This window comes from Megascapheus bottae, chromosome X, assembly GCF_031878675.1.
Source record: "Megascapheus bottae isolate mThoBot1 chromosome X, mThoBot2.hap1, whole genome shotgun sequence".
In the NCBI taxonomy this organism is placed as follows: domain Eukaryota; kingdom Metazoa; phylum Chordata; class Mammalia; order Rodentia; family Geomyidae; genus Megascapheus; species Megascapheus bottae.
Genome location: NC_143547.1, coordinates 71,540,921 through 71,657,022, shown reverse-complemented (window position 1 = coordinate 71,657,022; position 116,102 = coordinate 71,540,921). Strand labels below are relative to the sequence as shown.

The 116,102-nt window shown below is 44.2% G+C and overlaps 1 protein-coding gene, 1 non-coding gene and 1 pseudogene across 5 annotated transcripts; 1 reads left to right on the top strand and 2 right to left on the bottom strand.

Annotated features, from left to right (window-relative positions):
* The first annotated feature begins 1,077 nt into the window (after positions 1-1,077).
* Tsc22d3 (TSC22 domain family member 3) lies at positions 1,078-70,317 on the top strand. 4 transcript variants are annotated; one of them, XM_090326912.1, is made up of 4 exons: positions 1,085-1,290; positions 1,606-2,014; positions 67,626-67,677; positions 68,760-70,317. In XM_090326912.1, exons 2-4 carry the CDS (start codon positions 1,698-1,700, stop codon positions 68,988-68,990), a joined length of 600 nt encoding a protein of 199 aa, XP_090183038.1. In that variant the 5' UTR covers positions 1,085-1,290; positions 1,606-1,697; the 3' UTR covers positions 68,991-70,317. The 4 variants fall into 4 exon arrangements, with proteins under 4 accessions (XP_090183040.1, XP_090183038.1, XP_090183039.1 ...); XM_090326913.1 differs by having other exon boundaries at positions 1,592-2,014; XM_090326914.1 differs by lacking the exons at positions 67,626-67,677; positions 68,760-70,317 and adding an exon at positions 65,985-66,370 and having other exon boundaries at positions 1,078-1,290.
* A 13,419-nt stretch (positions 70,318-83,736) lies between these two features.
* Positions 83,737-84,127, bottom strand: LOC150041312 (large ribosomal subunit protein eL32 pseudogene; annotated as a pseudogene).
* Positions 84,128-84,205: 78 nt separating this feature from the next.
* Positions 84,206-84,345, bottom strand: LOC150041311 (small nucleolar RNA SNORA7). The gene has a single exon (XR_016533945.1). It is a non-coding gene; the product is annotated as a small nucleolar RNA SNORA7 (small nucleolar RNA).
* Positions 84,346-116,102: the final 31,757 nt, after the last annotated feature.

Genomic DNA, 116,102 nt, shown 5'->3' with positions numbered 1-116,102 from the left:
GAGGGTCTCAGAAGCTGGTACTCATTTCCTGCTGCTGTTCGGGCGGGAAGACACTCCACAGCTCTCCTTGTGTAGGAAGGGCAAGGAGGCTTGGCATCACCTAAAGTTGTCAGAAAAGAAGGAGGAGAGCAAGTTTAGAGGGGGAAAAAAACAAGGTAAATGATGTAAAAGAGTGGGGATACGAACTAATGAATGTGAGGGAAAAATGAACTGAAGAGAGTGAAGGGCGGTGGAAGCGGGGAGTGTATGGGTGAAAAGCAATACCGAAATGAAGAAAGGTGAAGAAAGAAAATTAACAGAGGGGCAAAAGGAAAAGAGGAGAGACCAGAGGGCATGTGAAATGAAAAAAAAATTCAGGGTGGGTAGCGAAACAGACAAATGAAAGAAATTGCCAAGGAGTGAGAGAAAGGGGAGAGAAAGACCAAGCAGGGGTAGAAGTCCGACTAAGTGAGGTGAGGACGCGGAGGGAGACTATGGGTTCAGGAAAGTAAGGCGTGAACAAGTAGGGGAAAAGAAGCAGGTTTGCTTTTATCGTCGGGAGTCACAGGTACACACGGAGCACGGTTCTGTGACTTTTGAGTAAGACTTATTTGGCGGGGGGGGGGGGCACTTCTGAGGTAAGTGTTGGCGCCGTGCGACTGACACGGGCTTTTTACTCGACGCCCGCTGGGAAACCAGGTGTGTCCCGGGGCGGGGGGGGGGGGGGGCGGGGTGTACGTTCCACATGCACGGGGCCTGCTCGGCAGTGAGAAGTAACACCATTTGCCCAGCAGCTTGAGCTTCAAATCTAGTAGGTGAAGCGCCTGGGGAGATGCGGCACTACTGACAGACAGCCAGCACATTTGTGGCGGAAGACGCGCGGAAGGCACTCGAGTGCCGACCGCTAGAGTCCCTGGTGGGGCTCAGGAAGGGTTTGGCGGCAAGAGTGCGTGCGACTGTGTGGGCGTTCGGTGGCAGCGGACGGGCGGCAGGCGGCGGCGGGCGGGCGGGGCGGGGCGGAGACCTGGTCCGTGGAGGCCCTGAGAAGCAGCAGAGGGCTGTCCTTTGCCGGCCCCCGGGAGTCATTTACATGCTGTCATAGCTAGCGGGGTGCAGACTCCTTGGGGCAAGACGGGCACTCTCAAGCCCCCTTATTCGCTCTTTCATCTCCCTCACCCCGGTGCGGGCCGAGCCCTAGGGAGCCCTTGAAGCCTGCCATCAGGGAGTGAGAGAGGAAGCCAAGGAGGGAGGGAGCCAAGGCGCTCCCCGCTTCTCCTTCTGCCCTGCCGCCAGCCCTTCCTGCCGCCACAGGTCCGCCCGGAGCTTTCCTCACACTTGAAAAAGTTGGGATTGAGCTGGGGCTGCTGGTGGCACCTGGCGGGAGGGGGAGGGGGACGGGAGAGACGGCCTCAGCCTCAAGAGCAGAGGGAGGAAGAGGAGGAGGTGGGTAGTGAAGGAGGAGGAGGAGGAGGAGGAGGAAGTGAGCCCGAAGGATCTCCTCAGAGCTGTTTGTCCAGCTGTTTCTATTCGCACCCTGAGCTGTGCAACGATAAGGACGCTGAGCCGAGGGTAGCTGGCTTTAGGTGCTAATTTCCAACTCTCCTCCGACCAGTTTGTCTTTTCTAGGCACCCTGGAGTCCCGTAAGGCCACCCCGGCAGGCAAGCACCTGCCAACCACTCCTGAACACGCAGACCAGGAGGTCCCCAAGACTGAGAACATGGCTCAGTCTAAGGTCGACTGCCGCTCACCTGTTGGCCTCGACTGCTGCAATTGCTGTCTGGACCTGGCCCACCGCAGTGGGCTCCAGGGAAACAGCAGTGGGAACAACAACTCCAGCAGCCCTACCGTGAGCAACTTTCGGCAGCTGCAGGAGAAGCTAGTCTTTGAGAACCTCAACACGGACAAGCTCAACAACATAATGCGACAGGATTCACTGGAGCCTGTGCTGCGGGACCCCTGCTACCTGATCAACGAGGGGATCTGCAACCGAAACATTGATCAGACCATGCTCTCCATCCTGCTCTTCTTCCACAGGTGAGTGGCGGCACACATACGGCAGAAGGGGAGGCGTCTCTGCTCACATGGGCCTCTGCTAGATTCCCACAGGTCTGGTAAAAAGGGGGAAACTAGGAAGTTCACGAAGGGGCACTGGAGAGGTCTGATTCACAATCTACCATGACTGGAACTTGAGTCCAGCTAGAGTCCTGAAGAGAGAGCTCAGGGGAGGCCTGGCAGGTGCAAACCTATTTTGAAGAATGACTGCAAAGTCTCCAAGGGGACACTAGGGTGCTGAAAGTAGGTAGACTGAACTATGCTTTGGACAACAAAGGCATTATCTCTCAAATGCATGTTTCCACAGTCCCTTAGGAGATTCTGTAATGACGTCCTCTATAAATCCCAGCCCACCAACCCCACCCACCCTTGCACTCACAATCTTGATTCAAAATGTGCAAAATCCAATAGAAGGTGCAAAGGCTTTGAAATTACTGAGTGACTCTAACTGGCTGCAAAGACAAAATCTCAGAGACTGGCAAGAATTGTGGACACCACATCCCTCTATGGCTCACAGTCTTTGAACCCATATAGGTAAAAAGCAGCCCCACAGAGCATCTTAGGACACATCTCCAAAGTGCCTAAAGAACATTGTGAGCCAAGAGGATGGGAGAGTGGATAAATCCGTTAACACAGACATGTGTGGGAGTATGGGTACAACTTTCTAGAAAGCCTGCTGGGGAGGTAAGAAAGGGAGGGAAAAATCCAATGGGAATTCTCAGGACTGCTACTGTCCTCCAGCCTGAGCATTTCTAGTATGAACAATTTAAAACAAATTTACGCACCATAGGTATGGTGTGTATGTGCTATGTACACACAAGGGTGAATTTACTCTTGCACAATGGCACTGGTTATGTAATTAAGACATCCCTGCTGTGCTTCTGGAGGCCAGGGTAGTAGCAAAAGTTATGGCTTTTACCTTTTTCTAAGTCGCCTGAACTTTGTGGTCACTTTTAGGCTTCTTCTAGCTTAGAAATTCTAGGTCATGAGCAAGCAGTTAGTCCAAAGTGATAAGAAATGCTGAAACGCTTGTAAAATAGTTGGTGGCTATGGGGCTCTAATAAGGAAATTTTTAAAGCAATACAGAAATGTAGGAGGTGCCCTCACTAAGTACTAAGAAAAGGTTGACCTACCTTCTCAACACAAACCCATCATCACCTCCCCCTCACTCCAGTGATTCCAGGAGGAGACAGACAAGGTTGCACGCTTCATTAATGCCCTTATAACAAGTTGCAGGATTTTTTCAGTCATTTTTAATACCATTGAAACGATATCCCATCTATTATTTCACTTTAGTTGTCAAATTATTATCTAAAATAAACCAAACTGTGGACAGAACAGGTTTAGAGAGAATCTACATTTCTGGTAAAAGATTACTACAAGTGCATTCAGCCTAAAGACACTGAAACCCCACAGAGCAAAATTTGTAACAGGTTCCTAACCATTTGTCTGCTTGCTGGGCTCTGATGGGAGGGGAGCAGGAGAAACCCTGGAACTGTAACTTTTGCTTCCAACTGAGAGAACTACTCTGCCATGGCTTTAGAGAAATTTTTCTTTTAGGTTTTCTTCCTACTTTTGAAACTAGGAAGGTCAAGCCTTAGTGAGTTACATATGAGGATAGAAGCTGGTGATCAACATATTCACTTGTACCACACCTCGGGAGCATCCTGTCTGTTTGGGTTTCTTGAATGGAAAGACTTCCTTTTACACTCGATGGATAGAGGTGTGTTGATGCTCAGGTTTTAAGCAAAGCCTGCAACTACTACAGTGTGTGTGTGTGTGTGTGTGTGTGTGTGTGTGTGTGTGTGTGTGTGTGTGTGGTTGCTGGTGGAGGGTATTGAAGACCCTGCTAGAAGGAGGGGTTACACTGTTGAGGAGGTGCACCTGGACATCCTACCTTCTAGGATCAGAGCAACTCTCTGTCCTGAACTGTTCCTGTGAAGCAAACAAACAGGTTTGGGGCTGCTCCTTGGGGCTAAGGAGTGAGTAGTAGGGTCCTTCCAGGGTATATAACCTTGTAGTTCTAGCTGGATAACTTATTCACTTACTTCACTTGACAACTGGGATTGGAGATTCTGAATGCAGTTGTAGTTTTGTGCACAATGACATGCTCATTAGCAAACCAGGAGACCATTATTTCTGGTCATGGGGCTTCTCCAGTATCTGGGCTGAACAGCCTTCTAAGTGAACTCTTTTTTTCTTGCTTCATTTAATTTCCTGGGTTTCTGTCTTCATACTTCATCCCTCATTTTTATTCCTATTTCATTTCATGCTTACACATTTCAGATTCCTCTTTGGGAGGCTTTCTTTCCTTTGTTGACTTTCAAGGCTGCCTCTCCTGCTAGAGAAGTTGTGCTTCCCATCCCTCATCCTGTCCCCCATTCCCCCCCTACCATGAGGGCTCCCATATTTTTGGAAGAGGGCAGGGCACATTCTTGATTTATATCGAGTTTGTCTGCTATGACCTCTCCCTGGCTTCCAACTTAGCTCTGTTTCCTTGGAGCACAAGAGTATAAGCAATTTGAGGGTAGAACTGTGTGTTCACTTGCTTGGTTTCCCTTTGCTTCTTAGAAAACCCCATAAAGACTTTTTTTCTTGTTTTGTTTTGTTTTTCATCTGCAATGGTGTTGTGGTGCTCTCATGTAAAGATTTTGCAACTTTAATCTTATCCTGGAAAATCCTTATTAAAATCTAAACGTGGTTCTTTACTTTTTAGTTTTAAGCATATGCACTCCTGGTAGACAAAGGAATCAGTGGTGAAGGGTATGCAACCTGCTTGTATGTAAATGGAACTTCTAAACTATTGTGGGGAGAAGTGGATTTTATTTTATTTTGTGCTCCTCCTGGGACTTGTACTTGGGCCAGGGTGCTGTCGCTGAGCTTTTCTGCTCAAGACTAGCACTCTGCCACTTGAGCCACACCTCCATTTCTGGATTTCTTTTTTTTGCTAGTCCTGGGCCTTGAACTCAGGGCCTAGGCACTGACCTTGGGATTTCTCAAGGCTAGAGCTCTACCACTTGAGCCACAGCACCATTTTTGGATTTTTTTCTATGTATGTGGTACCAAGGAATCAAACCCGAGTCTTCATGCATGCTAGGCAAGCACTCTACCACTGGGTAAACTCCTGGACCCTCTACTTCTGGATTTTTGCTGATTAATTGAAGATAAGAGTCTCAGACTTTTCATGCTTGAGCTGGCTTGAAACATAATCCTTACATCTCAGCCTCCTGAGTAGCTAAGATTAGAGGCATGGGCACTTGGCTGTTTTTTTTTTTTATTTTTTCAGAAAGATCTTTTCTTTGCACAATAGCAAAAATTTTACAATAAACCTATTACATATTAACTACCATGTTACATATCATCTGTAAAAATAAATTTTACCATTGTTAAAAAATAACCATAAATGTGGTTTTATTCATCAAAAGAGTTCTTTTAGGGTGGAGATATATGTAATTTACTGTATGTTATATCTTCTGAAAAGTGGGTTTTAAAAACCTTCTTTCAATCTTATATAAAACTAACACCTATAAATGGTTAATAAATAATATTTATTGAGCATTTATAATGATACTAAGCATTGTGTCTGCATATTCTCATTTAGTATTTATACAAACCCAGAGAAAATGGGTACTATCATTACCATTTTCATTTTATAAAAAAGGAAATTGGGGTTTGGAAAAAATAAGTAAATTGCCTAGTTCTCACAATGAAGAGCAGAGATTATGAATTGTAGAGTTCATTGAATATGAAGAAAAAATTGCTAAGAACACTAAAAAATTAAAGTAGCATTAAGGAAATTATCAGAACACGAAAGATTTGTTTATGGAGCAGAGGAAAATGTGAGACTAGAACCTTTCCAAATGTCCTTATTAGGTAGGCAGACCAACCATCCTGCTCCTGTGACACAGGACTTCTGGTGAGCAAATTGGGATAGCCCCAAGAAAACTGGGGTGGCCGGCTAACCTTGTATTAAGGGATCCTACTTGTAATTTGCTTCTACTACTGGAATATTTACCTGGGAGGTAGAATGTGCTGGACAAGCAGGTGAAGTTGCCAATTCAAGTGTAAAATGGGAAAACTTGTTAAGCTGAAATCAGAAGCCATTTAGTACTGTGTAGCAAGCAGAGGAGCTAGAAGCTTTGGCAATATTCCATTTTTGTGATGGTTGCTGTTGTAATCGAAAATTTATCTAAGATTTTAACCTAGATATTTTTTATTATTTTCTTCCTTTTCCTTTATTATTTTTCCTTTTTTAAAAAACCAATACCTATTGGCCGGGAGTTTGGCCTAGTGCTGGAGTGCTTGCCTAGCATGCATGAAGACCCAGATTTGATTCCTCAGTACCACATGTATAGAAAAAAGCTGGAAGTGGTGCTGAGGCTCAAGTGGTAGAGCTCTAACCTTTAGAAATCCCAAGGACAATGCTCAGGCCCCTGAGCTCAAGTCCAGGACTGGCAAAAAAACAAAAAAACAATACCAATATTTTGGTGGCAGGGGGATGTTGATAAGGGCCTTGAACCCAGGGCCTTGACCTTGTTAAGCAGTCATTTTCCACTAAAGTCAGGCCTCCTAAATCTTTCTTCTTTAGCTATTTTTAAAATTAGATATGGAGTTTATGCTGGCCTGGACCAAATTTCTCCTACTTATACTTTCTGCATAGCTCAGTTCAGAGGTACACACTACTATACCTATTTATTATTGGTTGAGACAGGATTTTGTGAACATTTTGCCCAAGCTGACTTCAAATTTTCAAGCTTTCCAAGCAGCAGAGATTACAGATGTGAGCCATTGGTTTTATCCATTAGGCTATCACTATATCAATTGAGCCATATCTTCACGTTCACATTTTTCCCAGTTAATTGGAGATAAGACTTTTCTGCTCAGGCTGGCTTCAAAACACAATCCTTTAGTCTCAGCCATCTGAGTATCTAGGATTACAGGTATGAGATACTGGTGCCCAGTCCATAGATTTTGTTTTCTTTGATGATGTTCCTGGGGCTTGAACTCAGAGCCTGGGTGCTGTCCTTGACTGAAGAGTAATTCTGTGCCATTTGAGCCACAGCTTCACTTCCAGCTTTTTGGTAGCTTAGTGGAAATAAGAGCCTTAGACACTTTGCCTTCCTGGGCTGCTTTTTAATCGAGATCCTCAGATCAGCCTCCTGAATACCTAGGATTACAGGAGTCAGTCACTGGTGCATGGAAAGCCCCCAAACTTTTTATATTGTCAATCCTGGGGCTTGAATTCAGGGCCTGGGCACTGCCCTGAACACTTTTTGCTCAAGGATAGCACTCTCCCAGTTGAGCCATAGCACCACTTTTGGCTATTTCTGTGTATACGGTACAAAGGAATCGAACCCAGGGCTTCATACATGCTAGGCAAGCACTCTACCATTACGCCACACTCTCAGCCAAGCCCCCAAACTTTTAAGTCAAGTCTATTCTACCTTTGGCATGGACATATACCTGTCCAGTGGTCTGAAATATTCTGAATCTGAGTTCCTTTCAGCTCCAAAATTCTTAGGACTCTACTTTTAAGCTTCTGATTGGCTTCAACTGGTTCTCACTCACAGGTCCTCAGTAAATAATAGCAAGTAGTTCTGATTACTTTATGTGAGCTAATTCATTTAATATTGTTGTCTATAAAGCTTATATACAGTAGCATAGGGAAAGGATATAGATTTAGAAATTGAATCTTCCAAAAAATTTTTAATTATGTATTCTTCAATTGAGTCCTAGAACAAATGTTATCATAATATTTATATTTATAAATTTGTAATTTGTGTTCTTGGATGTTGAACCTACCTCTTCAGAAAAGAGACAGCCACTTGCATGGTGTGATTTGAGGGTTGTCCGCTAACTTCACACTATTTAGAATCTTAAACTCCTCTCATAACACCAGTGGGAAGTGGACCACACTGTGAGAAACTTTGAATTAGAGATTGCAATCCTTTGTCAACTGATTTACCATTTTATTTTGAGAACAAAATTCTTTGTTGTAGAGAGGTTTTGAGGTTCTATATAGTTAAGCTCGCTATTCTTTGCCTTTGTGAGTTTTGCTTTTGATATCAAGCTTCAGAAATCTTTCCTTAGCCTAAAGTAATTTAAAGTAACTATAGCCTCTGTATCTAAGTAGACTTGTCAAAGATCAAACACTCTTAGATTAAGGGGCAGTTTCTATTAAAAGCACAAATGCATGTGCAAAGAACATTTATAGTTTCGATATCTCATGAGAACCTCAACATATAAGAATTGGCCATTTTACTGAGGCACAGATATAAATTGCATGCGTTAGGAGGCTAGCATATGGAGACCGGTCCTTTAACTTATGAGGAGAGCCTTGTAACTTCCTAGTGCCTAGTATGGGTATGTATGTGTATGTTACATAGTTAGATATGTGTACATTATACAATATAGAAACAGTGGTCAAATGTGTGTCATGTTTATCATTATTTTTATGCTGGTCCCAGAGGCTTGTACTCTGGGCCTGGATGCTGTCCCTGTGCTTTGTTGTTCAAGACTAGCACTCTACCATTTGAGCAACAGCTCCTCTTCTAGATTTTTTGTTAGTTAGTTGGAGATAAGAGAAGAGTCTTGTGGACTTTCTTGTCTGGGCTGGCTCTACAGTCCTCAGATTTCAACCTCTTAAGTAGCTAGATTACGGGAGTCACCAACATCCAGCTAATTTGACCACTTTAAGTGTGCAATTCAGTGGCATTAGGTACATTCATGATAGGTTGTACAAACACCATTCCTTAAGTTTGTCATCATCAAAAAAAGAAATCATATATATACATACATATAATATATAATTGTATGGTGATATGTATATATAGTTACATGGTTATTAAACTAACATCTCATCCTCCTCTCCCCAGTCTCTGATACTTTGTTTTATGGATTTACCTATTGTAGATATTGCATATAAGTAGAATTACTTAATATATAGCTCCTGTCACTCAGAATAATGTTTTTCACTAGTATTGTTTACTATGTAAAGCTCTTTACTTTTTATGACTGAATAATATTTCATTATATGTAAACAACACATTTTGGTTGTGAACCTATGTCTCACAACCTGCAATCCTAGCTCTTAAGAAGGCTAAAATCTGAGGATCTCAGTTCAAAGCCAGCCCAGGCAGGAAAGTCCAAGAGACTCTTATCTCCCAATTAACCACACAAAAGCCTGAATTGGATCTGTGTCTCAAGTGGTAGAACACCCACTTTGAGCAAAAAAGCTAAGAGACAGTGACCAGAACCCAAGTTTAAGCTTTAGTACTCATGTGCACACACACACACACACACACACACACACACACACACACACACACGTCACATTTCATTTTACTATCCATTCACCAGGGTATATACGAATTGTGTCTATCTTTTATTGTGTGAAGGATGCTGATAAGAGAACTGGTGTTCCAGTCATTGCATTCAAATCTTCTAGGTGTATGCTTTCAAGTGCATTGCCCAACCCCTTCTATTTGTCAATATAATTTGTAGTAACACTCATTAAATGAAGATACATGTATTTCTTTAAGGAGAATGCTGTCCCCTCTAGCTGCTAGTGCTAATGTTTACAACAGCAAGAAATATAAGAAAGTTATCAAAGTGATGGTGCCAGATAGGGATATGATATTGTTTTGTTCATGAGTTGAAGACTGGAAAAGCATTTTAGTAGATATCTCTCACCAATGGCCAGAAACTAGTATACATTTAATTTTTTCTTAGATTTTTGTTAGCATAAATTAACTGTATAAAGTTTCTCTGTGGGTGCAGATGAATGGATACAGAAAATGTGATATATATATATATATACACACATACACACACACACACACACACACACACACACACACACTGGAATTCTACATAACCAACAGACAAGATAAAATAATGGCATTTACAGGGAAGTGGATGAATCTAGAGCAAACCATGTTGAGTGAGACAAGTCAAGACCAAAGGAACAAAAGGCACATGGTATCCTTAATATGTGGCTTGTAGATCCAAACAGTACAAAAGCGAGGACTCAATATTTGCATACCTAATGCTATAGACATGGTATTGGAAATATAAACATAACTACATAGACATAAAAACCTATGACTCTATAGACATAATATTTTATTTCATAAATTAATATGTATCTATGATATACAAACCCTTAGCTAATTTTGATTATGTTCTAAAAACAAAGTGCCAGTGATTGTATATAGAGATTCCCTTCTTGAACACTTGTATGTTAAACATGTCATTTGAAATATGATGTAAAAATTAATGTTAATAAATTCTTTAATATAAAATATATAGGCCAGGAGTTTGGCCTACTGGTAGAATGCTTGCCTAGCATGCACGAAGACCCAGGTTCATTTCCCTGGTACCACATACATAGAAAAAAGCCAGAAATGGTGCTGAAGCTCAAGTGGTAGAGCTCTAACCTTGAGAAAAAGAACCCAAGGACAGTGCTCAGGCCCTGAGCTCAAGGCCCAGGATTGGAAAAAGAAGTTTCACTGTGATGTTTACTTACTTTGATCAAATTCACCCCTTCTATTGTACTCTTCCTTAAACTCCCTGTAATCTCCTCCCTTTTAACCAGTTTTAATTGGTTCTGATATGCTATTTGTGTACACACACGGAGACACACAGACACACACACACACACACACACACACACACACACACACACACACAGACTGTACTTTGGTCCCACGCATCCTCATTACCCTCTCTTTTCTTTGATTTCTATTTACCCCCATTTCCATCTCCTTTCAACACTTTTCTTCAACTCTACTGGTGATTGAACTTAGGACCTTGCACTTGCTGGGTTTGCTTGCTCAGTTACTACTTTACCTCTTGAGTAATGCCTCCATCCAGACTTTTTGCTGGTTTATTAGACCTGGAATCTCGCAGAGTTTTTGACTCTGGCTGATTTTAAACTATAATCCTCCAGATCTCAGCCTCCTGAGAAGATAGATTATAAGTGTGAGCTAACCCCTATACTTTTTGAATGACTAAAATGTGAACTCTATGTGAATTTGTTTCTTAGCCCTTCAACCAAGTTAATTTACTGAGAGTAAGGCTCTATGGGGAAGGGATATGAACAGGCCAAGCTTAGATAAGAGAATTAAGATAGGGCCACTCCATAAAAGGCCCAGCTTATGTGAGCTCCTGTAGTGTGGGGTTCTAAACAGCATGAGAAATCAAAAGAGATCTGCTCCCAACCTTCAGCTCTTAAAGAGAGTAGATTAGAACAGAGAATGGTTTTCATCTACCCTTTAGTTTAATCCTGTTTGGAACCATGTGAGCCCATACCTTAGAATACAACTATTTGCAGGGTGACCTTATTTTCCCTCCCTGCCTGAGGAGAAAGTTAACACTCCTACTTATATTTGTACTTTCAGATAAACTGACAAGCTCTCCATTCCAGTTAGCATGTAGGCTTCTTTCCAAACCTGGTCATGAAGGCTAGGAGTCTGGGCATTTGGGGTCTCTCAGCCCCCTGAGTTATGGAGCTCATCATAGTACTTTCTCCTATCAACAGATAAGTTGGGAAGAATAAGGTTGGCCATGTCTGCACTGAGGATAGCCATTGTACTATTTGATTGTCGTGATTCTTCTCCTACCTGAACTTTCTCCTCATATGTAAGGCATTCCTCAGGATAACTGCAAAACCCTACTCTGCCATGGCTAGCTGGGTTCACATAAAAAATTGGTTGGTAATGTGAAACAGCCTCTTGAGCCCTGGAGAAACTAAAGCTTGGGCTCATTTGGAGGGGGCACTTGGTATGCTCAGTGTACCAAAGGGAGAGCATCCCATGACCACAGGGGTCAGGAAGATGAATTGAATTTTCTCTTTTAAATGAAAAGACAACTATAGCTTAGGACATACTGTACTGGTCCTAATGCCTACCATAATGGGACAAGGGTTAGGGACTGGCCTGTAATGCCCCAGCTTTGGCAGACAAGTCTTCATGGAACTTTTATTTGCTAATGGGAGCCCAGTGAGAACTAGAAGGCTAGATTCCAGTCTTGCCAATCTCAGTTTAGCAAAGTGTCAACTCAAGAACAATGGCTTCTGGAAGATACTGTCTACTGCACTGAAATCCAGCTTATATTGGAGATGGAGTGGGGATAAAATACAAATCAAAAGCAAAACTTTCCCATGTGCTATCCAGAAAAAAAAGTTATCTTACTACCAGGTAATGTGAGTTCAAACCTTCTAGCTAGAAGTCACTACTCCAAAGTAGCTGTTGCACTCTGGAGAGAGTGTAAGAAGTATAAGAGCTCAGCTAGCACTGGAGACTGAATAAAAAGCTTCACATACATTAATCCAAGGAAGAATGAATTGGAAGCAGTCTTTGTTAGTGATGACTTAGGCACACTGCTTGGGAGACATGTTACTCAGATAGGTTTAGCCTGAAATTAGGTCCCTTCCTATAGAGAGAGCATCTCATTCATTCTCCAAAGAATAATTTACTCACAAAATAGCCTTGCATTTCCAACTCACTTCCTATTTGTCTTCTCTTCAAGGGAGATGGAGAGCAGCTGTTGTCAGCTTAAGGGTCAAGCCAGGTTTCCCACTGCCCAAGCCCTGTGGATGAGTGATTGGCTCTAGCTATCCCTAAGGAAAAGGGCAGTGAGAAGTAAGAGGGAAAACGAGAAGTGAGTCCAATGACTCCTATTTTTTTGCCAATCCTGGGGCTTGAGCTCAGAGCCTCAGCACTGTCCTTGGGCTTTGCTCAAGGCTAGAGCTCTACCGTTTGAACCACAGCACCACTTCCGGCTTTTTTCTATGTATGTGATACCAAGGAATCGAACCTCTGTCTTCATGCATGCTATGCACGCACTCTACCATTAGGCCAAACTCCTGGCCCAAAAAAGTTGTTCTTTTCTTTTCTCTTTCTTCCTTCCTTCCTTCCTTCCTTCCTTCCTTCCTTCCTTCCTTCCTTCCTTCCTTTCCTTCTTTCTTTCTTCCTTTTTTGCCAGTTCTGGGGCTTAAATTCAGGGCCTGGGCATGATTCCTTTTTAACTTATCCTCTCCCCACCCTCAGATACCCCTTCTTCTGCACTGACATTCAGCCTCACTTTTCAGACTAGGCTGGGCCTAGGCCAGCTGGAGGGCCCGGACTCACCTCTCCTGTAGTACCTTATGTAACAGTGCCAGATTACTGAGGCATCAAGCTTCTGCTTGCTCAGTGGCAGGCTTCCCTGGGGCAAGACATTTGGAAGCTTGCTGGGGGTCTAAGTGGAGATCATTTTTAAAAGAAAAACCTACTCTACCCGGTATAAGGCAGTCTGTTCAGGATTAAATGTCAGGATTCAAAGGGATCCCTCTCAACACTCTTATTTAGCAGCAAACGGAGTTAGAGTGGCCTGAGTTTGGCCACTGAGTTTGGCTTTTTGGAAGGGATCCTACTTTTACCTCATTATATAAACCTAGTGTGTGAAGAGGTCCCTAGAACAGGTCTCAAAATCCCTCTTTTGGCCAGGCATGGTGGCTCCACCCTGTAATCCTAGCTACTCAGGAGGCTGAGATCCAAGGATTGATTGTAGTTCAAAGCCAGCCAGGACACTAAAGACCGTGAGACTCTTATCTCCAATTAACCACTAGACAACTGGAAGTGGTGCTGTGGCTCAAGGGATAGGGCGGTAGCCTTGAGCTGAAGAGCTCAAGGACACCATCCAGGCCCAGACTCTAAGCCCCACAACAGAAAAAAAAAGTCCCTCTTCCTTTTGTATCTGATGGCTCAGGGACTTTTCTGGAGAGCACAACGTGTGTCTGACTTTATGTGGAATGATGTGTCAGAAGCTGGAGGTGCTGTTTGAAGGCAGATCGTTTTCAAGAGTCAAATTCCAGTCCTTTCTCCATGAAGCCTCTATGTATCCAGGCTGCCTTGAATTCACAATGTTTCTTAGTTATCTTCCAGACCTGTTCAGCAAATTATATAACTATCTTGGTGCAAATTATATAACTATCTTGGTACAACTGAGCCCAAGTGAAGTCAAGATTTTGGGTCTCTATGACATTTTTCTCTATTAAGCTAACCTATTTACAACATACTATATCCCTTATCAATCTAATGTTTCATGGGTTCAAAGTTTGTGACTAAGCCAATAACTCCTCCTTTCCTTGTTCCTTGTCTTTGCCCCAGCCTGTCCCACTGTGTTGCCACCAGGCAAGTGGCTTGCAGAATGAGGGATGGTAGGGATAATGCTCTCTAGTCTATGGAGAAGAGGAAAAAACAGGAAAACCAAATTTGTTTTTCTTAAAAGTGGCTTGGGAATTACCAGTAGGCAGAGTTCATTCCTATCTACAGTTCAGACCTCTGGCAAACCCCAGGCAAAAGATATGAGCATAGGTTGGGAGTTTGGCCTAGTGGTAGAGTGCTTGCCTAGCATGCACGAAAACCCGGGTTCGATTCCTTGGTGCCACATGTATACAAAAAAGCGGGAAGTGGTGCTGTGGCTCAAGTGGTAGAGCTCTAGCCTTGAGGAAAGCCCAACGACAGTGCTCAGGTCCTGAGTTCAAGGTCCAGGACTGGCAAAAAGAAAAAAAGATACGGGTACCCCACGGTCCCCAGACCACAGCCAGAATAAATGAAAATCATGGGACCTGAGAAGGTGCAAATTTTCCCTTTTCATGGAACCAGTCCCCAGGCTTCCAGCGCCTCACTTCTGTCTGTTCCCCTTTCCTACTTAGAATAAAAAGAAAGAAAGGAAAAGAAGATAAAAGGATAAAGAAAAAGCACTGCTCAATGTTAAGGCAATTTAATCTGCCTGCCCAGGTACACAGAGAAATGAGTGATGGCATTCAGCCTTGTACTGGAGTGAGCAAACACTTCAATTAATCAATCCATCATTTATTGACCAAGGGCCTGCTATTTATTGAACACCTGACTGCAGATTTATCGAATGCCTACCTCCCCTGCTAAGCACTGTAGAGGACACAGGGGACATTTGAGGCTCGGGTTTGGGTATGGGGAACTGAGGGTGTAGCTGGGTTGAAGGGCACAGCTGCACCTGCAGCTTGTGGGGAACAAAGTGCTGAGACACTGCATTTCTCAAAGCTGAGTTGGGACTCCGGCTCAAGGCAGGAGCAAAGAAGAAGGCCTTAAGCTTAATGGAGTCAGGGCTGTGCCAAAGCAAACGAGGAAGGGAGTCTCTTTATGGCGGCGGCTTCCAGCAGAGTCTTAAAGAATGGGTTGGCTTTGGCAGGTGGGAAGCGGCTGGCTGGCTTCAAGGCTTTCTGATGGGGAAAGGGGAGGAGAACCTGGCCAATCCAACCAGCAGAGCTCCTGCTGAGAAGGAGCTGGCTTGAGTGAGAACTCTTTTTATTCTTCCTGAGTTGGAACCAGACTCACCAAGCTTTGGGGGGGGGGGGCAAGAAAGACTCTCTGCACCCCTCTCTTTTATTACTCCACTCTTTTCTCTCTGCCACTTGATACCCTCTTCTCAGGAACGTGGATACTCTATGGATAGGTAGAGCTCTCTAGAGTCTGGAAGCAAGGAAGCATCTCTCCCTTATGCCTGGTGCAAGGGCACTGAAACCAGGAGGGTTAAGCATGGGGGAACTGTGAATATCAGGTACAAAAAGATATGATGTGGCTTCATATTTGTGGTTCTCTGGTCTCAGCATCCAAGGCTACTTTAGAGGTGAGTAGCAGAAGTAGAGTAATGTCAAGGGGCTGCCACGTAGTGTCACTTTACCCTTGTTGGCTACTTGGTCAAGCCCTTCTTTCCCAGATGATCACTAATAAAACTCCCAGGGGAGGGCTTAAAGAAGTGAGAGGAAAGGAGAAAGAGTTGGGCTAGCAAAAGAAAGGAGCCGAAGCTAAGGCGGGAAAAGGAGGATGTTTCATCCTTGCTTTCTAATACCCTTTCCTTTCGTTAGTGCACTGGACAACTGTACCTACAACCATTTCCTCTAACTGGTCTGGAGAATTTGAACTCAAGTTCATGAGAAGAATTAGTAAGATATTCATTCAGAATTAGTCAAAATATTCATTGCAAACCTCCCATGTGCCAGGCTGGGACACAGAAGGAAGTATCAGCAAGGCATGGTCTCAGTTGTTATGGAATAGTCAATGGACTAGGGGAGACAGACATTAACCAAATAAATCATACTAACATATAAATAACAAGCTAATTGACAAGAGGGAGAAAAGAATAAGCTTCCTCAGAGTATAGAGAAGAAGTTTCCTGAGGAAGTGATACCTAACCTAAGAAATTAATCTCTGTGGCTGAAACAGTCGCCTCCAGGCCAATGGAAACATTAAGTAGGATTTCTAAGAGCACACATTATTAATGGGGGTTTCTTTGTCAAATTTACATATGTATACATTGTAGCCTGGTGGCCCTAATCTCCTGCATCTTCCTTTGTCACTCATCCTCCAACTCCTCTTCCTCCCCAAGGCAGTTTCGGATTGGTTTCATTGTTTCAGTTTTACCTAGGAAATAAACTAGTTGACCATACTTATCCTCACTTATCCTCTTGTTTTTTGTTAGCTTTCTTCCCCCTCCCAGTGTCCCCCAATAGAGCCTGTTACACTTTTCTGATATTCACCTTTTCTGTGTATATTAAGTGTACAAAAAGTTTCATCATGGTAATTCACATGAGCATATATTATAATTCAGTCAGATTAATCTCATCTAAGGCTCCCTCTCTGTCTGCCCTATTGTTCAGCAGCTTTCAGTTAACTTTCCTTATGCCATATTTATACATAAATTCTATGGATTGTGAGATTATTTGTCCTTAACCATTGCCCTCCTAACAAACAACTTTGTAAGGAATCCTTCAAGTAGGTAGTTCCTCACACCCTTAGAAATACTTCTAGGCCATGAGTACCATACAGGTCCAAAGAGGAAGGACTAATGACATTTTGACAAGTGAAAGAGATAAGTTTAAAGTCTTTGGGGCAACTAGTACATAATGTCATTCTATGCTAAAAATAATCCATGACAAAATGGAAATGTGCAAAGCTAGCTTTGAGGGACCAGTGATAAAGTTGGGACGTAGCCTAAGGGGAGGAAAAATTATTTTTGTGAATTATTTACTGTGTAGAGAAAAAGAAAGGGGCGAGCAGTCAAATGGAGACTTTTCACCTTTGCTGCCTTCCTACAGAGCCACATTTTCATTATCCTGAGCTTCATGATGCATACCTTTTTTTTTCTTTTTTTTGCCAGTCTTGGGCTTGAGCTCAGGGCCTGAGCACTGTCCTTGGACTTTCTCAAGGCTAGAGCTCTACCACTTGAGCCTCAGCACCACTTCTGGCTTTTTTCTATATGTGGTACTGAGGAATCGAACCCGGGTCTTCATGCATGCTAGGCAAGCACTTTAACCACTAGGCCAAACTCCTGGCCCAATGATGCCTACCTTTCAGAGCCCAAGGTGGTAGGTCTCTGGGCTGCAACTGTCAGGCATTTGTTCAGCCTGACTGCAGAAGGAAAGGAGAGATCACATCTCTGAACAGGGCAAATAAATTGATTAAAAGACTCCAAGGAGTTTTCTGTTGAGAGAAGTGGCCCCACCACAATGGCAAGGCATGTGACAGCTGAGCTCAACATGATCCAAAATGATCAGATTGTTAAGAGTGGGTCAGGATTAGAGAAGCAGGCACCTGTTGGATATAGCTAAAAGATCTAAGAGTATTCATCTAAGAGAAGTTTAATGATAGGCAGGGGAAGATAATTAAGTTAGGGACAAGAGTTTGATTTTCAAATAAAACAAGTCATAGGCTGGATATATTGGCACATACTTGTAATCCCAGTTACTTGGGAGGCAGACATCAAGAGGGTCATGATTACAAGTTAGCTTGGACAAAATTTAGAACACAATCTAAATAAATAAGCTGAATGTGTGTGGGGGGGGCTTGCTGGCTACCTGGGTGACATTGGTAGGAGGATCGAGCCTAGCAAGTGCACAACCAGAGTTCAAACCCCAGTTAAACACACACACACACACACACACACACACACACACACACACACACACACACACACAAACTCAGAGACAGTGACTAGCTGTTTCCCAGCCATACTAGGAACAGAACAAGAGGAAACACTGTAGCATGAAGAATTGCGATTAGATAACAGAAAGAACTTCCTGACTGCAAGCTTTCAGAGAAAGTGGATCCAATTACCAAGGGATATTATAAATAATTTTTAAATATGGGCAAGATGGTGGTAGTAACAATAAGGACCTGGATAAAAGAATGAGAGTGCTGGCTTTATAAAGACCAGGGACAGAAGGGGACAGTCAGTTGAGGAAAGCACAGGGGGGTCAGGAAAATGTACTTATAAAGAAAAGGAAAATGCATGTATGAAAGATGAAAGTGTTTCATGAAAATACTTTCATAATAAAAGTGTCAGTGAAATTTCCACTGGAAGCAAGTCATTAAACTAGTATACACCCTCCTGTGACTCAGTGGTAAGGGGAAAATGGGCTCCTAGTCCCTAGGGCCATCTTTTTGCCTCTCAACTCCTGGCTCAATTAGTTTTAGTTCGGCACCCCAAACACCATGCTCTCATAGTTATGGGGAGCACACATAGAGTGCTCACCTATTCCAGGTGTTTCTGGTAGCAATGATTCTCCTTCGTTCACACAACAAAGATTAGTCATAGAGTTATAAACATCCCTGTTACAGGCTCTTAAAAGGCCCTGAAGGGCCATCATACAATACAAAGGCACTCACCACTGTGTGCCCATGAAGGTAAGGGGCTTCAAATCTGTTGAATGGCCACTGATAGACTGTGACCTTGGCTGGTTACAAAGGCTCTGAACCACAGTTTTCTCATCTAGAAATTAAGGCAATGCAGTTGGAAAAATGAAGTGAGACCATGCTTCTAGAAATCATGTAGTATTCCTACATTATCAAATGTGATACCAGTTCAAAATCTTACCTGTCTTGCCTTGTCTCCTTAAGTACTCTCACTGACCTTCCCATTGGGCTGACAGTCACATATCCTCTTCCACCCAGAGCCAGCCCTGAAACCCAATCCCAATCTATTCTCATTCTTTCTCTCTCTCTCTCTCTCTCTCTCTCTCTCTCTCTCTCTCTCTCTCTCTCTCTCTCTCTCTCCCTTCCTCCCTCCCTCCCTCCCTCCCTCTTTCCCTCCCTCCCTCCCTCCCTCCCTCCCTCTCTCTCTCCCTCCCTCCCTCCCTCCCTCCCTCCCTCCTCTCCCCTCCCCACTCTCTCCATTCCTCTCTACTCCCTCCCCTCTCCTTTATTCCCCTCCCCCCTCTCCTCTCCCCCACCTCCCCTCCCCCACCCCCTTCCTCTCTGTCTCCTTCCCTTCCCCTACCTTCTGTCTCATCAGTAATTGTTTTGAATCCAGAGTCTCTCATACTCGCTTTTTAATTTGCAATTGGTGCACCACCACTTCCAGTTTAGGCTCTTCTTTGGTTAATTGGAGAAAAGAGTCTCTCTGATTTGTCTGTCTGTGCTGGTTTCTCACATTTCAAGACTCCTGAGATGCTAGGATTACAGGTGTGAGACATTAGCACCTGGCCATAATTTTTATTAATATAGGTTGTGCTAGGGCTTGAACTCAGAGCCTCCTACTTGCTAGGCTTGAACAGTACCACTGGAGCATGGAGCTCAAATTTCTTCATACATTTTCATGTATAAATGACAGGATATTTCTGTTTGGCCTTCTGTTGGGGAAGCCCACAAGAACCTTTTTTTTTTGGTAACTAGAGATCAAGATTGCCTACACACAAGGATTCACTGCTGGCATTGCTGACAGATGTGGAAGAGTTCAGAGGGCAGTGGAGCTAGAGGTTGCCACTTCCAGACCCAAACTTCTCCCTTCCCAAGATTGGCCAAATTACCTTTTCCCTTCATGTACACCTTGGGCAGAGACAGAGGCCCAGAACTGGTAGCAGCTTTCTCAGCCATCTGATTTGACCCTCCCACTACACACAAGGAAACTGAGGCCCAAAAGTGAGATGGAGACCTACTCCAAACAGAACAGCCAATTAGTGAGCAGTTGGAAAGAGAAACCATATCTCCTGATTCTCTGATCCAATGGTCTTCTGACTTCTGGTCTCTAGCTGGCTATGTACATCCCATCCCAGTAGGTACACAAGATCTCCATGCCAGAAGACCAGCTTAAGGCCTACTTGATGCCAAAATGGTGTTCTTTTATTTGATTTTATTTAATGGAATTGACCAGTGGTTTGGGTGTTATGGAGCCCTGGCCTTGGAATCCTGCTTCTGCTCAGGCCGGGACTGCCTGCCACAGCCACAGTCATGCAAGGGGGACAGAAAGGCCTGCTGTTCGGGTTAGTTGCTGAAACATTGGTCTTTTTGAAAGTTCCAACCACAGGGGCTGGCTGGCAGAGCGGCCGTCTGGGCTCCCCGGGAGGATCCGGCCCTCCCCTTCAGTCTGAGAGTTAGTTTAGGAAACTGGCCCTGGCCTCCCTCAGCCAGCAGCAGAAGATCTCGAGGGCAGTTCTTGCCCCAGGAGCTTTATTCTTCCCTGAGAGGCCGGGAGCCCCCAAGGCATTGGGGGCGGGGAACTTCCTCCCGCCCCCACAGTAGAGCCAGCCCAGGCTAGCCTCAAGGCCCCCTTGAGCACTTTTCCTTTGGAGCGTGCTAAAGAGTTTCCAGTTGCTCCCGCCCTAGCCCAGCAGTTACAGGCGGAGAGAGACAGAGAGAGACACACTGAGAGAATCTCTTCACAGTGTGAGAGAGGACAGTGGTGAGATGAAGGTGGAAAGACTGGAAGAGCCCCAGTTTGTGGACGAGCCCCAGCTCCAGGAAGAACCAGAGCTGGAGGAAGAGGAGGAGGAGGAGGTGCAGTCCCTGGATGACTTCCATCTTGAGATGGTAGAGAGTGAGTCAGATTTGGATCCAGAAGATGTGAGTTCAAATACAGACTTTGCCACCAATCTGATGCTTGAACTTGGGTAAGTAACTTCCTGCCCTTTTGTAGGCTGTTTTCCCTCTTTACAAAATGGGGGTGGAGAGATGAGATGGTCTCTTCCAATATGAGATATGCCTCTAAAATTTCCCTGTGTGTCGGTGGGATACATGGAAAGTAAGAATGACTGTATAAAGGTAGAGAAAATTGGCATAAACAAGATAAAAGCAAAAGGTGTTAAACATGTAAGAGTCATGACCCCAAAAGTGGTGCTGAATTGAATAATGGCTTTGGTTATCAAAATTCAAGGATGATTGGCTTCGAGTGGATTGGTTAATAACAAGACCCAGAGTGTTAGGCCAGGATCCATTGGCTTGGGATCCTCATCCTAGCTCTTCAGGTGGCTGAGATCTGAAGATCAGTTTGAAGTTAGCTTGGGCAGAGCTGTCTATATGACTCTTACCTTCAACTAGCCACCAAAAAGCTGGAAGTGGAGCTTTGGCTCAAATGGTAGAACACTAGTTTTGAGCAGAAAAGCTTAGGCACAGTGTCCTGAGTTCAAGCTCCAGTAAGGCACAAAAGAAAAAATGATGGTGTTTAGGGTCTCACTAACCTGTAGCTATTGCTGAATCCTTCACCAAACATCTTCCACTAATGACAACAGTCCCAAAATGAGACACTGACCCCAGATTGTGTTTCTTGAGTTTTTCATGTGTACTTTTGCAAAAATTCTCAATCAAGTTATAGGGTAGGTGTTGGCTGGGTGGAGATGTGTGATGTTTAGTTCAGATCTAAAAGAGCCTAAAGAAGAGAAATTAGACTGACTTTATGTCTTAAAAACTTAACTTTTCCCAGGTGCTCACACCTATAATTCTCGCTACTCCAGAGGCTGAGATGAGGATCAAAGTTTGAAGCCAAACCAAGGCAGGAAAGTTTATGAGACTTATCTCCAATTAACTATCAAAAAAAACCCCACCAGACATAAAGTAGTATCTCAGTGGTGGATTACAAGCCTGACGAAAAAAATCAGGGCAACACCCCAGCCCTGAGTTGAGTTCAAGCCCTAGGATTGCCATCCCCCCCCCCACGCACATAACTTACTTTCTTGGTAAACCACAATCCTCTCCAAAGTACTTGCTTAATTCAGTGTATGTCCTTTACAGTATATCAGGTGTCCTATATACAGCTACTCTCCTCTAACATTGTACAGATAAACTACCAAAACAGAATCTACTTGGACAAGGGTGTTGGTGTTTGGTATGTGACAGTGCATTCCGATTCCTTCAGTATTGGTCATGCCTCTCTGGGTTATAGGATAACAGTCCTGTAAGCTATAAGGGCTTATTTCTATAACAGAACTTCTTGCCAGTCCAGTCATAATTTATAGACTCCCTAGATAGCAGACCATCTACAATGTCTTTTGCAAACCGTGTAACCACCAGTGTCTCTACTACTCAGTGAACAACGATGGGAAGAACAGAAAGCTAATCTCTTTCCACTGCACTAAGAACCCTTAGAACCATGCAAACTTTGGCTTTTATGCTAACCCCATCCCATTCCCTTCTTGAGTCAGTTCTTTTTATTTGATACAATTTTTTTATATTTCTTTTTGTTTTTGTTTTTGCCTGTCCCGGGGACTGAACTCAGGGCTTGAGCACTGTCCTTGGGCTTTCCTCAAGGCTAGAGCTCTACCACTTGATCCACACCACCACTTCTGGCTTTTCTATATATGTGGTACCGAGGAATCGAACCTGGGTCTTCGTGCATGCTAGGCAAAGCACTCTACCACTAGGCCAAACTCCGGCCAATTTTTTATATTTCTGTATACAAGAAATAAAATTATTTCTAAATACTTTATTAGTCTTAAAAATATATTCCTAAGGTTAGAAAGGACAGTTATTTTCAAAGAGCTGCAAGAGAGTTTCCTTAGTATGTTCGGGAAGGTGGGAAGCAAAGAAGAAAGGGAGGTAGGTGCTGGTGACTTAATGCCTGTTATTCTACCTAACTCAGGAGGCTGGGACCTGAGAATCACAGTTCAAAGCCAGCCCATGCAGGAAAATCTGGGAGACTCTTATCTTTCCTTAACCACCAGAAAATTGGAAATGGAGCTCTAGTTCAAAGTAGAAGAGCACTAGTCTTAAGCAAAAAAAAAAACAAAAAAAGGAAAGAGAAAAGAAAAGAAAAAGCTCTGGGAAAGCATCCAGGCCCTGAATTCAGGCCCCTTGACTAACAGCAACAACAAAAAGAAAGAGAGCGAGAGAGAGAGCGAGAGAGAGCGAGAGCGAGAGAGAGAGAGAGAGAGAGAGAGAGAGAGGGAGAGAGGGAGAGAGGGAGAGAGGGAGAGAGGGGAAGAGAGGAAGAGAGGAAGAGAAAAGAAAAGAAAGGGAGGAGCATTTATTGGAAGAGAGAAATCAACAAAGCATAAATGCATTGAGGGCAACAGAGGCAAAGTAGTAAGAGGGTATAGCTTATGCTAATAACCATTTTTTTTTCTTTTGTGGATCATGGGTCTGGGACTCTGGGCCTGGGCACTGTCCCTGAGCTCAAGGCTACCACCCTACCCTTGAGCCAAGACTTGCTTCCCATTATCTAGAGGCTAATTGGAGATAAGAGTCTCAGGTCCTTTTGTGCTTGGGATGGCTTTGAACCTTGATCCTCGGATGTCAGCCTCCTGAGTAGCTAGGATTATAGGCATGACCCACCTTGTCTGGCTTAACAACCTTTTTTAAAGTAAATTTTAGGGAGGAAAGAAGGGGGGCGCTTTGGAAGAATAGGAAAGAGGAGAAATAATACCACCATCACCAAGTCAAGGGCACATTGAAACAGACAAGGTTTCAAGTGCATCAACATGCTTTTTCTTTTCTTTTCCTTTTTTTTTCTGTTGGACATGGGGCTTGAATTTGAGCCTGGATACTGTCTTTGAGCTCTTTGTCCTCAAGGCTAGCACTCTAGCACTTGGAGGCACAGTGCCACTTCCTGGATTTTTTAGTAGTTAATTGGAGATAAGAATCTCCTGGAGGGTTTTTTTTTTGGCCTGGTTGGGTTCAAATCAAGATTCTCGGATCACAACAGTTTTATATATAAAGTTCATAGGCCATTTATCTACTGGCTTGCTTTTCTTTACCAGCAGGTTCCCAAACTATGCCCTATTAACCAGTTTCTCCATATGAGTGATACATAGAAGGTTCAGAAAGCTGGGCAGAGCTTCCATCCGTTCCCAGAGCAGTTTCTCTCCTATAAGTACACTGCATGTGTATTAAAAGAGAGCTTTTAGTTATTAGGGGTATAGTAAAGGAATAAGATATGACCAGAGTTGAACAACACTGAAAAAAATGAAAGCACTGGAGGACCTTAAACTTCTAACAAAAGAGCAATCTCTTCTAACTGGGTACCAGTGGGTCATGCCTGTAATCCAAGTTACTTGGGAAGCTGAGTTTGTTGGAATCACATTTCTAAGCCAGCGTAAGGAGAAAATTTCTTGAGGACTCCACCTACCCCTAACATACATATAAAAGAGGTAGCTGTGTGCCATGTGCCTGTTATCCTAGCTACTAGGAAGCCTAACATAGGTGGATCCTGCCCAAGTGTTTGCTGGGGCAGCAGGTAAGACTATTTCAAAAATAAGCAGAGAGGCTCAGTGGTAAAAAAAAAAAAGCACCTGTCTGGCAAACCTGAGGACCAGGGTTCAAACACTGATCACACACACACACACACACACACACACACACACACACACACCTCTTCTAAAGCAACCTTAAGGACGTGAATGTGAAGAGAGCTACAGGAGCCAGTTCCCTTGCTACTCTTGTCTAGATTGTTAGACTGCCCATCTATTTAATCCAAGTCATATTAGCACACTTTTTTCTTGGCTACAGAATGCTTTGACCACTCCTTTGTTACTTGCCTACTGGCCTTTTTTGTCTCTTGACCACCCTGGAAGAATGTGCATGATGAACCTGGAGAAGGAGAAAGAGCTGAGGAAGGGGAAGGCAGTGTTTCCATGTGCTTCATGGACCCTGTGTGAGCACCAAGCTACAGCAGGCAGACTGGCAGACTACTGATGTGGGCTTGGAGCACTCCAGCTGATGTAGCCCATGGGGCCAAGGTGGAGAAGTCTACTCCACAGAGGGCACTGACTGAGTTAAGTGAAGCCTGGTCTGGAATTCTGGGCAAAGGAAACACCTCTCAGGGATCAGAAATAAGGGCCCTGTTGTAAACTCCACCCTTGGCTAGGGCTGTTGCCTGAAGGGAGAAAAAGTAATAACAGCTAGGGCCTGGCTATGAGAGCAAGAAGGGAGGGATGCAGGAACAGGAGAGTATCCTGGCCATTTGAGGCAGTCTAAAGTCATGCTGTCTTTACATTGGAAAAGGAAATAAAGCCATACTTGTTGGTGGTGGTGTAGACCATCTGCATACAATATATAGAAAGTACTGTTTCCCCTAAGTGTGGTAAATACATGCTAGTAGTGTACAAGATGATTTAGGCACTATGTGGACTAACTTTGTTTTTCTATTTTTTTTTTTTGCCAGTCCTGGGTCTTGATCTCAGGGCATGAGCATTGTCCTTGGTCTTTTTCAGGGCTAGAGCTCTACCACTTGAGCCACAGCACCATTTCTGCCTTTTTTTCTATGTATGTGGTACCAAGGAATCAAACCCGGGTCTTCGTACATGTGAGGCAAGCACTCTACCACTAGGCCAAACTCCTGGCCCTGTTTTTCTATTGTTATAGCTTTTTTTTCCCTTTTTGTAGATCATGGGTCTGGGATTCTGGGCCTGGGCGCTGTCCCTGAGCTCTTCAGCTCAAGGCTACCGCCCTACCCTGAAGCCAAGCCCCACTTCCCATTTTCTAGAGGTTAATTGGAGATAAGAGTCTCAGGTCTTTCGTGCCCGGGCTGGCTTTGAACCTTGATCGCACATCTCAGCCTCTTGAGTAGCTAGGATTATAGGTGTGAGCCACTGCTCCCGGCTAGCTATTTGTTTATTTAACATGTATTGGGGGGAAATGTGGCTAACACATACACCCTATGATTTCATAAATATTATTCCTAATGATGAGGCATTTTCAAAAGGTGAATCTACTTAATTTAGGGAAAAATACCTTGGCAGTAGTCGGCAAACTAACTGGAGTTAAGGGCATGCTACTATTGTACTACAGGTGGAGCATGAGGGATCAGAATAAAATAAGCCTCAGGAGTTACACAGTACAGTTTGAAATTGGCTTTGCCATGCACATGTAGCTTAAAGTCCTTTTCTCACAGCTTTATTCAAAGTGTAAGAACAACTTGCTATATTTATATCCCCAGTGTCCTGCTCTGCCCCATGACACTCAACACCCTAGATTAACAGTAGGCCTTTCCCTTCATTGAGGGCACTGTCTGTACTACACTCCTGCAATAGGGGATATAGGTGCTAGAGAATTAGTTGGGCTATCCCCAGTACCACACTCCTGCAATAGGGGGTATAGGTGCTGGAGAATTAGTTAGGTTATCCCCATTACCACCCCCTCATCACCCACCAGCAAGCACAGCATTGGTTATGGGCATATTTAACTCAGATCTAAGGACATGTATCAGGGAAGCAAGGTAAGAGGTTACAGCTTTTCTCTCAATGCACAAAGCCATAGGAAGAGAATAAGAACTATGTCATTCCAGCCATTTCAAATGGACTTGCACTGATTTCCAGACAGACTGGGAAAAGATTTGGCAAGAAATGTGCATAAAATTTAAAAAAATCAAGCTGCACAAGAGGATTCCCATTTATGCTAGATGTTTATGATAGGATCTGAGTAAATAAGTTTGGGCCACTTCCTCCTTCCATTCCCCTGTGACAGAGAACATGATTCTTAGTCCTGCTTCTTCCCTGGAGCTCACCTTACAGGTTATGAGGTTAAGCCCTGAAAGGAAGCTGCAAGGTGATGAAGGTCATGGGTGGAGTCTCCTGCCTTCTGACTGAGTATTACTCAGAAACATCCTGTGTTTTTCCTGTGTGGTCCAGTCCCTTGAACTGTCTTTAGCATAGTCTGAAGCAGACAGATGATCTTCAAACACCTCCACGAAAGGAGACATCACAATGTCCTTTGGTTATACATTCCAGTGATTAACAGCCTGTGCTCTCTCAGATTATTCTTCCTAGTTCCACAGTCTACCAATTCCCCTATGCACTGCTTAATATGTTTTAAGTAGTAGTCATGTTTGTATGTACTTTGTTTCTCCATCCTTCTAAGACATTCTCCAACAGAGATATAATTCCATTTTCTATAAAAGTCAAGATTATAGCATGAACACATTCATTTCCAGCCAGTATCCTACTCCTACCTCTGAATAGTAGCATACATTTTCAAGGAGCAAAAGTAACTGGACTGCAGTAGACCCAGTTATCAAGCCCAAGACTGTCAGCCAGAAATCCTGCAGGAAACTGGATCTGTGTAGGGTTTCATTAATGGCTGATGACCATGAAATAGAGAAAGAAGATGACCTCATAGTTTCTTCATGCATTCCTATTTAGAGAATCCAGGATCATGGTCATTTCTTAATGATTCAACCATGTGCTAGCAACTCATTGTAGCCTTGCCTTTAACTACCTACCTGCATGATCCAATTCTTAAATCTGGATAGAGTCACAGTCAAATTACTTTTATATTCATTATCTGCTTCGTAGATTTTCCACAGCAATCACAAAATTTTAGTCCTCCCATACTCTATAGCTAATTTCAAGGAATTTAGGTATTCAAGAGCAGTTTGACACCAGTCCAATTAGAGCATGAATTTAAAAGGACCTTGCATGCCAGGGTGATATAGCTCATGTCTGTAATCTCAGTTACTCAGGAGGCTGAGATCTGAGGATCATGGTGTGAGGCACTTCTTTTCCCAGAGCTGAGGAATGAACTCAGGGCCATGCACTTGCCAGGAAAGTACTCTTCCACAGAGCTAAATCCCCAAGCACTTTATTTTTGCTGGTCCTGGGCCTTGAACTCTGGGCCTGGGTGCTGTCTCTGAGCTTCTTTTGCTCAAGGCAAGAGCTCTACCACTTTAGCCACAGTACAACTTCTGGCTTTTTGGGGTAGTATATTGGAGATAAGAGTCTCACAGACTTTACTGCCCGGGCTGGCTTCGAACTGCGATCCTCAGATCTCAACCTCCTGAGTAGCTAGAATTAGAGGCATGAGCCACCAGCCCCTATTCAGTTTTTATAGCCTTTTTTGTGAGACTTTTTTTTTGCCAGCCCTGGGGCTTGAATTGAAGGCCCGAGCACTGTCCTTGGGCTTTCCTCAAGACTAGCGCTCTACCACCTGGGCCACAGCATCAGTTCTTGCTTTTGCTGTGTATATAGAACTGAGGAACTGAACCCAAGGCTTCATCCATGCTAGGCAAGCACTCTACCACTAGGCCACACACCTGCCTGTGAGACTCTTATCTCTAGCTAATCACCAGAAAGCCAGAAGTGGAGCTGTGGCTCAAATAGTAGATCACAAGCCCTGAGCAAATGAAGTTCAGGAATAGGACCCAGGCCATGAGTTCAACCCCAGTACTGGAACAAATGAGGATCTTTCAAAAATTAATTATCATTCACATATGGATTTCAAACCCAAGCATGGTTAAATTTCAGGTGACTTGGCAGCACTAACTTAGGCTATTTGGCATTGGTACTCCAAAATATGAGATTACTAATGAGGAAAATAATATGCAGCTAACTTTGAACTTATACTGTGAGTTAAATGATTTCTGCCTTTCCACTTATATGGGTTGATAGGAAATGAGTTTGTATCACTAAAGTATACAGAAAGCAAGAAGAGAACCCAGACCATAGGAAGAAGCTCAACTTAGAATAAGGATTAGCATCAATATTCCATCAAATAGAAAAGCCACCCAGAAACACTTGGGAGTTGATTTTTCCAGCACACGTAAGTCATTTTGTGTGGCTTTGGAATATGACATATGGTTGTTTGCACCATGAATTTGTCTAGGAAGGTCTAAGGTCTTCCCACTGGGAGTTAGTTTGACTTAGGAAGACAGTTCCCAGGAAATCGATAGCTCTCTTCACTGGCTTTATCATAGTCCAAAGACTGCCTTTCTGTGCCTGTCCTAATCATGTAACCTGTGTGAGTCTTCAATAGGTGGTGAAATTCATTTGGGAAAATCACATTGGAGTCAGGAAGGGGCATGGCAGCCTCTTCAGCCAAGGATTTATGTATCTGTCACAGTAGGGAAGTGTGAACTGAGAAATTACTCCCAGAAGCGCTAGAATTGGAGGAGGCATTCCTGCTACCTTTAGCGGCAGTCAGTGGTTTATTCATTGGGAATCAGTAATACCCCAGGAGGCCAGCATCCTGGCCTTTCCTCTCTTCCTTCAGTGTCCTTCTTGCTCCCTTCCTTCCCCTCTTTTCTGTTCTCTGGTTCAGCATATGCTTAAGAAAACAGAGCACATCTGGCCAGGTGCACCCTGCCAGCGGCCAAGCTGGCAGCTGTGGGCTGCTTTCTGTCTAGCAATTAAAGGCTCCAGAAACAGACCCCTGGCCTTTGAGCTAGCCACAGCAGGCTTGCAGCCAATGCCATGTCACCATGGCTGCCACAAAGGACAACGTAGGTGGATTGAGTCCCTCCAAGTCCCTTCAGCCCACAGAGAATATTGGTGCTTTCTAGTCTTTTTTATTTTTTAGTGGTACTAAAGTTTGAACTCAGGGACTTGTGCTCACTAGGCAGGCACTATGTTACTTGAGTAATGAAGAGGCCCCAATGGCAGATAGTTTCTGAAGTGGACTGCATTTGGTGCACCATGCTGAGCTGAAGTCTGGGGACAGAGTCAGAGGTTATGTAACGAGTGATCTATTATTAATTTCTTGTCCTTGTAAATTGTTTCTGCCTATTTACGTACCATGCATTTTCATGGCTTTGGGACCAAAGTTGATCCTGGACTGAGTGTGTTCCATATCCCTTTTCTTGCTGTGAGGCTGTCAGACTGGCTTGCTCCCTTGGAAACCTCATTAGACTCTTAGGAATTCTATGTTGAACAGAAACATTTATCTCTAGGGTTCTCCTCCTGATGGCTTGCAACATCTCCAGTATGGAAGAACCCTCAATGAAAAGCTGTATCCAATTGTCTTGGGGGATATTCTTTCTGCTCAGGACTGTGCCTAGAAGTGATAGAGCTCACATAGGGCACTTGAATATAGGATTATGTTACATAACTGCCTCGATCACCAGACCCCTTAGCAATTCAATTCCTTCCAGGTCATAATATGCCAGTGTGACACAATGAAGTCAGGTAAGGTATAAATTTCTGGAAATAGCTGAATGTGGACCCTCTCCCAGGTCACAGGGCCTTCAGAAGAAGTAAGGAAAGTTAAGTTGAAGCTCAGAAAAAGCAAGTCAACTGAGTTGTTCAGTGTTTGTCTCTTGGACATGTGCCTCTCAAATCATACTATTTCTGTGGACAGGTGTACACAGAGATATAGTAATTGACTTGAGCAGAAGTTGCTGAGCCAATCTTGGCTAGGTAGAGTTCCAAGTTTAGTCTGCAAAGTGAATGGCTAAGTTCAGGCACTTATGAAAGATGCAAGGGAGAACCCTGGAAGTTCTCACTCCTTTGTACCTCACTCAGTTGACTTTTTAAGCATGCCTAGATTCAAGAATGAGTCATCTATTTGTAATAATAGCAAAACTAGGGGCTGTTTGTTTGGCCTAGTGGTAGAGTGCTTGCCTAGCACGCACGAAGACCCAGGTTGGTTCCTCGGTACCACATACATAGAAAAGCTGAAAGTGATGCTGTGGCTCATGTGGTAGAGTGCTAGACTTGAGGAAAACCTCAGGACAGTGATCAGCCTCTGAGTACAAGCCCTAGGACTGGCAAATAATATAGCAAGCCCAATTTTACTTGATAGGAGGAACTCTGACCATGTGCAGAGCAAAGGTTAGTCCTTTGGAAGGGTCTGCTGCAAAAATATTTTTGGCTTGCTTTCTTTCTTTCCTCTTTGAATACTGTTCCCTTCTAGCCCCCCCCAGGATCCTCTTTGTCCAATGCCTGTGTTCACATAGTTTATGCAGGGAAGTAACCTCAAGCCAAGTGATTCTCTCATCCAACACATTTTTCCGAGACAGCCCCACTGCTCCTTCCAGAAGAGCAGGACAAAGACTGTCTGGGCTGACACAAGACCTGTTCCCTTCCCTCCGCCCAAACATATTGGAATTCCAAATGCTCTCGTTTCCTTCTAGCACAAATGGCTTTCACTGTAGATCCTCTGCTCTGAGTTACCATTTCCTGCTCAGCCCTGGCACTGCAAATGTGTCTCTGTAGAAGCTACCTCAGGGTAATTTGAGAAGCAGTTCTAGGCCACCACATGTGGAAAAGGAATCAGGGGAAGACACACGTGGAATAAGAATCTCTTAGAGAAAGATGCCGGGCTTTGTAAATGGCTTAATAATATAGAAATACCAGCACCGGATGTTTCTAGGATGCCAACATAATTTACTCTAAGATGATTTGTTAAGTGATTATTATATTCTCCCAGGTTCCATGACGTTAACAAAAATCTATGACACTGTTCCATCTGACTCAAGGAGTCAGCTACCACCCATCTAGCTGAGTGAAAGTCTGGAGCACACATACCCCTATCTTGTCTTGGAGCCTCCTACTTGTCCTTGCAGTATCTGATCAGTTTCTGCCAAGTCAGTCAGATATGCCCTGTTGCTGAGCCTGTTTGGGTGGGGAGGATGGGAAAGTAAGGCAAGTGCTCCAGGAGAAAACTATTCTTCATTTTCTACCACCGGCTCTCCAGCTCTTTCTTCTTGTTCTGCTTCTCCTATTTTGGGGGGCTTCTTTCCTGATCAGACCCAATCCCACTAGCCTGTAACTCTGGCTCTGCAGTCTTGCTCACCAAACTCACTCTGCCACTCACCCACTGCTCCTTGTTGGCTCAGCCCCTAGGCTGGTGGCAGATTTCTGCCCACCTGGTCACTGACTCCACCTAATTATGTCTGGCTGATCCTTCTAGTCTTTTCCTCCTCTCCATGTTAGTGGTACTCATCTGTGGTGGGGCCATTCATGGGTTAGAAGTTGCTTCATGGACAGACTCATCTTGTTTCATTTATGCTATAGCTTAAAAATATTTCAGGGTCTATATTTTTATTTCATTGGATTTTTGAAGCAGGTTCTCACTAAGTCCATAAGATGATCTTCAACTCAAAATCCTCCTACATTGGCCTTCCTACTGCAGAAAAGTGTACACCATCATGCCTAGCCTGGGTCTGTATTTCTAATAAGATTTCAGATTTAGATTGCCAAAGCTGCAGCCACATCCTAGAGGAACTGAGAAAGCAGGCCTGGGATCCTGGGATCCTTAGACAAAGCTGCTGAGTGGACAGTGTTCTACCTCTGATGTGTGTGTGTGTGTGTGTGTGTGTGTGTGTGTGTGTGTGTGTGTGTGTGTGTGTGTTAGTGTGTGCATGTGCCATTGCTAGGGCTTAAATGTGGGGCCTGACCACTATCCTTTAGCTTTTTTGCTCAAGGCTAGTGCTCTACTACTTGAGTTGCAGCTCCACTGCTGGCTTTTTTGTGGTTAATGGGAGATAAAATTTTCAAGAACTTTCTTGCCCAGGCTGGCTTTAACTCCTGTTCCTCAGATCTCAGTACCAAATAGGTCTGACTTTCTTTAGTATTCCATCCCCTGTTTCCTTTCCAATCTCCTCTCATTTCCCAGACTGTTCTCTGGACATCCAGTAACATGAAAAATCAGGCAGGGTTCCTGTTCTACACTGATGATTGGTAGGTGTGTTTCTTTGAAGCCTTAGGGATAGGGATCCACAGGAAGCAAATGGAAAGCCCTAGTGGTATCCTCTATATGTTTCCCAAAGTCCAACCCAAGTAGCCCTGCTTTCCTCTCTCTTAAAAATTGGGGGTTTTATGTGAAGTTCTGTTTGAAAGAAGGAGTCCACTTTTTAAATTTTTTTTTTTTCTGTCATTCGTGGGGCTTTCACTCAGAGCCTTGGAGCTGTCCCTAAGCTCTTCAACTCAAGACTAGTGCTCTACCACTTGACCCACAGTGTCATTTTCGAGTCCACCTTTTAAAAAATCACTATTCTAGGCCTTTCTTTCTGAATATCAAAGTTAATCTTCATCTTGTCTTCCACAGCTTTAACTCTGCCAGCAGATAATGGGGATGATGCTAGTCAGATAATGACTCACTATTGTGTTTGCTGCTTCAAGATGGCTGTCAATGCCAGTGTCTTTAGCCAGTTAAGATGGTGAAGAGAGCAGGTCAGCTCTCTGCTTCTCACATCATGTGGAGGCTTCTCCACTCATCAGTAATAATCCTTCACATTTGCATAGCACTTGACTATTTCCAGAATTTTTTATGGACTGTATCTTATTTGATCCTCTGGAAAACCTGCAAAGTCCACCAGAGCAGAGGTTGTTACTTACATTTTATGGACTGTGGGAGACTCTCGAGACAATTTAATAATTGGCCTCTCTAAAGAGCTTGCTAAAGGGAACTGGTTAGGGTGAGCTGAAGGGATGGTTAAAAGGAACAAAAGTTTGAACCAGGGTTATAAAAGAAATGACAGCAGGGAGATGAGAAAGAAGGAAGAGCCTACAGTGCCCCAGATCTACCAGTCCAGTTTAGAAATCATTTCAGTAACACTTTTGGGTAGACTGCCAAGGAGGCAGAGATTTCCCTTCATGATGGTTGCTACTGTGGGGAGTGGGCCACAGTCCCACCAGGTCTCCTCCCAACTCCACAAAGCTAATCTTCTTATCACAAAGCTGTCCAGCAGTTCTTGGAGAAGAGTTTTCAGTCCTATACCTGAAAAGGCCCACAGAGATTTTTTTTTCAGTTCAGACCTTCATTTTCCCCAAGAAATAGAAACCCAGAGAGAAAAATTTGCCCAAGATCACACAGAGAAACAAAGGCAGAGCTGAACTGAAATTCTCCTTTCCCAATTTGCAATAGAATTTTCTGCTGTAATACACAGCTATATGTGCATGCACATGTGTGTGCATGCATTTGCATGCATAAACATAGAAACACACCCATGCATGTGAAAAAGGCCTATATGCAGTGCCCAGAATGCCTGTCTAGTGAACTGCTGAGGTCTGGACCTTGTACCCATATGCAATGGCTAGGGTTAAAGCCATTTATGGGGCCTAGAGTATGATAGGGTGTGAGAAAGACAGGGTTCATGGTTTCTCTCCCAAGGGGATTCACCCATATAAACTGCTCCAGGTAATTAAGATCCCAAAAGAATTGGCAGCTGCTTGCTGAACAAATTAGACTCTGCCTTTATGGGCATGTTCTATGCTAGAGATCAGAGGGCCCTCCCTGATGTTTGGTTCATTAGTCATTGTTCCCTGTCAGAGCAAGCACTCAGAAAATTGGATGTCTGGCAACAGTCTGTATTCAGAAATTCAATAGCAGGAGCAGCAACAGCAACAGCCGAGTGTCTGGGATAGTGCTCCATGCACAGTAGGTGATTGAAAAATGCTTGTTAGCTAACTAATGAGCTAAGTAAAGAAAGCCTTTAGTCCTCTGTGCTATTCAGAATGAAACAGTGTCAATAACAGATCTGATTGCTTTTCAGCTGAGGCACATTTCAACTTTTTAATGGGCAGGCTGGTGGGACTTGGAGAAAAACTCACTGGAGGCTAGTTTTCCTATGCAGACTACACTGTGTAGGTTATAGTGCCCACGGTGTATATGTCACATTAAGTTCTGTTTGGGTCACATAAAGTCACGGCTCTCTCTGAGTTTCTAGTCAAATCCAAAAGCCATTTTCCCAGTTCTAGATTTCTTTTGGCCAGAACAGAATATGCTTGGCAGAGGAAATGAGGTCTCAGGGCATGTGTGATGAGGGAGAAGTGAGCATGCCCCAAACAGACATACAGTGCCAGCAGGCTTTAAAATCAATTCTTCCTTCCTTACCAGCTTACCCTAGGCAAGGCCTGTCCGGTTAATTTAGACAGGCACTTTCATATTTTCTTAAATGTCAGGGAAAGATTTTTGTTTTTGTTGTGTTCTGTTTCTTATACTAAATGTTCCTAGTTCAAAATACCCAGGATTCCTTGCAAAGGTCAGCTGGCATAGCAGGACTAAGAGAATCTTAGACGATTTTGGCAGTCACTAAAGGTTACCGCTGATGTCTTGTCTATAGGCCAAGGGAGTGAACTCTGTGAGGGATTTAAAATGTCCTTGATGGACTTTTCCACCATGCTAAGAACCATTAGGAAAAGGACTTCTGCAGTGCAATATCTATTCAGTCACTCATGCACATCTGATCTGCCACAGGTTCTTTTGTTGGGAAGGAGTAGGATACACATGTATTTCAGGACTTTGAAAGTAAAGTATATATATATATGTATGCATATATATATGTTTACCTTGTATGCAACAAAGAACTAGAAAGATAGATGGTAAATATGGAAGGTACCTCTATTTGTGTGTATGTGAAGCGTCAGCTAGGAGGAAAGCATCTGGCCAAGGGTTGATGTTCCTGTGTGTTTGAGTCATATATTTCTAAATCCATCTGTGTCTATTCCTGTATTTGGCAGTTGAGAGTTATAGGGTGACAAAGGTGTGTGTGTGTGTGTGTGTGTGTGTGTGTGTGTGTGTATGTGTCTGTCTGTCTGTCTGTCTGTCTGTCTGTCTGTCTGTCTGTCTGTCTGTCGAGGGGTATATATGTGTGAACTCTCCTCAAGCCATAGACTTGCCTGGGAGAACTATCTTGGCTCCTCTTCCCTTTTATGCAGTCCCAGACCTCCTTAAGTTCTCTGGCTGTACTTCCTCCTTCTTAATGAGATATTTTCTACCTCAGACTCCCCTTTCTGTGTTTCATGATCATTATCATCTTCCTGCTCCCCCCTCCCAGGCCACCTGCAGTCTTCCAACAAAGTAGAGGTGACTCCACCAATGAGAAAGGCAGCACTCAATGATTGGGAAACATTCTCCAGGCCAGTGAAATGTCTGCTTAAAGATTGTTCTTGGATCAATGGAAATCCTGTGGGTCACCCTTGGACAGATTAACACTGTCAAGAAATGTAATACAGCTATTCAATCCTTGAATTTGGGGAAATTAATTGAACCTTGTTTTTAGTTCTATTGAAAAGGAAAATCATTTATTATCTTTAGTCTGACCCTGTGCCTTCAAGAGAACTCTTATTCTGTGAAAATAAGGGCTGAGGTAGGCAATTTACACATGTTTGTAAAATCTAAGCAGATTATCTTGCCAGTGGCTATAACTGTAATAAACCAGAGTGACCTCAGTTTAAACAAACAGATGTTTGGATTTGACAATTGAAGTGCAAACATGACCCTAATTAATGACTTGGTTAGTAGAAAATACTTGTTCTTTGGTGATATTAGCTAAATTCTGTCCTTAGCTATAACATGGCTCTCTAGGCTGCTATTGAATTCATCCTGTTAGGAATTAGATATTTGGTCTCTGAGCAGCTTGGGAAGTGGGAGAGAAGAAAAACCTAGAGACAGCTTTACTGTGAGAGAATATTATGAAAAATATTCCCAAATGCTCAGGGTGCTTATCCATATACATGTCATCATCACAAACAGTTTCTAATGAGGAAGATGAATATTATCAAAGCAGTTTGTAGTATATAAAAATAGAATAATGAAACTTGTTGAAATTGTTTTGAGAAGGGAGGATTGAGATAGAGGAGAGTGACAGAGAAGTGGAGTTGATAAAGATGTATCAATGTGTGGATATGTTACAAGGGAACTTCCCTTGTACAACTAATGCTAATAAAAATAATTTTTCAAAATTCAAGTGCACTGAGTGCTAGTGGCTCACACCTATGATCCTGGCTATTCAGGAGGCTGGGTTGTAAGGAACACAATTTGAAGCTAACTCAGGCAGGAAAGTCTATGAAAATGTTATCTCCAATAAACTGCCAAAAAGTTGGAAATAGAGCTGTGTAGCTCAAATGATAGAATATCCTTGAGCAAAAGAAGCTCAGGGACAAGGTTCTGAGTTCAAGCCCCAGGACTGGCACATAAAAAACTCAAGTGGGAATTCACTAAAAGGAATAAAGCAGTCCTATAAAGTCACTAACAAGGTGTATGTTAATATACATTAGTGAATAATCATGATAACCAATTTCAAATTCTGGATCAAATAGAGTCACATGGTTGAATTCAGAGAGACAGTTACTTCTGAAAAGAAAATAAGAAAGCAACCTAGAATTCTGTTGCCCAAGATGAATGCAGAGTAGATGATGCTGGGAAATGGAATCGTTCATCCAGCTCCTTGGACTTAATGTCTTCTTGATGCGAGGTACTCCAGCTCTGTCCCAATTGCTTATTTGTTATTTCATCAAGATGGGACAGGGAGGGGGTGGTTAAGTCAACTGACAAGTTGGCTTTGGGTGGCCTTCTTTTCAAGAATAGCTCTTTCTTTGCTGTAGCGATACATCCAGCTGCAGATTTCTGTCATCACTGGACACACTTGCAGATGAATTCAGAAATTATGCTGGCTTCTCCGATTGTTGTCACTGAGTTGAACAAGCATTGGTGAGATCATCTTTATTCCTATGCCACTGTATGTGGAGGGAGAAGAGGAGAGAAATCCTGCAGGCCACATACTTCAGGAGCTTTGTGCTAAATTGGGAAATGGAGTGCATGAAGAGAAATTACCCAATAACAGTTAAAAAATACGTCCACAGGGGCTGGGAGTTTGGCCTAATGGTAGAGTGCTTGCCCAGCATGCACGAAGAACCAGGTTCACTTCCTCAGTACCACATACATAGAAAAAAGCTGGAAATGGTGCTATGGCTCAAGTGGTAGAGCTGTAGCCTTGAGAAAGCCCAAAGACAGTGCTCAGACCCCAAGTTCAAGCCTCAGGACTGGCAAAAAAAACATGTCCACAAAAGCAAAATGGTACAAACCAAAATGACAGGCCCAGGCATTATGTGGCAGACCTTCATGAGTCAAGAACAACCCCTATTCCAACTGTGGTACATGTACAACAGTTCCTAGCAAGAACAAAGATAATGGAAATAGCTAGGGCAGGTTCCACAGCATGTGTTTTAACATGGAAAGTAGTAACCTTGATTGTCTTCCATGTTGACTTATTTTAATGGAGCTTCTCCTAGATATCCAGGTCACCCATATCTCAGAACACAGTGTGCTTTTTTTTTCTCCACTGTGCAGAGTAAAGGTCTGATAGTTTGCAATAGCAGAAGGTTGGCATGTCAGAGAGGGACAGGATAACAGTGCCAAGGACTTGGCCTCGGCTCCATCCCATGGCTTGAGTGCAAACCTGAGTGGTTTAATTTTGGCCTGGGCATACCAGATTCAGCCTTGTGGTCCTTGCCATCTGCCTATAATGTGTCCCTGGATCTAGTTCAAAGTTTAGAAAGTTCTCTACAGCTCATTACCTTTTACAAACTGCTAGGCATTCCATCTACTCACTTTCTCTCCTATGCTCACACATAGGCCTGCCTCAACTAGAATATTATGTCTGAGTGTGGAAGCAACAGGTGGGTTCTAATCCCAAAAGAGTGGTACACATCTTTTTGCCCCACATTGTCTCTCCTCAGCCAATACAAGAACCAAGACTGCATTTTACCTGTCCCTCTTCAAAACTGAGCCTTGAATGGGAATAATAGTTCAGAAAGGATGAAGGAAAGAATAAAGACCCCTAATCGCACTCAGGCTCAATATTGAGCCTCAAGTATGTCACTCACTTGGTCCATCGGTGCTACCAGCAATAAATATTAATATGTAATAGTCTAGAATGCCACCAGTCTCACACTGCCATCCTAGCCAGCCTCAGCTTGCCAGACTGCATGGTCTACCTCAACTCTGGAGCTTCTTGGTCTACTGCTTCCGGGTCTTGAAATTCCTGCTTTTCCTCTTCCACCTGTGCTGTCTCTTCTGCCAGACAACAGAAGTCTCTGACTCTTTGTGACTCAGTTTCCCCACATGTAAGATGAGGGGATTGGACTAGATTATCTCTTCTGGTTCTGACATCTGTCCTGTACGTCTACATGCCCTCCCTTTTTCAAGAGGTAAATATTTGGGTATGGAGAGACAAGGGACATTTGAGGACTTCCAGTTTGGAAGCTGGGGCAAAGTTCTTAGGCTGGGTTTGCTTTTGTGTCCTGTTTGCATCTTCCTACTGACTTCTTCCATCGCTAAGGGTCAAGGGCCGTGCTGGTCTAGGTGACAGGTGGGTGTGGTGGGGCAGCAAGTCCAGCAGGTCAGTGGCTCAGAGCCACCCTTGGTCACTTCTGTTTGTCTTGTCTCCCAGAGCCCCTTATCTCAGCCCCTTACCCTGAAGTGTTACCTGGAGCTCTGGTGGGCAGAGAGGCAGCACTGCAGGGCTGGCTTTGTGGGAACAGGTTCTTTCTGCAGACTCCTTGAGAAGGGGGATTTCTTGGGAATGAGGAGGTGAGCCCATGCTGATTCCAGAGTGGGATCAGGTTCCTGCAGCGATCTGGGAAACTCGCATGGAGGTCCTCTGGGAGCCACTCAGGTTGGGGTGAGGGTGCTCTTAGTCATCACACAAGAATGGGCAAAGGGCCCTGTGATATTATACACCCTGTTCTTTCCAAGGGACCTTGGAAATCTTCAGACATGGTTCTTCATTTTCTGGAGGCTGTGGGGAGAAGAGAGACAGGCTTCCATAAAGCTAAGGGACCAGGGGTTAGAAGGAAAGAGGACATGTCCTGTGTGATCATGTGACAATGATACTCCACCTATTTCCCAGTCCTTTCCAGGGAATCATTACTAATTCGGAAAGATCTTAGGCAGGGAGAGGAGGAATGATGTGCCACACAGAAGTCAGTGTCAACTATAACACATAAGCACAGCCTTCCAAACACGCAGTCATCTTCATGAATATTCTGCCCTTTTTTACACATCTGCAGGCATGCACCCACACATACATAGGCCCACAAGTAGATGCAGAAGCTTCACTGCACACTGGTCACAAACCCTGAACTGTGGTTCTTTGAAAATAACAGTGGCCTGGCCCTCATCACTTGCTGGGACAACTCCACTCAGGTATAGTGGAGGGACAGGTCACTTGAAAGGGGGGACATTATCTAGAACCTGAAAAATAAAGGAAGAAAAAAACACACAACAACAAAGCAAGGCTGAAGTCCTCCCACAGGCAGGCTCGTGCTCCGGGTGTGCTTTCGCAGGCCAGAAACTACAGAACTGGGAGTACTGCCAAGTGCTTTATCAAAGGAAACAGTCCGCCCAACAGCTGGAGATGGGCTCTTGCCAGCTGTGTGTGCCTCTTGGTCTCTTCTTCCCCTTTTCTTTCCCCTTCTTCTATCTCCATCTATCCATCTCTACAGCCTTGCACTTTGCATTGGGAGAACCCAGAGACAGATTTGCTTGGACCATAGAGAGTACCTTCATGTCGAGTAACTGAGTAGATCACAACTCCAGCTGGGCTGGGAGGGAATGTATTGCCCAGAAGCTAGTCTTCAGGTCTGAGCAAATGGTGCTTCATTGCAGGAGCTTTTTCTACAGCTGTAGATTTAGGGAAATACACTTCAGTAGTCCCTTCTGAGCCTTCTTGTCGCCCATGGTGGGAGGTAGGTCCCAGGCTGTGTGTGTTGGCAGCAACAGGGTGTTTTCCAGCAGCATCAGCAACTTTGCCATCCATATTCATTAATTAGTTAATTACTTGGATTCATTTCTGTAAGCCTTGGGCTTCTCAGCAGGAGTGGAGAGACAATGTTGGAGCAGAGGAGAACTCTGAAGAAAGGTGTTCCACCCTTTCTTGGTGTGGCAGGTCCACTGTAAGACACTAAGGGGGCTCCTGTGACTTCACTCATATGCACCGTAGACTCCTAGTTTGCCTCCTAAACTAGCCAGCACAGTTTATAAAGGCTGCACACTGAGGTGTTTCTAGAAGCAAAACCATGGGTTAGTGGGAGCTACCAAATTTAATGAGTGACCGTACTAGGCTCTGGGAGCTAAAGGCCTCATCTCCATCCTTGGGGAGTGATTCTGTTCCCTGACCATGCAACCATATAACCTCTGTTGACCTCTGGGAATGGCTCAAGGCAAACCTGACAGCTCCAAGATCCTGGCAACATATCAAGGAGACAGGATCCCTGTTCTGTTATATACCCACCCCCAATGACTGGCATTCATTGGTAGCTTAAGTAATATCTGATGACTTAAGCTCTGGAGAAACTCACTTTAAATTTTGGCTCTGACTCAGGGGTTGCAATAGCTTGGTTTATCCCTAAGGTTGTTGGTTGAGCTAATTCATTCTTTAGCAGTTTTACTGAGTACTGGTGGGATGGCAGGCACCATGCCAGTTGTGGGGGTTATCAAGAGAGGTGAGGCTGAAAACAGATAATCTTGGCTTCTGGCATCTGGTGGGTATTTTGCTTTTCATCCCTTCTCTTTTTTTTAATACCCAATGCCATACCATTGTGGCTCCCCAGCCAAGCTCTTGGATTTTTCCCCTTAGGTCTCTCTTCCTTCTTTCCTTGAGGCTTTTTATACAAATGGACAGTCATGTGCTTGATCACAAATGACTCTGAAGTGTACTGAGTACAGGCTTTGGAGGTAGGCAGGCCTCCATTTGAATCCTAATCAGTCATTTCCTATCTCTGATGTGACACTGAGTCACATCAGGGGCCTCAGATTTCCCCAGTGCAAACTAAGAAAATCACATACTATACTAACCCCATGAGTTTGAGAAAGGCCAATTGTGACCACACAGATACTGCATGTAAAGTGTTTTGAACACTGCCTGACACTTAGCAACTTCCAACCACTGATGTTCACTACTATTTCCCTGTATATGTGTGATGATTGAATATGTTTACCACACACAGTTGTACTGCTAAGATTGACTTCATGATAAATCATAGGCCAGGAGACCTTAACTAGGACATTCCAAAGACCTTGTGGCAATTCTGTTTGTTCATCCATAGCAACTGCCATCCTTGGTGAAACAAGATACAGAAGGCAAGAGCCTGAGGTACAGCTTAACCTCTTGTTCCTGATTCTTTCCCTCTAGGTAGAGCTTTCCTTCAGGCCATAGCATAGCTCCTGGACATGGTCCAAATGTCTTCTGGGATGTTGTACTTCCCCCACAACTTATCTTCACTCTGGCCTCCTGACTTTCTTCATTGGGGTCTTTGTCACACTTCTCCATCCCACTCTATGCTCTAAAACACAATCTTGCCACATTTTCTGCAGTACGTAACCAACCTTGAGAATATCTAAAAGGACTGGGTCAGTACTTCAAAGGACTGCTTCTGACATGGCCTGTTTTTGTCAATCTCCTTGGAGGTGTGTGTTGAACCTTTTGTCACCAAAATGTCCAAAATATGGATTGCTCAATGTACTATAAGCAGCAGCCTCTGACTACTGAGCAGTCAGGAGGCTGACGTGAGTACTGACATGATTTGTGATCTAGGTCTTCACGAATGAAGGTTTGTGAGGTTTGCTCCCTCCGGTTCCTTCCCGGGTACTTCCGATGGTTGGCACTAGCAGCATGTCAGCTGCAGGGAGCAAATGGCAAGAGGGAAGAGATTTCAGGTCTTCTTTGGCTACGACTGACTCCTTATTTCCTCTCCTTTCCCAGTTTGGGAGCATTTGTTGCTGTCTGAAGGGCTGGGCAGTGCCAACACCACAATAAACAGCTTGTCCAGTACACACAAGCTCTTTGGACCCTGAAATGTCAGCTGGCCAACTGGCTCACAGCTAGACCCTGCTGCGTGCTGTTTGCATCCGGCCCCAACAATGCCGCTCAGCACTTGTAGAGCCATGTGTCATAGCAACAAGGCTGGGGGTGGGAGCCCCACTGTAACCTGAACATAGCTCTGGGAAGCCAAGCCCAGGGGTCTCACTTAAGGCCCCTGATATCAGTGTCTGCCTTAGGGCTCCAGATACACTGGTCTCAGACCAACAAAGTGGCTTGTCTTCCCCCTCCACCCTCAGTCACAGACAGCAGCCAGACAGGCTCCCTATGCCCCATATGGATGGCTTGCCGACCAGTGTGAGAGGAACATCTCTCCCAGTGAAAGCCAGTGGGGTGTAAGACAGACATCTCCAGGGGGTGCAGACTGAGCACAAAGGGTAAGAGACAGGAGGGAGCTGCTACAGGGTCTGGTGGCAGGAGTGGCAGGCCAGAATCCAGGAAACCTGGGCTCTGCTCCCAGCACTTGCTACCAACTCCCTTGGCGTCCTTGAGCAAGATCACCCAGAGGGCAGGGTTGGGGGAGCAGGCATGGGGCCAAGACCTTGCCTAGGAGAAGATGAGCTAAAAAATCTTTTTCGTACATTTAAGAGATGGGGGTGGAGTTTTTAACCCGGAAAACTTTCCACTGAATAGCTACTTCTTTGCCTTTGTAAGTCTTGGGTACATTTTGCCCAACCATTGATCCAAGCTCAGGTGCTCAGAGGATAGATGAGAAAAGAAAGGGTGGTTTATGGGAGAAAATGAGGGAAGGGGGTAACACTATTTAAAAAGAAATGAACTCTTATGTAACTAACTTCTCTTTACATCACCTTTACAATAATAAAAAAATGACAAAAAAGACAGGGTGGTTTCTTATAAAATGCCTATCTTTTCTCAGCAACTAAGCTGGGATCATCCCCACTTCTACCTCTTGTAGTAATCCAAGGCAACTTCTGTGGGATGTTAGGTTTGTCCTTGGTCCTGAGCATTTCTATAGAAAAGGGATATCTGTCAACACTCCAGTGTCTAGGGATCTACATCATGGCACATTCCTACTCTTGGGACCACATCATGTCTCATCCCTGGGCTTCCTCTGCCCGGTAGTAACAAATCTGCTGTTTATTGGACCCTGTGTGCTCAGTGGGAGTAGTATTAAGTTGCACAAAACAAAGTTGATAGGCACTACCAGTGTCTGACATTCAGTATTCATTTTATATTTATTAAATTAATCCAGGCTGGAATATATTCATAATACTCATATAAATTAGACTGCATGTAATGGTACAAATTCGTGACAGGACTTCTATAGGAGGAATAGCTACGGGGAGTGGGCAGGAAGAACTGGCTCATTTGAGACCATAGAAAAACAGCATGGAGGGAGCCCATCCTCTGAATGCACGAGGAGAAAGTAGGATATACCCACACCCATGGTTTGGTGGGGCGTATGTCTGGGCAAAAGGCCAAGATCCACTGCAGTCTGAGAACCTCAGACACTTCCCAGCACAGGAAGGCCCCATGGTGATGTCTAATTGACTTTTGGGTTGTTCTCTTACTGAGTGAAGGAAGGCCTGGTAACAAAGCTTCCAGAATCTCTCCTGGAGTCTCCTCTTTTATTTTACTTTTATTTTTTTCTAACCTGGTACCAGTTGCCAGGGAGTGCCTTAGACATACAGAACATTGCCAGAGAGAATCATAAGGGCCAAACAAGTCTCTCATATCATACCTCACCATACCTCCTGATCACCATTGATCCAGGGATTCCGAGAGGATGATCTGGCCTGTGTAGCTTCCCTTGGTAGATGGCTGTGTTGTCTATACCTTCCCAGCAGGGTGGATGAGAAAGAGAAGCCCAGGAGGAAAAAAAAACAGGAAAGGTCCTGAGTGTGTTGATGTTATATATAAGTGCTATTGATTTTACAAGATTTTTCCATTGGGAGGACACTGAACTGACCTCGTTTGCAGCTGGCTCAGGCTTTGACGCCAATGTCTAGGCCATGCACTAAAAATCTGAGAGGCCATGGCTTTATCTCAACACATTTCAGTCACCACTCTGCAAGGTCAACGTGGGCCTCCAGGGTGGGAAGTGAGCGGATATATATGGTTCCAGAACTGTCAGCTCCTTCTATCTTTCCCCAAGGATGTTGTAGGACCCTGATTCAACCATGTGCACATCTTCTAGTACCTGGTTGTCTGTGGAGGGTGAATTTTTCAAGCATGAATAAAACGTAGGCAAGAGAATGGTTGAAAAGGCATTGAACTACAATTTAGTAATGGGTTTGGATGCCAATGTACCACAAAATTAGCTGAGTTCAGGCTATCAGTTTCCCCTCCTCATCTCCATTTTTAAAATTTGTTAAATGATAGGTAGAAGGTTCTTCTCAGCTCTAAAATCCAACAGTCTTGTGAAAATTGCGGACATGAGAAAAGAGAAGACTATAAAGAAAAATGGAAGGGACAATGATGAAACATCTCCAGGGAGTAAAGGAAGGGGGAATTGGGAGAGGTCTTTGACATCTTGATGGAGTAGGACCTAGTAGCCTCAATCCTGTTTCCTATTAACAATGAGCTAAAAAAACAAACAAACAGTAGACAGGTCACTCCCCACATTTCTTTGTATTTCATTCAAATAGGTGGAATGAGTCAAGCCCCCTGCCTCCTAGGCAAATAATTAGGCAATTCTTAGAGCTCAGTGGTGTGACATGGACAAGAGGGGGAGGTGATGGTGGCTGTCATGCAAAGCTTTAGCTACAGGGAAAGTGCACTGAGGTAAAACAGAGACTCTGGAGTTAACACTTCAAGAAAGAAGGGCTTCTGTACAACCTTGGGCCAGTCATTTGCTCTACTCAAATTTCAATTTCCTCAGCCATAAAAGGAAGGAATCGAAGGAATTTGGTCATCAAGGTTCCTTTCATCTCTCTGAATATGTGAGAAAACACAACACAATAAAAAGAAGCTAGAAGATGCCAAGTAAGCTAAAGGGGAGAATTGTATGTTCAGAGAAAGAGTCAGCGATACAGATCAGACATTTAGATAGGAGTAAAGAAGGAGCAGCAATAGTCAGAGAGCTGGGTAAAGAGGAAGGGGAAGGAAAAGGCATGGCAAGACCATCTCAAAGGAGTGGTTGGAAAAGACATTAATAAGTGTTTGGTGAGAGTTGCCTTGGCTGAAGAGCATGCTGGTAAGAAGCCATCAGCTGTCATAGAGATCTGAAATGTGTCCTGTCCCAGAGTCAGTTGTGGAGGAGGGTGGTAAATGCTACAGCACAGTCAACAAACAAACCCCAAGTGAGGAGCTGGAATACTTCCAAATTTGCATATTCTTTTCCACTGGGTCCTGTGTGGTCAAGGGCTCATCACTAGGTGTTTGACACCCTTGGATTTTATAATTTGATGATTCTAGCCCAGAATCATAGACAGAGTCAGTGCAAGTGTGAATTCAACCTGCCAGAGGCCATACTATTATTTCATGGCAGATCTAGGAGCAAAAGTTGTCTGTTTCTTGCTTTAGACACTAGTACACTTGGATTTCCCTAGGCCTTATCCTCTGAATGCTCTTTTTTTTTTTGCCAGTCCTGGGCTTGAGCTCAGGGCCTGAGCACTGTCCTTGGGTTTTCTCAAGGCTAGAGCTCTACCACTTGAGCTTCAGCACCACTTCCGGCTTTTTTCTATGTATGTGGTACCAAGGAATTGAACCCGGGTCTTCATGCATGCTAGGCAAGCACTTTAACCACTAGGCCAAACTCCCGGCCCCTCTGAATGCTCTTAAATCCTTAATTGGAGTACTGTATTAGCCTTTTAGGGGAAAATAAGAGCAAGAAAGAAACCAATCACAGGTAGCTGGGAAACTGAACAGTGCATGCTGGTGCCTGAAAGCCCCTTCAGTAGCAGTGTTTATTCTTAAGATACAGTGAGGGCTGGGTAAAAGGGAAGTGTATGAGTCTAGAGCCTACTGGATCTTCAGATCCCAGCTCCAGCCTTGTGACCTTAGGCAGGTTCACAACCTCCCTGAGTTCCTGTTTCCTTATCTGTGATTTTTTTAAAAAGTGGGTTGTTGTGGGGCTGGGAGTTTGGCCTAGTGGTAGAGTGCTTGCCTAGCATGCATGAAGACCCAAGTTCAATTCCTCAGTACCACATGCATATAAAAAAGCCAGAACTGGTGCTGTGGCTCAAGTTATAGAATTCTAGCCTTGAGAACGTCCAAGGACAGTGCTCAGGCCCTGAGCTCAGGACCCAGGACTGGCAAAAACAGTGGGTTGTTATAAAAATGAATGAAACAAGCTGGGCATGGGAGCTCACGCCTATAATCCTAGCTACTCAGGAGGCTGAGATCTCAAGATCGCAGTTCAAAGCCAGCCTGGGCACTAAAGACTGTGAGACACACTTATCTCCAATTAACCACAAGACAATGGGAAGTGGGGCTGTGGCTCAAGGGGTAGGGTGGTAGCCTTGAGCTGAAGAGTTCAGGGAAAACATCTACGCCCCAGGGTCAGGTGGTAGCCTTGAGCTGAAGAGCTCAGGGACAGCACCCAGGCCCAGAGTTCAAGCCTCACAACTGACAAAAATAAAGAAGAAAGAAAGATGCTATCACTTGGATAGTGGCAGAAGTGTCTAATCCATGCTGCCTAGGCCAAAGCCCATCCTGAGTGCTGAGGTGGAAGCCCAGGCTGCTTTATTTTTTTTTGCCAGTCCTGGGCTTGAGCTCAGGGCCTGAGCCCTTGGACTTTCTCAAGGCTAGCACTCTACCACTTGAGCCTCAGCACCATTTCCAGCTTTTGTCTATGTATGTGGTACCAAGGAATTGAACCCGGGTCTTCGTGCATGCTAGGCAAGCACTTTAACCACTAGGCCAAACTCCCGGCCCCCCCAGGCTGCTTTCAATGAGAAAGATTTCTGGGTGTACTTTTGCAGAGATTGCTGTTTGCATTTGCTGAGAAATTCCGGGGGTGCCCCAAAGTGATACCAATCCTCTCCCTGGAGGCAAAGTGGGGATACCAGAAAAACTCTGTGGCACTAAGCCAGGAATGACTGAGACCACATTGTACAGTGCAGGAACTAGAGGTGAAATGGCCCAGCGCATTCTCTGGGTTGAGAGTTGAAGGTGGATGGAAGGCACAGATAGGTAGGGCCTACTGAACCTATAGGTGGAGCAGGCTATTGTCTATCTGGCTAAATGGCAGGGTCCCCAAAGGAGACTCCACCCCAGACATCCCCCTAGCACCTATAATTAAACAATGGTTTATTTCTTGAGCACTTGCTGAGTGTTCTGTATTGTATGCAGCCTTTATAGCTAATTGCCATTCCTAGCCCCCTCCCTTACTTTTTGATACTTTGATGGGAAGAACCTGAGATTAGAGCTGGGAAAGTAGGGTCATGGTCAAGTTGGAAGCAGGAAGCAGGGAGAGAGCAAGACAGGAGTGTTGGGGGCCGAGTAACGCCATGTCTAATAACTTTCTGCTGAGTCCTGTAGTAGGGGTAAACAAGTGGACTTCTTTATCCTGCCCACCTGTTGTGCTAATAGGCTCCCGCACCCAATATAAGGAGGAGGGTTTTTTGGAGAGAGAGATTTTCATGCCTTGATGAAGCTGCGTGGCGTCTCTGTTCGTGCTCTGGGGAAGGAAGGCTGAGTGTGGGAGAACAGTGGGTCTCTCCTCTCGCGGCTTGGACTGCTCAGGGTGTTTTTCCCCATCCCTCCTACTAGTCCAGAGGGACGAAGGACCCCGACACAGGAGGACCTTGAATAATTGAGGAAGGTCTAAGGATAACAGAAAGGATGGTGAGAAGGATAGGTATGGGGCAGGAAATTTTCTTCAAGTATGGTTGAAATACACAGGGGACAAAATGTGGCTGAGGGCCCAACCATGAGGACAAACAATGTTATGAGAGAGAAAAGGGAACAGATCTAGGGCATGTGGGCAGTTTTTTGCAAGGCCTCTACCATGGATGTTTGAGCACAGCAGAACAAGTAGGGAGAGAGTGATCTCTGGTACTAGTCAAGGGCTTTGTCATTTAGAATGCATCTTGACTATACGTGCATGCACGTATTCACCTAAAAATGGATGCATATCTATATTGAGAATATTTTCATTATAGCTCTACCAGGGTGAGGTAGGATAAAAGTATTACCTCCATTTGACAGATGGGGAAACACATAGAGATTTAGGTGATTTACCCAAGGTCACACAAGAGGTGGAAGGAATGTTGGTCAGTGAAGGTTAGAATTGGCCTAATTAAAAAGTACAGACTAGGTTACCTCCTCTACAGTGTTATTTCAAGGTCTTGGAAGAAAGATCCCATAAATCTCAACACCTCCTCCTCCCGTACCCCACAATCCCTCATTAACATCTGAAAATTCACTTTTAGAAATAACAGGGGTTTATTGAAATTATGGCCAATTAGAACATAAAAGGGTACCAAACACAAAAATGAGGAATTCTGAGGACACTGTCTCAGTGCCTCAGAATGCCATCCAGGGCTGTCCCTAAGAGGAGTGCTGAGTGATGGATGTGGTGGAATAGGAAAGTAGAGGCATATACATGCTAGATGGCAGCCTTCTCTGCTTTTACATAAAGAGGGAGAATTCCCATATAAAAGTGGGCAACACTATGAAGAGAAAAGCCTGCCCTAGGAGCAAAGTTGGCATTGGACAGCCCTAGAGGGTGAGAGCTCCAGTCAGTCTTTGAAGGGCAGTTGGGGGAGGACAACTTCCAGATAGTGAGATGGGGGTGGTGACAGGAGCTGGAGAAGGAAGCAGGTTGGCCCAAGAAACTGGAATTGTGGAGGGGAAGGTGGGGGTGGGGTAGTTATTCAGGGAGCTGGCCTGGAGCCAGAGGCCAGTCCCAAGGGGGTAAGCAGAGGCTTGCAAGCTCTGAGCCCCATTCCAGCTCCTGACCTTGAGTCACCACGCAACTCGGCACTTTTCCTACCTCAACTCAAACACCTACCAGATCTCTGTTATCTTGACTTCCCGTTTTACTGAAACAGTGTAAAAGTTGCCCCCCAGCTCCTTCTGATGAACCTTGCCCTTCCTATAACTCCCAAGTTATTCTCTGCCCCAGCTCAGCATCCTGCAAACCTCCTGGGCCCTGCGGAAGCTCTTGTTTGCTGCTTTTGGTCCCAGATCTGCCCTTCCCTTGTGCAGGCCTAATGATGCAGGCACATCTTAGTTCTGTGTCCAAGGGCCTGAGTGTCTCACTCAGCCCCTGGCCCAAACCTATTAATTTGGAAGGATAGTTACAAATAGCTGCATCTAATGAGATCATTGTAGAGGATATTTAAGTTGGTATCAAGCTTGAAAATCACTTGCTAATCATTGATTCAGCTACTCCTTTGGTGAGAAATACTATGTGGAGATACAGCTAGCACCTAGCTTCATGGAGCTCTCTATCTAAATTGGAGTGTCATTCATGGAAGAAGCACCCAAATTAATGGAAATTTGCAGCCCCAACACTCATAGCTGGGGAAGAACTGAAGCTCAAAATGGTTTTGTGGCTTTCAGAGCTATTTTGGTAACTGAAGGCAAAACCAGATCAGAACCTAGCTCTACGATGTTCTGGAAAGAATAAAGAATAGGTATAAAGAGCAAGGCATTTATCTCAATAAACAGAGCTAGCCTTATCTATACTCAGAGCAACACTTCAGAGATTGTTGATAAGCTATCCTCCCATTGCTACCTCCAACCTATGACTAAAACTACCATTGGCTGGAGTCTTTGAATTAAAGACCTGTGATTTGACTGAGGAAAACCTCATTCAATTTCCTAGGTGTGTGGGGGGGAGACTGAGAATCTCTGAAAGAAGGCATTGCTGAAATGCCAACTACCAGCCTTCCTGAAACTTCCAGGCAACAGGAGGGCACAGGTTCCCTGAGGGAATAGGCAGGAGGAAGACAACACCCAGAAAGGAAGCAGGAAGGTTCTGAAGATAGGCTCCTACTTCACAGGTTAGCATGGATGTCAGCCCTGCATAGACATCAGGATGGGTAACATTTTGTTTCAGACTACCTTTTTACATTTGGTTTTTCTTAAACTGTATTATGCTGAGCCCGTTTGGCCTAGCCTTGCATTGGGACAGATTATACGTGTTGGCCATTACTGAGGGATTCCCTCTAAAAATGGCCAAGAATCTGTACTTAAGCTGTTTTCCCTGTGTCTTCATTGAAATTCAGCTCCATTCCATCCTAGCATTTCAGGGAGGCTCAGTCATCCAGGGAATTCATTAACTTGGGGTTCCTTTTAGTTAGTGGAAAGAACCAGACTCCTCCAATGGTTTCCCCACCCTAGCCACAATAACGGCTTTTCCCATTCATCTGCTCCTGTGGTGATGGAACTTCAATGCAGAGAGACATGGGTGCAAGTTCCATTCACAACAAATAGCTCTCCTCAAAACAAGATGGTAGGGACTAAAATGTAACTCTGTAGTTGGAGAATAGAAGGTTCTTGCTTCCATTCTAAGCACCCAAACACACAACTGCAATGCCCAGTTAGAAACAGCCCAGTGCTTTAGAATCACCAACCAAGGAGTCTTATCAGGCCCCTGACACTTGCAATCCCAGACAAGTCATTTAATGATTGAATATCCCAGAGCCTCATGAATACAAGGGTCTTAGTGATAATATAATCCCCCACTCCCAAGACAGCTGACTAGGTTCAAGAGAATAAGGTATATATTGTTCTTAGCAAAGTCGCTTTTGGGCAAGCAGGACCCTGGAGCTACTGTTGTTATTATTTGGACCAGATGAGGCTTTGCGATCTTTCAGCAGTAGGTCAAGACCTCTCAGCTCTCTACCCTGCCCTCTTGCTAAATGGAGATTTCCTATGTCCCTTTTGCTTAAAGTGAGGCCCACCTGCAAGGCACTTCCTACATTGGTGATTCAGGGGTACAAGCATTTCACCCACCTATTTTAAGCTCTTCTACATTTTCTCCCCCCGGATGTGGATGTGTTTACAGAGGGGAGGATAGTCCCAGTCAAAACAAGATGAAAATACACTGCTGGCTGGGAGCATCAGGCTAACTGGTTTCAAGTCCTCTCCCAGCTGTCAGCACCTCACAACAGGGCCACAGGATTGGGGGAATGGGAATGCCCAACACCCCTCCCCTACCTTTCTTCTTGTCCAGACCCAGCTTGATTTGGTGTTAGGCACTTAGCCATCACCTGATCAAGTTAAAGGGAGTCCCAGGGTCGAGTTTTTTCCAAAGTTTTACAAGGACTAGAAGGATAGATATTGAGGGGCAAGAGCTACCCTGCCTAGCTTCTAGTGTGAGTATTGTGTCTGCCACTAGAGCTGCCGGGTGCAAAGGCAAAGGAGGCAGTTGCCAACAAAGTGGCAGAAAATGGACAAACACAGCTCCCCCCAGAGACTTGCCCTTCTGCCTGGAATTTCCCTCACAAGACTCATTCCTTTGGGCTAACAGGAGGCTCTTATTTAAAAGAAATCATTCCAGGGAAGAATTCAACAACCTCTCTCAGCCACAGGCTCTTCCTGGGGTCCATTTTTCAACGGTGCTACCTTACAAATGAGGCATAGAGCTTGAGGAGATCTTATCCAGGGAGAAGGTTGAAGTGAGCAAGCAGATTGGATCTTAGAGACAGGCAGCACTGAAGATAAATGTCCCTAGTATGGCCAAGGCAGCCTTGCTGTGTCACAACAGATGGCTTTTATTTACCAAGGAGAAAACAGTTCTTTTGCACATTATATGACAGGATGGGTGTGATTTCCATTTTAGGGATGAGGATCTAACCATGTAGGGTGTTTAGTAACAAAAGAATCCTACACAGCCTCAACTACCTAGTGGATAAGGTTAAATAACTGTGGTCTCCTGATACTATTCTGTTCTAGAGATCCTCTGAGATCTCAAAGCTACCAAAAAATCAGGATGCCTCCTAAGTCCTCATCTATGTAGGACAAGTTGGGTAAATCACTGTGTTTCTGCCATGAGAAAAATTAAATAGCTCCCTCCAGCGAGAAAGACTTCATTTTAATGAGGTACCTCAAGATATGAAGCCCATAGGTGACATAAATGGTGAAAATTTCCTTTATCTAGGTGAGTGTTAGGATATTTTTATCTGGATGATTTTCTCTCCCCCACATGCACCCCTACTTCATCATCCCAGTTGTATGGAATGTCACTCAGAGAATCCAGCCTGCAAGCCTTAAATCCCTCTTTGATATTGGTGCCAGCTGAGACTTGGCTATCCTGCTCCTTGGCTTTATTACCCTCTACTGCTCCCTGTGGGTGACCTGTTCCCAACTGACCCAGCCTCTTTAGCTAAAGATGGAAACTTACCAAAGTCTCAGAGAGAGCCATGAGCACACACCCAGATGAATTATCTCTCTTATTTAAGGGTTAGGCATTGCTTCCAGGTTGTTAGTGGCCACTTACTCAATTAAACTGTGTTTGGGTTTCCCAAGTATGTGTGATTTTCAAAGATCTTTTTTATTTCAATTGCAGAATTTCTCTCAGAGACAACAATCATTCTCAAATGCATGTGTTAACAAAAGGCTAAGATATGAATTTGCATTTAGTTCTTCCTCACTGGCCATTAGCAAAGTTCTAGCACTTAACCAGCCTAGCTTCCCTCCCCTCCCCTTCCCCTCCTCTCTTTTTCTCCCTCCCTTTGTCCATCCTTTCCTTCCTTTGTACAAATTTAATAAACTCACCCTGTCTGTCAGATACTGATCCAGGCCCTGGGTGTTCAGTAGTAAATAAGACAAGCCTCTACTCTCAAGGAATTTACATTCTAGCCTAGAGAAAACAACTCATTCACATTTGAGAGCTTTCATTGCCTACTTTTGGTCACAGTTCTCTGTGGCCATGCCTTCTGTCCTTACTAATTACCCTATTAAAGATGATGTCCAGGCCAAAAGGTTGTGCAAGTTAGAAGTCCTACATACAAGAAAGATTACTAGAAACTTCAGAGGTATATGAATTTCATTTTCACATCAGTTCTCTAAACTACCCTTTCACTATAAGTAGTGTGAATAATTTAGGAAACCATGAGATAAAAATTGAAACTGGTTGCAAGGTTAGAAATGTTGGACTTTGGAACAACATTGAAAGGGCTGCACGTTTTTGGGGGGAGGCCATTTTGTCAACAGTGTTTTGGGGGGACATGGGCCTTTATCATCACATATTTATATGGCCTTTTTACTGCCTAAAGACTTCAGAAATATCCCACTCAGCGCATACATAAAGTCTGGAAATTAAAGGCAAATATATATGATCTCATAAAGAACATCTTTAATCTGTACTAAAATGGCATAATCTACGTTTTCAGACTTAGAATTCCCATAAACCTGGGGGGAGGGATGAGAATCTAGCAGTATAAAGTCTTCACGAAATATGCGACCTCCATCTAGCTAGTGGCAAAGGTAGAAGTATTCTAACCTCTTGACATCATTTTATTCTAGCATGACCCATTTAAGATGAGCTTTAGAATCTTCCCAAGGGAAGATTCCCAAGATTCCCAGGGGAGTCAGATGAGACTCCTTACCATTACTGTCCATTTTGAGTGCACAGAACTAATCCACTGGCCAAATCCATCAATTCTGTAGCCTATTGTTGGAAAGGAATGGGTCATCTCCCCGTAGTTAGGTTCTAGCTCTCCAGGTTGTCCAAGACTTTCTTTTAATGAAACCCCCTTCTTTTCCACTGCAGAGCTAGAAACTGCCCAGACTTGGCTGTTCCTCAGTTTCCATATTTACTTTAGCTCTTCTGCAACTCTGTCAACAAACTCCACAGTATTATTAGTTTTAGCAAATAAAGGATGTCAGAACTTTTGACCAGGATTCATTAGTTTGCTGTTAGAGCTGTATTTCAGGACATAGGGGCTGGAGTTTCACTTACTATTACGATGTGTAAGTATTGGTAAGTCTTTACTAGTCAGGCCTACCATTCTGTGTTGTCCATAGGTCTTAATGGCCTCTTGAACTCACAAAGCCTCCACCCACAATGATCTGGGAGCTTCTGCCTTTGCTTAGTGGTACAAACACAGCTGTTACGTAGATTTTTAAACAAAATCAATGGTGATGTTTTGAATTTTTCATTTTTGTGCTTTATCCTAGCAGTCTTGATGAGGCTTTTAAAAGAAATCTGTATTTGTTAAAGGTGGCTATGACTTCATTACTTCATATTTAATTTTTAGGAAAGGCTGGGGCCTGATTGTGCCAGATTTTTCAACACTTACAAAATACTTCACAGAACAACTGAAAAAAAAACCCAACAACAATTGTGAAAAGGTTCCCAGTTTCAGACGTTTTAGTTGATGTTCCTTAGCTCTTACCTCCATTGATTCCTAGCTGGTGGTGAGGCAGGACATCATCATGATGGGAAGCTGCTATAAAGAAATAACTTCTTATTTGGGCTCATAAATAAAAAGCAAAGGAAAAGTTTAGCATCTGTGCCTCCATTTTATATTTGTCTTTTGTTCTAAAATATATTCTCTGCAGCTTCACCTTGGAATTCAGGAAGGACAGGAATGATTGATAACATCTTTACAAGGAAGAATGGAAGCAACTGTTTCCAAAGAAAGGAACAGCAGAATTCCTCCTTAGGACTGACCACCCAGTGACTTTTTTAACTTGACCAAAATTGTTCCCCTAAAGTGATGACATTGACAATGTCTCTGGAGTTAGAATTCCTCCATAATGATCAACTAGGCCATACTTTGACCTGTACCATTTAATAATCATGAATAGCAATCTCCCTTTGCCCCTAGTTCTTTGTCTATTTAAACCTAAAACTCATGTCTTTACCTCAACCGTGGCTGAAGATTAGCCAAAGTGCTTATGTTGACTCTTAGCGCGGCTCCCTGTGTCACATAACTTTCCTTTGCTGTCCTTCACCATTATAGTCTCTATTCAGTGTAAAGTGACCAGATCTGACATGTGGCACCCCAGGATCTGAGGCCTGGGTCCTAAAATTCTGGTTTCATGGAGAGTATGTGGCAAAGGTTCCTCACCTCATGGTAAACAGGAAGCTTCAAGAAAGGAAGAAATGTCCAGGTTAGCCTTCAAAGTCACATCGCTAGGGAGCTAGTTCCTGTAACTAGACTCCATTTCAAAGTATCTAAAACCTCCCCAAACTAATGCAGCCAGCTAGGGCCCAAGAGTTCAACACATAAACTTGGAAGGGGACTTTGCATATTCAAACCATTACATTGATATTTTAAGCTAGCACTAAGAATTTCCAGACTTGGCCCAAAATATCTTTCTTTCTTTCGTTTTTGTTTTTTGGTTTTTTTTTGTTTTTTGGGGGTTTTTTTTGGTGGGTCATGGGGCTTGAACTTGGCCTGGGCGTAGTCCCTGAGCTCTTCAGCTCAAGGTTACTGCCCTACCCTGGAGCCAAGCCCCACTTCCCTTTTTCTAGAGGCTAATTGGAGATAAGAGTCTCAGGTCCTTTTGTGCCCTGGCTGGCTTTGAACCTTGATCCTCAGATCTCAGCCTCCTGAGTAACTAGGACTACAGGCATGAGCCACCGCACCCTGCTCCAAAATACCTTTCTCTTTTATTTGTATCCCTCAACACTGTCTCGGGAGCAAGAGAAAAGGTTAAAAGAGTCACTCTGTTGCTGACAGGCAGCCAGGAAGTCCATGCCCTGGGAAGTCCAGGCCTTGGGTAGAGGGGGAAAGCCTTTGTTTACACATAAGCCTAAAACCTAGCAAGCCATGTAAATTAAATATAAAAATAAAATAAAGAGGAGGAGTTAGTGAACAGTGGAGGCAGCCTTGTGGCTAGGGAGACACTCACAGTCATGAGATGGGTTGACAGTGGTAGAGGTAGGTGAGTTCCAGGCTTGGATCAGGGTGGGGATGGGCATGTTTTTATGTTCCTGACAAGTCTTTGTAGTCAGTCCCAGCAGGTTCTTGAGGGGGAATGAGTCACACCCCTCCAGCTAACCTGGGAATCAACCTAGTTTGATAGGGTAGTGACAGCTACAGGGCTATAAGTACAACTGGCCTTCTATACAAGGGAGTTTGGGTTGATTCATTGATCAAACTGTGTACTTTTAGCCTTTTCCTGTTGTCTAGTTCTTCTGTCATAGCCATGGATGTCCACATCCATGAACCTGTGAACAGCTTAGAAAGGAGGTTGTTCCTTTGAACAGGACATCAGGATTTGTCATGGTTATCCTTCTAATAGTAGGTCACAATATTTCTGCTTTGACCAAGCTTCCAGGAGTGAGCAAAAGAGGTGGCAAAATAATCAGCCTAAAATATGCCAAACCACACAGGAGAGCATGTCACACAAAGTAGGTCTTAGTTCCCATGGTGTCAACCGTTGCTTCTTGTGTAGAACCTATCTTGACGCTGACACTTAAGCCATGGCCTTTTTTTTGCCCGTTGTGGGGCCTGAGCACTGTCCTTGGACTTTTCTCAAGGCTAGAGCTCTACCACTTGAGCCACTGCACCACTTCTGGCTTTTTTCTATGTATGTGGTACCGAGGAATCGAACCCAGGTCTTCGTGCATGCTAGGCAAGCACTCTACCACTAGGCCAAACTCCTGGCCCCAAGCCATGGCTTTTGACATTCTGACTTGAACCAAAGTACTTTCTTACCATCTTCCAACATCTTTTGCCTTGCTATCCCATTGGGTTCATGGGAAAGCTGAAGAGAAGAGAGAGGGAGGTAGGGAGGTAGGGTGTAAACAAGGAATAAGGCCCCTTTGCCGGGCTGTCTTTGGGAATCGGGCTATGTGAAAGGCTGGAGAAGGTGTTGACATAAACATGTGTGCTTTATGCTTCTCTCTTCCTGATAGTGTCTATAGTCCTTGTAAGGAGTGTGAGAATGTGTGTGTGTGTGTGTGTGTGTGTGTGTGTGTGTGTGTGTGTGCCAGTGCCAGTACTGGGGCTTGAACTTAAGGCCTGGGTGCTGTCCTTTAGCTTTTTGCTCATGGTTGGCACTCTACCACTTGAACCACAGATATAGTTTTGGGTTTTGAGGACATAATTGCAGAAAAGAGTCCCATGGACTTTTCCTGTCAAGCTGACTTCAAGCTGCACTCTTCAGATCTCAGCCCTCTGAGTAGCTAGGATTATAGGCATGAGCCCCTAGCACCCAGCTACCTTGTCAGCAATTCTTGACAGCAGTTCCATGGAGTGGTATAAAAGAGCTATATACAAATCACCTAAAAAAAACCCCTTGCACACCTCCAGACCCATGCCACTAGAGTTATTGGGGTTGGAGGACCAGGACAGCTTCTCTGGTAAGCCTGATATTAGCTATCTTGTCCAGACTCAATGCTTTCCCTCCAAGTCATTAACTACCCTACTCATACAGAAGTCTCATAACTGTTAATAGCCGCATGTGGTGCCTTCTCCAGGCTTTTTGCATCAAGAAAGGACTTTTCTGATTCTTTACAGTTTAAAGACATCATTGGAGCTCAGAGATATGACTGTGATCTTTACAGAAACACAGTAAAGGTCTCATAAAGATATTTTCTTCTCTACCCTTCAGATCACATTGTGAAGGAACTAGTCACAGAGGTGTCCTGTGCCAGGATAGCTCAGGTTAGAATTGTCCTCAGAAAGGGTCTGTGGGAATTATGTCTTAGGCAGCTATATGATTGATTGTACCCAAATGCTGCTCATCTTCTCTTCTTCAGTGGAAAGACTCCGTTTTCAGATATGATTGACATCTTGGAAAGCTGTAGTCCTGGGACTTCCTGTTCCAAATATGCAATGTGATGCTTCAGCTGGTTCTCCTGTGCTCACCTGAATGCAAACAGCTGTGGATATCAAGAGGCAGAGGCAATGTGGCTTTTGATATTGGCTTGAACTAGTGGGTTGTACTTTGCCATCTTATGCATCTTGAATCTTGATTTTTGATTTACTATCCCTCTGAAGCCATGGGGCAAAGGAGGAAGACAGAGAGACAGACAAAGACAAAGAGGGAGAAAGAAAGAGAATAAAACTGTGTGAAAGGTCAGAGCAGGTGTTGGCATGACTGTTTGTATGTTTTGTGCTTCTTTCTTCCTGATAAGTTGTATGTATTTCTTGTTAGCAATTCTTAAATGGGTAAGAACACCTTAGCCTTTCCCAGCTCTCCTTTGAGCTTCCTAACATTTTTCCCATGATTAGAGGGAGCATGATCCAGGGAATAACTTGCTATGTTTCTCTCCTTTCTCTTCCAGGATTAGTGTTCCCCTTGCATCCCAACCAATGCTCCCCACCTCAACTGCAGCCTCTTTTCTCCATCCAATGGGTAGAGCGGTGGGTCAGCGACAGAGCTGAGTCCCCTTGAAATCTGCAGAGCCTCTTTTCTTTTTTTTATTTTATTTTTTTTCTTTAAATTTTTTTTATTGTAATTAGTAAAAGGGTTACATGATATTTGCCAGATAGAAGGTGCATTAATTCACATACATTGATACCCTTTCACATGTCTTGGTACCCATTTCCCTCCCCCCCCCCCCACACCCCCCACCCGTCTTGGTTTTCCCCTCTTCCCTATCAAATTTCAAATATCCAAATACAAATAAATTCAATATATCAGATAAGAAAGTAAGATACTATAACAATATGAGATAACCAAGGGACAGCAAAGGAGATGAGAGACAACATAGTACATTAAGGACAACAATCATTCGTTATATGGCTTTTGTTTCAATATCCTGGAGGTCCTTTCAATTAGCTTCACATTATATGGCCTTATGTATCAAGATTTTGCTCTATTGCAGATTGCAGAGCCTCTTTTCAAAAGTCATAGAACCCCACAAAAGTGGATCCGAGTGCTCCCTTATATGAGCTATGGTAGATAGCTCAACTTTGAGGTAAACAAATCCTCAGAAACACAATGCAAGGCCCAGAGGAAGTTTAAAATAATGCTTGCCCATCAGGACAGAGGAGCCAGGGGTCCTGAAGAGGCCAACATTATTAACTGTCCCTTTGCTCCTGACGGAGCTGGTACTACTTCAGAGGTCACCCATTCTATAGTGGGGACTACCTATGCTCCATCTCAGAGCCCCTCCTCTTTCACAGAACCCTTGTCTGGGCCTCTGCATTCTTGACAAGCTGCCCTGCTCCTCATTTTTAAGCATTGTCAAGAGCCCCAAGTCCTTAACATGCTACTCAGGGTAGCTGTGGCAATTGCCAGGGAAAATGACTGTAATCTTAGGTTCTTAGAATAGCTCTGCAGAGCACAGGAGATGGGCAGAAACCCTATCAGTGTCTCCTTGGCCCCAGGTAGGCTGGTAAAGGGCTTGTGCAGAAAAATATGGCTGGCAGTGGCCATGTTCTTGTTATCTTTCCCTGGTCCTGGAAGGCTGAAGTGTACCGCAATTTCCAGACAGTAGGCTGTGAGGAGGACCCTGTTCACCTCCTGAAGATGCTTACTAGTCCGTGTGGGGAGGGCAAGGAACATTCACACCTGCTTCTCAGGCAGCTAGAACAACAGTAAGCCTGATAGCCGGCCAGAGGAAAGTGAAGAGGTTAGCAGAGAGGTAAGCCCCTGGCTAAACAATGATCCCCTTAAGGAAAGGACTATCCTTGTCCTTCAGCTTTACAAACTTCTAGGGTTATGGCTAAGGGGCATGGTTTCAGCAGTAGAGCACTTTCCTAACAAGCACAAGGGAATCAGGAGGTCTTGAGGAACCCTCTCTTTCCCTGGTACTGTTGGACACAGTGTCAGAGGAGACAAGGAGCTTACAGAAACTACAGCTTTGGGTAGCCAGCAGTCAGAGGGAATGCTTGGATGATGAAAAGCCCAGCCTATCCTATGGAGTGAAGTAATGTCCAGTGGTAGAAGTACTCATTCTGAACTCCAAAATGTCCTTCTGTGCACCCCTAAATCCTAGGCTTTTCCTGTAACAAAGATTTCACTAAGGTCTAACCATTAGGAAGATCTTCTGAACTTATCATAAACCAGGATATTTTGGATAGATGTACAATTTTTTACTCCTGTTACCAGTTTCCTTTTTAAAAAATTTCTCTGACTTGGACTGTGGACTTTCAATAAGCATTTAATCATTTTGAATCGAATTGATTTGAATGGAATTAAATATTAATGACAAGTGAGAAAATGAAAGGAGGATGATGATTCCATTTACCAAGGTTAGTTTTACCAGTTTTTTCTTCAGAAATATATATGTCATCCTTTTAGATGGATGTTGAGGAAGGTGGGAATGAAAAGAAGGATCAGAAAAATTATGGAAGTAAATTTTCCTAGCTGCAAGGGAAAGGGATACATAAATATTGACACAAGGTGGTTCATGAAATTTAAGATCCTCTTAGCATTAACTGCATTCCTGGATAAATCACCAGTACTTACAGTCCTTCTGAGACACCAGGACCACCTCTCCCCCTATCATAAGCCCTCAGAGTTGTGATGGTGGTCTCACTCCTGTAATCCTAGCTACTCAGGAGGCTGAGATCTGAGGGTTGTGCTTCAAAGCCAGTGAAGTCAGGAAAGTCGATGAGATTCTGATCTCCTTTTAACCACCAAAAAGCTGGAAAGTAGCGCTATAGCTCCAGAGGTAAAGTACTAGCCTTGAGCAAAAATTCTCAAATACAATATCCAAGCCCTGAGTTCAAGCCCCAGTATCAGCACCAAAAAAAGTTGGGATGAAAAAGAAGATTTTACAAGAGCAGTTTTTTTTAATTTCTCTAAATAAGTGCAGCTGGGATAAAATGCCTCATTAAAATGAGGTTCAGTTCCGCCTGTCATCCTTAGCGTCACTCAGATTGTTTATGAAGCTCACATGGGACCCTATCCAGGAGGAAGCTGAAAGGCACAATTCATTGCTCTTGCCATCATCCAGTGCCAGGGTGTGCCCCCAATCATTCGCTGGGCTGCTTCACCAGGAGAGTATCCAGGATTTTCCTTGGGCTCTCTCCTGTCCCTTTCCATCACCTTCTGAATCTTCATCCACCTCCCCATTTTCCTGTCTCCCCCCCCAAGTCAGGGTTCTCTGGGCCTTGGCCATGCAGGGCAGTTCACATGATCCACAGAGAACAAGGCACATTCTCTGTCACAGTCTTTCTTCTTGCTTCCCTCCTTCTGGACTTTGGGGATTTTCCACAAAACCAAAGTAACTATGTAAGTGGCGCTGGCCTTCCTGTCTTTAGCCTTCCACATTGGAGTGGAACCAGAGGGGAAGAGAGAAGATAAGGGAGGAGCAAGGACAAATTAAGCCATGGCATTTCAGCCTCCTTATTCCCCCAGCCTCTTCAGAAAAAGGGACAAGTAAGTAATTAGAAGTGGACAGAGTCTCTGATGGAGATGGATGGGGGCTTCAGTGGAGGAGTAGGTGGGGAGGGATGTTTTTCAGCAGATCCTATTAATGCCATACTAACTGTGTAACCCTCAATATCCTTTTTGCATTTCCTTTTCCAGCGTCTAACCCAGTGTTTGCTTTGTGGCTGATCTTGCACCTCTCCAATCGTGTCTTTTTCCGCTTCTCCTTACACAGGACCCTGTGTTTTGCTGGCAACATTGCCGAATCCTTGGGTGGAACATTCCCTGTAGAAAATAAGGAAGACTTTTCCTATAAATAGTTTCCTTCTGGCTGTGTGGTACATACACAATGCTTCAAGTGTGACAAAAAGGGAAGCAAGATGTGCCTCCTCAGCGCCTCCCCCAACCTACTGCATCCACCCCGGTCTGTTCCCTACCGTTCAGCAGCATGCAGAAATCCTGCCTGAAGCCTCTGTCACTCACACTTTGCCCAGACACTCATCCACTGTCCTGTGAGAACCTGAAGTGACAAAGGCTCCTTTCCTGGGGGTTCTGTCTTTTTGAAGCGGGATAAATCTATAGGAATGTTGAGACATTTTTCTAGCTCAAAGAGAATAAACTAATTTTCTGTGCCCTCCTTGTTGGGGGTTTTTAGTCCTTCTTGCCTCCTGACCCGCAAGAGGGGTAGAGAGAACACGCCCCGACTAAGACGAGCCCAAGAAAGGTTAGGAGCGACTGGCCAACTTCACCTAGCCCTCCCTCACCGGAGGGAAGACATAGACAGGCCAGGGAGATCCGTCACAGCAGAAGACTCATTTATTGGGAAAATACAATGGGTAGGTATAGGATGCAGGAGCCTATCAGCATAGAGGTGGGCATGGCAGGGGGAGGTAGGTGCTGTCCAAGAGGGTTGCGGAACCAATCCCAGAGTTGGAGGTGGCCTTAGCCAAGCCTCTCAACCAGGTGACAGGCTTGTTGGATCTCAAGACCAGAAATGAGCCCATTTTCCTGATGTGATGTGCCCCACACTTCTGAAATAGGGACAGTTGGCCCCATTCTCATTATATTATCCCCACTAGAAGGTCACTCCTGGAAGTTGTAGTATCAGCTAGATCTATTTTGTTACAAAGTCTCATGGCATTAGGGCTAGACCAGAAAGGTACTGAAGGTCTCTTGCTTATCAGACTGTGGTTTAGATCTCATTGCATTTTAAGTGTGGGAGAGTTTGGAGACATTAAATGTTGGGAGTTATGGGATGATTGACTCTTGGCTCCACTGTTGCCTGTGTGGGGTCTACCTCCTCTAGACACAAGGACACTGTTAGCCTCAGATCAGCAAATTACTCTGAAATATTAGATCAGATAATGGAACTCATGTACTATACAGACTCCCACCTGCAAGTTTTGGCACAGCTGCTCTGGGGAGAGGAATTTTCTAGTTGCCAATGATTAAACGGAAAACTCCTTTCAATTCCTCCTCCTCCTCCTCCTCTTCTTCCTCCTCCTCTTCCCCTTTCTACCCACTTGTCTGCCTTGTCTTCCTTAGAGAATCTTTGTAGACATCAAGACCATTGTCTGTCTCACTTTATCAGACCCTGAGATCCAATTATGCTTTGGCAATAGAGGATCCTTTCTCCCACACCAGAACAAGAGGTATATTGGGATGAGCGATTAGTCTTAAGTGAGGGCTAAACCAGGGACATAATTTAAGAACTGTTTCTTTTAAAATTAAATCCCTGATATTAGCTTATTTTCTTATTACCTTAATTCTAAAAGCCAAACACATCAAGATTATGAAAAGGGTGAGGGGAGCCTAATTAAGGTTGTCCAAGGTGTGTGGAACCCAGAATTTGAGTTTTGACTGAACCGTGATTGTTACTCTGAGGCTGCATATCTTATTTGGAATATTGTGTACCTAAGGACTTATACATTCCACTCTGGAAGCCATTAGGCTGGATTCATAGTTCCCATTTTCTAGACAGATGACTTCTGGCTGCCTTGAACTAATGTGAATAAACTCAGACTTCTAAAACTCACCGGGATAGTTCAGATATTCTTACCAAACTTAAAGTGAAAAAAAGCTGATTGTGCTTGCAGAGCTCAGTGTTGGCCTCCAGACCTCTCCAACAGTACTGCAGGCATTGCCAGAAGACTTCCCCATGTCCTTCATCCTTTTTGCCTCCTTCAGCCCTAGGCAATCTCCAACCCATTCCCCCAACTGCCTCCACTCATTCATACAAACCTCCTTTCCACCCAGCTATTACAACAAACCTACTCCCCATTCTAGTAACCAAAAGTAGGTATAGTGGAAACAGATTTCATTTTTCAGTGGTAAAGACATAGGCTGGATTCCCAGCTCTGCATTCCTTTAGCTCTAATACCTTGGGTAAGGGAGATTCTCAGACTTTCAGTTTTTTTCCCCTCTGTAGAACAATAGTGACAGTGCCTACAGTACAACCAGTAGTCTCTGCTTGTAGTTGGTGCACCTTTAATGGTAGGTATTATGGTCAGTGAATCTCAAACTTGGCATGTTCTTTAATTGAAGCATAATTAGCAAACCATTCTAGTGCAGCTTGCCTAGTGAACCTAATCCTTTCCCTTTCCCAAAGTACCTGGATTTCTCTGCCTCTGTCTTCACTTAGAAAATCCACATCAAAGAGCTGTTTTACTTTCTGTCCTTTACCTTGTTTTCTTGGTGGTGTTTTGTCCCTGCCAACCCAGCTTATTGCTGTGTCCCCTTTCATCTCCTTTGCATTTTGGAGTGGGGAGCAATGATTTAGAAAAAAAATTAACAGGGCAACTCAGTGATTCTTCCTGGACCAAGAAAGTTCTAGATGGCATAGAAGGAAGATTAATAAGCCAAGAAATTCCAACAGTATTTAAGCTCTTGATTTAAGGGAGTTTTTCCTCAGACAACATACTTGATGGCCTATAAATATTATCTTCACTTTCTTCTGTCTGCTACACACAGCCCAGTGCAAATATTGGGTTTAGGGAGCCTAAAGTTAACAATGTGGTGAGATTGACATTATCTCCCACTTAAAGTGGGAACAGGTAGGCTAGTGAGCAGGTTTATTTGGATAGTTGACTAAGTCGGCCCTTTACAAATATGGTGACCACTGTTTGTGTGCTTGTCACTGACATGACGGTCTTTCAGTGATATAACAACACTGGAAGCACAAAGGAAGGTAAGGCCTTCAGACTGGGCTTGGCTGCAGCTTTGACCAGGGTGTCAGTGCTAGGTACCTATTAAGGGAAATATCCCCAAGCAAATAATAATTACCTTCTTTGCTGATAAGAGTTCTCAGTACTTTTCCAATAGCATGGTTGCATTAGGATATTTCTTTGGACCATAGCCTATTGGGCACTGATTCATGGGTGCTGGCCTTAACTTCATCCAAACTATTGTATATGTGGTGGAACCCAGTGTTCCTCTGTTCTGGGTTGTTGTAAATAATGTTGATTGTTGCATCACCTGTCCTTTTCTATGCCTAGATCACTACTTCTAGTTGCAATTTTCCTTCTGTCCGCCAGGTGGCCGCACTAAAGGAGGACAAGGAAACAGAATGAAAATATGTTTTGATGAAAACATATATCTTTTGTTTTTGAGGTAGATTCTTGCCATATAGTCCATGCTGGCCTCAAACTCAAGAATCTCCTGCCTCCACCTCCCATGTGCTAGGATTATAAGCATGTGCCACCATCCTGACCTATATGTAGCTATTATTATAGCTATTATTACGTGATAACCAACTAATTTTTCTTGTATCTTAGAGTTTGAATTTTCATGAAATCCCAAAATCTCTAATATGCATTACTCAATTCATCACAGAGCAGTCGTTTTCCTGATGTAGTCTATGTGCGTTCTTGGTTTGTATTTTTCATGTTGTATGGTGTATATGGGAAAATTTTGAAAAAATGTTTTAAAAAATTAGAGCTAGCCAGGTGTGGTGGCACATCTCTATAATATGCAGGACTAAGGAAGCAGAAGAGGTGGGATGTTACCTTGGTCTACCCAGCAACACTCTGTCTCAAAAAGGGGGAAGGCATGAGATCTGATTAATGTTGAATGTATTCTTTGCAGAGTAGGGTGTGGAGACTAATGCCTACATTCACACAGTCTTCTGTCCACCTAGTCTATTTACCCACCTAACTGTGTGTGTGTGTGTGTGTGTGTGTGTGTGTGTGTGTGTGTGTATATATATATATATCTGCTATATTACATGGATCCACTTAACATCATCTCTTCACATGTGCATGTGCAGAGAATACAGACTGTCTATGCATACCACTGATCACATTCCCAAGGAAGAGATGAGTGGAAAGTTCTGGAGTTTGGGGCAGGCTGGAGAGCCACTTGCTGGGCAAGAGGACAAATGCATTGCTGAGAGATTAAACATGCCGCTGACAATTAGGTGTGTATGGCAAAATTGAGAGGGCAGGAAACGGTGAGGCTACTCATGGGTGGGGGAAGGCTGGAGTGCAGAAAGTGTGGTCTGAGAGCATTGAGGAGCCTTGAGAGTGTACTGGCTTACACCTGAAGAACAGCTTTTGAAAGCAGCACTGCCCTCTATTGAATGCTTTCCACCCCCCTTAGAGCCTTTCTTCGAATTTCTCTAGAAATCAGCTCCAGTTTGCTTTTTACCAATCTCCAGAGCCTTCTTTGGCCATGCCAGTTGGCACAGAAAAATGCTGAACTGTTTACAGTCCCAGCCTCAGGTTCAGGGAGGGGATGTGGTTTAACTGGGCCACAGAGCTCAGAACAAGACTCATTTGCATGGCTCCTGACGCCCTGTGACGCAGCCGACTCCTCCTATATAAAGAAGCAGAAGCTGAAATATCTCCGAGTCTGGGTTGGACTGGCGGCTGTGGACTTTGTGAAACCCTTAAGTGACACCCCTCAAGTCACTTTCCTTCAACTCCTGCTGAGCTCCTGTCTGGCTTTGGGGTCCATTCGGCAGTCCTCACCCCCTCCTAGTTCACGCCAGACCCTCGGTGCAGAGCGCCAGCAGCCAGCGGCCACCCAGCCTGCCCAGCCCGCCCAGCCCAGACACAGCTCTCGGAAACCCAAGCCATGAACACCGAAATGTATCAGACCCCCATGGAGGTGGCGGTCTACCAGCTGCATAATTTCTCCATCTCCTTCTTCTCTTCCTTGCTTGGAGGAGATGTGGTTTCCGTTAAGCTGGATAACAGGTAACCATACCCCAGCTCTGTAGCTGAGTGGGGTGATCGGGATGCCAGCGGGGGCTGGGCTGCGAGTGTGATCTCTGAGCCAAGCCTTGTGCCCTCGGTCTTGGTTCCCTGTGGTGCAGCATCCTGGGAAGGGGCGGGGTGGGGGGTAAGGGACGCGGGCGGCGGGGTGGGGGGAGGGAGAATCGGCTGTTGGAGCGTCCCTGCGGCTGCTGCACCTTGAGAATCAGCTGCTACAGCTGCAGAGGCAGCCAGAGACCGAGGGGTAAGGGCAGGGCTGGGCAGGGCAGGGCAGGGGTCTGGCTGCACACTGCCAAGGAAGCCGGAACTGGTCGACTTGGGGAAGGCATTCTTAGCCAGGTTCAGCGACGGGTAGGTTTGCTGGGGACCTTCTGGGGTGGCAGGGGAGGGGGGCTCTCTAGGCCGTGTGCCCCATTGTTTGCAAGTCGCCCAAGAGCAGGCCACATTGGCTTGTGCGCCCCAGGACTGCATGTGGCTTCAGTCAGTCGGAACTCTGGGCGGTGGCTGGACAGGGCTAGCCTGGATAGGGAGGTATGGTTTCCCCCACAGGGACCAGAGAAGGACCCGAGGACGAACCACCTGGAATTCCCAGGGCAGGAAGAGCCGGGTACATAGAGGACTGGGGCTGCAGCTGCCTGGTATTCATAGGAGAGCTAAATGAGTAACGGGTCTCTTTCCTTTTTGTCTTGCAGTGCCTCTGGAGCCAGTGTGGTGGCCATTGACAACAAGATTGAGCAGGCCATGGTGAGTGAGTGGTATTGGCATCACTGTGTCATTTCTATCCCACGCTTGGGTGCCTATTATGTAACTGGGGGCAGTCCTGGGGGGGGGGGAAGGGGCTGTGAAAGCCTAACCAAAAGCCTGAGGAAGACAACTCCCTGCTTCCTGTCCTCCCTACAGCCTGCTTAAAGTGACACTCCTCAGAGCATTTCCAGACTGCCCTTGCCAGACCTCGTTGCTGACCCTTCTTGCATCCTAGGGCTTTGCGGCAGCCTCTGGCTTCCTCCCCAACCCGCAGAGCAGGGAGCTGACACTTGCATTGGTCTGTCTCCTGCACTTGGCAGGGGCCTGAGCTCATTGGATGCAACTGCTCTGCAGTGCCTCTGCAGAGCTTGGGCTGGGGGCAGGGGCTGGGAGGAAACACAGAGCAAAACACCCCACCCTCTGCCTGCTTCTTATCAGGTATAGGTCACATACCACCAAGCAGCTAAAATGGCTGAGGAAGTTTAGGGCTTCCTGCAGTTAGAAGCCCCTTAATTGTACCCTGGACTCTGATGTCACAATTCCCTGTCCCTAGTGAAGTCATCAACTTCAGCCAGTATATAGCCATCTCTCATCTACCCCCACTCCCTTCACCAGCAAGTGTCTCTGTATCCCCATCTCCCCAGGCTGCAAGACAGCTGCGACTTTATATGCTGTTATGTAGAGGGAGAAGAGGTGGAAACAGTCAATTTTATATTCATGGTGAAGTTTCAGAAAACAGATGAACCAGTATAGAGTGCATTGTAGTGTCCCTCCCAGCCTCCCACTGGGATTTAGGCCAAACATCAGCCAGGAACCCCAAAGGTTTCTAAAATCCAGACTTGAAAGTCATTAGTATCTTAGAGGAGAACCTCACTAGTTCAAAGCTGAGCCCTAACCCTAGCCTGTTCCAAAAACCTGCAGCTGTCCTGAGTGAGAGTTGTAAGTGCTTTAGAGGGAAGACACAAGGAATAGGACTACAGGGTCAGTGGCATGAAGGCTAGAGCACCTAGTAGACTGATAGCAGTATGAAACTGCCCCCAGATGGCTAACAAATGGCTTCATACTGATTTGCTCCATGACAGGATCTGGTGAAGAACCATCTGATGTATGCGGTGAGAGAGGAGGTGGAGATCCTGAAGGAGCAGATTCGTGAGCTGGTGGAGAAGAACTCCCAGCTGGAGCGTGAGAACACCCTCCTGAAGACTCTAGCAAGTCCTGAGCAGCTGGAGAAGTTCCAGTCCCGTCTGAGCCCTGAAGAGCCAGCTCCTGAATCACCACAAGCACCTGAAGCCTCTGGTGGCTCTGCAGTGTAAGTGGCTCTGTCCTCAGGGTGGGCAGAGCCACTAAACTTGTTCTACCTAGTTCTTTCCAGTTTGTTTTTGGCTCCCCAAGCGTCATCTCACGTGGAGAACTTTACACCTAACATAGCTGGTGCCAAGAGATGTCCTAAGGACATGGCGACCTGGGTCCACTCCAGTGACAGACCCCTAACCAAGAGCAGGTCTCTGGAAGCTGAGTTGCATGGGGCTTAGTTACCCCAAACCAGTGAGTTTCGAATGTTACCATGCCCTGGGGGCTCCCAGGGCCTGAGCAACTTAGCTGCAGCTGGCACAGGAGAAAAGTAGTTTGTGATGTGATGCCAGTTTTGTTATAGAAAGCATAAGGGGTCTGTTTCTCATTTCCATGGACATCCTCAACAGCTTCACCTGACAACGACTGTTCCTATGAAGAAGCCACTTGTGTTTAAAGCAGAGGCAACCTCTCTTTTCTCCCTTGTCTTGATAAGGCAGGGGTTACAGTTGGGAGAGTTTGAGCCAAGTCTGCCTTCTGTTGGTTAATATGGTATAATGCATGGCTTTGTGCACAGCCCGGTGTGGGATTACAGCTTTGGGATGAGCGCTTACAAAGTTCTGTTTGGTTAGTAATTGGCATAGTTTTTCTATATAGCCATAAATGTGTATATATATACCTATAGGGCTAGATCTGTTATCTTAGTGTAGAGATGTATACATAGCCACATACACCTACATGTTGAAGGCCTAACCAGCTTTGGGAGTCTTGAATGGTCCCTCACCTCTTAAAGCTAATTCTTCGACTGTTCATTTACCAAGTTGTTGGAGTTCGTGCTATAGGTTAAGTAAGATTCAAGAGGAAAGGCAGAGAGAGGGGACCAGCCTCAGAATGCGGCCATAGATGCCTTGCTGCTGTAGCCCTTTCCCCATCTGTCCTATAAAGACCTGTGAAATCCTCTTTCAAAAGCCAAACCCACCATTCACTGGTGCTGACTACATAGAATGGGGTTGAGAGATCAGCTTGGATTTCACATTGTCAGTTGAGAATTTTTTTTTTAATGGAAAACTTGAGAGCAAATAGAAGGGATAGCATCCTGCTGTGGAAAAGGGGTAGATTGGGGAATAAATGGCTTTGATCCCATGGGGCATGGTGGATGTGCCCAGGAGCTTGTCTCTAAGGGGTTCTGTAACTGAACACTTTTCCACCTTCTGACACCTTATCCTGTTGAATGTCTCTAGGATTTGGAATTTGTTTTTGTTGTTATTGTTGTTGTTGTTCAAATGTAAGCTTGAAATTTCAATAAACTTTGCTCTTTTTTTTCTAAAAATAAACTTAATGTCTGACTGAGTATAGCTGGATTGGTGGCATGGGGAGGTCCCTTAGCCAGTGGAAGAGGCTATATTGCCAACCTACTAGGTATTTAGTGAGTGCTCTATGAGTGCCAAGCCTGTGTCCCCTATGTGACTGTGGGGTATCCATGTCATCCCTGCATGAAGAACACGCTCTGGGCTCTTAACTAGACAAAGTCACACAGCTCATATGGTGGTCTTCCTTCTCTTTTCTGCTCTAGCTTTTGCACAATAGTTGCACAGTAACCAGTGAGGCGAGACAGTTAACTCTAAAATTCTGCTTGTGGGTTATTTTGAGAATCCCTAAGGACACTCCTAAGTTAGCCTCCAAAAGAATAAGCATATGGAGCAAGAGAGGAACCCCATAAACACAAGTGAGCCTTATCACATCATATCATGACTTCTCCTAAGTGCCAGTTTGCTTGCAACCCTTGACCTTCGCAAAGGAGGGAGAGTATATGAAGTGTTAGTGCTACTTCAATTCTTGTTCCCCTTTTCCCCCAACCAAATAAGGATGATTTCAGTCCCTGTTATTCCCTGTTGTTAGCTGTCTATCACCAATCCTGCCAGCCTGTGGGCAGGCCCAAGTCTAAGGCTGTAGCTTCCAAGTTCCCTTCTTTGACTCCTTTGGGGTCATTGTTACCTATCTCCTTTGTGGCCATATTTTTCTGCCATTTCCTACTGATTATATAATCCACTATTGGTCAGCATTTAGAGTCACCTGCTGTGCCTTCACCTAGACCTGCCCTGGTTCAAACACCATGTTCTAAGCCATCTGTGTTCCCAAGAAAGACACTCACCAGTTTGGCAGGGACTCCACTCAAGCTCTCAATCCTGTAACATATATGCTTACATTTTGGCCACTTGAACAGAACTCCTTGATTTTCCTAAGCTATAAACATCAAGGTTATCAAGATGGCCCCTTCCCTTAGTCTCCATCCTTGCACCAAACACTACTCAAAGCAATAAACATGATACATGGGCTGCGGATACGGCTTAGTGGCAGAGTACTTGCCTAGCATGTATGAAGCTCTAGGGCCGATTCCTCTGTGGCTCAAATAGTAGAGTTCTAACCTTGACCAAAAGAAGCTCAGAGACAGTGCCCAAGTCCTGACTTCAAGCCCCAGGACTGGCAAAAATAAATAAACAAGTGTGATATTCTGTGAAGTCCATACATGCTGGCCTGTGCTCCATTCACCAAGACCATTTTTGAGAATGTTGCAAAACACTTGCTTATTGGCCTCTAAAGCCTCACTATTTCCACCCATCCCTAACCTTGTTATTCATGGTGCCGTTGGGCCAATGTACTCATGGCCCAAAGATTGCACGGCCACTGGCACAAATACAAATTAGGTTAGTGCGTTCTTAATCCCTAGGCAGCTAACCCCCTACTGGACCAGCCTCACTTACTCCCAACACTCCCTCCCTTCCAAAACAAGCCCAAGAGTTTCCAGACTAATTCTACTCATTTGTACATTTCTACCCTCTGTGGCCAGCAGAACAAAAACATATAGATGAAAATAAATGAGGGTTTAATCCTCATTCCCACAATAAGAAAAATGAAAGGAGACCCAAAAAGCAGTCCAGCAGCACCCAAACCTCTCTGGTCATCAAGTGCTTTCTGTACAGGGGGGAAAAACAATCTTGTCCCACAGCCACAGTGGTAAACAGAGAACAACTTCGTTTCCTAGGCAACCCTCTCTCTAAACAGAGACAAACACTGCAACTTCTGAAGCCACAGTGGTTACTAGCCCAGATAAGAGGAACTGAGGAAGTTCGTTATTCATATAGAAAAGCAGTTCTTTGTTGTTATTGTTCCACGGAAAACCAACAAGGGTGGAGAAAGGCAGAAAAAAACATATTGTTCCTAGACTTGTGGCCTTTAACGTTCTGCGCTCGGCTATACCCAGAACTACAGAAAGGAGAGCTGTAGCAGTGATTCTCCTCAGCCTGGGTATGCCACCTTGCCCTGTGATCTCCCATCTAGTATCTCCTCTCTCCTCCATGCAGCCTTTCTGTCATAGCCACAAGGATCACACGAGCCCTGTTCCTCAGGCTCTCTCCTGAAGGGAAAACATTTTATTTCTTGCCCTTAAGAAGCAGTGACGACTTATCTCGATTAGACAAACAAGAAGACAAGAGCCAGAGAGCTCAGTGCTGCTGCCACAGCTTCTATGGACACTGTTCCCCTTCGCAATGTCAAAAAATGTTTCTTACACCCCCCCCCCTCCACAAACACATAAACTGTGGTAGCTGAAATTTCAGGAAAGGGGGGAGGATGGAGGAAAAAACCCATAATGATGGTGAGTAAAGTTCAGTGAGGTTTTAAAAAGAATCGATTGTATTTACCACAAAAGCTATAGATGTAGAATTGAAAACTAAAGCCATAATACATATGCTAATTTGTGAGAAGCAGCTATTCCACTATATATAAATATATATTTCCAAACATATTGTACAGAAGAAATATATACAACTTTAGATGCACAGCCTGCTGCTCCTTATGGTATTTTAGAAGTTATCCTAACATCATCCTACTTATTCAGAAAAATCTTGCTTTCAAGCCTTGCCTCTTCTCTGAAATGGTTAGGGATTGATGGGCCAATTAGAGCTTTGTAAACATCCCAGTTTCCTTCATTTATGTCATGTAGAGAAGCATACTGGAACCCAAATACTGAATACTTAACTTGCTCCACTATATCAGGCAAGGCTTAGCAGAGAACTCCGCTGGTCAGCATTATCCAAGCAGAAAGTTTCCAATAAACACAGCACTTAACAAAAACAGCTATCACTAACATGGCTCTTGCTTTAGGCCACACATTATTCTAATCCCTTGTGCATTTATTAAGTGTTAATTCTCCCCCACAAACACATGATAAGGTATGCCTTTATAGTGGGTGGAATTATAGCTCAGGGGTTGAACACCTGTCTGGCCTGCTAAAGGCCCTGGTTTTCATCCCCATTACTGTAAACCAGAAGGGGGAAAACACCTCCCAGTTCATAGATGAGAAAGTGAAACACTAAGGCACAGAGAAGTTAAGCAACCAGTGAGTCGCAGGATCTGGATGAGGGGCAGGCAGGATGGGTGTATTCAGAAACAGGATGGAGAATCCAAACTTTTTAAAAATATAATTTCTTCTGTGTAAACAAGTGTTCCCTGGGTGGTGGGTGCCAAATGGGAGACTAAAAGAAGGGGAAAAGTAGACAAATAGAGTAGAAGAGGTGGGAGTGTACAGAGAAAGAAAGGATTGAGTGGAAGCCTGCTTGGTTGGCCTCCAGCCAAATGACTTTAGATAGTATCTCATAGGTCTTAGGGAGCCATGTAGGCTTCTGAGTGGGGAAATTATGTGATGTAAACGGTATTTGTACAGGATGGGTTATGGCAGCTGGAGAGGCTGGACCAGGGAAAGGCTAGCACTGGCCAGCTGTTACTGTAATCCAGGTGTGAGCTGATGAGGGACAGCTGGGACGAGAATAGGGATCATGGAAAAGACAGCCCAAAGACAAGGCAAGTCAGAATTTCTCCAAGGGTGGTCTAAAGTCCACCTACAGCAGGTTCCTTGGGAAATTTAAAATGTAGATACCAGCCCTACCCCCAGAATGTTGTGGGGGAGAGGGCGATGTCAGAGCTCAAAAGCAGCAATTGTTACAAGTCACACGTGTTGCTGGAGTGTGGGAAAGTGAGGCACCTCCGTCAGGCAAAGAATCGGCCAGACCAATGGCAAATGAGTCAGACAGGAAGGAAAGGACAAAGTAGTTTGAATTCAATGATGACACACAATTTTTTTTTAGTTAGTGGTTTTCACGTACATAATACAACTTAGTATTTTAACTATTTATTGTTAGCATATATTACTTGTGTACAAGGGTGCTATACGTGTAATTGTGCTTTGATCTAATTCACCACTACTATTACTCCCTCTTGTCCGTGTGTGTGTGTGTGTGTGTGTGTGTGTGTTAAGGCAGGTGCTATAACACTTGAGCCACAACTTCTAGCCTGGCTTTTTTGTTGGTTAACTAGAGATAAGAATCTTTCAGAACCTGGCACTGGTGGCTCACACCTATAATCCTAGTTACTCAGGAGCCTGAGATTTGAGGATGGAGGTTCAAAGCCAGTTCAGGCATGGAAATCAGTGAGACTCATATCTCCAATTAACCACCAGAAAACTGGAAGCAGCGCTGTGGCCAAGTGGTAGAGCAGTAGGCTTGAGCTGAAGAACTCTAGGGTAGAGCCCAGGCCCAGAATTCAAGCCCCATGACTGCCCCACCCCCACAAAAAAGGATCTTTCAGACTTTTATGCTCCTTCTGGCTTCAAACACAGATCCTCAGATCTCATCCTCCTGAGTAGCAAGAATTACAGGCATGAGTCACTGATTTCTGGCTCCATTCTCTGTCTTTTTAAAATAATTTAGAGAACTTCATTCTGTTTTCATACATGCAAATAATGTACTTTAATTATACACAAGCCATCACTCTCTCCTTTAAATCTCCACCTCCTGCAATATACCTCTCAAGGAACCATCCTTTTACAATAATGTTATTTTTTAGTTCTAGATTCTGCATATGAGAGAACACTTGAGACATTTGCAAGTCTGCATTATTTTGCTTAATACAACAATCTCCAGTTCTACACATTTTCCTGAAAAATGACATAATTTCATTGTTGTGTTTATGGCACAATAATACTCCATAGTTTACACATACTACATTTTCTTCTATACATCTGTTAATGGGCACCTAGGCTGATTTCATAGCTTAGCTATCTTTTTTTTGCCATTCCTAGGGCTTGAACTCAGGGCCTGAGCACTATCCTTAGGCTTTCTCAAGGCTAGAGCTCTACCACATGAGCCACAGCACCACTTCTGGCTTTTTCTATCTTTTGTGGTACCAAGGAATTGAACCTGGGTCTTCATGCCTGCTAGGCAAGCACTCTACCACTAGGCCAAACTCCCAGCCCATCATAGCTTAACTATCTTAAATACTGCTATTATAAGCATGGATATGCAGGTGTTCGCTCTCTCTCTCTCTCTCTCTCTCTCTCTCTCTCTCTCTCTCTCTCTCTCTCTCCCTCCCTCCCTCCCTCCCTCCCTCCCTCCCTCCCTCTCCCTCCCTCCCTCCCTCCCTCCCTCCCTCCCTCCCTCTCTCTCTCTCTCTCTCTCTCTCTCTCTCTCTCTCCTCCCTCCCTCCCTCCCTCCCTCCCTCCCTCTCTCTCTCTCTCCCTCCCTCCCTCCCTCCCTCCCTCTCTCCCTCTCTCTCTCTCTCTCTCTCTCGCTCTCTCGCTCTCTCGCTCTCTCGCTCTGTCTCTCTCTCTTGCCCTCCTTTTTTCTTGTGTTGGTTGTGGGTATTGAACTCTGGGCCTGGGAGCTGTCCCTCAGCTCTTCAGCTCAAGGCTAGTAGTCTACCACTTTGAGCCACAGCACCACTCCCAGTTTTCTGTTAGTTAATTGGAAATAAGTGTGTCATGGACTTTCATGCCATGGCTGATTTTGAATTAAGATCCTCAGATCTCAGACTCCTGAGTAGCTAGAATGTCAGGCATGTGCCTGGCTAGGTGTCTCTCCTCTATGATGACATACATACTTTTTGGTTAGATGTCCTGGAATGGTATTGCTGGACCATATGATGATTCTGTTTTTAGCTTTTGAGCAACCTCCATATATATTTTCAAGATGTTTGTACTAATTTACAGTATATGATGGTCCTTTTAACCGGAACCCTTGCTTGTTATTGGTTCCTTCATGATAGCTATTCTAGCTGGAATCTCAATGTTTATTTACATTTTAACTTTTCTTTCTTTTTTTGTTTTGGTTAATCCTGGGGCTTGAACTCTGGGCTTGAGCACTGTCCCTAAGCTAGGATTACAGGTATGAACCACTGGTGCCCAGTCTTAACTTTTGTTTTGAATTGGGGTCTCTCTATTTTGCTCAGACTAGTCTCTAATTCCTGCACTTAAGAAATACTCCCATGAAGCTGGGATTTGGCTCAAGGGCTATAAGTATCTATCTAGCAAGAAATACTCCCATGAAGACAGGTGTGGTAGCTCACACCTGTAATCCTAGCTACTCAGGAAGCTGAGATCTGAGGATCATGGTTCAAAGCCAGCTGGGGCACAAAAGGACCTGAGACTCTTATCTCCAATTAATCTCTGGAAAACAGGAAGTGGGGCTTTGCTCAAGGATAGAGCTCAGGTTGAGTTCTAGCCCCATGACCCCCCCACCAAAAAAAAGAAATACTCCCATGTTAGCTCCCAAGTAGCTGAGATTAAAAATATGCAGCACCAGTTCTGGCTCATTTTAACCAATTGTGACTGTACATTCCAGTGTCATTAAGAATATTCACCTTTAAGTCTCAGTATTCACACACAGTGAGACCAAAGAAGGCACTCTTACAGGAGGAACACAAAGGTACAATGCCTCTGTGTGTCTCATCATATAAAATATTTATCAAAATGAACCCCAGAAAATGGAAACAAGGTTTTTTTTCTCGTTTTCTTTTTAAATAACAATTTAAATTTTACAAGAATAACATTCACCTTTAGCCAGGCATTGGGAGCCCAGGCATGTAATCAGGAGGATGAAATTTGAGAATCATCACTTAAAGCCAGCCTGGGCAGGAAAGTCTGTAAGATTCTTATCTCCAATTATCTACTGAAAAGCCAGAAATGGCACTGTGGCTCAAAGTGGTAGAGGACTAGCCTTGAGTATAAAAGCTTAGGGACTGTACCCAGGCCCTGAGTTCAATCCTAAGGTCCAGCACATGCATACACATACATACATGCACACACACACACACACACACCATTCACATGCACACACATACACACACGCACACACCAAAACAACACTTTGCTATGAAACCATCACCACCTATCTCCAGAACTTTTGTCATTACCCCAAACTGGATACCCAAAACCAGCAACCTGTCCTCACCCCCAGTTCTGGTTCCATGGGAGTATTGAATTTTGGTGAACTGGGAAGGCTTTTCAGAAGGAAGATGATCCCACTTTTTTGGCTGAGCTAAGCATATTTACATGTGAAAATATCCCCTAAGCAGCTGTAAAAGGGAACTGAAGAAGAGAGTTGGTATGGAGATATGCACATGTCTGAAAGTCACAGGATGATGTCACTAGACCTAAGTCCCAGACATGTGGTGGCAGAGGAAGAGAAGCAGAGACCAAAAGTCAAGGAGGGTGTGGGAAGGAATGGCTTGTCCTGAGAGACTTGTTATGGAGGCAGAGGTAGAGAGAAAGTGGGGAAAGATGAGACTCCAGGAAGAGAGAAAAGAAGAAAGAAAAGGGGGAGAAGAAATGAAAAATCAGGGTGCTGGTGGCTCATATCTGTAGTAATCCTACATTGTTAAAAAAATGTACTTATTACGTAACTTATGAAATGGTAACCAATCTCTACAACACCACAATAACAATAACTATTATTATTATTATTATTGTATTTTTTAAAAGGAGGAAACACTAGAAGTGTAGCAGCTGTGGCTCAAGTGTAAGGTGTTAGCTTTGAGCATAAAAGCTCAGAGAGGAACCAGGAGTGTGGCCTAGTGCTAGAGTGCTTGCCTAGGTGGCATGAAGCCCTGGGTTCAGTTCCTCAGTATCAAATACACAGAAAAAGCCAAAAGTGGTGCTGTAGCTCAAGTGGTAGGGCATTAGCCCTGAGAAACTTCAAGCACAGTGCTCAGGCCCTGAGTTCAAGCCCTAGGACTAGTACAGAAAGAAAGAAAGAAAGAAAGAAAGAAAGAAAGAAAGAAAGAAAGAAAGAAAGAAAGAAAGCAAAGAGAAGAAAAGAACTCGAGGCCTTGGCAGTTTCATGACTTCAAAATTCAAATACTCAACTACGTCCATCCTTCACAATATTCGGACATTAACCAAACTCAAAGTCCTGATTCCCAGCTCCCTATTGGATGTCACTTTACCTTGTGGCACCGTTCTTACACAGCTGCTCAAACCAGAAATCTGGGGTCCTCCCTCCTCTCTGTTCTTATAGCCAGGCTTACCCATTCTGGCTTACTCAACTTAGACCTCACAGCCTGGGTTCCTGATCATTGCCATGACCTGCTAAGTCATTCTCTCTCACGAAGATCATGACTCCCATGTGGGTCTTTCCCTGCTTTCCCTACTGGACACTGTCTAATCCTGCACCACAGCCAGAGTGACCTTAATGCAAAATCTGATCATGCTGTTCCCTTGATATAAGCTTATCAATGGCTTATCAGTGTGCTTATGCTAAAGTCCAAACTCCTTCTCAAGGGCCACAAATGCTTCTGAGATCTGGCCCCAGTCAATTCTCTAGCCTTTCTGCAAATCACTAACCCCACCCCCAGCTCCGACCAAACTCCAGTCCACTCAGCACCCTTGTTCCTCACAGTGCATGGGCTTCCTAGCCAGTAACTTCTAGCACAATCGGCCCTGCTCTTTTCCAGGCTGTTTATTTTTATTTCTCTCCCTCACTCTCCCTGCCCTTAGAGATCTTTGCACACCACTCCCTCCAAAGAAATGTCTCCTTTATAATTTTTTTCATTTTACTTATGTCAGATCGTAATTATTCGTGTGTGTGTGTGTGTGTGTGTGTGTGTGTGTGTGTGTGTGTGTGTGTATGTGTGTGTGTGTGTGTGTCTGGTCCTGGGGCTCCATCTGTAGGCCTGGGTGCTGGTCCTGAGATCCTTTTGGCTATCACTCTACCACTTCAGCCATAGCTCCACATCTGGTTTTTACTGTGTTTAATTAGAGATAAGTGCCATTTCCAACATAGTGTCAGGGTCTGTCTTACACAGGATGGCTTTGCTACATGATTCTCAGTTCTTGGCCTCCTGAGCAGTATGGATTATAGGTGTGAGTCACCAATACCCAGCCAGTTGGGTGTTTTAATTGGTTGATTTGTGCCTGTTTGCTCTGGAAGGTCAGAACCACTCATACTCACAGCTTAACACAGTTACCTATTAGTAAATAAATGTCTTAGAGATAGATATGTTAGCTGGTAGTGGGGAGTTGACATGATTTGGGTGGTCTCAAAGCCTTTCAAATCATGCAAGCAAACTGACCTGTTCATCATATCGGTCATGAATGCAATGTACTACTTTTTCTGTCAGTGGTTTTTGTTTTGTGAGACAGGGTCTTGCTATGTCTACTAGATCGGCCTCCAAATGGCACTTTTGTTTCAGCCTCCTGAGTGCTGGATTTACAGACATGTGCCACAATGCACAGCATCGTACCTTTTGGCATTTTTATTGGCAAACATTAGTTTTTACAAGAGGCAATTTGTTTTGGCATTCCATACATGCATGCAATGTACCCTGAATCAAAACCACCTCCTCCATCTCTCTCCCTCACCTCCTCTCTTCAAACAACGTCAACAGGTTTTATTGCACAATTTCTGTACAGGCTTCTAAAGTTTTATGACCATATTCATCCTCTCCATTAGCCTTCCTTCTTCCTGATGCTGGCAACATTTTTTTTTGCTGGTCCTGGGGCTTGAACTCTGGGCCTGGGCACTCTACCAAAGCCTCTCTGTGCTCAAGGCTAGCACTCTACTACTTGAGCCACAGTACCACTTCTGGCTTTTTCTATGTATGTGGTACCAAGGAATCAAAACCAGAGCTTCATGCATATTAGGCAGGCACTCTACCGCAAGGCCAAACTCTTGGTCCTGGTAATATTTCTTAATTTAAATTTTATTGTAAAAGTAATGAACACAGGGGTTACAGTTACATAAGTCAGGTAATGATGAGTACATTTCTTTTTGAAGTATCACCCCCCTTCATTTTCTCCCACTGTTTTCCCTCGTGAACCCCCACAAGTTATAAAGTTCATTTCCAACATGGTGTCTAGTATCACGGCTGAATTGGTTCACCCTTTGGTTCACCAATTCTGAGATTCCCCTTCCCTTCCAAAAATCAGATAAACTTACATACAAGACAAAGGGTACAGAAGTGAAAAACAGAGACAACAGGGAAGAAATCTAAGGGGAAAAAAGAAAAATGGAAACTAGTACATTTTTTTTTAATTTCTGGAGGGTTATGAGGCTTGAACTTGGCCTGGGTGATGTCCCTGAGCTCCTCAGCTCAAAACTACTGCCCTACACTTAAGCCAAGCCCCACTTCCCATTTTCTAGAGGTTAATTGGAGATAAGAGTCTCAAGTCCCCCCCATTTTTTGTGGGTCATGGGGCTTGAACTTGGCCTGGGCGCTGTCCCTTTGTTCTTCAGCTCAAGGCTACCATCCTACCCTGAGCCAAGCCCCATTTCACATTTTCTAGGGATTAATTAGACATAAGAGCCTCAAGTCCTTTTGTGCCCAGGCTGGCGTTGAACCTAGATCCTCAGATCTCAGCCTCATGAATAGTTAGGATTACATGCATGAGACATCGTGCCCAACAAGTACAATTTAAAAAAAAAAAACAAACAAACTTTTATTGCCGAGTGCCAGTGTCTTATGCCTATAATCCTGGCAACTCAGGAGGATGACATCTGAGGATTGCAGTTAAAAGCCAGCCTAGACAAAAACGTCCATGAGACTCATATCTCCAGTAAACTAACCAGAAAAAGCCACAAGTGGTGCTGTGGCTAAAGTGGTAGAGCAGTAGCTCTGAGCTCAAAGAGACTCAAAGATAGCTTTCAGGCCCTGAGTTCCAGCTCCCAAACTGGCAATGAATGAATGAATGAATGAATGAATGAATGAGAAAGGAAGAAAAAAAGAAAGAAAGAAAAAAAGAAAGGAAGAAAACTTGTTGGAGTTCATTTTGATAAGCATTATTTTGTATGGTCATATGCACATAGCTATTGAGGCATTGCAATTCTTCCTTTGTTCTCACTGAGGAAATGCTTAGTGTTCTTTATCATATCCAAGTATAAATATTTATCTTTTACTGTTCATTGGATTAACTTGTAGATTTATAGACATATTCTAGTTATTGCAAATGAGGGAAACCATGCAGTCAATGCTTCATTTGGTCTGGCTTACTTGGCTTAATGTAATTTTTTCGAAGATTTTCCATTTCGTTATGAATGAGGCAATGTCATTCTTTCTGATGGAAGCATAGAGTTCTATTGTGTGTATATTTGGAACATTTTCTTGATCCCTTCATCCACTGAGGGGCATCAGGTTGATTCTATATTTTAGCTATAGTAAATAATGCTGCAATGAACATGGTTGTGCTGGTGGCTTTAGTATAAGCTGGTTTGTAGTCATTTGGGAAAATGTTGAGGAGTAGGATTATTTGGAAAACTAGTCTTTTGAGAACTCTCCATATTGCTTTCTAGAGTAACAAGTTTATATTCCCACCAAAAGTGAACTAGCATTCCTTTCTGGCCACATGCCTGGTTGGCAAGAAGTTTTAATCCAGACTGGTTTAACTGTCCATGTCTTGGCACTAGGCTCTACACTGGGATTATGTGATAAATTGAGGGACAGAACTTAGAATTAAAGGAAGAAATGCCTAAAACCCACTGATATTTCTGAGACTGTGGTCTAGGGAAATCTCTACTGTTATCCCTGAAGATAGTCTAAATGCTACCATGTGTTAAAACTGTTTTAAGAATGAAGATGGGATAAAGAAGAGTGATAGAGCCGGGAGTTTGGCCTAGTGGGAGAGTGCTTGCCTAGCATGCACGAAGACCCGGGTTCGATTCCTTGGTACCACATACTTAGAAAAAGCCAGAAGTTGTGCTGCAGATCAAGTGGTAGAGCTCTAGCCTTGAGAAAAATCCAAGGACAGTCCTCAGGTCCTGAGCTTAAGCCCAGGACTGGCAAAAAAAAAAAAGAAGAGTGATAGAGGGGATGAGGTTGATGGGGGCACATTGTGCATATGCATAGAATGTCAAATGAACCCTTCCTTGTACAACTCATGTATGCTAATAAACAATAAAAGTCCAGACAAAAAGAATCTCTAACTTTCCTCCATAGGCATAGCACTATTATCTGGTGCTATTCATCACGCCAGTCTCATTTTATGGTGAGGTTATAGTGTTAATTATAATTAGCTCTGGCTTTAATAACATAAAAAATAGTAGCTGCGTTTAAATGATTATTTATACCTCTCTCATAAAAGAAGCGTGAAGGTAGCCAGCATAGTGTTACATAGTGATCAGATGCAATTTTACTCCATATTGCTGCTACCATATTTAGCCAAATGCCTCATTGTTCAAACTGGCTGCGTAATCTCCAGTCCCTGTATCCAGAATTTAAACAGGAAAAAGGAGAAAGAGGAAGGAGGAAAGTTCCTTGGTTTTGAGAAAGCTTTCTAGAAATAGTACTCAGCATGTTTGTTTATACCTCATTGGCCAAATCAAATGAAAAGAAAGGCTTTCTTAATTTAACTGAGTACATCTTTGCTGTCAAACAAATTCAAATTTCTGTTATTGAAGGAGAAAAGAACAGACAGTGGAGAAAGTGAACAACAGATGTTTTATGGGCTTATTTATATTGAGAGATGGGACAGGATATATGAGGATGGTTATAAAAACAGAACTTCAAGCCAGGTGTGGTGGTTCACACCTATAATCCTAAGGTCCATGAGATTCTTATCTCCAGTTAACCACCAGAAAACCAGAAGTGGTGCTGGGGCTCAAGGGGTAGGGAGGTAGCCATGAACTGAAGAGCTCAGGGGCAATGCCCAGTCCCAGAGTTCAAGTCCCATGAATGATCAAAAAATTAGCTTCATAAAAAGGCCTGTAAACAGGTTTTTTCCTTCCTTCAGTGGCGGCGATGGTGCTGTACTCGTTAGGACCAGTGTGTTCCCTCAGGCCTTCCATACCGGGGCGCTGGCCGGGATAGCCCCCCTGCCCGAAGCCTGGCTTTGCACTCCACAACCTGGGGCCTAAGTCGGCCCCTTTCTCCTGAAAAAGTCCCGGGAGGGCCCGAGGCGGCTTGTAGCCTGTGATCGCTGGTGCTGGCGTGCACTTTGCTTGATGGCAGACGGCCTGGAGGACCAGTGCGGATGCTTCCTTCCCGCTGCAGCGGCCTGGCCCACACCCTGCCTGACAGGTGCGGCTGAGGATGTAGGTCGTTACTTCTGCTTCCTGGGCCCGGAGGAGGCCGACTCGGATTTGGCAGAGGTGGCCAGGAAGGTTTTGGAGACCAAGGAGGCTTCTGAGGAGGCAGGGGAGGAGGAGGAGGAGACTTCAAGCCACAAAGAAAGAAGACGAAGTTTGAGTAGCTCCTTCTCTTCCTGTCTTTCCCTCTTCCATTTGAAAGGACTGGACTCTGAGGTTTTTACTCTGTGACCTGTCTAATGACAGAGCCTTCTGAGGACATTGCAAGACAGTGTGTAGCCTGTGGTCTACTTGGAATCCATAGAGATTACATTTCAAGAGATACCCTGTTGGTTTTGACTGGATATTCATATAAACTTTTTTTTAGAGACCACTTTTGGTGGTTTATTTAAGCACAAATAAAAAGGGGTATGTGAGCCACCTATTCGTTCTCTTCACTGCACAGCCTGGCATTGGGATTGGTAAGTCTGATGGCTAGCTGGGCTGCTCGTTCCACAATAGCTTTTCGGTTCTTGGAGGAAACATTGTGGGCGATCTCAGCACATGAACAGCGCTTCCAGCTCCTTGATGTTGTGGATCAGGAATTTCCGGAAGCTGCTGGGCAGCATGTGCTTTGTTTTCTTGTTGCTCCCATAACCAATGTTGGGCATCAAGATCTGGCCCTTGAACCTCCTCCGGACCCTGTTGTCAATATATCTGGGCTTCCGCCAGTTTCACTTAATCTTGACATATCGGTCTGATTGGTGGTGGATGAACTTCTGGGTCCTCTTTTTCACGATCTTGGATTTCACCAGAAGTCTGAGGGCAGCCATCATGCCTTTAGGAGAGGTGCAGATGCAGGTGAGCAGAGTACGAGAAGGGAGACTTCTGGCCTCCAGCAGGAGCAAAAGCTATGTCACAGAGTACCTTCCAGTCACCAGCTATTGAGACAGCTGAGAATGGAATGGGTGCCTCTGCAATGCTTGCTTTCCCTCCTATTTCCAAAGCTGGCAGAATACAAGCCACTCTGCAGACACCATCCAAGGAGGTTTCATATAAACTTTTTAAAGATATGAGTGATAGAGCTAACCCTTATCTGTAACTTTTGAATTTATATTGTCTCTTCCCATATACAAAATAGTTGGTGTGGGGGAGGTTGTAAAAGAAAAAATGTTTTATCATGAATAAAAGGCCTGTAAACACCAAATTCCATAAAATGCATATGCCTACTCCACTGGGTATTGCTGGCTGATAGGCATGGCCCACGCCTTAGGAACAGAGAGGGCAAAACAGACTCCTAGGGGGAGAGGTGTCTCTGCTACGGCACAGTGCTCCCCTAGAAAAGGAGACCTCAGGGTGCAACTCAAGAAGTCTATTGCCTGAGAAAAGTCCAGAAACAAGGAACCTGAAATATCCTCATAAATGACTTGATGAAGGGGAAAGGGCTACAATCCTTAAAACAGAGGTAAAAAAAATCTGGGATTTGATACCCTGAGTTCTAGAACAGGTCATTTTTTATTTAGTGGAGATAAGATTATAAGCACAGAACTTTGAAATTACTCTACAACTTCTTCAGCAAAGATGGGCTGTTTGGGATATTTATTCCTGAACATTTTCTTTCTGGAAATATAGCTTTAGGTTTTTGTTGTTGTTGTCTGTTGTTGAAGCAGTCTCACTCTGTAGCCCAGGTTGGCCTTAAACTTGCAACCTTCTCGCCCTAGCTTCCTTAATGTTGTGAACATGGGAGTGCACCACCACACCCTTCAGGAATATAGCTTTTTGTAGGCCTGAAGGAATTCTTGGCAGCAAAGTTATCCAATAATATTCAGGTGCCCAAAGTTAGTACAAGATCAGTTTCAGCAGTCATCATTCATGCTGAAGAGCAGTCATCACTAACCTTAAAGAGAATGCCACAGACATTTGATATCACCAAGGGCCAGATGGTTCCCTGCATTTCTCTTTTCTTTCTCCCTCTATAGACTATCAACATTATCTTAGCAGCTTCTAGCCAGCAGAGGTACAAGGCATGTGTTTTTGTTCTGCAGCTTTTTCCCCTTTCAAAACTGCAAAAAAGGGCTGGGAGTTTGGCCTAGTGGTAGAGTGCTTGCCTACCATGCATAAAGACCTGGGTTTGAGTCCTTAGTACCACATATATAGAAAAAAAGCCCTAAGTGGTGTTGTAGCTCAAATGGTAGAGCTCTAGCCTCAAGAAAGCCCAAGGACAGTGCTCAGGCCCTGAGTTCAAACCCCAGAACTAGCAAAAAAATAAAATAAATGAAAATAAAATTTAAAAATGCAAGAAAATCAGGTACAGTGGCATATGCTTATAATCTAAGCTAATCAGGAGGTAAAGGCAGTAAAATCATGAATCTTGAGGAAAGTCTGGGCAAAGGTAGCAGAAATGTATTCCAAAAAATATCAATAACAGGATTTGGGGCAAAGCCCAAGTGATAAAGTTACTTGGTTTGCAGGCATGAGGCTCTAGATTCAATTCCCAGCTACACACACACACACACACACACACACACACACACACACACACACACAGCATAGCAAAGGGCAATTGAGAGTTTTTATTTTAAAAATTCCCAATTGAACTCTTGCATCTGAGGTTCCCCTTGAAGATCCTACAGATTGATTATCCCTAACTTCCCTCACAATGGCTGGGAAATGGGACAACAGAGCATTGTTCCAAAGCACTGGAGGAACAAGGACTTAAACAGAGCATTTTTCCTGTGTTTGGGAAGGGCCAGCTATGGAAGATCTGGTGCCAGGCCAAGTTATGGAAGTTTGTCACCTGACCTTGCCCTTGCAATGAGCAAGAATTACTCAGGCAGAACACAACTCCAGCCCCTCCCATGAGTGCTGAACATTCTGTTTTTTGCCCTTAGGAAAAAACTGGTAAATAACTACATTCTCTTTCCCCAGCCACACACCCCTTCTTTGCAAAACCAAGGAACTGGGTTGTGTTACATAAGTCTATGTGGTTTTGAAGGGCTGAACACCAAGCTTTCAAATTGTCCCCCACACATGTTGGAGCCTAGCCCCTATTTTCCTGGATAACAAGAAAAGAAGCTGCGGAACTCCAAAGTTTACTAAGTTGTTTTCCACACACTTCTGAACAGTTTAACCCCTGTGACCCTATTGGCCTCTTCTTGAAGGACATTACACTCTCCCGGGAGTACTTCAAACAAGCCTAGACAGGCACCTTCTTGTGGTATGGAAAGAGGAAATTTACCAGAAGTCTCTGCCATTAAATTACCGAGAGTAAATCCCTTCTTTTGTAGATTCAGACATTTAGTCCACCAATACTTCTAGGGAACGTCTTGTAGCCAGGGACTGACACCTGTAATCCTAGCTACTTAGGAGGCTTAGATCAGATCAGAGTTTAAAGTCAATCCTGGTGCATGAAACTTGATGAAATTCTTGTCTCCAGTTAGCCACCAAAAGGCCAGGAGTGGAGCTGTGGCTCAGTATAGAATACCAGCCTTGAGCAAACGAGCTCAGGGACAGCACCTGGGCCCTGAGTATAAGGTCCAGGACCAAAAGAGGTAGATATAGGTAGATAGACGGGAGACAGAGAGAGAGTAAGGAGACGGATAGAGGGAGAGGGAGAGAGGGGGGGGGAAGAGAGAGAGAGAGAGAGAGAGAGAGAGAGAGAGAGAGAGAGAGAGAGAGAGAAAGAGAATGAATTTGTATATCTGGCTCTCTGATAATCATAATGTATGAGGATCCTGATCTTATCAGCTTCCACAGTAGTAGAGGGAAACAGACAAGAGAGAAGCAAAGAAGAGCCACATCAAAAGTCAAGAACATTGAGGTTAAAGGAAAGAACATATGTGTAACAGCCACAGTCCACCTGTCATGTGTCAAGTTCAGCACTAGGCCTTGAGTAGAGAAGATGACTATGAGGTAGAAGCCTCCTATCCTTGCCAAGCTTCTCACTCCGCAAAGGACACAAATTGTGTAAGAACAGAAAAAGCCATAGACACTTCAGATTTCCGGTGTGATTATAAAGAAGTGAGAAGATGCCACATTGTCCTAATGACAAGCACAAAAGTGAAGCAATGGGGCAAAAAGCTAATAACTTTTCATCAGAGAACTGAGGTTGCAAGGGAAACTAATATCCCCAAAGATGGACGGAGGGTTCACGTAGCAATTCACAACTTTCCAGAAACAAACAAAAACCAAACTGACTTCTGCAAGTACAGGCAGGACAGCAAGGCCCAATCTATAGTTGACCAGTTCCTGAAGATGCAATATAGCCAAGGCTGAGAATTCCAAATTTCAGGGGCAACCAGATATGGCAGGGGAACTTCTGTGAGTTTTACCTCCAAGAGCTCAACCAGGTCCTCATAGTAAATATTTTAAAAATCCACTCATGCTTCTACCAGGAGGAGGGAAAAAGAAAACACTTTGAAACAGTCTAGAGTATTCTGTTCTTATTCAAAAGGCCTCAGGAAAAATCATTTTACTATAATGTTACCTGAAAACATTATAATGGAAGCCTAATGACCGAGGGAAAGTATGCAGGAATTCTGTCTCCAAAGCTTCCATATGGGGAAGCCTCTCCAGCTACTACCCCCCCCAAGTGGGAGGGGAGACTGAGAAGCATTGGAGATAGTCACAGAAAACCGTAAAATACTTCCCCCCCCTCCACATCTTGCTGCCACATTATTACTGGCCCTGGCCCAGCAGCTTCATTAGCATGAAGGTTAAAAATGCTATTTTTCTTATTCTTAATTATTATCTACCAGATAAAATAATTGGTTTAACATATTAATCATGTCAGCCACCAGTGGCTCATGCATGTAATTCTACCTACTCAAGAGCCTCAGATCTGAGAACTGAGGTTCAAAGCTAGTTTGGACAGGAAAGCCTGGAGACTCTGATTTCCAATTAAGCAGCAACAGGCACGAAGAGGATCTGTGGCTCGAGTGGTAAATCACTAGACTTGAGAAACAAAAGCTCAAGGACATCTCCTTGTGCGCCTTGGCACTGGAACACAAAACAATAAGACACATTGTGGGACGTGACAATCGTACACCACCCTAACAATCTTACAATGTTTGCTCTCAGACCACCATGGATTTAAGCTAGACTTCAATAGAAGAAGATAGCGCAGAAACCTCTAAATACTTAGACATTAAATATGGTCAAAGAAGAAATGTTGAAAGAAATTTAAAAGATTTCAAACTATGAAAAATGGCAATACAGGTTATCAAAATTGTGAAATCTGGTGAAGTGAATGTTTAGAGGAAAGTATATAGCATCCAGCACACCTAATTAAAAATCAGCAATGTGGTACTCCTCCTTAGGAAACTAGAAGTAGCTAATTAGGTCCAAACTGAGCAAGAAAGAAGAATGAATTAATGAAGTTGAAAGCAAAAAAGTAATTTAAAAAAATCAACAAAACGAAAAGGCTGGTTCTTTGAGGTGATCAATAAGCTCAATAAAATTCCTACTGGAAATAAAGAACAGGGGCTGGATATGTGGCTTAGTGGTTGAGTGCTTGCCTAGCATGTATGAAACCATGGGTTGGATTCCATATAAACAGTACCATATAAACAGAAAAAGCCAGAAGTGTCACTGTGGCTCAAATAGTGGAGTGCTAGCCTTGAGAAAAAAAAAAAGCTCAACCTAAGAGAATGCTTAGATAATCTTGCATAGAGTGACTTTTCAAAAATATCAAATGAATGATCTACAAAGTAAATAATAGAGAAAGTAAACTTTAATAGACTTCTTCTAGACTTCATGGTGTAGATCTGTAATCACAGCAATTGGGAAGCTGAAGCAGAAAAATCTCAAATTGGAGTTCAACCTTGGCTACCTAGTGAAACCTTTTTTCAAACAAAGTTAAAAAAAAACCCTTCAGGTAGGAGGCATAGTTCAACAGTACCACACTTGCCTAGTAAGCACAAGGCCTTGAATTCAATCCTCAGTATGGCAAATAAATAAACCTTTAAAAGCCATATAAAATATGCATATGAAAAATGCTGAATATCATGTTATTAGAGAATTGCAAAATTAAAATTAAACAAACAAGCCCAAGATACCTATTTAAATGACCTAAATTCAGAATACTTGCAGCACACACAAAGCTTGCAAGGATGGAACAACAGGAACTCTCATTCATTGTGGGTGAGAATGGAAAATGTTTCGTAGCCACTTTGGAAGACAGTTTGGCAGTTTCCTAGACAACTAAAACATCCCCTTACCATCACATCCAGCAATAGCACTACTTGGGATTTACCCAAATGATCTGAAAACATGTCAGTACAAAATCCTGCTCATGGATGTTTAAAGTAGCTTTATTCCTAATTTCCAAAGCCTGGAAATAATGAAGATGTCCCTCAGTAGGTAAATGGATAGGCGCATTGTGATACTTCGAGTATTTAAAAAGAAATGTGCTGCCAAGCCATGAAAAGACATGAAGGAGATGCCAAAGCAAATTACTAAGTGAAAGGAGCCAATCTGAAAAAGTTACATAACTAAATCTATAACATTCTGGAAAATGAAAAACTTCAGAGACAGTGAAAAAGGCAGGGTTTGTGGGGAGTTAGAGAGCAGGGAGGGTAAATAGGTAAAGCACTGATGGACTTATAATATGGTGGTGGGGACACATATTGTTATACCTTCATCCAAAGCCACAGAATGTACACACTGAGTGAACCCTAAGGTGAAGTGGCGACTTGACATGCGAATGGTTTAGGATTATCAGCTGTCACCTTGTTTCCTGACAGGAGGTACTGATAGGGAAGGAGCCCGAGCGTGTGTAGAGACAGAAGGCATGTAACAACTCTATAGTTTCTGCTCATCTTTGCTGAGAACCATAAAATTGCTCTACAAAAATTAAGTTCATTAGTTGTTTTCTTTTTTCTTTCTTATTTTTGGTGCAGTTCTGGGGCTTTAACTCAGGGGCTGGGTCCTATCCCTGAGATTTTTGCTCAAGGCTAGCACTCTACCACTTGAGTCACAGTTCCACTTTTGGTTTCCTGACAGTTAATTGGAATAAGGGTCTTCCAGACCTTCCTGCCTGGACTTGTATCAACTTGTGATCTTCATATCTCAGCTTCCTGAGCAGCTATGATTGCCATGCATGAGCCATTTTCACCTAAGTTCATTAATTTTTTTTTGCCAGTCCTGGGCTTGAGCTCAGGGCTTGAGCACTGTCCTTGGACTTTCTCAAGGCTAGAGCTCTACCACTTGAGCTTCAGCACCACTTCCGGCTTTTTTCTATGTATGTGGTACCAAGGAATCAAACCAGGGTCTTCATGCATGCTAGGCAAGCACTTTAACCACTAGGCCAAACTCCCGGCCCCAAGTTCATTAATTTTTAAAAATATAGAATATTGGGGTTCTGGGACCCGAAGACATCATCTGTCTAGCCCACTCATTTGGCACATGGAACAATGAAAGAAAGTTCAGCAAGTGGAAGACATTTGCTTGAAGTCACAAAGCAAGCGCAGCTAGACCAGGGAGTGAAACTAGGCACCTGGCTACTGGGTCCAGCACATTGTATGCTGCCACATCAGGTGTCAGGTGTCAAGTCCTTGGTTTCATTCAGTATCAAGTACTTCTCAGAGTGTATTATTTGTAAAGAGACAGAATGTCTTTTAGCCCACGGCCTTCTTATTTAGTGTTAGATGTAAAAACCCGAAAAAGGCACGTAGGTATTTCTCATAAATCTGTTCTCAATTCTCCGGTTCCTGGCCCAAATCCAGAGCAGGAGAGAAGAGTCCACAAATGTTTTCATGCAATGCTATTTGTTTATTGTAAAGAATTCACATGTCCATAGACATGAAAATGTCTAACAGTCTGTCTGTACAATCCAAATTTGCTAAGAGCCCCAATTCCTGATTGATAATTTGATGCCCATGGTTTCTTTGCATTGAAAACACTTTGCAGCTGGGCTAGAGGTAGAGCGAGGTGATAGAGCACACAGTGTGGCATGCATGAGAACTTTGAGCACTGCACCCCCACAAAGTAAACAACAGATCCAGTGAATACTTCTCAAGGTGTCCCCACTGTGGCTGAGGCAGCACTAAGCATGTGTTTTAAATGGGCTCCTTACCTCGCCCTCTGTGTCACAGCCTCCTTGAGAGACCATTCTTTCCCTTATAATGTATGGTCCTCAGGACTCTGTCATTGGTTTTTCTGCCTCCCTCAGTTCACATACTCCTATTTTGACCTCACTCAGTGTTACCTTTCTTTCTTATTTATTTATTATGTCCTTCCCAGTACTTGAACTCAAGTGCCTGGACACTGCCATTAGCTTTTCTTTTTTTTCTTTTTTTTTGTCAGCTGTAGGATTTGAACTCTGTGCCTGAGAACTGTCCCTGAGCTCTTCAGCTCAAGGCTAACACTCTACCACTTGAGCCACAGAGCCATTTCCGGTTTTCTTACAGTTAATTGAAGTTGAGTCTCATGGACATTTTGTGCCCAGGCTGGATTTGAACCGCCATCCTCAGATCTCAACTTCCGGAGTAGCTAGGATTACAGGCATGAGCCACCAGCACCCAGCTTGTCCTTAGCTTATTCGTTCAAGGCTAGCACACCCACTTGAGATACACCTCCAATTCAGTGTTTTGTTTTGTTTTAGCTAGCACATCTCCACATGTAGTGTCCAAGACAAAATCCCATACTCCCTCCCCTTGAGCTCCCTATTTGCCTCTCCCACAGCTACTAGGTCTTCCATCCAAGTATCACACTTATTATATCCTAAACTTACATAAATCACCTCTCTAAGCAAACTTGACTTTCCTGTTGTTCATCTTGCTGAATATCTCCTTGAGCCATTCAATCCTTTAAGCCACAAACCTGGGAATTAATTATCCAACATTTCTTTTCTTCTTTACCTTCTACCATACCCAATGCCATAGGCTAAACTTTCAGAATATATCTGCATATTCAGAACATGAACAGTGACACACACACACACACACGGACACACGCACACACAACTTGAGTTTTCCTGTGGGAGGACAGGAGGTGGGAGGTATCATATTTTTTCGCCAGTCCTGGGCTTGAGCTCAGGGCCTGAGCACTGTCCTTGGACTTTCTCAAGGCTAGAGCTCTACCACTTGAGCCTCAGCACCACTTCCGGCTTTTTTCTATGTTTGTGGTACCGAGGAATCGAACCTGGGTCGTCGTGCATGCTAGGCAAGCACTCTACCACTAGGCCAAACTCCCGGCCCCGGGAGGTGTCATTTTTGTTTTGAGTTTTTGCCAGTCCTGGGCTTGAGCTCAGGGCCTGAGTACTGTCCTTGGTCTTTCTCAAGGCTAGAGTTCTACCACTTGAGCCACAGCACCACTTCCATTTTTTTTCTATGTACATGGTACCGAAGAATCGAACCTGGATCTTTGTGCATGCTAGGCAAGCACTCTACCACTAGGCCACACTCCCGGCCCCTGTTTTGATTTTTTTTAGTTTACTATGTAACTCAGGCTGACTCACCTCACAATCCTCGTGCCTCAGCCTCCTGAGTGCTAGTTTCTTTGTTTAATTTAAGCTATATTGAATTCATGATCTTCCTATCTCTGCTTCCCAAGAACCAGGATTACAGATATGCACCATCATGCCTAGCTTAAAAAATGTATTTAGGGGCTGGGAATGTGGCTTAGTAGTTCAATGCTTGCCTACCATGCATGAAGCCTGGGTTCAATTCCTCAGTAGAACATAAAGACAAAAAGCCAGAAATGATGTTGTGGCTCAGGTGGTAGAGTGCTAGCCTTGAGCAAGGAAGCTCAAGAATAGTGCCCAGCACTGGCAAAAATAAAGAGAAAAAATATATGTTTAGTTGACATATAATTGTTACATGTAGTTATTGGATAAACTATAACTTTTTTGCCAGTTCTGGGGCTTGAACTCAGGGCCTGAGCATTGTTCTTGGCTTTCCTGAGGCTAGAGCTCTACCACTTGAGCCACAGCACCACTTCTGGCTTTTTCTATGTATGTGGTACTGAGGAATCGAACCCTGGTCTTCGTGTATGCTAGGCAAGCACTCTACCACTAGGCCAAACTCCCGGCCCCTAAAGTATGACATTTAATGCATGTATATAGCCTATAAAAGTCAGGTCACACATTTTTCAATGCATGCAAAATCCTCTCTACTAGCGATTTTGAAATATAAATGAATCCAAACACATGTACTTATTTATCTTCATGGTTCAAGCTATCATCGTATTTCACCTGGGAGGCAGCAGTAGCCTTCGAAGGAAATTCCCTTTTTCCTCCTCTCCAATCCACACCCCACACTGTAACTTGAGAAATTCCTACAACATAAACATGCTGCTATCTTTGCTCTGTTCAAATTTCCCTGTGGTTTCTAGGCTCACTTTTAATAAAATCCAAACTCCATCCCATTGTACAATAGCAAGCCTTCTGCAGCCTACTCATCATAGCTGCCTGTAACTCTATGTACAGGTCATTCTCCACACTGGACAAGCCTTTGTTCATAGTTTGCATCTTCTCCAAATCACCTCCTGGCCTGCTGACCACATAATCTCAAGTGAAATCAACTGTTCTTTCCACGATGTTTTCTAATTCTTCAGTGACAAAATGCCTCTAAACATGGCTAGTTTTTCTTGTTCCCATAGGTAATCAACTCTAGGTAGATCTGTTCCTTCCTTCCTTCCTTCCTTGCTTCCTTTCCTCCCTTCCTTCCTTCCTTCCTTTCCTCCCTTCCTTTTCTGTCAGTCTGTCTGTCTGTCCATCCATCCATCCTTCCGTTTGTCTTTCTTTCTGTCCACATGTCCATTCATCAGTCTGTCTGTCCATCCATCTGACCATCCATCCATCTGTTAAACTATGGGTCCATCCTTCTATCCATCCATTCATCTGTCTGGCTGTCCATCCATATATCTATCGGTCTGTCCATCTGTCCGGCCATCTGTCCACCTGTCCATCCATCTGTCCATCTATCTATCTGTCCATCTATGGTTATGTCTGTATGTCCATCTGTCCACTTGTCTGTCTGTCCACCTGTCCATCTGTCCATCCATTTATCCATTTCACCATCCATCTGTCGATCCATCAATCCATCTATCCATCTGTCTGTCCATATGTCTGTCTGTGTGTCCATCCTCCATCTGTCCATATAACTGTCTGTCTATCCCTATGTCTGTTTGTCCAACCATACGTTTGTCTGTCTGTTTGGCTGGCTGGCTGCCCATATATCTGTCTGTCTGTCTATTGGTATGTCTGTCTGTCCAACAATACATTTGTCCGTCTGTCTGGCTGTCTGTCCATCTGTCTATCCATCTGTACATCTGTACATCCATTTGTAGGCCCATTTGTCTGTCTGTCCATCTATCCCTATGTCTGTCTGTCCAACCATACATCTGTCTATCCATCTGTCCACCCATCTGTCTATCTTTCTGTCCATATATTTGTCCATTTGTCTATCAGTCTTTCTGTCCGTATTTCCGTCCATTTGTCCATCTGTCTGTCTGTCCGTCTATCCCTCCATCTGTGCATCTGTCTATATATCTGTCTGTCCATCTATCCGTATGTCTGTCCATCCAACCACACATCTGTCCATCTCTCCATCTGTCCATCTGTCTACCCGTCTTTCTGTCCATATGTCTGTCCATTTGTAGGTCCATCTCACTCTCCATCCATCTGTCCATTTGTCTGTCTGTCCATCCGTCTATCTGTATGTCTGTCTATCCAACCGTACATCTGTCCATCTGTCTGTCTTTCTGTCAATCTGTCTGTATGTTCATCTGTCCATCTTTCTGTTTATCCATTTGTCCATCCATTTTTCTGTCTGCTCTTCTGTACATCTGACTTCCTGTTTGTCTGTATTTCCATCTATCTGTCCATATGTCTGTCTGTCCATCTATCCATATGTTATCCATCCAGATGTCTGTACGTCTATCCATTTGTCCATCCATCTGTCCATCCATCTATCCGTCCATCTATCCATTCGTATATCTGTCTGTCCAACCATACATCTGTCTGTCTGTCTGTCCATCCATCTTTCTGTCCATACGTCCATCCATTTGTAGGTCTGTCTATCCATCTGTCTGCCTGTCTATCCATCTGTCCATATGTTTGCCTATCTGTCCATCCGTCTATCCGTATATCTGTCCAACAGTATGTCTGTCCGTCTATCTGTCTGTTTCTGTCTGTATATCTGTCCATTTGTCCATCCATCTTTCTGTTGGTACTTCTGTTCATTTGTCCTTTTGTCTGTCTGTCCATCTGTCCATATGTCCGCCTGTCTGTTTGTCCATCTGTATGTCCATCTGTCTATCCATTTGTCCATCTATCCATCCATCTGTCCGTCCTTCTGGCCATACGTCCGTCCATTTATGTCTGTCTGTCTGTCCATCTGTCCACATGCCCATCTATCCATATATCTGTCCATCCAACCATACATCTATCTTTCTGTCCATATGTCCATCCATTTGTCCATTTGTCTTTCTGTCCATACTTCCCTCCATTTGTCTGTCTGTCTTCAATCCACCCTACCGTCTGTCCATCTGTCCATCCATCTGTCCATATGTCTGTCCATCCACCCGCACATCTGTCTGTCTGGCTGGCTGCACATCCATCTGTCCATCCATCTCTATGTCCACCCATTTGTCCATCTGTATGTCCATCCGTCTATCCGTATGTCCATCCATCCCTCCATATGTCTCTCTGTCCAACCATACATCTGTCCGCCGTTCTGTCTGTCCATCTGTCCATTTGTTGATCCATCTGTCTGTCCGTCTCTCCATCTGTATGTCCATCCGTACATATATCTGTATGTCCATCCTTCTATCCATATGTCTGTCCAACCGTACATATGTCTGTCCATCTGTCCGTCCATTTCTGTCCGTACCTCCATCCATTTGTCCATCCATCTTTCTGTCCATTTGTCTGTCTGTCCATCTGTCTATTCCTCCGTCTGTCTATCCATCTGTCAATATGTTGGTCTGTCTGTCAGTCCAACCATACATCTGTCCGTCTGTCTGTCTGTCCATCTTTCCATATGTTTGTCTGTCCAACCATACATCTATCCATCTGTCTGGTTCTCTGTCTGTCTGTCTGTCTGTCTGTCTGTCTGTCCGCCTCTCTGTCCATAGACCATCCATTTGTAGGTCCATCGATCTCTGTCCATCTGTCCATCTGTTTGTCTGTCTGTATCTGTATGTCTGCTCATCCAACCATACATCTGTCCGTCCGTCCATCTGTCCATCCTTCTTTCTGTTCATCTGTCTTTCTGTTCATATGTCTATCCATTTGTCCATCCATCTGTCTGTCCATCCGTCTTTCTGTATGTCTGTTCATTTGTCTGTATGACTGTTTGTTTGTCTGACCTTCCATCTGTCCTTCTTCCTTTCTTTCTCTTCTTTTTCCTTTCTTTCTTCCTTCCTTTCTTTCTTTCTTTCTTTCTTTCTTTCTTTCTTTCTTTCTTTCTTTCTTTCTTTCTTTCTTTGTTTTCATCTGTCCCTCCTTCCTTCCTTCCTTCCCTGTCCCAGGACTTGAACTCAGGGCTTAGGCATTGTCTTTGAATATTCTACCGCTCTTGAGCCACAGCAATATTTCTGGCTTTTACTGTTTATGTGGTACTAAGAAATTGAACCCAGGGCTTTGTAATATCCTAGCCATTTGGGGGAACAACCACCCTAACACTGGATTCGCTAGCAGTCAGTGAATAGCAGCACAACAGCTACACTCCACCTTCAGGCTGACAAGAGAGCAACCCCGACCTACCATGGTGCTGAGCTTTTAAAGGGAAATACCACACACAGGCGACAGTCACTGTATGATATCACCTTATGATGCCCATAGTCAATAACCACAAGGATGAAACACAGGTGGTTGTAACCACTCACAGGTGGACGAGCAGGTTAAGCATTTTTACCAAAACAAAAACAATTTGGCAGCTAAGCCTGCCAGGTTATTACATGCTTCATGCATGGTAGGCAAGCATTCTACCACTAAGCCACATTCCCAGTCAAAACCCCTGTCATTTGGACACTTATTGCCCTTGAGAACAATAGAGAAAAAAATCAAGCCTTACAGTTCTAGAAATTCTCTTATACCTTTTATGAGAAACAATAAGCAAAATACAGGCAATCAGAAGGTACTGAAACAAAAAATCAATTAGCTTGAGGAACACAAAATATACAAGAAATTTAAGGCTTTTTCTAACTCAGCAAGCACTAATGTGTTTTCAAAGGCATCCATCTTATAAATAAATAGCTGTCCTATTAACAAAAGCAATAATAACAATAATTTAATGTACAGAAGGGTCACCCTACACTGTCACCATATATATTATCTTATTTGATCCTTGGCCCATCTATGATATGCATGAATGGTTCATGGGTTTCAGCTGCCATCTCTCCACCCATACTTCAAAGGGTTAACTAGAGCTGAACTTGAAACAATCGGGGTTTATTAGAGGCACAGGGTTGGAGAAAGGCTGAGAGCAGGAAGTGGTCAGGAAGCGAAGTCGGCCCCAGGCTCAAATTTCCCTGACCAAGAGCCTCAGATGAATTATGGTGGAAAACCCCCAAAGTGTATGGTATCCTCTCCCTTTAATTTAGGCATTTAAAAAACAGATTGCATCGTTCTCCAGAAATGAGGAAGGTTAATGATTTCCTTGGACAGAGAATTCCAAGCAACCCTTGCAGCTTTGTGTGGACCTTCAAAAGATCTTGGGCAGACGGAGTCTGTGAGAGTTTTTATACTTGTCTATTAAATGTTCACTAGACTCCTCTGCCCTCATTAATATCATTAGAGAACAGAAAACCCATCCAGAAGTCAGCAGACATTCCAGAACCTACTAGGGGTATCATCTACTCCAGTAGGTAGTTTCTACCTTCCCCTTGTATTTTTATTTCTGCATAAATGAGCACTTGTATGTATGTATGTATGTATGTATGTATGTATGTATGTATGTATATGTGTGTGTGTGGATACACATACGTATACATAGATAGATAGATAGATAGATAGATAGATAGATAGATAGATAGATAGATAGAGATATTTCTTCCCTCCCCCTATTTTTGCCAGTCTAGGGGCTTGAACTCAGGGCTTGGATGCTGTTCCTGAGTTCCTTTTGCTCAAGACCAGTGCTCTACCACTTGAGCCACAGCAATACTTCTGGCTTTTTTTTTAATGTGGTACTGAGGAATTGAATCCAGGGCTTCATGCATGGTAGGCAAGCACTCTACCACTAAGCCACATTCCCAGTCCTCCCCTTCTTTCTTTATCAAAAGCCTCTTCCCTGCCAGGTGGTTGCCAAGCACTACCAGAGGATCTCTTAATTCAGGTCATAGCACCAAAGTGTCCCCCTGCTTTTATGAACATGTCATACTAGCACTCAAAGTGCAAAACAGGAAGCAGATTCATTGGTCGTCCCACCCTGTGGGGACTCTAAGAACAATTTGGACAGTAGAGCCTGAAAAGTTGTTACTTAGGAAAGCAGTTATAAAGTAGGGTATAAGATTAGTATTGGGCAGAATAGAATATACTCAAGCTCTGTCCTTAGCAAGCTGTGTCTCTTTGGGTAAGTCACTTAACCTCTCTGAATTCTTGATTATTCATCTTTAAAGTGTATGTGCTGAGAGGAACATAATAGTATGTACCTCACAGAAGCTATTATGGGAATCGAAGATCTTTAAAATATAAATGGCTTAGCCTGGTGTCGTCTGGTATATGAGAAGTAGTTGAGTCAGTGGCTCTCAGCTAGAACACTGCTAGAAGTAAACCCAGCGAATATGTACTCTAATCCTAATTGTCCAGATGGGGATTAGTGAAAGGTTTCTTGAGCCTTTGCAGTCTATCACGGTGTATTTTGTGCATGCAAAAAACTGCACTCACAAAGCAGCTGTCGTCTTAGATGAGTACTTTTCCTGTCTAGGAATTCTTTTCCTGGTTATCTAGACACAAGCCATGTCAGCAAGGCCTTACTTGAAAAATCTTCGCTTCTTAATCTATCCTCAACCTAGTTCTTTCCAGAGAACAAAGGCTCCTCCCAAGCTATGGGCAGCTGTTCTCCTCTGGCTGCTAGCTGGCACTATGCAAGGCCTTTTGCACCGGGTGTGGCTGAAGGAGGGAAGGAACTTCTCTTCCCAGCTCACTTTGTGGTAGGAAGCTCTGTGGCTTTTGCAAGGACCAAGTAAAGGGAGTAGGAGGAGGAATAAGACCCAAGGCAACTGTGGCTCTTATGATTGGCCCTCCATGAAAGTGGTGTGTCAAAGAGCAGCCAATCCCTTCTCACCTCGGGCAATTCAGCTCCACCCTCCTGACCTCACGTGGCCCTTCATGAGGTTTCTGTTTGCTTGCTGGGAGACCCAGTGAGCACTGGGAGTTCTGCCCAGCTCAGCACTTCGTTATATTCTGCAAGCAGGAAGGAACTGGCTCGCCTGTAAGTACTTAGCTCCTGTCTGAGCAAAGGCCAGACTAAACAGAGCTGGGATGTGGAACTGAAGGCTGATATTGGCCTTACTGTACCCTCAGGCAGTGGAAAGCGACAGCACTTCAAATAACAGATACTAGACTCACTTTTCCTTCTGTTGTAAGAACTCCAAGTTTGCCCTAATGTTCAATGAATTCATCCTACCAGAATCTACGTAGCCGTCTCAGCCCAGTTCTCTGTAACTTCCCTATATATTGGGAGAAAATTTAGGGGAAATATGATTCTTCTTATCTCTGGGCCTCAGTTTCCTCATCTGGGAACTATGCGGGCTAAAATGTCATGAGGTCTCCACAGCACCAGATTCCTTAGGCCAGGTCACGATCATAACATTTAGATTGATATGTCCACTTCAGTGTCATAGCAGCCAAAGACACTCTAAAACACATATTAGCCAGGTGTTAGTGGCTCACACCTGTAATCCTGCTCAGGAGGCTGAGATCAGAGGATCAGGCTTCAAAGCCAACTCTAGGCAGTAAAGTATGTGAGACACTTTTCTCCAACTATCAAAAAGCTGTGGTTCAGGTGGTAGAGTACTAGCCTTAAGCAAAGAAGCTCAGGTACAGTGCCCAAGTCCCAGTACTGGTGCCAGAACATGAGAGGGGGGAGAGAGGGAGACAGAGATTGTGTAGCCTTATCCACATTAAAACTCTCACATTCCATATTTGGAAAACACCCAAGTTCCTTGGCAACATGCACAAGACCCTCGGAGAGCTAACCCCTAGTTGGCTGCCTAGTTGCAGCTCTGGCCTCTCCCTCCTTTGTCTGGCTACACTACCCTTCTCCAATGTTCCACACATGGTTCAAGTTTTCAACTGTCTTGGGTCTTCACATGGTTCCTGCCTGGGATTCTCTGCACAGGTGTTTTGTTTGTTGTTGTTTTGTTTCTGGGATTCTCTCTGCCCAGGTGTTTTGTTTGTTGTTTTGTTTTTTTTCTGTCTATTTAGCAACTCAGCGGCCTCAAAGGTACAACCACAATCACTTCCTTGAGCCCCCCTTCCCTTCCCCCCAGCCAGGCTATATTGTCTTGTTATACACATGTTCAAGGACAATTATTCCCTTGCCTTCATAGTACACTTCACAACCATAGTCCTTTCTGCCATGAATTCCCACCAGTCACTGTGGCTAGACTCTGAAAGTTCTGTTAGGGGAGGAACTTCACTGGTCTCACTTATTTGTGCAACTTTGGTACTCTGTGTAATATAAAGCACCGAGGAGGTATTCGATAAAAATAGGGATGAATTAATGATGCTTAGGAAGCCCACAGCATCAGCCCCACAGTTTTTGTTATGGTTGTGAAAGCCCACTGCATTGCAATCTCCTTGAGGCTACAAATCAAGTGTTCCCCAACTGACCTCCCTGTCAAGCAAACTAGACAGGCAGATCTCTCCTTGGAAGAAACTCAGGCTCCAGTCACTCCTAATGCCAAGTGCAAAACACTTTGCTTTATGGCACTCAGGCCCCATGCTGTCTTCATGAGTGATTCAATTCCTCAAATAGCCACTATGCAGCCATTCCTGACCTTGTCATCCTAGCTAAAGGCTTTAGTCTCCCAGACATAGTCTGAGCATCTCAAGCTCTCACATGTAAACAAGCAATTCCCATCTGAGGAAAGAGCAATTGAGGACTGATTGTCCTGTGGAAATTTAATGGCGGAAGGAGGCAGGGTAGATTGTGCAAGGGGGTAATATGATTAGTGGTGGAACAGGGGAGAGATACCCAGGACAGGGGGAAGGGTACATTTCAGGATGGGCTTCCTGTCTACCCAATGGCCACCAGAGACTCTGCTGGGTTGCGAGAGTCACAACTCCTCTCATACACCTTTACACTCTCTACCATACAAGATCTGGCTTCACTGGGCATTGGTGTCACAACGGGAACCTCTGAAACACACGGTAGCCATGTTTTCCTCCTGCACAACTCTGTGAATTCTCATTTAGAGGGTCAGGTGTGAGACTCGCCGTCTTTATGTTCCATAAGTATTTCCTCCACATGATTCAGAGGCAAGTAGTCTAAAGAGTAGCTTTCTTGAGAGTGTTCTAGCAAAACCTGCCTCGCCAAACAAGCCAGGTGTTGTGGATCATGCCTGTAATCTCAACTGCACGAGACTTATAGATAGGACCATTAAGGTATGAGACTGGCCCTGGGCAAAAACTGTGAGTTGTCCCCCATGAAAGCTAAAGTTAAAGCAAATAGCCAGTTGGTGTGGCTCAGTTGTGGAGTATCTGCCTAGCAAGCATGAAGCCCTGACTTCAATCCATATCACCAACAATTATAGTAATAGAACACTTAGATGACCACTGTTTCTAAGGTAACAGGTGAATGATATGAACAGGAACTTCACTGGTTCAGTCCCCAACCACTGCAAATAAAAATAACTCTTTAAAGGTCCTCCTGAGCATTCAGCCCCCCCCCAACATTCCCTCACAGCCTTAGGCAACCACTAAGCTGCCTTGAATGGCTTCCATTATTCACCATTGCTATACTTTATATAAATCTTCAAGGTCACTGCTGATTCTAACCTTGAACTTCCCTGAGAGTCCTCTTTGCCTCCCGCCTGCAGTTCCCTCCTCTGACTCAGACATCACTCTGCTGTCTTCCACATCCAACATCCCAAATTCTATTCAACACTTTGATCTCTGCAAGCTTCTTGCTCTTTGTGGATGTTCCACCTATCACACACCTCAAAATGTGTTTAAAGCTTCTACCTGTATTGCTTTCCTGGCTAGATTAAGTTAATTGAATAAATACTTCTCATCTATAGAATCTCCCCTTCAAATGGATCCTAGCTCAGGAGTTCTTTTTTTTTGTGGGTTCCCCCCACCTTCTGCCGTGGGGCCTAGGTTCTGTCCCTGAGCTCTTCAGCTCAAGGCTAGGGTTCTACCACTCTGATGCAGCTTTCTAGTGGTTAATTGGAGATAAGAGTCTCATAGACTTTCCTGCCACAGCTTTGAGCTGCGGTTTCTCAGATCTCAGCTTCTTGAGTAGCTAGGATTACAGGCCTGGGCCACTAGCATCTGAGCTCAGAAGCTGTTAAACCCTACAGAACTGCAGACAACTCCATCCCAAATGTGCTCAGGAAGAGCTCATGGCTACTAAGGGAGAAATAAGCCATTAGTCATGCTACCTTTCCTGAAACCCCATTGTAAAGTGGGGGCAGCAGGGAGAGGCCTGACACCTGCACTCTTGGAGCTAATACTCTAGTCAAGCACTTGCAAACAAGTAGTCTGCAGTTCCAAATGTTACACAATCAGATGTCAGGCGTTCTGCCCGGGGGGAAAGTATCTGGATAAGGGTGAGAAGCTCAAGGAAGATATGCACTGCAGTGAAAATGGCCTGAGCTACATCTTGGGGCAGTGAACAGGATAGTTTGGAAGGCAGAATGTAAAGCACAAGAAGTCAGTTTAGAAGTTGAAGACTTCAGCCAAGACCAAAATGTTAAGGACCTGAGCTCAAGTTCTCTTAGTAGAAAATGATAGGAAGTGTGGCCAAATAATATTTGTACAATTAGCATCAAACACACAGGACACTGTGTAAGAGAAACAGTGAAATTCGAGGAGAATATGTAGACCTGAGCACCTACATTTGTGACAGCAAGCTTGGACTGAAAGTCTTAAAGCCACCCTGGGACCTGGGGATGGGTGATAACCCACTGAAGTTTGCACATGTAGACAGCTCAGGGAGAATGGAAAGCTATGGCAAGGCAAGGCAAGGCAAGGCTGGATGGAGGCTGTGAGGCCAGCTCTGGGATGAAGGCAGTGAACCAAGGACTGAGGAGGATACTGGGGGTAATGTGGCTCAATTCTAATGAGTCTACCTTAATGTACACGTCATGCTGGAGGCCAGACATTTGCAGGAGGCCTGCTGAAGGAACAGCCTCCAAAGACAGTTCCCCCTAGAACTCTGCAGGCAGAGTGGAGAAGGCGAGGCTTAGGTGGAAGCACATAAGCCATGTACCATAGCCGACATCCTCACAGATTTCGCTCCTGCCCTGCCTGGCCCAGCCCTGTGTGGCCTGGCCCAGCAGTCCTGCACACTTCCCTTTTCCCTCAGGCTGCGGCACCAGTCCAGAGCACACAGTGTTCCCCTGAGCAGATGCGAGCACTCTGGGCGGGCTGAATCATTGTCCCTGGCCAGAAGGACCAAGGCAGAGACTAGACAATCCCAAAGAACATTGCCACAGGGCCTCCTGTACTAATCCAAACAGAAAGGTTCACAACAGAGGAAAACAACAGGTGTCAAAATAGTGCTGGCCTTATCTGGGGTGGCTCTTAGCACAGCTGATGAAAGCGACATCCCATTCTAGTCATGCTGGTCAGGGAGTATCTAGAACATTCTCCTGGCGCAACCCTCACACTCTGGGCATATGGAAGTCAAGGCAGAATGTGCTTCTGGGAACTGATTCGCTTCACTCTAACTCACTCCAGCCTGTGATCCTTGGGTCTGAATTTGAGTAGGGACAGAGGATAACAGCAAGAAAAGATTCTTCTCTATCCTGCTTCAGGGATCAGGAAAGAATCCCCCTTAGATCTCCACTGAGTTTGCTTAAGGATCTGTGGGAGGTGGAATCCATCCTGCTCCTGGCGTATGATTTGAAGTTGTCTGCACATTCCTTGATAACCTCTGAGGCCATGACACAGTTAGTGGTGAGACTGCACTGGCCAGTTGTTAAGTGGCTCTGGATATGGATGGCTCCAAGTTCTAGGCCTCACTTTCCCTTGAGGAAGGTTTGACTTTAGACAAATTACTTAGTCTCTCTGAGTCTGAATTTCCACTACCAAAGTTGAAAATGATGATAAATCATAGTATTTGAAAGGATTAAATGAGATCATCCATGTAAAGAATTTGGCTTGTCTCTGGTACTTAGTGAGCACTCAATAAGCTATTATCTCCTCTTAGAGTCGGGTGTGGTGGCACATGAGTATAATTCCAGTACTCAAGAATCAGAAGCAGGAAGACTGACTTTGAGGCCAACCTGGACTTCACACTGACATCCTGTTTAAAAAATAATAATATGGTGGGGAGTTTGGCCTAGTGGTAGAGTGCTTGCCTAGCATGCATGAAGACCCGGGTTTGATTCCTCGGTATCACATGCATAGAAAAAGGCTGGAAATGATGCTGAGGCTCAAGTGATAGAGTTGTAGCCTTGAGAAAGTCCAAGGACAGTGCTCAGGCCCTGAGTTCAAGCCCAGGACTGGCAAAAAAGAAAAAAAATAATAATCCAGGGATTGGGAGTTTGGCCTAGTGGTAGAATGCTTGCCTAGCATGCATGAAGACCCGGGTTCAATTCCTTGGTACCACATACATAGAAAAAGCTGGAAGTGGTGTTGTGGCTCAAATGGCAGAGCACTAGCTTTGAGAAAGCCAAAGGAAAATGCTTAGGCCCTGAGTTCAAGCCCCAAGGACTGGCAAAAAATATCTTACTAGATTCGTTTACCCCAAGTCCCAACTCAAGGCCATGTCCTACTGCGGTTCAGCTCTGCCCAAGCTTTCAATTCTTGCTCCATACATGGTGACGTGTCAGAGGGTTCTAATTCTAATTCATCCAAGTGCCCTTTATACCCCTGCATTCTGCAAGTTCTGTCTGGTGCAGTTGTTGGAAAATGAGCCAGACTTGAGGACAAAGGGTAATCTATCCTGTCAGTGCTTTGGGCAGGGAGCCTCTGAGGAGACTAGAACGTTCTCATTTTGTTCAAAGCTGAGTCGTTCCAGGTGCATAATCCCCCTCCTCATAAGACTCCCTGATGTTTTGGTTTGAATGAAGGAACAAGAAGCCAGAGGCCAGGGGTTCATACCTGAAATCCTAGCTACTCAGGAGGCTCAGACCTGAGGGTCATGCTTCGAAGCCAGCATGGGCAGGAAAGTCCCTGTGAGACTCTTATCTCCAGTAAACTACTCAGAAAAGGCCAGATGTGATGCTGTAGCTCACGTGGTAGAGTGCTAGCCTTGAGCCAAAGAAGTTCAGCAACAGTGTCAAGACCCTGTGTTCAAGCCCCACAATCCTTTTAAAAAAGAAAGAAAAAGAAGCTCAAAGAACTCAATCACCTCCCACCTAGGTTTCTAAGGGGTCCCCTCAGTCTAGCCCAAAGAGCACCCCATCAAATGCTGCCATGCAGGCTGCAATATACCCCCACTCACATCATACTGAAAACCTTCAGGCTTAGGTGAGTCTTGAGCAGAGCTTCTAGGGTGGGGGTACTGCTTTGCTCTGCAGACTTTACAGCATTTGCAACTGCACTTGACAGGAGTTAGTGGGAGCAATTGTGATGAAGTCTCAAGGTGCAAAATCAATTAGCAAGGCCTCAGCCAGCAAGCCCTTCATTTCACACTAGCCTATTTCCCCAGCTTTTCCTGCACTTTCTAGGTGGGATCTCATTAACTCCTTTCCAATCTCTAGGAAAATTGATGAGACACACTTAGTTGCCTTCAAGCCCACTTCACAAATAAGCAGGGTTGGAGGCAGAAAACAAAGACATTAGATTTAAAACATCTGAAAAGAATCCTAACTACTCAGGAGGCAGAGATCTGAGGATCGCAGTTCTAAGCTAGCTTTAAACAGGAAAGTCTGTAAGGCACTTATCTACAGTTAATCACCAGCAAACCAGAAGTGGAAGTGTGGCTCCAGTGGTAGAGCACTAGCTTTGAGCTGAAGAGCTCAGAAACAGCTACCAGGCCCAGAGTTCAAGCCCCACAATCCACAAAAAGAAAAAGAAAAAAACTGGGAAATGGTCATTAGTCGTCTTAAAGCATGGATGGCTAAAATGGCCTTTCCATGGCCCTAACCCAGCTTTGTCCTTCCCACTTGGTTAGAACAAAATGTACTTTTTGTGGTTTATAACCTCTTTTCCTTTGGAAGGACGTGCCCAGGTCTGGACCATGATTGAAGCTGCTGCTGTAAGAGATTGTCACGCAATAAGAAATTGCCCAGGCAGCCTGGTGCAGGCTCCCCTCCCCCTCCCTCTCCCAGGCCCAGTCAGGCCCCGCCTTTTTCTTCTAGCCTGCGCCCTAGGGAAAATTGCCTGTGGTTGGTGCTCTGCAGCTTCCAAGCCAGTGTGAAGCAGCATCGCTAGCCTCTGGCTTCCCCTCCTTGATGACGGACCGGCAGCACATGGCTCCCCACGCGGTGTTGCGGCCAGCCGGCAGGCGGAAGGCATGTGGGTGTCCACGCGGTCTCCAGACAGGGCGGGGCGGCCGGGGCGGGGCACCGCACCCCACTTGCGGCTCCTGGCCAGTTCTGGGTGACTGGAGTGGGAACAAGAAGCACCAGGGAGCATGGGAGTGCTTCAGATTTTTCTAAACGCCTGCACACATGTCCTCACTTAAAGGCTGCCCAACAAAACAAAATAAGCTCCACTAACAAGGGACCTGGTGAGAAAGCGGAGGAAGTGTTTGGCCTCAGATTGCCAGAACTAGAGTGGGATGATGCTGGCCAAGCCTGGGAGCCATGCTGAGCCAATTGCAACAGTGCTAAAGTCAAATTCCATGGGCAGGCAGGCAAGGAGAAAATTAGTGAGGTGAAATCATCCTGGGTCTTCTCCAGTCCCAGTGCCCAGATCTCACCCAACACCAATGTTCAGTATCACCAGCACGACTGGAGGGGAAGAATGAATCCCTAGCGATGGGACCTAACCTAGGCAGAAGTTTTTCAAACTCCTCAAGTGGTTTCATCTTTGAGCAAAGGTGCCACACCAGCTGTATAAGAAACAAGTTTCTATGCACCAGCCCATGACTATAATTCTGATCACTCAGAGACATGATGATTATGAGTTCAAAGCCAGACCCAGCAAACTTAGATCCTGGAGGTGTGGCACAAGTTGTAGAGCACATGCCTAGCAAGCTACAGGTCCTGAGTTCAAATCCAAGTACCAAAGACAGAAAATAAAAAGAACTTGGTACCAAGGATGGAGCTAATTCACACCTGTGAGCTTGTGAAAAACTGCAAAATGTTAGCTAGGCCTCAGTGGCTCACCTTAGTGGCTCACACTTGTAATCCTAGCTATAGAAGAGGCTGGGAACTGAGGCTCTTTTGTTCAAAGCCAGCCAGGAAAGGAAATGGTGAGAATCTTACCTCCAATTAACCACCAAAAAATCTAGAAGTAGAGCTGTGGTATAGCAGTAGCCTTGAGCTAAAAAAAACCCCAGGGACAGTGTCTATCCCCTGAGTTCAAGTACCAGGACTGGCACATTTCTCCTTGCACCCCCACTTCGACAAATGCAGGATATTGGGGTCCTCAGGATCTGGACTCCATGATGGAGCATGAAGTGAATGAAGAAACATCTGCTGAACCAGCACCTGCATTTTAAAATAACACCTTTATTAAGATATTCACACACTCCCTTCTTGGATACTTGTTTGTTAAACATGACATTTGAAATATGATATAAAAATCAGTATTAATAAAATCAACAAAAAGATATTCACATACTCTAACATCCCCCCAAGAATACTTGTATCTGTGCATTACAGTTTAGCAAGGCCAACAGGAGATGCCATCTCCTCCTTTCCACCATCTCTGTCAGGTAGACACAAAGGTCCAGAGTTGCTGGATGTTCTGACTTACTGAACAAAAACCAAAAGTTTGAACTTTCCTGATGAATCTATTTTTTTTCTGTGCCAGTTCTGGGGTTAAACTCAGGGTCTGGACACTGTACCTGAGCATTCTACCACATGAGACAGGCCTCTATGTCCAGCTTTTTTGGTGATTAATTGGAGATAAGTCTCAGGGACTTTCCTGCCCAGGCTGGCTTTGAACCACAATTCTCAGATCTCTGCCTCCTCAGTAGCTAGAATTCTAGATGTGAGCCACCAGTACCCAGCTGAGACATCTACTTTTTAAAAGACTGGCAAGTAGTTCCAATTTTGGGAAAACATTGTTGCAGCCAGTCAACCTGCTTGAGGGAACTAGGCTAGATCCAGCCTGTTAGCTGCTGGATTCTTGCCCTTCTCCTTCTCCCATTCCTCTTATTCCAGCTACTGTCTGAGAAGCAACTGCTGAGCAGCTTCTTCCTAAAAGTCGTTTTTGCATACCTTTCCTCCCTTTTCCAAATAGGCAACCATCCATTTACTGAGGACGTACCATGCACTTAGAACTTATTTTTAAAAAATAAATATTCACAATTGTTTTTTATGACAGATGGTATTATCATCCCAGTTTCAAAGATAAGGAAAGTAGAGCTCAAAATAGTTGAGTAATTTCGTAATGTTACACATCAAGTTCATTCTATCTCACCATACTGCTTCTACTTTGCCCTGAGTTTTTGCCCTGATACTCCATCCCTTATCTTCATTCCCATTCTGAACTTTGTCTGTTTTTCTCAAGATTCTGGACATAGCTTTCACATGAAGTCTAAAGCGTCAGAGCATGGTGTCAGGGAGCCCTAGGACCTACAATTGTTGGGAAGAGTCACAATTTCCAACACCCAGGATTGTTTCCCCATAAGTCCACTCATCATTGTCAATCTGTGTCTTGATGTTTGGTTTGGAAAATGTGGTCTATTCTGAGGTTGATTCACATTCAGTTGTGGTCAGCTCCCTCCTTTACTTGATGTTTTCTCGTCTATTTGTGTTCAACCAAATCATGTTGTTAAGGTTTGGTCACTAATGACCCCTTTGCACTTGTCCTCGCTCAATTTCATCCTTCTTTCAGAGGATCTTTCTGTGAACCATCCAACTAGAACTCTCTATTTTCCGAGTCACTTCAAGCTTCAGGAAACTGTCCTCATGCTCTCTAAATGTCCCTACCCTTCACTGCTCTGGAATGCTCACTTAAGCATGGTGGAAGATGGAAGAGACAAGGGAAAGCAGAATCTGTTCCCTTGGAATGGCCCAGGCTGGAAGCTGTCCCAGACTATCTCCAGAGTTGATCTTCTCCTAGGAGCAGGTCAGAGGCCCACAGATCTCTTCAGATCACAGGGATCTTTGATCTTGGAAGACCCTTTGGTAGGAGGGCCTTTAAGTCAGGCCTGGGCTCTTGGGATATCCCATTGTCTAAGTACTGAGGAATCCCAGGCTGGTTGCTAAGCATAGGGCTCTCAAACAATGTAGTGTGACAGTTCCCCAGCCTGTCCCAGGGGCCTCCCCAAGCCACAAGGGTGTGGTTTGCAGTCTGGGTACATTCTGTACCCTCACTCTGGAGGCGGGCTTGTGGTTCCTCAGGCTGTGCAGCAGAGCCCCGCCCATGCCTTTCCTCTCCAGCCACAAAAACAAGCTTAGACTTTGAGAGGGGAGGAATTGAAACAACCTGCTACTGTACAGCTGGCCCCAGGAGTCTGCAAGGTGAAGTAGTCCCTCCCTTCCCCCTCCCCGTAGGCTCCCATGTGTGAAGGTCAATCGTGTCAATGGCTTTCCACAGCAGGGCTAAAACCTGGTCTTCAGTCAGAGAGCCATGGCCTAAGGGATGTGGCAGGCTAGATCATAGTCTTTCCTAAAGGTCCCCAAACATAACTTTGTTTTCTCTCCCAGAACTAGCTTTCTTCAGCTGTCTTCATGTTCTTCTAGCTACTACTCGGCAAATGCCTGGTCACTTGTGCCCTTGTTATTAGCTCTCCCCCCACCCACAGAGTAACCCTGTCAATCTGTAATCATCATAGGAACTTTGTCTCTTGGTAAGCTATTCTTAGATGATAACTAGGCTCACGATCACTGCATATTTCATTTAATGTTTGCCTTAATCAACCAATTATTTATATTTTTGAGCAAAGGTCCTGCTACATAGCACAGGCTGGCTTTGAATTCATGATCCTCTTGTCTCTGCTTCCTAAGTGCTGGGATCACAGGTGTATACCACCGTACCTGGCTCTTATCACAGTTTTGAGATTAGGACCTAGTATTCATAGACAAGTTATGTGAGTTGGAAAAAAATCACAATCGCATACCAAAGATTATGCACTACTAAATGAGAGTAGCAGGGCTTGAACCTATCTGCTTGCACTCAAGTTCATGGCCTTTCCATCGCACTGGATTACCTCTTTTTCCCCTCAGGACCATGCTGTAGATCAGTTGGTACCGCTAATCAATAATCAGTCTTCACTGGGTAAGGGAGGGCTTCAGGTCTCAGAAGCAAGAACATTTCCTTGGAGAAGATAGGAAAGATAGGACAGAGCAAACTTCATTCAGTCACAGGGATTCCCCAGGACTCCCTGAGAACCAGGCCACACCCTAACTGCTTCCTTTGGGTTTCACTTTTCCTTGTAGTGGAGTAGCTTAAGCGCTTGAGCATGCGCCCATGAAATGAACTTGAGAAAGAGCAGCAAAGTGATAAGAAAACTCATTGTCCCAGAGCTCTCTTGCACCCTCTTCAGGTAGTTCTCACTTACTGCCACTTCTGACCAAGTCACCAATTTCTATCATCTAAGTCTACTTCCCTGGACCTGAAAATTTAATCACCATTCCCATGGGTTGAAAATATAGTGGACCAGAATATGGCTGGGACTGTTTTTACTTGTTTTGTACCTTTGTTTTTTTTTAAAGAAAACATTTAAAGTGTAAAATTCGGTGGTACTACATAATCAGCCCTCTACATCTGTGTATTCATCCTGTATCATCACTATTATTTTCACCTAAATTCTCTGTGCATACTGTTTAATAATCCCTGTACCCCTCCCCCTCAGACCCTATTTTCTGTATCTATGAATTTGACTGTTCTGTATATCATCTATAAGTGAGATGGTACATTTGTCCTCTGTGGCTGGCTTACTTCCTTTGGTTCATTCATGTTGTTCACATGTCAGCGTTCCCTTCCTTTTTACACTTGAGTAGTATTCCAATGTGTGGACACACCTCATTTTCTGTAGCCTTCCATCCACAGGTGGATATTTGGGTCCTTTCCACCCTTGGGCTACTCTGAAAATGCCAGTGTATAAGTTTATGTCTGAGTGCCTGCTTTCAATTATTTTGGGGAGTCTAAACCTAGGAATGAACATGGTTCCTGGTGAAACAAAGTGACACAACAGTTTTCTCCCCAGACTTTCCTTTGACCCTATGTACATGGCATGACATCTAGGTAATACATATGATGTTATCCCAACCTACCCCCATCCCATTCTATTGGTGCACCAACATTGGCTGACTAGTGGGTCTCTCTCTCATTCTTTATGCATATATACTTCTGGCCATATTATCTTCCCTTGAAGAACATGTCACGTCTTCTTGGTCATCCTCCAATGTGCAGGCCCAAAGCCTGTGTACAAATGAGAGGCAGGTTGGTATAATGAATGAACATGGGGTCTGGGATGGAAACTTAACTGGCTCCTTGTGTAACCCCAGACAAGCTGCTTGACCCTATCATGCCTCAATTTCTTTGTCTGTTCATAAATAATAGTATCTATGTCAAGTGGTTATGAAAAACTAAAGATCTACACAGATCTACCAGCACAATGCCTGATGCATAGTAAATTCTAAAGAAATGTGAGATGCTATTTGTGATTATCCCACATCCTCTTTGTATCCTTGTTCAGAAGGGTGCTGTGTGAGCCACCTTACTATGTTTTCCAGGGAGGATTATGGACGTGCACCTCCACTGTTCCTCCTCCTTGTTTTGATGGTCTTTTCAGGCTAGCATCCCTCCACTTTGGTAAAATGCTTTTGTTAAGCTGGAGCAAACAATATCAAGAATAGAGGGAAGCAATAGTCTCCCTCATTTGTCATAATCAGTAGAAACCTTGGGCTCTCCTAGCAGAGATTTACAATAGAACAAAATCTAGAGACATTAGGCCAAATAGTATGACGCTAAATGTAAGGACCTCCAGGATAAAGAAACAAAAGCCATATAATGGGTGACTGTTGTTCTTAATGTACTGTGTTATCTCTCATCTCTTTTGCTGTCCCTTGGTTATCTCACATTGTTACAATATTTCACGTTGTTATCTGATATATTTTATATGTGCTTAATTCGTTGTTTGAAAATGGATAGGGAAGGGGGGAAATCAAGATAAGCAGGGGGAGGGTGGGAGGGAAATGGGGACCATGTCATGAGAAAGGGTATCAATGTTTGTGAAGTTATGCACCTTCTATTGGTGAATATAATGTAACCCTTCTATTAATCACAATAAAATTATTTTAAAAAAGAATAAGGGGAAGATGCCAGGAAATGCAAAGAAGAGGTATTTTTCCTTTGAAAACAAACAAAAAAAGAATTCAGGCAATACCTCAGTGCCTCACACCTGTAATCCTAGCTACTCAAAAGGCTGACATCGGAGGGTTGCAGTTCAAGCTATCCTGAGCAGGATAATCTGTGATACTCTTATCTCCAATTAACCACCAAAAAAGCTGGAAATGGATCTGTGACTCAAGTAGTAGAATGCTAGTCTTGAGCTCATGGACCTGGTTCTAATCCTGAACATTAAGCCATTATGTTTTCCATAGACTGGCAGAGCTCTTGATGTTCCACTCAGGCCAAATATGGGTCAGGTAAGCTACTAACAGCTAGCTTTGAGAAATTTCTTTTTCTCCCATGAACCTGCCATGCAGGGGATACATTATTGCTGTGTTCCAGACTGGGAAAGAAAAAGTCAAGCCCAATATATTTCATGCTTATCAGTAAAGACAGCCCTATCGAGTGTGTCCTATTAGTTAAAGTATTGTATTAATACAGAGTATCCATAGGGTCAAGACCATCACTTCCATTAACTGGGCTATTCTCCAAGCATTGATGGGACACCTGTTACAAACCAGGCCTTGTGCTATCTAGAGATAAGCAAAGCAAGATGGCTACTCTTGAGGTATCCAGGACAGCATAGTGAAAAGCTCTGCAGGCTCTGAGAATATGAGACTCTGATTTACACCTTCTTACCCAAATCCCCCTAGAGGAAGAAGGAGTCAAGAAAGACTTCCTAAGGCTGAGCTGAGTTTCTGTTGAGTCTTGAAAGAGCAATTAGTGAAACTAAGTGCTGGAAGAGAGGATAAAGCAGTCACCCAGGGAACAGGCAGTTTGTGTGCTGAGGGTTGAAACTACTTGAAGCACTGAAGGAGATTCCCTGGAGCATCTGCAGCTAAAGCTTGAAGTTCCAGGCAGGGCTGGTGAGGTGTGGGGCAGTGAAGAAAGCAGAGCTCAGAGCACTGGGAAACACCTTTTTCTTCTTTCTGCTTTCTTTGTTTTGTAGGACATTGCCATTAATTTTTGCAGTTTCTAACTAAGTTTTCCAGAGCACTAATGATCCTCAGACCTAACTCTGTGTAACTTTTATGGTAGCTGCTGGCCAGGACAATGAAAGAAGGAGCAAGTGAGACACTGAGCAGGAGATGGGAATATAGGACCTGTTGTCCTCTCCAAACAGAACAGCCCCACTTTAACCTTTACTGAAAAGTTGTGTTTATTAATGTTGTACTTGTTTAGAGTTCTATTGTTCAACAAATACGCACTACTCACCCCCCCACACACAAGTTTGAGAACTGCTAAATAATGCAATGGGTGTATATGAAGGTGTTAGAAAAGGAATAGTGAAATTTAAAAATTAATTAGTTAATTGCTTATTTTATGCCTTCATTCACACAGTGAGCTTCCAGATCATAAGCTGTCAACAGTTAGGTCTATCTACATTCACCTTCACCATAGAGAACCGATTTCTCCACAGACTCAAGAGGCCTTCCCACTTATTCTTCGTAGGCTACCTTTATGTCCTTGAAATAGATCCAAGCCCCAGTCCTGAGGCTTGTACACAGGTTCCAGGCACTGTCTCTGAACTTATTTGCTCAAGGATAGTACTCTACTACTTAAGTCACAGCTACATTTCTGATGTTTTGGTGATTAATTGAGAATAAGAATCTCGTGGACTTCACTTCTCAGGCTGGCTTTGAACAGTGATCGATCAGATGTCAGCCTCCTGAGTAATGAGGTGTGAGCTACTGTCTCCTGACTTGATTATTTATTTATTTATTTATGTATTATCCTTAAGCAATTGTACAAAGGGGTTTCAAATCAACAAATCAGTTTAGGGGCTGAGAGTTTGACCTAGTGATAGAATGTTTGCCTAACATGCACAAAGACCCAGGTTCAATTCCTCGGTACCACATACATAGAAAAAAACTGGAAGTGGTGGTGTGGCTCAAGTGGTAGAGTGGCTCAAGTGGTGGAGTGCTAGCCTGGAGAAAGCCCAACGACAGTGCCCAGGCCCTGAGTTCAAGGCCCAGGATTGGCAAAAAAAATTGGTTTATAAGTACAATACATGTTGATCCCCTTTTCATCCCCTCTATTTCCCCGCCTCATCTATTGACATAGTTCATATATATGACCACTACATGGACTACAGGAGGGTAAGAGTAGAGGCAGAGAACCTGACCAGAATCCAGGTTGGAGAATATGGTGTAGAATCAGGGTTGGAGGTGAGGGTAGAGAGCTGTCATAGTTGAGAAGCAATGAAATAATATTTTTTATGAAGCAGAATTGGCAGAACTTTGAGAATTCATTGGGTATGTGGGGTAGGTTTGAAGATATCAAGGATGACTTCTGGATTTCTGTTTAGAGACATATGTTAAGTGTCATTTCCTGAGCGGGGGGAGGTCTGACTCAGAAACTTTTGAGTTCAGTTTTGGCCACATGTGGTAAGACATCCAAGGGAAAAAGACATGTAAGCAGTTGCGTATCTGAATCTGCAGTTGAGAACAGAGCTGTGAAGTGTATTCAGCACCATTAGAGATTGAGATAATTGTCCTAGGACTAAATGCAGAGAAGTCCTCTCCAGTGTTTAGAGATTAGAAGGAGTAGAAGGTCCTAACCAGGAGGCTGAGAAGATGCAACCAGTGAAGTAGGAAAGCTAGAAACATAGAGCGGGATCTCCAAAGCCACATTAAGAAGGAGTTTCCAAAAGGCCAATGGCACTGAGAAGCATAGAAAATAAAAGACAATTGATCACTGTGTTCAGCAAAGTGGAAGGATCTTGTCAACAAGTTTTGATACTGTGGTAGAGTACAAGGTCTAATAAATGGATTGTTTCAAAAAGTGGACAGAAAGAAAGACATAGAAACTATGTATGTAGACAATTCTCTTAAAATTGTGCATTATCAGCTGGGCATGGTGTCTCAAGCCTGTAATCCTAGATACTCAGAAGGGTGAGATCTGAGGATCAAGGTTCAAAGCCAGCCCGGGCACAAAAATACCTTGAGACTCTTATCTACAATTAAACACTAGAAAAGCAGAAGGGGGGCTGGAGCTCCAGGGATAGGGCTGAAGAGCTCAGGGAAAGTGTGCAGGCCCAGAGTTCAAGCCCCATGACCCACAAAAAAACATTGTGCCTTATCTTAGAGGGGAGGATGAGTTTGAGGCAGGGTGAATCTGAGGTGCTAATGAAGCATCTAGATGGGGTGACAAGTTGGACAAGAGCCTAATAAGCTCAGGAGAAAAAAAATGGTTTACATTGTCTTACATTTGTAAGGCAATCATCTAATAAA

What these genes read in the sequence shown, in the direction of transcription:
- Tsc22d3 (XM_090326912.1), top strand. Translation starts at nt 1,698, where the DNA reads ATGGCTCAGTCTAAGGTCGACTGCCGCTCACCTGTTGGCCTCGACTGC. An exon ending in ATCCTGCTCTTCTTCCACAG is followed by an intron (nt 2,015 to 67,625) that starts GTGAGTGGCGGC and finishes TTTGTCTTGCAG; the next exon opens with TGCCTCTGGAGCCAGTGTGG. An exon ending in ACAAGATTGAGCAGGCCATG is followed by an intron (nt 67,678 to 68,759) that starts GTGAGTGAGTGG and finishes GCTCCATGACAG; the next exon opens with GATCTGGTGAAGAACCATCT.